Source organism: Oncorhynchus clarkii, chromosome 10 (assembly GCF_045791955.1).
Source record: "Oncorhynchus clarkii lewisi isolate Uvic-CL-2024 chromosome 10, UVic_Ocla_1.0, whole genome shotgun sequence".
Taxonomy (NCBI): Eukaryota; Metazoa; Chordata; class Actinopteri; order Salmoniformes; family Salmonidae; genus Oncorhynchus; species Oncorhynchus clarkii.
The window spans coordinates 12,762,774-12,906,952 of NC_092156.1; the positions used below are offsets into that span (position 1 = coordinate 12,762,774).

A 144,179-nucleotide genomic window follows, 5' to 3' on the forward strand; every position below is an offset into this window, starting at 1 on the left:
GTGAGACTGATCAACAACTACAGAAAGCATTTGGTTGGATTCGTTGCAGCTAATGGTGGCACAACCAGTTATTGAGTGTAAGGGGGCAATTACTCTTTCACACAGGGGCATTGGGTGTTGCATAACTTTGTTTCTGAAGTAAATTAAATAAATATGTTGTTGTTTTGTTATTTGCTCACTCAGGTTCCCTTTATCTAATATTAGGTTTTGGTTGAAGATCTGATAACATTTAATATGACAAATATGTAAAAGTAGAGAAAATTAGAAAGGGGGCAAAAAGTTTTTCACAGCACTGTATACTACTCTATTCAGCGCATCTTTTGCCATGAGAAACAGATCTGGAAATGTCAAGTTCATACTAAAATACAGCTTGCTTTAGAAATCAGACTTTATTCAATGAGTCAGCTATGCTCAGTCCTAGGAGTACCAGATGTCCTTTTGAGTTTTCATGCTCTGATTATGTGTTTAATTGGCCAACCTCTGTCATTTCATCTCCATAAGACTCCTTTGACTAAACATCTTGTCAATAGAGAAGCATCATTCAAATGTACCTTTTAGGACTGTGACCCCCCATTGAGTTAAGAATTCTTAATCACCACTGTAAGCCCTGTCATCATTTCACTGCATGTTAAATACACTAAACCTTTTTAATTGTGGCGGAAAAAAATTGATTATGATTTTGATACATGACACACTGTACATACAACAGGTAGAGATACCAAACAATCAAATGATCATTCAGAGGATGGGGTTTGATAAATGATGAGTACCATCTAGCCTCATTGTACCATCCTGGCATCCTACCACATCTCCATCTCCCTTTGGTCCCTGGACATGTCAGACTTCCACAGGGGGTCTATACACTGATCTGTGACCAGGTGCAAACTCACCACAAACTTTCCAAGCCAAAGAGGTTCATTAGGTTTAACAAAATAATCCAGTCTGTCCACATGTTCACTGCTATCCACTGAATCAAGTGATGATATTATTGTTAAGTATTATACTTTATGTACAGTGTGTGTGTGTGTGTGTGTGTGTGTGTGTGTGTGTGTGTGTGTGTGTGTGTGTGTGTGTGTGTGTGTGTGTGTGCGTATGTGCAAAAACATCCCTGGTTAGAATAGAATAGTTTGCAAAGGTTGTTATTGTGTTAAGATTTCTAGATAACGATGAAAAAGATTAAACCTATTGTGCTCCAATTTACAATCAGTTGCTTGCTCCTGAGTAGGTACATTACAATTACAAGCGTCTCCTTGGTAACAAGATTGTACTTATATAATATTTGATTCAATAATCCCTTTGAGACATGTGATGACATGGAAATAAACGTTACTCAAAATAACCTGTAGTTGGCAAGGTGTGTTAAATAGTCCTAGTCTATTAAGATCGCCATATCAAGACCATATCACCCAAGGGACAACAGGGGAAATGACATAACTGCCATTGTGTAGTTTGTTACATGTAACAAAGTCACTTTGAAAAGTGCAGTTATATATTGGAACAACAAAAAATGCCATAAGAAAATATATCATGAGTTATTAGGCTACACGTGTGGAATTAACTTCAGCAAGTTGATTTGTAATCACACAGTCCTTGTTCCAATTGTGTAACAATCTATACCGATATACACTATAACCATGTCATTCCATAGCAATGTTGTTGTAGTGAGGAAACACAGGCAAGATAGAGGCAAGTTGGTACGGTGTTAGCCAAGTATCTCTTTGTACCATTAATGTTTACATATGGAAAGACAAATGATGTTGCTTTGAGTATACTGAGTATACTTGTACTTATACAGATGTGGGATCTTTATTTAAAATTATTATAATTTTTTTACCCCTTTTTTCTCCCCAATTTTGTGGTATCCAATTGTTTTTAGTAGCTACTATCTTGTCTCATCGCTACAACTCCCGTATGGGCTCGGGAGAGATGAAGGTTGAAAGTCATGCGTCCTCCGATACACAACCCAACCAAGCCGCACTGCTTCTTAACACAGCGTGCATCCAACCCGGAAGCCAGCAGCACCAATGTGTCGGAGGAAACACTGTGCACCTGGCAACCTTGATTAGCGCGCACTGCGCCCGGCCCGCCACAGGAGTCGCTGGTGCGCGATGAGACAAGGACATCCCTACCGACCAAGCCCTCCCTAACCCGGACGACGCTAGGCCAATTGTGTGTCGCCCCACGGACCTCCCGGTCGCGGCCGGTTATGACAGAGCCTGGGCGCAAACCCAGAGTCTCTGATGGCACAGCTGGCGCTGCAGTACAGCGCCCTTAACCACTGCGCCACCCGGGAGGCCCAGATGTGGGATCTTAATTTGATCACCATTTTGTTGCTGAGAATTTTCCTGCGCTGCAGCAAATGCTGATGAGCTTCTTGATTTACATAAATTCACTGAAAACACAATTATATTAACAGTATTGCACTTTTCATGTAGTCTAATTTTGGCCAGCTAATAGCCTATTGATCAAGGAACCTTATGGACTAAATGTCTTGTTACTACAGGATTATTTTGCTGCAACAATACTGGTTAAGTTAAGATCCTACACTTGTATACGTTTCCTTTGATCTGAAACGTAAAATGAAATCAGACACGTGCAGAGAGAAAAAGGACATTGTCTTCAGTGAGGAGATTGTATTACTTGTCAACAATCAAGTAAAAAGTGATCTCAAAAATCATGCAACTTTGGTGTTTTCAAGAGTTTATCATTTTGAAATTAGTCATTGTCTCTTAGCATTTGAGGAATGTTTCTGTGAGTGTTTATGTGTGTGTGCCTGTAAGTTAATTGTAAAACATTCAGAATTTGAGTTATGACCTTTCAAGTTTGTTGTTGTTGGAACCGGCAAACATAACCCATCCCTGAGTGAGTGGGTATCATAGTGTGATGACTGCTAATGCTTACTTCCCCCCTCTTTTCACTGCTTGTGGTGACAGTTCAACCCAAAGTCATGGCAGACGATGATCTGTGGGGTGCTATCTGTGTACACCAGCTCCGTGCACATACAGGCCAGACAGGCCTCTCTATCAATACCCTGGATGCCAGCAAACAAACCCTGTTTACTAAAACACAGCCACAAACGTCCTGTTCCAATACATGGTGTGATGTAGTTTGACCGGACATGAGGGAGAAAATATGACTCATGTTTAATTATAATGACTCAGGAATCCATCAGACATTATCAGGCCTGGGTTAAAATGCATGTGTATGTGAGTGTCTGATATTTAAAATACTTATTGGGGGGGGTGTGTTTGCGTGTTTTCAAATACACAGCCCAAAACAAGTACTTTTATTTGGGTATTTGAATGGTTAGTTGTAAAATATATATATATATATATATATATATATATATATATATATATATATATATATATATGAATATTTACTCTGAATGAATGTGAAAGTATTTGAGATATTTCATGCAGTATTTGAACGCAGGTCTGGGGATTATCATCTCGTTGCCCTTCACTCTCAGTGCTGAGTGAAATACATTCAAGTCCACTCTGGAAGCAACTCAATCAAGAACTGAATATTTGAGGTCTGTTCTTTAAAGGTGCACAACAAATGAATGGTAATCAAATGAGTGAAGACAGAGTACCAGAAGGGGTGTGTGTGTGTTGTGTGTGTGTATGAATTAATGAAGTAGTAAACATTTAAAAGCCCATAACATTGCTGTTGTTTTTCTATTGTGCATGTGTTTTTGTATTGTGCATGTGTTTTTGTATTGTGCATGTGTTTTTGTATTGTGCATGTGTTTTTGTATTGTGCATGTGTTTTTGTATTGTGCATGTGTTTTTGTATTGTGCATGTGTTTTTGTATTGTGCATGTGTTTTTGTATTGTGCATGTGTTTTTGTATTGTGCATGTGTTTTTGTATTGTGCATGTGTTTTTTTTATATATCTGCTGTAAGCCATGATGCCAAATACAAATGTCAATGTTTTTGCAAATACACTGTAGACAAAGCTTTTGACCTTGACCTCGTTATTTATTCCTATTTGGCCACTAAGGCACATGGTTTTAATGACATATGTTCTACTGGTTATTGTATCCAACTGAGGACAGGGTTTTTCTCTACATGGCCTAATTACAATGGTGCCATCATTCTCAGAAAAGCCAGGTTATACTACAGTACCTTGCAAATACACATCTCACTTCTAGCAGTTTATAGCAACCAATTAGGCTACAAGTAAACCTAAACAAAACATAAAGTAGCCGATACATACCGCAAGAGGGGACTTCAACATGTGCCATAATGTCTACTAATATAATTTTGATGTACACATGGGCCAGCTACAGTAGCTTAATGATACAGATCTTAATTGTGGGTTGTTAAGGAATGACAGATGAGAGGGAGTGAGCCGATGATTAATTGTCACCATCGTCCAGGGGTTTAGTACGCTCCCCGCCCAGTGTCATGCAGCAATGCACCGGATTCCATCAAAGCATGACCACTTTAACGCAGAGGCGTCTGTCCGGATCGGATGTTGGTAGCGCTTACTTTGAAATGTATAGCGTACTTGCTAGTGTTCATGTATTATCTCAGCCTCGAGGCGCGATATTGACGTGAGCAATAGCTCGTGGTAATGTAGTCGCTCTCCATTTGAGCACGCCTGTGCACGTTTGCATCAAAAGCACGAACGCGTAGGAGCGGATCGGTTGGTGAAATTGATTGGGAAGTATTGAGTCATGTCATAATAACTTTGACTTTGAGAGAGAGAGAGAGAGAGAGAGAGAGAGAGAGAGAGAGAGAGAGAGAGAGAGAGAGAGAGAGAGAGAGAGAGAGAGAGAGAGAGAGAGAGAGAGAGAGAGAGAGAGAGAGAGAGAGAGAGAGAGAGAGAGAGAGAGAGAGAGAGAGAGAGAACCCATCCAGCACAGTGCATGCATGGGTAGCCTAAAAGCCGATTTATGCTTGATCTGAAAATGAGGGTGAATGAATGCCCTAACTTCTGCAGAGGCCATATCACAGTAAATATCATCCCAGCCGCGTCCTCAGAGCATGCGCAGACCACCTGGCTGGTGTGTTTACGGACATATTCAATCAATCCTAATCCCAGTCTGCTGTTCCCACATGCTTCAAGAGGGCCACCATTGTTCCTGTTCCCAAGAAAGCTAAGGTAACTGAGCTAAACGACTACCGCCCCGTAGCACTCACTTCCGTCATCATGAAGTGCTTTGAGAGACTAGTCAAGGACCATTTCACCTCCACCCTACCTGACACCCTAGACCCACTCCAATTTGCTTACCGCCCCAATAGGTCCACAGACGACGCAATCGCAACCACACTGCACACTGCCCTAACCCATCTGGACAAGAGGAATACCTATGTGAGAATGCTGTTCATTGACTACAGCTCAGCATTTAACACCATAGTACCCTCCAAACTCGTCATCAAGCTCGAGACCCTGGGTCTCGACCCCGCCCTGTGCAACTGGGTACTGGACTTCCTGACGGGCCGCCCCCAGGTGGTGAGGGTAGGTAACAACATCTTCACCCCGCTGATCCTCAACACTGGGGCCTCACAAGGGTGCGTTCTCAGCCCTCTCCTGTACTCCCTGTTCACCCACGACTGCGTGGCCATGCACACCTCCGACTCAATCATCAAGTTTGCCGACGACACTACAGTGGTAGGCTTGATTACCAAAAACGACAAGACAGCCTACAGGGAGGAGGTGAGGGCCCTCGGAGGGTGGTGTCAGGAAAATAACCTCACACTCAACGTCAACAAAACAAAGGAGATGATTTTGGACTTCAGGAAACAGCAGAGGGAGCACCCCCCTATCAACATAGACGGGACAGTAGTGGAGAGGGTAGTAAGTTTTAAGTTCCTCGGCGGACACATCACAGACAAACTGAATTGGTCCACACAGACAGTGTTGTGAAGAAGGCGAAGCAGCGCCTCTTCAACCTCATGAGGCTGAAGAAATTTGGCTTGTCACCAAAAGCACTCACAAACTTCTACAGATGCACGATCGAGAGCATCCTGTCGGGCTGTATCACCGCCTGGTACGACAACTGTAAGGCTCTCCAGAGGGTAGTGAGGTCTGCACAACGCATCACCGGGGGCAAACTACCTGCCCTCCAGGACACCTACACCACCCGATGTCACAGGAAGGCCATAAAGATCATCAAGGACAACAACCACCCGAGCCACTGCCTGTTCACCCCGCTATCATCCAGAAGGCGAGGTCAGTACAGGTGCATCAAAGCAGGGACCGAGAGACTGAAAAACAGCTTCTATCTCAAGGCCATCAGACTGTTAACAGCCACCATTAACATTGAGTGGCTGCTGCCAACATACTGACACAACTCCAGCCACTTTAATAATGGAAATTGAGGGGAATTGATGTAAAATATATCACTAGCCACTTTAAACAATGCCACTTAATATAATGTTTACATACCCTACATTACTCATCTCATATGTATATGTATATACTGTACTCTATATCATCTACTGCATCTTGCGATCTTTATGTAATACATGTATCACTAGCCACTTTTATGTTTATAGACCCTACATTACTCATCTCATATGTATATACTGTACTCGATACCATCTACTGCATCTTGCCTATGTCGTTCTGTACCATCAGTCATTCAAATATCTTTATGTACATATTCTTTATCCCTTTACACTTGTGTGTATAAGGTAGTAGTTGTGGAATTGTTAGGTGAGATTACTAGTTGGTTATTACTGCATTGTCGGAACTAGAAGCACAAGCATTTCACTACACTCTTATTAACATCTGCTAACCATGTGTATGTGACAAATAAAATTTGATTTGATTTGAAATGCTGCACAGCCAATGCAGAGGTCAGATTGACCACGCAACATCCTTAACTCTAATTTCAGAACCATGGACAGTTCCACACGGGAGTTGACCATTTCCTGATTGACCAAGAGGTTTTCAAGAATGCCATTATAGGTTTATTTAGGCTATACATGTAGTGTTTGAAGGTACTATAAGAAATGTTGCCCCCTCTCCTTTGAACAAATAACTAACAAATAATCCGATGATTACCTAACAATATTTTAGCGCATCATTCTACACCTTTAAAAGCCCTCACGCGCGCTCTCGGAGCTGTGGCTACACATAGCTCCCCTCCAACATTTTCAGGGTGCAACAACCACGAATCTGTAAATGCGTGCATTGATGTTAGACAAAGTAGCATATGCAACACCTCATCCCAATTTCTCCTAGTCCTCTTTCCCATGTTCCCACTTCGTTCAGCATGTTGTAGTTTTAAAACATGCTCTTTATTGGAATAAACCACGTGTATTAACGGAATATAAGAAAATAAAGAAAGTAAAGGTTAATCTATATTACGTTTATTTCACAGTTTTATTAAATATTGAATGGCGAGGGAGAAGCATCCGTTTGCCTCACTTACTTGTTGGCTTCACTTTCCCCTTAAATAAAAAAATATCTGTCCTGGAAATTGCTCTGCCAGCAGCATCAGTAGCCACTGCTCCTTGATGTTGTGGTAAAGCATGCGCATGCGCCACACATTGGAATTACTGCACTGGCCAGAATAAGTTGGATCACGTCTGTCTTCACTGAAATCCAAAATCATATCAAAACTATGGCGGTGTTGAGAATAAGAACAATGAGATACTTTGGGGTTTGGACCTTCCTCGTAATAGTGGCTGTGGTCTGTGCGCAAAGGTAAGTGGTCGGCTTAGATGCTCTTCACTTCGAATGAATATGTTATACACTGTAGAAAACACTTCAATAATGCCTTTGGAAGCTTGCACATCTAATAATGTATTCCTTCTCCTTCTCTAGGGTCAATGACCCTAGCAATATGTCAATCGTAAAAGAAACGGTGGATAGACTGTTGAAAGGATATGATATTCGCTTGAGGCCAGATTTTGGAGGTAATTAAATTAATTTAATACAAACTGTAATTTACTTTTCTGTTGTCAGCCCTATAACACTCAGTTGTTGCTCTAATTGTGTAGATCCTCCAAATCCCTCGTCTTATTTTTTAAAGTTAAACGCACGTAGCCTACCCTTCAGTTTGTCCAGGTAGCCTATACATACATCGGGCCACCTCGTTCCACGTGTGCTAACGACACGGATTAGGATCACTTTTTAACACAATACTAGAAGGGTATTAGAAGTTGTAGGCTTAATCAATGATACACCTTTTGACTGTAGTTTCATGGAATGAGATGATAAATTCCCTAACCCATTGTTATGTTGGCGATTGGTGTCTACCTTACGAACGTTGCTATATCTTTATTCAGGTGTAAAACCCTTGACATTTAGCTGGGTGCTTATACAAATACAAGCTGTCGACATAGGTATACAATTCCAATTTAATCGGAAGCATTTAGACGTAATGAACACCATGCACTGTGTTTTGTGAAGAAACATCAGAGGCACCGTGCGCACCTTTTTGAAATCCCATATTGTATCGTGTTATCTGGCTGACAATAAATTAATGACTGATTGCTCGTGTGCTGCTGCTAGGCAGTTGCTATGCAAAGGGTTACATTTGTGGTTTATGATATTAATGTTATAAACCAAAAATCATTAAATGGTTAACATTACGGCCCGTTTTGTTGGTTTGTTCTAGGTCCCCCTGTGGGAGTGGGGATGAATATAGACATAGCCAGCATAGATATGGTATCTGAAGTCAATATGGTAAGTACTCGATTATCACTCTCCCAATGGTTTGTGGGCATTGCCCTAATATTATATGCATTGTCTTTCCTAAAGGAAACCCAGGACACTGCATGGAGTAGGTTACCAGTCAAATCAATGCTAAAATATGTAGTCTTCTCAGAGCTATGACAATCGACCTTTTTAAATTCACACCGATACGCCTAACTATTAGGTGCATGTTGTTGCTAATTCACCCATAACAGAGTTTCACATCTGTGAATGTTTCCTAACACACGTTTCAGGTTGTAACCTGCATATCAAATGATGGCAGTTGATTATATAATTTCCTGCCGTAATGGATGAACACAACATCTTGCATACCTGTGGTTTGAGTCTTTGTAATGTGTTTACATGTAAGTATTTACTAACGTTTTAAGCATCTTATGAAGTGCATACTGAAGTGGAGGCAAAAGTTTTGCTTCATGCAAGAGCATCCCCTAGTGCTATTAGTCAGAACTGCACGTCAGTCGAGAGAGACAGGGTTTCGGACTCTGCCTGAGAGGAATGGCCCCTACACCAATCCTTTGAGAATGTTTTTGACAAAATCCATGGTTATGCTTCCTGTCACCATGCCAATCTCTCTGCTAATCTGTGCTATTAGCGTGTTTTTTGGTTGTTTTGTCATTTGTACATTTTGAGTGTTGTGGGAAAAGGTATGCCTCCATTGTAGAAGACGGGTAAGGCCCCATTTAATGACACTGAAATGGACATGATTATTATCTCTGTGCATATAAATAATGTTATGAATAAATATATTTAGATTTCTGTTGAGTAGGATTGCAATGACTGTATTTGGGATGAAATAGCGGGCACTGGGCACAGACGTCACTTCAACGTTGATTCAACCAGTGTGTCCAGTGGGAAATGTCTTTTTTCCAGTTGAAATGGGGCTCATCATAGTATGAAGTTAAGAGCACCCAACTGGCTATTTTTGGCACAAATACCCAAAGGTCTTAGTTTAAACTGTTGTCATTGTATTCGTCCCCCAGACCAAATGCAATTCTAGTTGGGTTTATTGTATAAAACGAGATGTATGATTAACAAGATGTATGATTGCTCACAAACAGTCTTTAATGGTGGAAGTTGCCCTTGTCCTCCATTTATCATAGATCACTGGTCTAGTGCCTTCTAAATTTTATTTGTCTGGCTCTGACTTCTGCATGCATTCATCTGGATTAAACACAGATTTTCACTGTGTAACCAAAGTGAGTGACCAACGCACCATGAACTGAAGGTTTTGTCAAGGTAGGCACCTCCCTGTGGCAATGTGGACTCTCGTCATTCATGGCATTTCATGGGAAACACTCCCTTTATGTGACGACCCCTGTGTGATGGCAAAAAGCTGGCCTTGGTTATGTTTAATCTCCTAATAAACGGCCTAATCCATGGCTCCTGGTTGGCTGAACCCCTGAATGAAGCAGCTGGGTTATTGTTTTAGGTAATGATTTTACCTTTAATGCTTTCAACAAATATGCTCAGTGACTATAACAGCGTTGTGCTAATCCACAAAGCCAGGCTGGAAGTCAACACAGGAAAGGGATTGTGCTCTTCTAGGTCCTCTGTGGTTGGCCCATCACCCTCTTATCTCTGGGTTGGGACTTTCACACTGCACCTAAAGGAACAGGATTAGTGATAGATCTCACTACACATTCTCCATAGCTGTACCACTCACAGCCAGCCAGTCAGCTAGCCAGCCAGCTGGCCAGTCAACCAGAGGAAACAGGCAGCAATACAGGCAGCACCAAATCATACGTCATCTCAAGCAGGGCCTCGTAGAGTCCATTCTATCAATGGACAAGAAAATCCTGTTTCTTTTATCAATATCTGCTCAAGAGCTTTGGCCCTATAGCCCATCTAGACCAGATTGCAAGGTGTTTCTCCACTCCAACCCATCTAGGTCAGATTGCAAGGTGTTTCTCCACTCCAGCCCATCTAGACCAGATTGCAAGGTGTTTCCCCATTCCAGCCCATTTAGACCAGATCGCAAGGTGTTTCTCCACTCCAGCCCATCTAGGTCAGATTGCAAGGTGTTTCTCCACTCCAGCCCATCTAGGTCAGATTGCAAGGTGTTTCTCCACTCCAGCCCATCTAGGTCAGATTGCAAGGTGTTTCTCCACTCCAGCCCATCTAGGTCAGATTGCAAGGTGTTTCTCCACTCCAGCCCATCTAGGTCAGATTGCAAGGTGTTTCTCCACTCCAGCCCATCTAGGTCAGATTGCAAGGTGTTTCTCCACTCCAGCCCATCTAGGCCAGATTGCAAGGTGTTTCTCCACTCCAGCCCATTTAGGTCAGATTGCAAGGTGTTTCTCCACTCCAGCCCATCTAGGCCAGATTGCAAGGTGTTTCCCCACTCCAGCCCATCTAGGTCAGATTGCAAGGTGTTTCTCCACTCCAACCCATCTAGGTCAGATTGCAAGGTGTTTCTCCACTCCAGCCCATCTAGGCCAGATTGCAAGGTGTTTCTCCACTCCAGCCCATCTAGGTCAGATTGCAAGGTGTTTCTCCACTCCAGCCCATCTAGGTCAGATTGCAAGGTGTTTCCCCACTCCAGCCCATCTAGACCAGATTGCAAGGTGTTTCCCCACTCCAGCCCATTTAGGTCAGATTGCAAGGTGTTTCTCCACTCCAACCCATCTAGGTCAGATTGCAAGGTGTTTCTCCACTCCAGCCCATCTAGGTCAGATTGCAAGGTGTTTCCCCACTCCAGCCCATCTAGGTCAGATTGCAAGGTGTTTCTCCACTCCAGCCCATCTAGGTCAGATTGCAAGGTGTTTCTCCACTCCAGCCCATCTAGGTCAGATTGCAAGGTGTTTCTCCACTCCAGCCCATCTAGGTCAGATTGCAAGGTGTTTCTCCACTCCAGCCCATCTAGGCCAGATTGCAAGGTGTTTCTCCACTCCAGCCCATTTAGGTCAGATTGCAAGGTGTTTCTCCACTCCAGCCCATCTAGGCCAGATTGCAAGGTGTTTCCCCACTCCAGCCCATCTAGGTCAGATTGCAAGGTGTTTCTCCACTCCAACCCATCTAGGTAAGATTGCAAGGTGTTTCTCCACTCCAGCCCATCTAGGTCAGATTGCAAGGTGTTTCTCCACTCCAGCACATCTAGGTCAGATTGCAAGGTGTTTCTCCACTCCAACCCATCTAGGTGAGATTGCAAGGTGTTTCCCCATCTAGGCCAGATTGCAAGGTGTTTCCCCATTCCAGCCCATTTAGACCAGATCGCAAGGTGTTTCTCCACTCCAGCCCATCTAGGTCAGATTGCAAGGTGTTTCTCCACTCCAGCCCATCTAGGTCAGATTGCAAGGTGTTTCTCCACTCCAGCCCATCTAGGTCAGATTGCAAGGTGTTTCTCCACTCCAGCCCATCTAGGTCAGATTGCAAGGTGTTTCTCCACTCCAGCCCATCTAGGTCAGATTGCAAGGTGTTTCTCCACTCCAACCCATCTAGGTCAGATTGCAAGGTGTTTCTCCACTCCAGCCCATCTAGGTCAGATTGCAAGGTGTTTCTCCACTCCAACCCATCTAGGTCAGATTGCAAGGTGTTTCTCCACTCCAGCCCATCTAGGTCAGATTGCAAGGTGTTTCTCCACTCCAACCCATCTAGGTCAGATTGCAAGGTGTTTCTCCACTTCAGCCCATCTAGGTCAGATTGCAAGGTGTTTCTCCACTCCAACCCATCTAGACCAGATTGCAAGGTGTTTCTCCACTCCAGCCCATCTAGGTCAGATCGCAAGGTGTTTCCCCATTCCTGCAGCAAAGGTCCAAATATGACTCTTTGGTGGCCCCTCTTTCATGTCCTCTTAAGATCACAGCAGGGATTCAGATGCTTTCTTCTTCTCTATCAACTCAGAACACATAGTTGTTTGAAAGAAAACTTCCAGTTCTCTCATCTCTACCGACAACCTATCCTTTTCTACCGTCCTCCATGGTACTCTAGCAGCACTGTGTCTCTACCTACCTCAGACAATGTAAATTCATTAAAGCCAGCAAAGGGAGCTGTGGTGGACAGCTACTTGGTCTGTGGTTGGAATGTGCCACGAGTCACATACAGTGAGCTACAGAAGTATTGGGACAGTGACACATTTTTGCTTGTTTAGCTCTGTTCTCCAGCATTTTGGAATTGAAATTATGCAATGACTATGAGGTTAAAGTGCAGACTGTCAGCTTTAATTTGAGGGTGTTTATCAATTTCGGGTGAACCGTTTAGAAAGTACAGCACTTTTTGTACCTAGTCCCACCATTTTAGGGGACCAAAAGTATTGGGTTAAATTCACTTATTAAAGTAATCAAAAGTTAAGTATTGGTCCCATATTCCTATTACACAATGATTACATCACGCTTGTGACTAGGATATGTTTTTAAACACTTCTAAATTAATGTGGATGCTACCATGATTATGGATAGTCCTGAATTAATCGTGAATAATGATGAGTGAGAAAGTTACAGACACACATACTGTATATCATATCCTCCCAAAAATGCTAACCTCCCCTGTTATTGTAATGGTGAGAGGTTAGCATGTCTTGGGGATATAATATTTGTGCGTCTATAACTTTCACACTCGTCATTATTCACAATTCTTTCAGAATGATCCATAATCATGGTAGCATCCACATGAATGTAGACGTGTTCAGAAACATATTCTATTGTTATTTACAATAAAAGTGACTCCAAATTGACACTTTACATAATTTACAATTCATTTCTATTGAGCACAAAATCATCTGAAACACAACCAAAACAAACAGCAGATGCATCTAACAAGTTTTGTAGTCACAACGAGATGTAATCATTGCGTGCTAGGAATATGGGACCAAATACTAAACTTTTGACTACTGTAATACAAATATAAGTGAATTTATCCCAATGCTTTTGGTCTCCTAAAATGGTGGGACTAGGTACAAAAAGGTCTGTAAGTTCTAAAAGGTTGAATGAAAATACCCTCAAATTACAGCTGACGGTCTGCACCTTAACCTCAGTCATTGTATCATTTCATATCCAAAGTGATGGAGTACAGAGCCAAAACAATACAAATGTTGTCACTGTTCCAATACTTCTGGAGCTCACTGTATGTTCATCCAGCATTCCAGGTATATAATAGGCCTGTGTTTGAATGCATGTTCCCTCTGAAAGGTACTCTGCTCCTGCGTGCTCTTCCACACAGCCCTGGGAAGAGAGCAAAGGTTAGATGTAAGGCTGGGCGATGTAAATCCTTGGGGTCAGGCCTCTCCATTTGGAGTGGCAGCCTGTGAGGTTGGAGGGAAGGTCATGCACCTCATGTTGCTTATGGTTCATATGATTTAGAGACAGACACACAATAGAACACTCAGAAAACAAATGAAATAGACAAACTGCAACTCCAGGTAGCTAGTGACTCTTAGGTGATGAATGGTTGGCTAAGTGGTAGAATCTAGTGCAGTGCTGCCTACAGTACAGTGTTGCCCTACAGTATCTAGTGCAGTGTTGCCTACAGTATATAGTACAGTGTTGCCCTACAGTGTCTAGTGCAGTGTTGCCCTACAGTGTCTAGTGCAGTGTTGCCCTACAGTATCTAGTGCAGTGTTGCCCTACAGTATCTAGTGCAGTGTTGCCATACAGTATCTAGTGCAGTGTTGCCCTACAGTATCTAGTGCAGTGCTGCCCTACAGTATCTAGTGCAGTGTTGCCATACATTATCTAGTGCAGTGTTGCCCTACAGTATCTAGTGCAGTGTTGCCCCACATTATCTAGTGCAGTGTTGGCCTACAGTGTCTAGTGCAGTGTTGCCCTACAGTGTCTAGTGCAGTGTTGCCCTACAGTGTCTAGTGCAGTGTTGCCCTACAGTATCTAGTGCAGTGTTGCCCTACAGTATCTAGTGCAGTGTTGCCATACAGTATCTAGTGCAGTGTTGCCATACAGTATCTAGTGCAGTGTTGCCCTACAGTATCTAGTGCAGTGTTGCCATACAGCATCTAGTGCAGTGTTGCCCTACAGTATCTAGTGCAGTGTTGCCATACAGTATCTAGTGCAGTGTTGCCATACAGTATCTAGTGCAGTGTCGCCATACAGTATCTAGTGCAGTGTTGCCCTACAGTATCTAGTGCAGTGTCGCCATACAGTATCTAGTGCAGTGTCGCCATACAGTATCTAGTGCAGTGTCGCCATACAGTATCTAGTGCAGTGTCGCCATACAGTATCTAGTGCAGTGTCGCCATACAGTATCTAGTGCAGTGTTGCCATACAGTATCTAGTGCAGTGTTGCCATACAGTATCTAGTGCAGTGTTGCCATACAGTATCTAGTGCAGTGTTGCCATACAGTATCTAGTGCAGTGTTGCCATACAGTATCTAGTGCAGTGTTGCCATACAGTATCTAGTGCAGTGTTGCCATACAGTATCTAGTGCAGTGTTGCCATACAGTATCTAGTGCAGTGTTGCCATACAGTATCTAGTGCAGTGTCGCCATACAGTATCTAGTGCAGTGTTGCCATACAGTATCTAGTGCATACAGTATCTAGTGCAGTGTTGCCATACAGTATCTAGTGCAGTGTTGCCATACAGTATCTAGTGCAGTGTTGCCATACAGTATCTAGTGCAGTGTCGCCATACAGTATCTAGTGCAGTGTCGCCATACAGTATCTAGTGCAGTGCTGCCCTACAGTATCTAGTGCAGTGTTGCCATACAGTATCTAGTGCAGTGCTGCCATACAGCATACAGTATCTAGTGCAGTGTTGCCCTGCCAGTGTTGCCATACAGTATCTAGTGCAGTGTTGCCATGCCAGTGTTGCCATACAGTATCTAGTGCAGTGTTGCCATACAGTATCTAGTGCAGTGTTGCCATACAGTATCTAGTGCAGTGTCGCCATACAGTATCTAGTGCAGTGTTGCCATACAGTATCTAGTGCAGTGTTGCCATGCCAGTGTTGCCATACAGTATCTAGTGCAGTGTTGCCATACAGTATCTAGTGCAGTGTTGCCATACAGTATCTAGTGCAGTGTTGCCATACAGTATCTAGTGCAGTGCTGCCCTACAGTATCTAGTGCAGTGCTGCCCTACAGTATCTAGTGCAGTGCCATGCCAGTGTTGCCATACAGTATCTAGTGCAGTGTTGCCATGCCAGTGCTGCCCTACAGTATCTAGTGCAGTGCTGCCCTACAGTATCTAGTGCAGTGCTGCCCTACAGTATCTAGTGCAGTGTTGCCATACAGTATCTAGTGCAGTGTTGCCATACAGTATCTAGTGCAGTGTTGCCCTCCACTGTATTTTATAGTGCAGTTTCTTTCTTTTTTTTCTTCTATTTTCTTCCACGTTGAGCCATATTACTGTTGACGGAGTCGTTTTATTGTTGAAGACTATGCCAACAGTATCCACAGGGAAAGAAATACACACTGATGAGGATGAGCCAAACAACAGAAATACCATTATTGATGTAGATAAAGGCCAAGAGGAGCTTATTGATCACTTGAGAAGGTGTTCAGAGTGCAGAGCCCTCCATTTTGGAGCACAACACATTCAACTCATGGCAGCTGACGAGATCCAGATATCACGGTTCAGAACAGACTGTGCTGTATCAAAGGATGACTATACTGTATGATTTTAGTGATTGAGAGATATATCTAAGCATTAAGGCACCATGGCTAAGGGCTATTCTTATTCGTGACACAAAGCAGACACACAGCCCATAGCCATGGTATATTAGCCATATACTGTACCACAAACTTCTTCGGTGCCATATTGCTATAATAAACAGTAAAAATAACAGGAAACAGTAATTAGAACAGTAAAAATAAATGTTTTGTCATACCCTATCTACATGGTCTCATATAACACAGCTTTCAGCCAATCAGCAATCAGGGCTCAAACCACCCAGTTTATAATGTGGAGTAACATTTGCCCAAGGCGTGTTTATGTTGGCATAGCTGGACACATTTATTGTAATGCGTTTCATATATTGTAGTCTGAGTGCTATGGCAAATCTTTCATTGAGTCTGAACTTGTCTGTGTTATGATGGTTTATTGATGGGCTTTTGAATCAAGAGAGGAAGTATATACAGAAAGAAGATCCATCATCTCTCATCCAGTCAGGAGAAGTTTAAAACAACATTCTCTCTTCATCTAATGCAGTCTGAATCTGTTTCGCAGTGTTCCCATGGAATGGTGACTGTGGGCAGAACTGCAGTGACTAGTGAGTGGTTGTTCAATATGTTTGGAATAGGAGTGAAATAGGCTTGCATCACAGACCCATCACCGTGGGTTGATGAGATATTTACCCATCTTAATTGAATTATAAATGACCTGATTTAATCTGTGGATGGATGATAAGAGAAACTCCAGAAGATATATTGAAATAAACAAAGGAACTTTAATTTATTACTGTGCTGTCATCACTTACAATGTGTCTGACATGACTCATGAAGCTGGTATTGTTAGTTAGCATATATCAGCTAGCTAATTTCTGTCACATTGACCCTTTAGCATTATGACATTTAATTAGCATACTGCTAGCCTAATGGTCCAGTCTGTTTGTGCTTTAACCATGGCAAGGATATACATATTGGCTGCTGTATGGGACTAGGCTAGCCAATAGCATAAGCCTTTCAAAAAGCCTTTGGATAAAGTCTACAATAGAGCCTGTGCGTGGGGATGTATCAGTTTTGTAGGACTGGTCATAGGGTTGGTCTGACTGGCTCATCCCTGGCCCCCTAATATGTTGCTGGTCTCCAGTCATGATTACTCATCAAGTTGTAATGTGAAATGACTGTTGCGTTACGTAATGGACAAAATGCAATAGAGGTTATCTCCGTAAGGGATGTAGAAGATATTTCAGACTAGATGCTACTGTAGAGTGCTACGTATGGCACATACTAATCTCTCGTGTGCAGATTAACATAAATGGTACCAAAGATCTGTCATGATACAATGAGATGCCAATTACACAAGACTTTAGTTCTGGGCTAATCGAGATTAAGCACATGCAAATGTGCTACAGTCTCTCTATTGACACTGTTCGACACACAAACACTCCCTTATATAAACGTGTATGTACTTTCTGCAATGATGGTTCCATTGAAACAGAAGCTCATGCCTTGCTTTACTGTGAGTTATACAATGACATTAGAGATGATCTTTACTGTTGGTTATACAACGACATTAGAGATGATCTTTACTGTGGGTTATTCAACAACATTAGGGATGATCTTTACTGTGGGTTATTCAACAACATTAGGGATGATCTTTACTGTGGGTTATGATACATGTTGATAGTGAATCATCTATCTTGGCTGGGCTAGTCTTCTGTACTCATTGACATGTACAGTATCGAGAAGCCATCCTTCCAAATCTTGTCTCGCTGACCAAGCGAGCGAAGCCTGGGCTTCAGAGACTAGTGTAAAGCTAACTTTTTGTCAACCAAAGCCTTTTAGAAAGGAACAAGTGGAAGAGAAGTTTCACAGGGAAGGCTAATAAATGTGTGTCGTCCCCCCCCCCCCCCCCCACGATCTACTCGATTCTCATTCTTCATGTGATTCATGTGATTAGCCTGTAATCCTGACTGAGACATTACATGTCTTTTTAACAGTTAAAGGTCCTAATAATACTGCGTAATCCCTTTTAGTAAAAATACTAAACTGCCATGAATTACATTTCCTGAAAAAAATTTAACGAATAAAAAATATTCAGTTTTAGTTTTTATAGTTTTTTTCATCAGGCTTTGACGTATTGCCTGTTACATGGCGAATGGTTTCATTTTCAGTTCACCTGCCCTGTAATGGTTTCTTGGCTCCCTTTCACTCAAAGGCCTTTTACCTCAGGCCTGTTTCACCTGCCTCTTCCACCTGACAGCCAGGGGAGATAACCACTGCTGGGCCCATCAACAAATAGCACTGTCACAGGCAGGCCCACTGGCTTTGTATATATTGCATATGCATGTATCATTCAGGGAAAAGTATATGCTGAGGGAATTCACAAGAGAGAGTGGGTTTATGTGGGTAAGGAGAGGAGAGCAACATCAGCACATACTGCATTTTACATAATTCATTAGCTTTTGTTTGGATACGTCCCTGTAGAATTGGGGATCAATTGTATATCCACTCGTTCGCTCGATAGTACATTTAAGAAAGTGTAATATCAAGTGGATTGTTCATATGTATGCTAATAATGAGTTCACTATTAGACCGGTGGAAATCTGTCCTTTGGTCTGATAAGTCCAAATTTTAGATTTTTGGTTCCAACCGCCATGTCTTTGTGAGACGCAGAGTAGGTGAACTGATGATCTCCACATGTGTGGTTCGCACCGTGAAGCATGGAGGATGAGGTGTGATGGTATGGGGGTGCTTTGCTGGTGACACTGTCTGTGATTTATTTAGAATTCAAGGCACACATAACCAGCATGGCTACTACAGCATTCTGCAGTGATACGCCATCCCATCTGGTTTTCACTTAGTGGGACTTTCATTTGTTTTTCAACAAGACAATGACCCAAAACATACCTCCAGGCTGTGTAAGGGCTATTTGACCAAGAAGGAGAGTGATTGGACTGCATCAGATGACCTGGCCTCCACAATCACCCGACCTCATCCCAATTGAGATGGTTCGGGATGAGTTGAACCGCAGAGTGTAGGAAAAGCAGCCAAGAAGTGCTTAGGATATGTGGGAACTCCTTCAAGACTGTTGAAAAAGCATTCCTCATGGAGCTGGTTGAGAGAATTCCAAGAGTGTGCAAAGCTGTCATCAAGGCAAAGGGTGGCTACTTTGAAGAATCTATAATATAAAATATATTTTGATTTGTTTGACACGTTTTTTTTGGTTACTACATGAGAAACCATTCAATGAGTACTATAGGTGTGTCCAAACCTCTGACGGGCACTTTATAAAACTACTAATGAGTTGGTCAACAGATGAAACTGTTGTTGGTTTTGATGTCTATACTCTCTGGAGTTTGAGTTATTGGGAGCCTTGGTGATGATAGAACCAGAATGTCCCACTCCCTCTGTGTGTCACAGAACAGTGTTCTCAGGGGAACTTTTGTTTTGCATAGTCTGTGTTTGTCTCAGATAACTATTTTGCTGATTGTATCGAAAAGACACTAGACTTTTGTAGTTTAATTGAAAAGTGAAATTGAAACCAGTTTGTTGACCTCTTCCTTCTGTGGAACTCTGCGGAGAGGCGTGGTAGTGGTAGTGGGCGTGCTCTGACCAAAAATGTTGCTGTTCAATAGCTAATTTCCTGCAATTCCACACATTTTGCCATGGGGGCTGATATTTAAAAAAACTAAAAACATTTAAGCTAATTTCCTGCAATACTACACGGCCTCTTTATGGCTATATTACCTTCCTAATATTGGTATGTCACCGTTTACATGGTGAGGCTATTGCGTGATAGGAATGAGAATGTTGAAGATTGGTATGTCACCGTTTACATGGTGAGGCTATTGCGTGATAGGAATGAGAATGTTGAAGATTGGTATGTCACCGTTTACATGGTGAGGCTATTGCGTGATAGGAATGAGAATGTTGAAGATTGGTATGTCACCGTTTACATGGTGAGGCTATTGCGTGATAGGAATGAGAATGTTGAAGATTGGTATGTCACCGTTTACATGGTGAGGCTATTGCGTGATAGGAATGAGAATGTTGAAGATTGGTATGTCACCGTTTACATGGTGAGGCTATTGCGTGATAGGAATGAGAATGTTGAAGATTGCCCTCTGCACTTTACATCATTGATACTTTTTTTGTAATATGAAACCTGTAGATTTAGGAATCTTGAGGAAAGTTAGAAATGTTAAAAGTGTATTAGTTATTTTATATACTTTATTTGGTAGTTTTAAGTGAGTAGGTGGGGAGTTCCTGTTGATTATTATTATATCATTATTACCCATAAGTTGCTATGTAGATTTTTTTTTTTTACCAGCGAAGAGATGTGTGGAGGGCCATGTCACATGACCATCTCCTCCATTACACATATGAGTCACAAGCTAAGGCGAGCTATATAACAATTAATGGCTGACTTAACATAACACATGTTAAGTCAGCCAATAATTGTCATAATGGCTGCCTCTGAGCTTTGATATGTCCCTCTTTCATTTCACCAGCTTTACTGAAATGAATATCTGAAAAGCTATAAACCTCTTCTCTGTATATGCAGCACACCAGCCTTTATTATTATAGTTAATGAAACAAATGGCAGCTTGTTACAGTTAAGAGGCAATTGCGATTCGGATAGGAAATGTTAATGTTTCCGTGTGAATCATTTGCCTTAGTGGATTTATTACGTTGGAGATTCCAGCACGCAGGCTTCCATCAAGCACCATTTAAAAATGATGTTTGAAAGCTAAGAGGTCTTTCTAATGGTAGACTGTGGTCCTACTGCATGTTGAGCTTCGTCCTCACCTTACAGTACATGATAGGGTTTTAATATTCATTATAGGAAAAGGTCTTCTGAGTCGTCTGGATATACAGACACATGCGGTTGTTGTGTATTGTGCTTGCAGAACAATACAGTAGTATCTAGTACATTGTCAAATGCGAAATCGTAATCATCAAACATTGATCATTTTTTTCGGTGGTCTTGGTGTATGTAAGTGGCCACATTATTTCCACACAATTAAACAATGACATTCTGCTTTTAATTAGATGCAACAAGATGAACACTCCCAAATTAAACTGTCTCGAGCACTCATGGCAGGAAGTTCACACTGCAGATTCAACAAGACTATAATTATCAACTTGACTTCTAATTGTTGGAGGCACCCACTTGTCTGCTCTGCTAAGGGATGCTTCTCATGGCTCATTATACATACAGGCTGTAAAGTCCAGTCTATATAGTATTAGTGTCATTATATAGTTCAGCCATTATATGGTTCAATGGGCCACCTGCTTGCCCATTACAATCATGTGACTAGGTTCACACACACTGTTGGTTGTGGGGCCCCCTAGAACTGTTGGTTATCCTCTTGTTGGTCATTTTTGGGACACTGACGAGGCTGGTGAATTTGAACAGCTGCCGGGACGTAGGCCTAGTTAGCTAGCATGTGTCATAAGTCTGACTTAACTGTGCTCCTATCACAGGCTGTAGATGATAATGACTGTCATTACCAACCATTATCTGTCATTGTCAGTCATTATTATCAGGCATGTGAACCGGGGAATTCTCTAGCAGGAATTGCATTGAGACAGAGGGAGTGACAAAGAGAATGTCTGTCACTCATTTAACATTTGTTCCTAGAGCTTCAACTTGCTCTAGAATCACTGTTGATTGGCCCTGGCTACAGCCACTCTTAGTTGTCAATTCACTATGCCTGTGTGCTGAGTTAGCTGGGCTGAAGTTGGGAGAGGCTTTATAGTACCAGAATTATACCTGCTCATCGTCAGTAAGGCCCACATCTGCTGATCCTGACCCTCTATGCCAAGTTTCTATACTGTCTGTTCAAGTTCTTTTTCATGTTGTTTCGCTTTCTCAAATACTGTGTTATGCGTCGCTCGTCCACAACAGTCTGCACACCCTACCTGCTTCCTCTCTCCCCTTCATCCACTCTTCATATACATATACATATCCTGTATCACGTGCTGCTTGCTGTTCCTCCCCTGCCATCTCTCCTTCCCACTCCACCTTTTAGTTTCAGACCCACTCTCATGCTACATCGCTCTCTAATGCTGATGGGTGCCAGCTGAAAACACTTGGATTCACAGCTGTGAAAGACAGCTGGCCCTAGAACTAATTTCAGGAATCATGGAAAGGACTGGAAAACCCTTGAAAGTATTGGAAATAGTTTTGAAACTCATTTTGCATTTTGTAGCTAAGAGATGTGTTAGGATGACGAAGGAATTCCTATGGGGCCTAAATTATGGTACCCATGGTAAATGTGAGATTGGGATAGCTGGGGGCAGCAGAGGAGGGTGTTTAGCCTTGACGGAACATAGACAGTCTGACAGAATGCTGCTGGATGAGCCTCTTACGTAGCCTAGCATCGAACGGCTAGGGGGACTGTAGTCTAGCTATACCCTCATGCTCCTCTAGCAGCAATCACACGCACAGTGACAAACACTAATGATATGCTGCTTACATTATTATTAATGATGCAGCAGAGATGGCTTATCATGCAATTAGGGACTGTGCTCCAAATGTCAAGGGAAGGCAGGCATGTAATCGATTCCCTGTGGTTAGACTACAGTGGTAATAAACTGATTCAGAGGTGCTGCTGTCAGTGAACGATGAGCTGGGATGTTTAGCACTTTGGCTGCTGCTGCGTCATATTTGCTTGTCACACAGTAGCGTTGGGAATTGAAAACATATTGTCTTGTGCCGCTCATTGTGGAACGATAATCTCCCCACCTGTCCTCTAGCAGCGTTCGATAATGGCCAAGGCCTGCACTACGGAATAGATTAGACGGAGTGACAGATGAAAGTGGGTTAATCGCCGCCAGTGCCACTCTCTCTGTGCTGTTCGTGAGGCAGCACAAACTAAATGCGCTCTATTTCTTTATCTTTAATAGTAACACTGCTCATTGGTATGTATCCTCTAACATGTGACTTTCTCTCTGTTACTGAGTGCTGGGGTGAATATGGTACTGGGGTGAATGAACACACAAACCTAGATTTGTCTGTTGGATAAGTAGCTGACACATCTGACTGATGTATTTCTCTTCAGATATTTCTCATGGGCTTTTCAGTAGACTGTGGGACTAGGATGGAAGGTAAAGATTGGAAAGGAAGTCCAGTATTTCTTACCTATGAATGTGTAGAAACAATAAGTAAAACCTCATTCATAATTATATAGCACTGTAGGGATTCAATATCAATACCCCCACTATCAGATACTAATTTGCCAATCGACTCTGACTCTTGAGAGACGACAAAAGACTGTAACAGTAAAAATACTATAGCTGGAATGAGACATGCTCTACCCTGAGCTACTTGCCTCTCCCTCTCTGCGTGTGTTGTGGAAAGCAAAGATAACCACTCCAGTGTTACTGTGCATTATTAGAAGATGAATCAAGCTACAGTATGTTTGCAAGCTTGAGTGTGAAGTAGCTGCGGCACACAGTTATTTCGTATGGAGTGTTAGCGCTGTGCCTGTGACTGCAGTGGTAGTCATATCAGTCAGACACAGTGTGATGTACAGAGGCGAGATGAGGTGTTGCTGCTCACGCTGTCAAGAGATGGAGTGTCATCCTTCTGCTGTCCCAATGCGTTATGTCATCAAGGACTCTGATTGGCTATTCTCCGAGCCACCTTTGAACAAGCTGTATCTGTTGGTTGTTTTTCCCACACTGAGTTTAGCTCGGTAAACATTTTTTTTAAAGAATTGACTGTTGTCAACGATCAAATGCACTGTATCTAAAGAGACTTGTCACATCACTGTATTTCTCTTCAGAGGGGATGATTGCATTTAATGAGTAAACCTGTACCCATGTTGCTCTTAGACAATTGCCCCAAAAATACTGGTAAAACATTAGCTTGCTGTCTTACATACAATGGAAGAATACAACCAGTATAGTTATTCCCCCCTCAAGCAATCAAGCAGGCTAAACGTTGGTATAGGGACGAAGTTGAGCCCCAGTTCAACGGCTCAGACACGAGACGTATGTGGCAGGATCTACAAACAATTACGGATTATAAAAGTAAAACCAGCCACGTCTTGCTTCCAAACAGGCTAAACACCTCCTTCGCTCACTGATGTGTCACGGTTTTGTCTCACCAGGGGTGATGGTCAGAATCGCATTTATCGTCAATGGAGTGAGTGTTACACCGAGGCCTGTACTCGATTTGGAGGTGGAGGGTCCGTCATGGTCTGGGGTGGTGTGTCACAGCATCATCGGACTGATCTTGTTGTCATTGCAGGCAATCTCAATGCTGTGCGTTACAGGGAAGACATCCTCCTCCCTCATGTGGTACCCTTCCTGCAGGCTCATCCTGACATAACCCTCCAGCATGACAATGCCACCAGCCGTACTGCTCGTTCTGTGCGTGATTTCCTGCAAGACAGGAATGTCAGTGTTCTGCCATGGTCAACGAAGAGTCCGGATCTCAATCCCATTGAGCATGTCTGGGACCTGTTGGATCAGAGGGTGAGGGTTAGGGCCATTCCCCCCAGAAATGTCTGGGAACTTGCAGGTGCCTTGGTAGAAGAGTGGGGTAACATCTCACAGTAAGAACTGGCAAATCCGGTGCAGTCCATGAGAAGGAGATGCACTGCAGTACTTAATGCAGCTGGTGGCCACACCAGATACTGACTGTTACTTTTGATTTTGACCCCCCCTTTGTTCAGGGACACATTATTCCATTTATGTTAGTCACATGTCTATGGAACTTGTTCAGTTTATGTCTCAGTTGTTGAATCTTGTTATGTTCTGTCACACCCTGACCATAGTTTGCTTTGTATGTTTCTATGTTTTGGTTGGTCAGGGTGTGATCTGAGTGGGCATTCTATGTTGGATGTCTTGTTTGTCTATTTCTATGTCTGGCCTGATATGGTTCTCAATCAGAGGCAGGTGTTAGTCATTGTCTCTGATTGGGAACCATATTTAGGTAGCCTGGGTTTCACTGTGTTTTTTGGGGTGATTGTTCCTGTCTCTGTGGTTTGCACCAGTCAGGGCTGTTTTTGGTTTTCCTTGTTTGTTGTTTTGTAGTGTTCGTGTTTATCCTTTTTGTTATTAAACATGAATCAATATAATCACACTGCTTTTTGGTCCGCCTCTACTTCCCCACAAGAAGACCCTTACATGTTCATACAAATATTTAAGCATGTATTTTTAAACATTGCTGAAAATAAACGCAGTTGACAGTGAGAGGACTTCTATACTATGTCACTGTATACTAGTCCAATGTTGCTCTGACATATATGTGTATATATTCTTAATCCATTCCTTACTTAGATGTACATGTTTTTTGGGTATATGTTGTGAAACTGTTAGATATGACTGCACTGTCAGATCTAGAAGCATAAGCATTTCGCTACACCCGCATTAACATCTGCTAACCATGTGTATGTGACCAATATAATTTGATTTACTGTACAAGTTCCTGATTTGGTCTTTTTCTTCCTCAAGAGGAAGCAGACATGAAAATGAACCAAAGAAGAAGTTAGGTGCTCTCTGGGCCAAGCGGTCAGTAGCTACAGTGGCTTGCGAAAGTATTCACCCTCCTTGACATTTTTCCTATTCTGTTGCCTGACAACCTTGAATTAAAATATATTTTTGTGGGGTTTGTATCATTTGATTTACACGACATGCCTACCACTTTGAAGATGCAAAATATGTTTTATTATGAAGCAAACAAGAAATAAGACAAAACAACTGAAAATTTGAGCGTGGATAACTATTCATCCCCCCCAAAGTCAATACATTGTAGAGACACCTTTTTCAGCAATTACAGTTGCAAGACTTTTGGGGTATGTAAGCTTAAGCTTAGCACATCTAGCACATCTAGCACATCTAGCCACTCAAGTTCTTGCCCATTCTTCAAGGCAAAACTGCTCCAGCTCCTACAAGTTGGATTGGTTCCGCTGGTTTACAGCAATCTTTAAGTCATACCACAGATTCTCAATTGGATTGAGGTCTGGGCTTTGACTAGGCCATTCCAAGACATTTAAATATTTCCCCTTAAACCACTTGAGTGTTGCTTTAGCAGTATGCTTAGGGTCATTGTCCTGCTGGAAGGAGAACCTCCGTCCCAGTCTCAAATCTGTGGAAGACTGAAACAGATTTCCCTGTGTTTAGCTCCATCTATCATTCCTTCAATTCTGACTAGTTTCCCAGTCCCTGCCAATGAAAAACATCCCCGTGGCATGATGGTTGGGTTTGCGCCAGACATAGCGTTTTCCTTGATGGGCAAAAAGCTCAATTTTAGTCTCATCTGACCAGAGTACCTTCTTCCATATGTTTTTTATTTTTTATTTGTTTACCTTTATTTCACTAGGCAAGTCAGTTAAGAACAAATTCTTATTTTCAATGATGGCCTAGGAACAGTGGGTTAACTGCCTGTTCAGGGGCAGAACGACAGATTCGTACCTTGTCAGCTCGGGGGTTTAAACTTGCAACCTTCCGTTTACTAGTCCAACGCTCTAACCACTAGGCTACCCTTCCGAGTCTCCCCCATGCCTTTTGACGAACACCAACCATCTTTGCTTATTTTTTTCTTTAAGCAATGGCTTTTTTCTGGACACTCTTCTTTCTGGCCACTGTGGAGTGTACGACTTAAAGTGGTTCTATGGACAGATACTACAAACTCTGCTGTGGAGCTTTGCAGCTCCTTCAGGGTTATCTTTGGTCTCTTTGTTGCTTCTCTGATTAATGCCCTCCTTGCCTGGTCTGTGAGTTTTGGTGTGCGGCCCTCTCTTCGCAGGTTTGTTTTGGGGCCATATTCTTTCCATTTTTTTTTAAATAATGGATTTAATGGTGCTCCGTGGGATGTTCAAAGTTTTGGATATTTTTTTTTTACCCAACCCTGATCTGTACTTCCCCACAAATGTGTCCCTGACCTGTTTAGAGAGCTCCTTGGTCTTCATGGTGCCGCTTGCTTGGTGGTGCCCCTTGTTTAGTGGTGTTGCAGACTCTGGGTTCTTTCAGAACAGGTGTGTATATATATATACTGAGATCATGTGACAGATCATGTGACACTTAAATAAAGTCCAAATGTGTGCATCTAACTAATTACAGTATGTGACTTCTGAAGGTAATTGGTTGCTTCAGATCTTATTTCGGGGCTTCTTAGCAAAGGGTACATATGCACGGACACCTTTTACATTCTTTATTTTGTAGAATTTTTTGAAATAAGTAATTTTTTTCATTTCACTTTAGCAATTTGGACTATTTTGTGTATGTCCATTACATGAAATTCAAATAAAATCCATTTAAATTACAGGTTGTAATGCAGCAAAATATGAAAAACGCCAAGGTGGATGAATACTTTTGCAAGACACTGTATGCTAAAGCTGATCCCCAAAACAATTCCCTAGTTTTAATTATGCAAGTTGAAAACAGCAGCTAAGGGAGCTAACTAAAAGGTGGTGGAAACGGAGGGAGGCGTGGAGGGAGGAGGATTAGTGGGTGTGTGTCAGGGTTGCCCAATGCCCACCCGTATCATCCACCTGTCATTATTCCATTTACTTCATTCCTAGGAGGATGTGGGCTGTTCCATATGGGAGATGACGGATTTCTGCCTTTCTCCCTCTTTCTCTCTCTTTCTCTGTCTCTCTATCTCTCTCTCTCTCTCTGTCTCTCTCTTTCTGTCTCTGTGTCTCTCTCTCATATCTTAAATACCCACTGTACAATCCCAGATTGAATTCAGTGGGATATACAGAGAAATGGGAATAGAACAACAGGGTTTATCTCATGGATTGAATTCAGGGAACTGGATGTTTTGAGAGGGGTAGTCAATTTGATATCCTTTCTGTAGTACAGTTTGCCAGTAAAAAGCGAGCATAAATTGAGTTTTATTTCCTCTGAAATAATCTCAGTCAGAGTCAAATGTTGCCAATCACCAGTTCTACTCTACCACATGCTTTGAAGTGTATCCCCTCCAAAGTATCAAGACTGACAGATGTCATTCTCTGCCCAGCACACACACACACGCACGCACGCACACACACACACACTGGTGAATAATATGAGAAGAATGCAACGTTTAAAAGAATGCAATTATTGAAAGTTGGGTCTTTAGGGTAAATGTAATTACGACGCTTACTTTGAGTTTCATTTGAACACTGTTTGCAGCATTTATGAGATCTAGGTTTGACAGCAAACCTAGACCAGCAGTTTGTCCCTAATCATTAGCTGATTTTAGATTTTAGATTTGTCCCAGGTAGGTTTGAAATGTGCTTGTGAGGAAAGATTCAATCTCTCAGAAATAACCTGACTCCTTGGTTATCCTTGTACTTGTCATTACCCCCCCTGATGCGAAGCCTCCTACCCTCTCCTGTAAGTCACACCAACTGAGAGGAGTTATTGCTTCTTCAAGGGTGTTCCTGTTCAGGGATGTATGTGCAAGCCTCAAGTGTGGCCGATCCATGCTGACTGAGAAATGTGGGTCAGAAACAGCAGGATGGCCTTTTCCATGATGATAACTCGCCTCCTGACATCGATCCATAAATGTCAATGTATTGCATTATCTCGTTGTTGACAATATGAGATTGGGTTTTGCTTTCGCTACGCTACTGGAATAGCAATAAGGCTGCTCCTCAGACCTCCACAGCCTCCCAGCTATGTTTCCTTTAAGAGTATTATTTTCTGTGTGTGGGAGTCAGAGGACAGCTGTCTATAGCTTTGGAGGCTATGGAAAGGCAGAAGCTTGGCAGAACAACCCTCTGAAACGCACAACACAGACCCACACTCAGCCATACACACAGCTGCACTGATACTTAGGCTACACACACACACACACACACACACACACACACACGCGCACACACACACAGAGTGAGCGAGGATGATGAGAGGCAAGTTAGTGTGAGAAATAGCATGGAGAGAAAGGCTCATCTCTAATGTTAGGCTGGCTAACATTCTGATGTCCATAAATGACAACTTCCCCTCTTCCCCTTGGTGTAAAGAGCCCTAATCATTTTACCCCCATTTCTCATTCCTCCCTGTTCACATAAATTGCCACTCAAGTCAACATCATTCTGGGAAACAAAAAAGGTCTGCAGATGCACAAATCATATCAAATCAATTGCATACAGTCAGTTAACTGCACTGGTGCCAACCGCAGAGCTATTGGCTTGTGCTCTGGAATCACAAACAGTCAAATTCACCTTTAAAAGCCCTGAATGTAACACTGAGTGCACAAAACATTAATTCAATCAGTGTAGATGGTTAAAGAAGGATTTTTAAGCCTTGCTATTCAGAGGGTGAATGGGCAAGAGAAAATATTTAAATGCTTTTGAACGGGGTATGGTAGTAGGTGCCAGGTGTACCGGTTTGTGTCAAGAACTGCAACGCGGCTGGGTTTTTCACACTCAACAGTTTCCCGTGTGTATCAAGAATGGTCCACCACCCAAATGTCATGCAGCCAACTTGACACAACTGTGGGAAGCATTTGAGTCAACATGAGCCATCATCCCTGTGGAACACATTCGACACCTTGTAGAGTCCATGCCTACGACGAATGGAGGCTGTTCTGAAGACAAAAGGGGGTGGAGCTCAATATTAGAAACGTGTTCTTAATGTTTTCTACCCTCAGTGTATGTCTAAATAATGAAGGAGTAAAAAGGCCCTAGAGAGATTGTGCTTTCCTGAAATGCCATCTACTCTCCAACAGGCTATACTTAGGAAATCATCTGTGAAAGACAAAAAACTGACAGACCCCTATAAGAGGTTTAGTGCTCAGTGATGAATAATGCCCTCTGGAAATCCAATCATCCAACCAGAACATGCTCTTTTGTTGCTCGGGTTCTCAGTAACTGAAGAGTGAAACATCCTGCAAATGAACATGACACACACACACACACACACACACACACACATATATGGCGCTGCATTGAGACTGACATTTCTATACGTTGAGATTGGTTATGGTTGGTTCTCCACTTCACCCTGCAGCATTTTTACTGTGTTTCTTTTCACAGGGCATTGGGGCAACAAATAGCAGTCCATGGCAGATATTCTGTGCAGTGTGGACAAGCTGTTGTTCAAAGACAGTCTGAATCCCACACATACCCAGACACAAGTATCCCAGGGGACTGGATGGACATACGGTATACAGCTATGGTTATAAATCTGTCGTCTATTTTTAGGATAGTCAGCAGTGCTGCTGTATACGCTAGGCTGTGTGAATGGAGTAAGGTAGTGAAGGGATGTGCCTGTTTTAAAAGCTTTTCCATTGACTGAAGTGAGTTAACATTAGACCATTCTGTGGACATCTGGTTGAAGGATGGGTCTTCTCACTAACTACAGTGGGGAGAACAAGTATTTGATACACTGCCGATTGTGCAGGTTTTCCTACTTACAAAGCATGTAGAGGTCTGTAATTTTTATCATAGGTACACTTCAACTGTGAGAGACGGAGTCTAAAACAAACATCCAGAAAATCCCATTGTATGATTTTTAAGTAATTAATTTGCATTTTATTGCATGACATAAGTATTTGCTACATCAGAAAAGCAGAACTTAATATTTGGTACAGAAACCTTCGTTTGCAATTACAGAGATCATACGTTTCCTGTAGTTCTTGACCAGGTTTGCACACACTGCAGCAGGGATTTTGGCCCACTCCTCCATAAAGACCTTCTCCAGATCCTTCAGGTTTCGGGGCTGTCGCTGGGCAATACGGACTTTCAGCTCCCTCCAAAGATTTTCTATTGGGTTCAGGTCTGGAGACTTGGTTAGGCCACTCCAGGACCTTGAGATGCTTCTTATAGACCAAAAAACTCAATTGTTTTTCTCATCAGACCACATGACCTCCAATTCCTACTCTGGATCATCCAGATGGTCAATGGCAAACTTCAGACGGGCCTGGACATGCGCTGGCTTGAGCAGGGGGACCTTGCGTGCGCTGCAGGATTTTAACCCATGACGGCGTAGTGTGTTACTAATGGTTTTCTTTGAGACTGTGGTCCCAGCTCTGTTCAGGTCATTGACCAGGTCCTGCCGTGTAGTTCTGGGCTGATCCCTCACCTTCCTCATGATCATTGATGCCCCACGAGGTGAGATCTTGTATGGAGCCCCATACCGAGGGTGATTGACCGTCATCTTGAACTTCTTCCATTTTCTAATAATTGCGCCAACAGTTGTTGCCTTCTCACCAAGCTGCTTGCCTATTGTCCTGTAGCCCATCCCAGCCTTGTGCAGGTCTACAATTTTATCCCTGATGTCCTTACACAGCTCTCTGGTCTTGTCCATTGTGGAGAGGATGGAGTCTGTTTGATTGAGTGTGTGGACAGGTGTCTTTTATACAGGTAACGAGTTCAAACAGGTGCAGTTAATACAGGTAATGAGTGGAGAACAGGAGGGCTTCTTAAAAAAAACTAACAGGTCTGTGAGAGCCGGAATTCTTACTGGTTGGTAGGTGATCAAATACTTATGTCATGCAATAAAATGCAAATTAATTACTTAAAAATCATACAATGTGATTTTCTGGATTTTTGTTTTTGATTCCGCCTCTCACAGTTGAAGTGTACCTATGATAAAAATTACAGACCTCTACATGCTTTGTAAGTAGGAAAACCTGCACAATCGGCAGTGTATCAAATACTTGTTCTCCCCACTGTATATCCCATAGACAGGAGAAGAGTATGAAGTTGCTTTATGATTCAGTCGTCTTGTTAAGGTCAACCCCTATGGAAATCCTTTAAAGAGACATATCATTTCCTGTGTTACAACCAGCATATTAAAATCCTCCTGTCTTACAAACCAGCATATTAAAATCCCCCTGTCTACATACCAGCATATTAAAATCCCCCTGTCTTACAAACCAGCATATTAAAATCCCCCTGTCTACATACCAGCATACATACCAGCATATTAAAATCCCCCTGTCTACATACCAGCATACATACCAGCATATTAAAATCCCCCTGTCTTACAAACCAGCATATTAAAATCCCCCTGTCTTACATACCAGCATATTAAAATCCTCCTGTCTTACATACCAGCATATTAAAATCCCCCTGTCTTACATACCAGCATATTAAAATCCCCCTGTCCTACATACCAGCATATTAAAATACCCCTGTCTACATACCAGCATATTAAAATACCCCTGTCTACATACCAGCATATTAAAATCCCCCTGTCTTACATACCAGCATATTAAAATCCCCCTGTTTTACATACCAGCATATTAAAATCCTCCTGTCTTACATACCAGCATATTAAAATCCCCCTGTCTACATACCAGCATATTAAAATCCTCCTGTCTTACATACCAGCATATTAAAATCCCCCTGTTTTACATACCAGCATATTAAAATCCTCCTGTCTACATACCAGCATATTAAAATCCCCCTGTCTACATATCAGCATATTAAAATCCCCCTGTCTACATACCAGCATATTAAAATCCCCCTGTCTACATACCAGCATATTAAAATCCCCCTGTCTTACATACCAGCATATTAAAATCCCCCTGTCTTACATACCAGCATATTAAAATCCCCCTGTATACATACCAGCATATTAAAATCCCCCTGTCTTACATACCAGCATATTAAAATCCCCCTGTCTACATACCAGCATATTAAAATACCCCTGTCTACATACCAGCATATTAAAATCCTCCTGTCTTACATACCAGCATATTAAAATCCCCCTGTCTACATACCAGCATATTAAAATCATCCTGTCTTACATACCAGCATATTAAAATCCCCCTGTCTACATACCAGCATATTAAAATCCCCCTGTCTACATACCAGCATATTAAAATCCTCCTGTCTTACATACCAGCATATTAAAATCCTCCTGTCTTACATACCAGCATATTAAAATACCCCTGTCTACATACCAGCATATTAAAATACCCCTGTCTACATACCAGCATATTAAAATCCCCCTGTCTTACATACCAGCATATTAAAATACCCCTGTCTACATACCAGCATATTAAAATCCTCCTGTCTTACATACCAGCATATTAAAATCCTCCTGTCTACATACCAGCATATTTAAATCCTCCTGTCTACATACCAGCATATTAAAATCCTCCTGTCTTACATACCAGCATATTCAAATCCCCCTGTCTACATACCAGCATATTAAAATCCTCCTGTCTACATACCAGCATATTACAATCCTCCTGTCTTACATACCAGCATATTAAAATCCCCCTGTCTTACATACCAGCATATTAAAATCCCCCTGTCTACATACCAGCATATTAAAATCCTCCTGTCTACATACCAGCATATTAAAATCCTCCTGTTTTACATACCAGCATATTAAAATCCCCCTGTCTTACATACCAGCATATTAAAATCCTCCTGTCTACATACCAGCATATTAAAATCCCCCTGTCTACATACCAGCATATTAAAATCCCCCTGTCTACATACCAGCATATTAAAATCCTCCTGTCTTACATACCAGCATATTAAAATCCTCCTGTCTACATACCAGCATATTAAAATCCTCCTGTCTACATACCAGCATATTAAAATCCTCCTGTCTACATACCAGCATATTAAAATCCTCCTGTCTTACATACCAGCATATTAAAATCCTCCTGTCTACATACCAGCATATTAAAATCCTCCTGTCTTACATACCAGCATATTAAAATCCTCCTGTCTACATACCAGCATATTAAAATCCTCCTGTCTACATACCAGCATATTAAAATCCCCCTGTCTTACATACCAGCATATTAAAATCCTCCTGTCTACATACCAGCATATTAAAATCCTCCTGTCTACATACCAGCATATTAAAATCCCCCTGTCTTACATACCAGCATATTAAAATCCTCCTGTCTACATACCAGCATATTAAAATCCTCCTGTCTACATACCAGCATATTAAAATCCTCCTGTCTACATACCAGCATATTAAAATCCTCCTGTCTTACATACCAGCATATTAAAATCCCCCTGTCTACATACCAGCATATTAAAATCCTCCTGTCTTACATACCAGCAGGCTTTAGTTGCCATGCAGTGTGAGATATTCCAATTCAGCTTTTATCATAAACCCTTTAAAACCTTCTAGCACTTTCCAACATGATCCAACACCAGCTAGTTTATGGATAATGTAGCTCCAGTGACTCCCTATTTATTAAGAAATAATGATCAGACTTCACATACATGCTGTGAAATTGACAGAAGATGTATTTTCTTCAGCATAGGCACGTGGCTTGACACAAGAAGTTTCTGTACTGAGATAGATATGGAAAGTCACATAAATGGGGAAGAAATAAAAGGAGAGAGGGAAGGAGATAGAGAGATAAACAGAAATGAAAGAAGGGGGGAGACAGTGACATCATCTCTCCCCCGAGGCTGTGTCTAATAAACCAATTGTGCCTGCAGCGTTTTTGGCCCAACGAGGACAGTCGTGCCAGGCCTACTCAACAATATTTTTTGTTGTTGTCATTGTTGTTTTCAATCTCCGTGTCCAACAGAAACAAAACACAGCAATAGCATGGAAAGAGGACTTACTGTATCTGAAATACAATTTGCGGCGATATGGAACAGGGTTATACAATGATACATGTGGAGACTTGATTAATCCCTGTTGAATATTAAAACAAAAAAACTAAATTTTAATTGAGAAGTAGGCATTGGTCTGAAGCTTAAAAAGAAAGGTAATTCACACGATTTACCACAATACCTACTTCACCCATGCTCTACCAAGGGTTTTTAGCACACAGCTTTGACCAAGTACAGGAGCTATGATGGTCTATTGTACTTCAAACAATGTGCATGCAGGTTGCTTAGGATTCAAACCTCCTCAAACAGCCAATTTTTGCTCTTAGTGGATGTGCTCCCACATTGATGTGATTTGTACCGCAAACAAGGTAAAGTATTGCAGTCTTTCCACCCCACACTCAGACATTACCCCATTCCACTACCTTTTCAAGCTTTTATATGATGTGAAAGCAAGCTTGGTTTTTATACTTACAAGACTACCAGGCTTGATTGAGTAAGTTGTTTTGTCTTGTTGTAATGCCTTACCTGTATATCCATGAGTCTTTATTTTAACAATACATTCATATTTTGAATAACCTATTTTTACATCAGTAGGGGGTGTGTTGGACACAGTCATTCATATATATAGAGGTCTATAGAGCCTGTCTGCATTGCTGGTTTCTGGAACCGTTAGCTTACCTGCGGAGAATTGACATAAGCTCAGAACCACTTATTTTTCAAACATGGTCCTGTTTTATCAATTGCTGTGCTGATCAATTGACAGTGCATTACCGCTGACAAATGACTGTGTAGCTTAAAGTTGTGTGTATTTGTATTTTTTTTGTGGCAATAAGAACAATAATACACATTTAAAATAGGCCTATGTCTATAAAAACATACGGCCTAATACAACCTACACATTGTTGGAAGTGCAATAGACCAACATAGGTACTGTAGTAGGTCAAATCTGTGCACTGGAAAACCTTGGTAGAGCATGGGTGGAGTAGGCCTTGTGGTGCTGGAAAACCTTGGTAGAGCATGGGTGAAGTAGGCCTTGTGGTGCTGGAAAACCTTGGTAGAGCATGGGTGGAGTAGGCCTTGTGGTGCTGGAAAACCTTGGTAGAGCATGGGTGGAGTAGGCCTTGTGGTGTTAGAAAACCTTGGTAGAGCATGGGTGGAGTAGGCCTTGTGGTGCTGGAAAACCTTGGTAGAGCATGGGTGGAGTAGGCCTTGTGGTACTGGAAAACCTTGGTAGAGCATGGGTGAAGTACGCAATGTGGTGCTCATGAATTTCCTTTCTTTTTCACCTTCAGACCAAAGCCATGTACTACATCCCTTTGGGCCTTATTGCTTAAATATACAATTTACAATCAAACGTACATTCATCAGACATAGTAAACTTTGTAAATACAATTCAGGGATGACCACAAATGCTCTTGAAGAGCTACAGGGTTATGAATGCTTTCTTGTTCAAGCCCAGTTCTACCACACCTGATTGTACTATTCATGGTCTCGATGAACAGCTGAGGTCTCAATGAACAGCTGAGGTCTCGATGAACAGCTGAGTAGTAGAATCAGGTGAGGTAGCTCTGGGCTTGAACAAAAAAGCCTGCAGGGATACCGTAGGGATGGCATGCATCTAACAGATGAGGGCAACGACATCTTAATGGAGAGTTTAAGAGTGGGTCCTTCTACCGTTCTCTCCTCCGTAGTAGAAAGACACGCGGACTAGTACTATTACATGTCACACTCGCTGTCCATTGCCACTCAACAATGCCCAACCAACCCAAAGTCTCTTTTAAGAGAAACCTAATAAATTAAATAAGCACACACCGTGCTTGTGCGCTCCAATGTGTGTGTATCTCGGGAAAGGGAGGGGGTGTATCTCGGGAAAGGGAGGGGGTGTATGTCGGGAAAGGGAGGGGGTGTATGTCGGGAAAGGGAGGGGGTGTATGTCGGGAAAGGGAGGGGGTGTATGTCGGGAAAGGGAGGGGGTGTATGTCGGGAAAGGGAGGGGGTGTATCTCGGGAAAGGGAGGGGGGTGTCAAAAACTATACATGAAAGAGAATGGTCAAAATGTCCCTTTTTGGTTCATTCCCTGATTGAACGTTTACTTCTTTTAAACAGTTGATGTGTTGACAGAGGAGGAAGCGTACTCAGTGTTTGATTTGGGATGAAAGAGGTGCAGGAGATATCTTTTTTTCATGTGGGTTCATTAGACCAGGGTTTCCCAAATTCGGTCCCGCCCCCCGGGGTGCATGATTTGGTTGTTGCTGATTCAAATAACCACAGCTGATTCAAATAACCAACTCATCATCAAACTTTGATGATTTTAATCAGCCGTGAAGTGCTTGGGCAAAAACCAAAGCATTTGATCCAGCCCTGAACCACACCCGAGTCTGCCTATCAAAGTCCTGTTGAGCAGCTGATGTTTAGGCTACAATGTTGTGTATTAGAGTGGGGCTGGAACAAAAACCTGCACTCCCAATAGCTCTCCTGGAGAATCATTGGCCACCCTTGATATAAAATATTGCAACATCACAACCAAATACTTTTGTCTTTATATAATTATTCCTTCATTCAATGAATCAGGGATACACTTGATAAGGTAAGCTACTTTAAAGCAAGGCAGCTAACTAAGGCATGTTTATCTATAACCTTACAAGGCAAAATATTCATGCACAGAATGGAAAATATTTGCCAATTAGGCTATTCCTAGAATACATTTATCGGAATTACATAGTCTACAGTTTAATAAGTGGAATACCTGCTTTAAAATAACGGTGTCAGATGTAATTTTTCAACAGTGCTGGTGGAAAGGCAAAAATTAGTCAATAACATTCATTTTTAGGCCTGTAGCTAAAAGGTTAACTAGCAAGATAGCTTGTAGCATGGCTAGTTATGGTTTAAATTGTCTACTTAGTTAGTCTATCATTATTGTACAGGCTACCTAATGCTGAAATATCTCTCAATGAAGGGTAGACCTAATTCTGATCATGGCTCATATGTAGATTTTTATGTGATTGATAATATATTTAAAAAGGAAAACACAATAATACAATTCCATGACTTTTCCACGATTTTCATGACCGTAAGAACACTCATTTGACAACTTGGAACAGCGCATTCTGCGCATTCAGGCTGGCGCATTCTTATCTGCGCAATCTCAAACTCCAACAGTCTACTGTCATGGAGACACCGAATTCACAGACTAGTGTCAAATAATCTTGAACAAAGCATAATCAGGATATGAATGCACACTCTCCATTGCTATTCAATGCAGATCTGGCCTTAAATCCAATTCGATCAACCTTTTTTTGCTGTGTGTGAATCAGGGCAGGTGATAGGCCACTTTGTTTTATAAAGGAGATGAGATGCCGGTATGGCGCTCCAGACAGCCCCGGCCCAAGTCAAGCACTGATCATGACAAGAGGTGGGGAGTGTGTTGTGACCCTCGAATCAAGATGATTTGCACAGTTTCATTGTCGTTGGTGGTATATTGGTTTAGACATGATGGTAAGGAGATTATTATTTAACATTGAGCTTCAACCAATAGATGCCATAGTCGCGCCAACCGGCACAACTATAATAGTATTTGTAATGAAAACTTTCCTGTCAGCAGCTGAGTGAACATTTCTAATTGCACAGCAGTCTGTAGGTATTGGGTTCTGGCCCGTGTCCCTACGTGTCTCTTCAGTTAGCACTCTGTGAAGACCGCCCGCAGACAGCATATGCACTTGCGCTTGCGTGTTGATTTTGTTCACCCACAACAGACACGATCAGGACATGCAAATTGAAATATCTTAACGAACTTCGAACCAACTATATTCATTTGGGGACAGGTCGAAAAGCATTAAACATGTATGGCAATTTAGCTAGTTAGCTTGCTGTTGCTAGCTAATTTGTCCTGGTATATAAACATTGGGTTGTTATTTTACCTGAAATGCACAAGGTCCACTACAATTAATCCACAGATAAAAGGGTAAACAGAGTTTGTTTCTAGTAATCTCTCCTCCTTCAGGCTTCTTCTTCTTCTTTGGACTTTATATGGCGGTTGGCAACCAACTTTAAGGTGCATTACCACCACCAACTGGGCTGGAGTGTGGACCTCAGTTCATCTTTCAATCACCCAGGTGGGTATATGCTCCTAAAAACCAATGAGGAGATGGGAGAGGCGGGACATGCAGCGTGTCAAACAAGTTCTATTTTAGCGCCTGGCAATGCAGGCGCACGTGACGAGAGCGTTGTGGTCAGCATGTTAGGCCTGAAGCACTTGAGTCTGAGAGGAGCAATACATTTTTGGGGAAACTTTAAAAAGGTAGAAATTAAAAAGATCTTCAGGTTTCAAACTTCATATTGCATACTCATACTCTTGAAGGTGAGGAAGTTTGGTTTTAAGACCGCGGTAAGGGCCACACTGAACCATTGGACATCTGTTAAAGATATTTTTCAATACAAAGCCAACAGCTGCGAGGGAGTCTGGAGACTATAATTGTCTTCCTCACAGGAAGCCCAGCTCACATAAATCTAGCTCTCAGTTTCTCTCCTCTAACTTAGTGATGCTCATTACCAATGCTGTTATGACAGCTTCCTCCACACTGATACTGGCTAGCACCGCTCTTCTGGTGATTCTCAGCAGCAATTCCCCATCACTTCCTCGTCTCCTCAGGAAAGATGGAGGCTTTAAAACTCCTCTCCTCCAGAGAGATGGAGACTATAACACTCGTCTCCTCTAGAGGGATGGAGGCTATAACACTCCTCTCCTCTAGAGGGATGGAGGCTATAACACTCCTCCAGAGAGATGGAGGCTATAACACTCCTCTCCTACAGAGAGATGGAGGCTAGAACACTCCTCTCCTCCAGAGAGATGGAGGCTATAACACTCCTCTCCTCTAGAGGGATGGAGGCTATAACACTCCTCTCCCCCAGAGAGTTGGAGGCTATAACACTCCTCTCCCCCAGAGAGTTGGAGGCTATAACACTCCTCTCCTACAGAGAGTTGGAGGCTATAACACTCCTCTCCCCCAGAGAGATGGAGGCTATAACACTCCTCTCCTACAGAGAGATGGAGGCTAGAACACTCCTCTCCCCCAGAGAGATGGAGGCTATAACACTCCACTCCTCCAGAGAGATGGAGGCTATAACACTCCTCTCCTACAGAGAGATGGAGCCTATAACACTCCTCTCCTCTAGAGAGATATCATCTGGTTCATCATGCCAAGCAAGCCTCCCCTCTCAGGTACCACTGTTTCCATACAATACCAGCAATGGGATGACAAGGGGGACTCTTTATCCCTCAGCCTAACAAGCCACAGCCATAATACACTCTTTATTCAAATGTGGGGTCTGTCCAAAGTTTTGACAGCTGGGTGAAGTAGGGTGTAGAGATGCAGTGTATTGCAGGAAATGCCTACAGTGATTATCTAATAGCTCACACCAGCCTCCATCATATTGCAGAATATGTCATAATGATGTGAATACTGCTGTTCTAATCCAACCTGCTTCACACACAAACACACAATGCCTTTTCATTCCATTTTCTATCACTTCTATTGCAGGGTCTTCACGGAAAGTACTAATAATGTGGTAACAAGTTATTTTTCTAATATTGCAACACTGAACATGGTACTGTGGTACAGTGCAGACACTAGAACCTATACATAGCTCGTCTCACAATATCTCACTGTGATGTGTTGTCTGTAGAGTACATGGACCACAGACTGATTGATATGATAGATCAGTCTAGTCAAATCCAAAAGTGAGAGTTCATACTTCAAGAGACTTTCTCATCAGAAAGAGAGAAGAACCCCATGCCTAATATTTAATAGATCATAGCAAAGAGCACGACTCAAACACCATCATTAAGTTTGCCGATGACACAACAGTCACAGACAAAGATGAGACAGCCTACAGGGAGGAGGTCAGAGACCTGGCCGTGTGGTGCAAGGACAACAACCTCTCCCTCAACGTGATCAAGACAAAGGAGATGATTGTGGACTACAGGAAAAGGAGGACTGAGCACGTCCTCATTCTCATCAATAGGGCTGTAGTGGAGCAGGTTGAGATCTTCAAGTTCCTTGGTGTCCACATCACCAACAAACTATCATGGTACAAACACACCAAGACAGTCGTGAAGAGGTCACGACAAAGCCTATTCCCCCTCAGGAGACTGAAATGATTTGGCATGCGTTCTCCGAACCTCAAAAAGTTCTACAGCTGCACCATCAAGAGCTATGATCTATCACTGGTTGCATCACTGCCTGGTATGGCAACAGCTCGGCCTCCGACCGCAAGGCACTACAGAGGGTAGTGCGTACGGCCCAGTACATCACTGGGGCCTAGCTTCCTGCCATCCAGAACCTCTATACCAGGCGGTGTCAGAGGAATTGGCAAAGACTCCAGCCACGCTAGTCATAGACTGTTCTCTCTGCTACCGCACGGTACGCGTGCAAAAGCCTTCTTAACAGCTTAACAGCTTCAATCCCCAAGCCATAAGACTCCTGAACTGCTAATCAAATGGCTACCTGGACCATTTGCATTGTCCCCCCACACCCCCTCTTTTATGCTGCTGCTACTCTCTTTTTATTATCTATGCATAGTCACTTTAACTCTACCTACGTACATATTACCTCCAGTACCTCGACTGACTTTTGCCCCCCACATTGACTCTGTACCGGTACCCCCTGTATAGAGCCTTGCTACTGTTATTTTACTGCTGCTCTTTAATTATTTGTTATTTGTATTTTTTTATTAACACTTATCTTTCTTAAAACTGCATTGTTGGTTTAAAGCTTGTAAGTAAGCATTTCACTGTTGTATTCGGCGCATGTGACAAATAACATTTGATTTGATTAGATGCTAGTGTGTATTGATGAGTGGAAAGGGAAATGTAATATCGCTCGCTGCGTTCACTCGCGTGCCTAACAACGTGTGCTGGGCTTTGCTGCCATGGAGTCTTCACAAACTACATAATGTCTGATCAACTGGGATTTATCTCAAGTGTTGGGAGGCTGCACGTGCAGTGGCCTGTTTAGTACAGTATTGTATGTTATCCTCAACTGCCACCAGCCATTAGCAGACACACCAGTGTCTCCATTTCCTGTGCCCTTACTTACCTTTGACCCATGACCGGGCTGACTGGTTAGTTTGGCCCCGTGTTAATATAGGACCGGGCAGACCGGTTAGTTTGGCCCCTTGTTAATATAGGACCGGGCAGACTGGTTAGTTTGGCCCCTTGTTAATATAGGACCGGGCTGACTGGTTAGTTTGGCCCCTTGTTAATTTAGGACCGGGCTGACTGGTTAGTTTGGCCCCGTGTTAATATAGGACCGGGCAGACTGGTTAGTTTGGCCCCTTGTTAATATAGGACCGGGCAGACTGGTTAGTTTGGCCCCTTGTTAATATAGGACCGGGCTGACTGGTTAGTTTGGCCCCTTGTTAATATAGGACCGGGCTGACTGGTTAGTTTGGCCCCTTGTTAATATAGGACCGGGCAGACTGGTTAGTTTGGCCCGTTGTTAATATAGGTCCAGGCTGACTGGTTAGTTTGGCCCCGTGTTAATATAGGTCCAGGCTGACTGGTTAGTTTGGCCCCTTGTTAATATAGGTCCTGGCTGACTGGTTAGTTTGGCCCTGTGTTAATATAGGTCCAGGCTGACTGGTTAGTTTGGCCCCGTGTTAATATAGGTCCATGCTGACTGGTAAGTTTGGCCCCGTTTTAGTATTTTAAATAGACAGTGTTAACACACCTCGAATGCAATACTATTGCTCAATTGACATAACAATGACCAACAATGAACACGTTACTCAATATAAATAGGGGATTTACGATAAACAATGAAAACATTAACCGGAAAAGGAATGACAAACATAAAAAAACTACGATAATGATAACCAGACTCATTTGTTCTTTTAATGTTACAATACACAATGTTTTACAGGACTAGCGATAACATAGTTATGGCAGCAAACATGTTAGGAACAAACTTTGCAGCAAAACACTGAGTTAATGTGGGGAGAAATGGAGGGAAATGCTGGGCGTGAGTCACGTGACGATAGCTCACTGGCACAATCTTTGCTTTCAAGCCCCCCTTCCCAGTCAGTCCGTTTAGCCCAGTAGATATAGAGATTTCATCATATACCAACAGGCATATGGAAAATGAATGCTCGGCCTGAGATCCTGTGTTGGGAGAAGATGAGCCAGTCGTGACAAAAGTGCCCCGAGACAGCAAGTCTCCCCAAGTTTATTTTTCATGGATGGATGGATTGCTGTGCTTCTTATTGTTAGCGTGACAGGAGCAGGGTGTTGGTTTGTTCCAAATTCACTCTGACAATTTTGCAATGCTCCTTGACTAACCCCACATGATTATTCAGCTGAAATGCAAAGGGCTCTTCAGCTCTAATTTTGTCAAATGTTGTTTTAATGGAGAACATTGTTAATCATTTGCATTAACTCATAAGTCAATAAACTTGCTTATGAGGAGTCAGGCTAAGTTTACTGAGGATGTTAAAAACCTGAAGTAGTCAGTATATATGATGTGGGGTCATATTTTTTAGCTTGTTTTTCTATTAAATTTGTTGATGATGCTATATATCTACAGTACACATATGTACAATACACATACCATAGTGCTGACGTTGCTTCTAGAGGCCGTTTGAAACTCGGTAGTGAGTGTTGCAACCGAGGACATACCATTTTTTTAAACTTTGAAAACCAATATTAATTTATTTCCAAAATAAATGTTTTGAGGGTCACAGAGAGGTCTAGAATTCTGTCAAAGAGTCATGGTCACAGGCCACAAAAGACACAACTCATGTCGAGTTAACTTGAATGATTCTCCCCTGGTTCATACACACTCTCTCCTCCCACTCTCTTCTTTCTCTCTCTTTCCCCTCTCCTCTCTCTCCCTCTCACTCCTCCCTCTCTCTCCTCCCTGAACCACTTAGTCACCCTTTACCTGACATGATCCCTCTGCTTTCAAGTTAACATCATCTAATATTGAAAGTGATCTGAAAGGTAGTGGGAAGATCTTTGAACACATTTAGTCAAATGGGATCTAGAGTTAACATCCTGATCCCTGGGCCCCAGTAATCTATATGTATATAATATTATATAATATTCTCTCTCTCTCTCTCTCTCTCTCTCTCTGTCTCTGTCTCTGTCTCTGTCTCTGTCTCTGTCTCTCTCTCTCTCTCACCTCCAGGACTATACATTGACTATGTATTTCCAGCAAGCTTGGCGAGACAAGCGGTTATCCTACTCGGAGATTCCCCTCAATCTCACCCTGGATAACCGGGTAGCGGATCAGCTGTGGGTCCCAGACACCTACTTCCTAAATGACAAGAAGTCTTTTGTCCATGGTGTCACAGTGAAAAACAGAATGATTCGACTCCATCCAGATGGAACCGTGCTCTATAGCCTGAGGTAATGTTTGTAATGTTTCATAATACATCTTTTTTTTAAATGACTTGGCATTACTTAGGAGAATTACGCAGATATCTGAAACGAATTTAGGGATATGGCTTATCCCTAACTCTAACCAATGAAGGCAACCTAGTGAGCTGGTTGACTTAGTCATCGTTCATAGTCATCCGTCTAACTAGCCAACCGCATGAGAGCGTATGGTCCATATCCTTGAATTTTCCCCAGATTCATTTTAACAAATGACAGGATTCTCTAGACAATAGCTTATGTCAACTGAAAAGCCTGTCTGAGGATTGGTCAGGTTGGATGTGGATGTCAGATTGTTGGGTGGTTCGCTGTATCTCTAGCTTCCATCTTCCCCCTGCCCTGCCCTACACACACACAAACACACATCTATACGTACTCCCACCCCCCGCACTATGATCACTATGTGTTGTTGGCTTAGCTTTCGACACGCCACATTATGTAATTCCTCTGCAACAAAGAGCAATTAGACGATTGTTTCATGGAGTGATTCATCGATTATTACATGTGTCGACCATAGAAGCCACATTATTGCTGAGGCTAGATAGCTTCAAGTTATTAGCCTTTCGAGGTCCTTGTCCTATCAGACAAGAGGGACCTGCAAACCTTGTCCTCTACTATCCTATAACCTATCTTACTTCCTGATTACATGCAGCACTACTATTAAAGCTATCAGTTATCAAGTTAAGACTCAAGTACAGACTGTGTGAAGTAAATTTTTTTATTGAAACAGGGGCAGGCAAACGACAGGTCAAGGCAGGCAGGGGTTGATAATCCAGAGTAGGAGCAAAGGTACAGGACAACAGTTACGCTCAGGGTCATTGACAGGCAGAGTTCAGTAATCCAGAGGTGGAGCAAAGACACAGGACGGCAGGCAGGCTCAGGCAGAGTGGTCAGGCGGGCCGGTACAGGGTCAGCACAGGCAATGGTCAAAAACCAGGAGGACGAGAAAAGAGAGGCTGGGGAAAGACAGGAGCGGACAGGACAAACATTGGTAAGCTTGATGAACTGGCACAGACAGACAGAAAACACAGGTATAAAAACCCAGAGGATAAGTGGGGAAGATGGGCGACACCTGGAGGGGTGGAGACAAGCACAAGGACAGGTGAAACAGATCAGGGCATGACAATATCCCCCCCCCCCCCCTCTAGGGACGCCACCTGGCGTTCCACCTGGGTGGATACCTGGTTGACTTGGGTGCCGGTGGTGAAAGTCGCGATGAGGGCTGGGTCCAAAATGTCTTTAACGGGAACCCAGCACCTCTCCTCCGGGCCATAACCCTCCCAGTCAACCAGGTACTGGAAACCCTTGCCCCGTGGTCGAACCCTCAGGAGGCTTCTCACCATGTATGGTGGCTGGCCATCGATGACACGGGGGGAGGGATGAGCCTAGAAACAGAAGACAAGGGGCAGTCGGACATGGTTTTGATTGTAGACACAGAAAAGGTAGGAAAAATACGGAGGATACGGAGCAACAAAGGACAAAGAGCAGAGGGGCTAATGATCTTGGAGCGGGGGGGGGGGGGGGGGTTTGTGTTCCGGAGGTGTAGCCGCGGCACTATAGCGGCGTACCAGTGCCTCAGGCTTGACCTTCTTGGATACCGGTGGGTGCTGCGGAAGCAAAGTGGCTCAGGCCTTACTGAAACCTTCCTGGAGGTCCTGGTTCTCTGCAGAGCGGGCAGACAGGTCTGGGGCAAGTCCCCAGGAAGACGACCCGGAGCAGACAGAGCTGACTTCAGGCAATGAGTGTGGCAGGACGGGCTCCAGCCCACGATGGCACCAATAGCCCAGTCACTGGAGGGATTGTGTCGCTGGAGCCAAGACAATCCCAATACCACGGGAACCTGCGGAGACTCAACAAGCAGGAATTGGATCATCTCGCTGTGGTTCCCTGATACTCGTAGCTTGACGGGGGTGGTCTGGTGGGTGACCCGGCCTATAGAGCGCCCGTCCAGTGCACTAACACCAAAGGGAATGGAGAGGGGTTGAATGGGGATGCCCAGCTCGGACACCAGGGTAACAGACGTGAGACTTACATCGGCCCCCGAGTCAATGAGTACCTAGAGAGACTTGGACTGTTTGCGCCACAGCATGGTGGCATGGAGAGGGGGGCGAGTAAGGGGAAAATAACAATTATCTTTAAGACCCATCACTCTAACGAATGAGCTAGGTCCCTTGAAGGGACAGGTAGACACAAAATGACTGGCCATACCGCAATACAGACAACTCTGGGTTTCAAGTCTGCGTATGCGTTCGGCTTGAGATAGCCTAGCCCTACCGAGCTAGGCTGTCTCCAGCCAAGACAGCACAGCCCCATCCCTCAGCTTTTTACCAAAAAAGGGGTGGGGAGCATGCTTTGTCATTGTTTCAACTGCTCACTGCCTCTTTAATTGGAATCTTAATTGGATTCAGTAAGTCTAGTGTTTCTTGATCGCTGATGCAGCCACTGTGCACAAATATTCAACATTTTCAAATTGGCCAAACTAATTTATTCGCTATTGAGCTGCCAATTCACCTGCAGAGTGATTACAAAAAGAACACCACAGGCTTTTGTGCTCCAGTGTGTTTTCATGAGGCACCTTTTGTTGACATTCAGAGACAGTGTTTTTGCTACCGATATAACTTGCAGCCTGGATTGATATTGAAAATTGAAATTCACTCCTTCAAAGGAATGTATATAGCTCCAGCTCAACAATAAAGATGCTCATTGACTTTTCAAAGGAAAGTCATTGAAAAGAGAAAACAACAGAATTTGCGAAGTTAAGGAAGGTGCCTTTCTGTAAGTTTGTACAAGCTTCGATCGGCTACAGTACAGTCTGTGGTTTTGAACATGATTGCTCTTTGTTCAAGTAGCTGTTGTCTGAGTTACTGCAGAGGAGCACAAAGCACACTCGTCCAAGAAAAACAAAAGAAGTATAGAGAGAAAATATGGAGAATTGATAGTACTGCTAGCACTGCATATGCCCAGCACCGGGGGTGACTTAAGGTAAAATAGAAGTCTCTCTCGCTCCTTAGAAGATGACAGAATGCACAGTGAAATTGTTAATAGAGTTTTCATCTATATTCTTCGTAGCTGTCTATTTATCACCACAAACTGATGCTGGCACTAAGACCTCACTCAATGAGCCATAAGCAATCAGGAAAACGCTCATCTAGAGGCGGTGCTTCTAGTGGCCGGGGACTCGTGCAGGGAAACTTAAATCCGTTTTACCTCATTTCTACCAGCATGTTAAATATGCAACCAGAGGGAAAACAACTCTAGACCACCTTCACTCCACTCACAGAGACGCTTACAAAGCTCTCCCTCGCCGTTCATTTGGAACATTTTACCATAATTCTATTCTACTGATTCCTGATTATAAGCAAATATTTAAGCAGGAAGCACCAGTGACTCGGTCAATAAATAAGTGGTCATATGAAGCAGATGCTAAGCTACAGGACTGTTTTGCTAGCACAGACTGGAACATGTTCCGGGATTTTTATTTATTTAAACTTTATTTCACCTTTATTAAACCATTGAGAACAAGTTCTCATTTACAACTGCGACCTGGCCAAGATAAAGCAAAGCAGTGAGACAAAAACAACAACACAGAGTTACACATGCGATAAACAAACATACAGTCAATAACACAATAGTAAAATCTATGTACAGTGTGTGCAAATGTTGTAAGATTAGGGAGGTAAGGCAATAAATAGGCCATAGAGGCGAAATAATTACAATTTAGCATTAACACTGGAGTGATAGATGTGCAGATGGTGATGTGCAAGTAGAGATACTGGGGTGCAAAAGAGTAAAAAATAACAATATGAGGATGAGGTAGTTGGGTGTGCTATTTACAGATGGGCTGGGTACAGGTACAGCTATTTATTTACATGTACAGTAAGCTGCTCTGACAGTTGATGCTTAAAGTTAGAGAGGGAAATGTACGTCTCCAGCTTCAGTGATTTTTGCAGTTTGTTCCAATCATTGGCAGCAGAGAACTGGAAAGAAAAGGCGGCCAAAGAAAGAATTGGCTTTGGGGATGACCAGTGAAATATACCTGCTGGAGCGCGTGCTGCGTGTGGGTGCTACTATGGTGACCAGTGAACGGTGGGGTTTTACCTAGCAAAGTCTTGTAGATGACCTGGAGCTAGTGGGTTTGGCAACGAATATGAAGCGAGGGCCAGCCAAGGAGTGCATACAGGTCGCAGTGGTGGGTAGTATATGGGGCTTTGGTGACAAAACAGATGGCACTATGATAGACTGCATCCAATTTGCTGAGTAGAGTGTTGGAGGCTATTTTATAAATGACATCGCCGAAGTCGAGGAACGGTAGGATAGTCCGTTTTACGAGGGTGTGTTTGGCAGCATGAGTGAAGGATGCTTTGTTTGCGAAATAGGAAGCCGATTCTAGACTTAATTTTGTATTGGAGACGCTTAATGTGGGTCTAGAAGGAGTCTAACCAGGCACCTAGGTATTTGTAGTTGTCCACATATTCTAGGTCAAAACCGTCCAGAGTAGTGATGCTGGACGGGTGGGCAGGTGCGGGCAGTGATCGGTTGAAGAGCATGCATTTAGTTTTACTTGCCTTTAAGAGCAGTTGGAGGCCACACTTGCACAGTGTCCAAAGAAGGGCCAGAAGCATACAGAATGGTGTCGTCTGTGTAGAGGTGGACCAGAGAATCACCAGCAGCAAGAGTGGCACGGCTTGCAAACTATTATAGACTACAAAGGAAGCACAGCCGAGAGCTGCCCAGTGACACGAGCCTACCAGTCGAGATAAATTACTTCTATACTTGCTTCGAGGCAAGTAACACTGAAACATGCATGAGAGCATCAGCTGTTCCGGACATCCCGCTCTCCGCAGCCGATGTGAGTAAGACCTTTAAACAGGGCCACATTCACAAGGCCGCAGGGCCAGACGGATTACTAGGACATGTACTCCAAGCATGCGCTGACCAACTGGCAAGTGTCTTCACTGACATTTTCAACCTCTCCCTGTCTGTAATACCAACAGACCACCATAGTCCCTGTGCCCAAGAACACTAAGATAACCTGCCTAAATGACTACCGACCTGTAGCACTCGTACGGCAAGCGGTACCAGAGCGCGAAGTCTAGGTCCAACAGGCTTCTAAACAGCTTCTATCCCCAATCCCCAATCCCCAATCCAGCTTCTATCCCCAATCCATATGACTCCTGAACATCTAATCAAATTTCTACCCAGACTATTTGCATCACCCCCCCCCCCCCCCCCCCCCCTATTTTACGCTGCTGCTACTCTCTGTTATTTTCTACTTGAATAACTCAACCTACATGTACGTATTACCTCAATTACCTCAACTAACCGGTGCCCCCTTCACATTGACTCTGTACCAGTACCCCCTGTATATAGCCTCACTTTTGTTATTTACTGCTGCTCTTTAATTATTTGTTACTTTTATTTCTTAATTTTTGGAAGGTATTTTTCTTAAAACTGCATTGTTGGTTAAGAGCTTGTAAGTAAGCATTTTCCTGTAAGGTGAACCTGTTGTATTTGGCGCGTTTGAGAAATTACATTTGATTTGATTTGAATTCAGAATTTATGTTACAGATGTTACAGGTGTAGGATCTTAATTTGACTGTCCTGTTGCAGGAGCACTTTCCTGCATTGCAGCAAATGTAACATTTGTAGTGTATTTGAGTTTTAAAAAGGCGTTAGAAGTGTGAAATTTGAAATTTCAGACTACAAAAATGTCCATTAATTAAATTCCACATAATAATTCACATGTCCTGTTGCTGCAGGATTTTGGCTCAAATTAAGATCCTACATCTGTAATAATTATGTATTTGCTCTCATAGAATGGGGAATGACGCTTTAGCATTGGACAGGTTTGTGTCCATGAGAAATAACATTAACCCATGTCACAAACAGTCATCAGAACAGACCAGCAGTAGGAAACCCAAGGTGACCACACACAATGACCTCAATATGGTGTGAAAATATGTCCAGGGGAGATGTTCTGATACCTGTGTGTGAAACTAGAACAGACAGCAGTAGAAGTGAGCTGATGGGACGTGTGGAATCTGTTTGTTCTGTTTGTTCTCTCTCCCCTTCCCCTACGGCCCTGGTCCCTCTTCCTCCTTGAGGCCTCTGCTCTGACCTCAAACTTCTGAAGCTCCAGTGGGGTTCTGGATCCTAGTGAGATCCCACACTGTACACGGAGTACACTGAGCCTGTGCCAGTGTCCCATCGCGCCATCTGGCATTTGAGGTCACAGTAGGTGGACAGCCATATGGGGCTCAGTTGGCACCGCTTGTAGTCAGTAACCAGCCAGCAACCGCAGGGTGCATGTGACGTCTCTAGTGCAGTAGTGCCTAGGTAGAGGTTAGTTGTATGCCCGTTCACCAGTTGCTTGGGTACTCTTGCTTACAGCTCGCTGCCTCCGGCTAGCCCTTGTGGTGAATTGGGGAGCAGCTTCATGCACAAGTCTCCCCTTGTTGGTACAAAGCCTCTTAATGACCAAGACTCCTGTCGGGCCTCCTCGCGGCGCCACACGTTAACTGGTTGTCTTGAAACTCCAGCCTAACTGGCAGGGGATCTCGGAGCAGCAGTTGGCCCCAGAGATGCATCTGTGTGGACATGTCCTAGTAGCCATCAACCACCATCCCGCTGCCTTGTGCTCAGCGTGCTGGCGACGCGCGGTAGGCAGACTCCGACAGACTGGTGTTCCGGCAGCCTCCTTCAGCTGTGGAAGATACTGGTAGTCCTTGCCACTGGAATTTCACCTTCCTGCAGTGAAGTAGTGCTGTTGGGGATTGCACACCCTCAGCAGCACTTTAAATAACTTATTTGCACGGTTATCCACTTCACCATCAACCAGCCATCAACCGGAAACCGGACTAAAGTCCAAGCTCAGAAGTGGAAGTCATCATGAATAAGATGGACTACCATAAGCAAGTCAGTAACCAAGCAACCGAGGGTTATGTTGGAAACGTGAAAATGATACTTAAAAAGAATACTTAAAACAAATATTCACAGAGACACACAAAACATTCACGTGTGCACGCACGCACTTGCGCACGCGCACACACACGCACACCACTGGCCTACCACTGGCCTACCACTGGCCTACCACTGTACTGTATGTGTACACATTCCTTTGTAGACTGTGCCAAAGGCTATTGCTTAAGTTCTACCCCATTGAATCCATCTTGACACAGAGATCAGAAAGTTTCTGGCAAGTAACCGGCAATTTGCTCCTTGGTTAAACACTTGGAAGTCAGAAACATTCAAAAGATGCATCAAAGGGGAATTACTGCTGACAAAGACAGGGTGACCGCAGGCGGAAAGAGAACATCCATCTCAACCTTGGAGGCTTTAAGGAACATGCACACTCCTGGGTGCAAAACGTCTGGAGTGTGTAATTTGAAACAGCAAGCAATATATATATTTTTTCATTTCTTCGTTGATATTAACTGGCTTTGTGACAAGACTCTCTGTGTTATGCGAGAGTTTGGCCTGTTACAGGTCCAATGTAGCTGTTTTTATCTCTATCTCTTGGTAAGAATTAAGTAAGTACCTTGCAGTGATTGTTTTCAATTAAAATTGCAAAAAAGAAACAAAAATAGCTTCTTAGCAAAAAGCTATTTCTTAAGCAAGAATTTTTAGCTGGGACTGTCTGGGAGGGGTCTGAGTGGGGAGGGGGAAACTGTTATTGTCAGAGAGGTTTGGAACTCTCTTGGTTATTGGTCTATTATCTCATTTAAACTCCATCCCACCAAAAATACTCCATCCCACCAAAACAGGCTGAAACAGCATTATCATAATTTTCACAATTTCATAGTATTATTCCATCCTAATATGTTGGAAATACGGGATATATAAAACACAGGAAATCATGTTTTTGACTGCACTGGGACTTTACCTTCTACTGCACCTACAGAAACAGAGCTTCGATGTACTGTACGTCACCTTTCTGCTTTCACTTAGCCCCTTGAGGCGATATAAGAGTAACACTCTGTAAACTGGTCCTCCCTGTATACCCGTCGCAAGACCCACTGTTGATGCTTATTTATAAAACCTTCTTAGGCCTCACTCCCCTCTATCTGAGATACCTACTGCAGCCCTCATCCTCCACATAAAACACCCGTTCTGACAGTCACATTCTGTCAAAGTCCCCCAAAGCACACACATCCCTGGGTCGCTCCTCTTTTCAGTTTGCTGCTGCTAGCGACTGGAACGAGCTGCAACAAACACTCAAATTGGACAGTTTTATCTCAATCTCTTCATTCAAAGACTGAATCATGGACACTCTTAATGACAGTTGAGGCTGCTGTCATGTATTGTTGTCTCTACCTTCTTGCCCGTTGTGCTGTTGTCTGTGCCTAATAATGTTTGTACCATGTTTTGTGCTGCTACCATGTTATGTTGCTGCCTTGCTATGTTGTTGTCTTAGGTCTCTCTTGTCGTGATGTGTGTTTTGTCCTATATTTATATTTTATTCATTTTTTTATTTTAAATCCCAGCCCCCGTCCCCACAGGAGGCCTTTTGCTTTTTGGTAGGCCGCCATTGGTAATAAGAATTTGTTCCTAACTGACTTGCCTAGTTCAATAAAGGTTCAATAAAACATTAAAAAATAAAACACAGAAATACAACCCCAATCTGTATGTGGCTTCAAATCACTGCCATACTCCCTTCTGTACGCTTCTGTTTACCATATCTATTTTGGCAGGATGGTGCTTATATCAGACTAATGATAGGTCAAGGTATCAAGTTGTGATTGATATCTGGAACATTTTCTCTAGTGTTGTAGATCAGTGCTACATTATCTGAGAGAAATAAACAAAGGCAATTGACAGGCGAAGTGACATCAGATGGGGAATCTGCAGGCCTAGTTTTCTGTTTCCCTGGTGGGAGATTATCTGATGGGACACTCCACTGTCTGATGATCCATTTCACAGAACCCCAATCCTTCTCACTGTCCAGTGGGGACATAGGTACAATAGAGTACAGTAGGTGTTCAGTGTATTGAAATGAGATGTTTTCTCATCACAGGTACCATAAAGGGACGTTCTGCGGCATGTAAATGTTACACTTGAAACCCTTCATCATGTGATGATGTAGGTTTGACAGCCGCTTACTCATGCAAAAGTATTTTCGCATTGCTACCACTGTGCGAGCATCAATCAACCATTCTTTGGTCTGCTTTCATGATCTCAAATAAGTTGCCTGTTATCTCTCTGGTAGAGAAGGACGGTGATGAGGAACAATGTGTTCACTAAAATGTGCTATTCTAAAGAACACGACTATAAGAGTGCCCCCTGAATGTGCGCAAGAACACCACATAATTCAATGGTAATACATATTTAATTTGTGGCAAATTAGCTAATAATGACCTGCTCGCTAACGCCAACTATGTAGCTACCTGAAATAGTGTATGAGAGAACACCCGTCATTCTGATTAATGGGAAATATGAAGAAAAGGCCCAAGCGCACCCAGATGGCCCAGTTACTGGCACTTGAAATCAACTAGTGGTTGACCAAGATACTAACTTATAGTAGATTATTGGCCCAGCTCTCCAGACTGTGATTCTTGGCCCAGATCTCCAGACTGTGTCTAGAGATGGAGGGTGTTGTACCCTGTGCTCACTCCTGTGGTGGAGCAGAGCTGAAGGATGCATTGACCTTGCCTCAGCTCGGCTGCAGTCTAGGGACGATGGTGGGCGATATAGAGGGACAAGTGTGAAGGAGGCAGGGAGGAGGTGATTATCTCTCCGCTGTACCACAGAGGATTGGGCTCCAAGTTGAGCCTCTCTGCTGGCCGGGATGTATCAGTGTCGTCAGGTGTGCTTAGACGATTACCCATGGTGCCATGCAGATCCGTGGCTGGCTGGCAGCACCCACTGTGGGCATCCACCTGCTCACGCAAGACCACAGCCAGAGAGAGTGACTCCCTATAACTCACCATCTATCAACTCCTTCTGTTCCTGCTTCTGCCTGATGAATACACTGAACTTATCTATTCACTCATGTCTGGTATTACAGTGTAGGACTCGGACCAGTTCCAGTATGATAAAGACTGCCCTGCCCTCTGTGGATGATTGACTTTGTTCCGGCCAGAGGTTTCTCCTGACCGCCAACCTGATCAAGAACAACTCTGGTCCCTAGTTATAAGAAAAGTAACCATTCTGTCTTACTTACAGAGTGTAGAATCATGCTCCTGTTGCTGATGGAAATGGTATTGGCGCAATCTCTGGCAGGCCCCTTGTACAAATATAAAATAATAATATAAAAAAGAATAACTAATTTTGAAAACAACCAAATGTTCATTTAAACATGCAATATATTCAGTATTTGAGTCTGAATTTCACAAACTAGAGCTCTCCCAAGGTTTCTGAACCAGTTGCAACAGGGCAGAGTGTTCCCCTTTAAGCCCCCCAGTATACAGAGACAGAGAGTCATTTGCTTTTAAGGTGCCCTGTCCCCCTTGGGTCACACAAGACCTTGCATAAATGTTTGACAAGTCTCCAAAGTTACCGTTTGAATACATTTCTCAAAGTATTCTACTCAGTCTGGGTAAACTAAGGCGGCCAAGTATTCACAACCCTAAAAGCCAATTAAATATGCGTTCAGAGTGCATTGTGTTTTCTAAAAGAACATCACAGTATGTCAGACATTTGGCTTACAAATAGGAGTGTGTACAAACACATACACAGACTGTGGAAAATGTGAGTTTGTTTATGTGATCAGAGTCAGCAGACTAGTGTGCTTAACATCTCAGCGGGCAAAACTGGTTGAAAAATGACCTCATAACAAGAAACTAGTTGAAATGACAGGTCATCCCAGATGGACTGAAGATTTTAATCTATACACTTATAGATATTTATGTAGGGTGTCCACCTACTCTGCTCAGAGTGGGTGAAAACCCGCTTTGGTGATGAAATTTCACTACCTTATGTTATAAAATATATTTTCCAAGACAAATAGGATTATTCATGTTCTGAATTGTTCAAAAGCACATCCAAAATGTCAGGTTTCGTGACCTAATACATCCGTTAGTGAGCACCGGGCTCTGTTGACAGAACGATGACGCTTTTTCGCAGCAACTTTTGAGGATTTCACGTGAGGTGTTCAAAATGATTTCCGCATGTCGCAAAAAGCTAAATTAGCATGACATGAGCTGAATTGAATGTAAAACGCTTTGAAAATAAAAGGCTTGCTGTATGCACAGTGCTCCATTAAAATTTCACAGAGATACTGTCACGTTCACTGTCTTCAAACTCCCTGTCATAGATGAGCCAAAGAGCAGCGTGCATGTAATTCCACATCTTTTAATAAAGTGAAACTTTCACCAAAAAAAAACTAGGTAAACAGAAACCGACACGATCGTGACACGACCGTGGCGCACACAAACACACACAGAAAATAAATAATTACCCACAACATACAGTGCCTTGCGAAAGTATTCGGCCCCCTTGAACTTTGCGACGTTTTGCCACATTTCAGGCTTCAAACATAAAGATATAAAACTGTATTTCTTTGTGAAGAATCAACAACAAGTGGGACACAATCATGAAGTGGAACGATATTTATTGGATATTTCAAACTTTTTTAACAAATCAAAAACTGAAAGATTGGGCGTGCAAAATTATTCAGCCCCTTTACTTTCAGTGCAGCAAACTCTCTCCAGAAGTTCAGTGAGGATCTCTGAATGATCCAATGTTGACCTAAATGACTAATGATGATAAATACAATCCACCTGTGTGTAATCAAGTCTCCTTATAAATGCACCTGCACTGTGATAGTCTCAGAGGTCCGTTAAAAGCGCAGAGAGCATCATGAAGAACAAGGAACACACCAGGCAGGTCCGAGATACTGTTGTGAAGAAGTTTAAAGCCGGATTTGGATACAAAAAGATTTCCCAAGATTTAAACATCCCAAGGAGCACTGTGCAAGCGATAATATTGAAATGGAAGGAGTATCAGACCACTGCAAATCTACCAAGACCTGGCCGTCCCTCTAAACTTTCAGCTCATACAAGGAGAAGACTGATCAGAGATGCAGCCAAGAGGCCCATGATCACTCTGGATGAACTGCAGAGATCTACAGCTGAGGTGTGAGACTCTGTCCATAGGACAACAATCAGTCGTATATTGCACAAATCTGGCCTTTATGGAAGAGTGGCAAGAAGAAAGCCATTTCTTAAAGATATCCATAAAAAGTGTTGTTTAAAGTTTGCCACAAGCCACCTGGGAGACACACCAAACATGTGGAAGAAGGTGCTCTGGTCAGATGAAACCAAAATTGAACTTTTTGGCAACAATGCAAAACGTTATGTTTGGCGTAAAAGCAACACAGCTGAACACACCATCCCCACTGTCAAACATGGTGGTGGCAGCATCATGGTTTGGGCCTGCTTGTCTTCAGCAGGGACAGGGAAGATGGTTAAAATTGATGGGAAGATGGATGGAGCCAAATACAGGACCATTCTGGAAGAAAACCTGATGGAGTCTGCAAAAGACCTGAGACTGGGACGGAGATTTGTCTTCCAACAAGACAATGATCCAAAACATAAAGCAAAATCTACAATGGAATGGTTCAATAATAAACATATCCAGGTGTTAGAATGGCCAAGTCAAAGTCCAGACCTGAATCCAATCGAGAATCTGTGGAAAGGACTGAAAACTGCTGTTCACAAATGCTCTCCATCCAACCTCACTGTGCTCGAGCTGTTTTGCAAGGAGGAATGGGAAAAAATGTCAGTCTCTCGATGTGCAAAACTGATAGAGACATACCCCAAGCGACTTACAGCTGTAATCGCAGCAAAAGGTGGCGCTACAAAGTATTAACTTAAGGGGGCTGAATAATTTTGCACGCCCAATTTTTCAGTTTTTGATTTGTTAAAAAAGTTTGAAATATCCAATAAATGTCGTTCCACTTCATGATTGTGTCCCACTTGTTGTTGATTCTTCACAAAAAATACAGTTTTATATCTTTATGTTTGAAGCCTGAAATGTGGCAAAAGGTCGCAAAGTTCAAGGGGGCCGAATACTTTTGCAAGGCGCTGTAGGTGGGAAAAAGGCTGCCTAAGTATGATTCCGATTCAGAGACAACGATAAACAGCTGCCTCTGATTGGGAACCACACGCGGCCAAAAACAAAGAAATAGAAAACATAGAATGCCACCCAAATCACACCCTGACCTAACCAAATAGAGAAATAAAACAGCTCTCTAATTTCAGGGCGTGACAGACACCCTTGTTTTTGTGAGAAGCCTTCTAAAAGGAACAGGAAATTCTCATTAATATGAAGTGTATACTAAAATGTCATGTCTCAAAATCTATCGTACCTTTTTATTGTTTTATGTCCTGTGGATTCAAGAAGGAAGATGAGTTCAACGGGAAAGTGAGTCAAAAAGCCTTTATTCTCGCACAGCATCCAGCCTAGCTGACGTGATGCTGTACAACTTGCTTACTTCAGTCACCCTCATTTTTGCCATCCTGCAAGAGTAAAAACCCCAATCACTTTTAAGACCGATTATGAGACATGACGTTTGGACCATCGGTTTTCTTAGAGGATTATCTACACAATTAACATATTATTTTACCCATTGGCGGTTTATTGGTGGTTTGGCAGCTGGGGCCTATAACTAGATCCATTCCACACCTTTCCAGGGTTATATGATTTCCATTTGTCATTTGAAGGACTTCCCTGAGTGATATTTAATGCTGGTGACACTGCAAGAGAAGAAATTGACATTTATGTTAATAATCTGGATATTAAGGCAGTAAATATTTAAAACACACATCAGACAGTTTTTGCAGGAGGCTACACATTTGCAGAGAACTATTTGCAATATTTTCTACTGTACGATGCAGCTCTGTTTTTCAAGTTAATTTCCAGTCATTAAGTTATCTTCACAACACTGACTAGAGGGCACGAGAAGTTGACTTCGAGATCTCAACATGTTCTTCACAAGGTATTCACGGCATCCATTTTCTTTGTTCTCGTTGAGTTGTGCCAGTAGACTTCCACCTAAGGCACTCTTCCCACTCAACCGATTCTGGCAGCTGAGATCTTTACAAGATGAAAAGAGTTTGTCCTCTCACCATCACCCTCATCTCTTGCCTCCCTGGGATATCTATGTCTTGTTAGTGGGCTCTGTCAGTGAGAATATGAGAGATGGACTGTAAGCCAGAGTTTTTAAAATTACTAGCATGAACGCTTAGGCCTACCCTTTGACATACATAGAGTATGCTTTCACATATGACCTCAAGGCAATTCTACTTTCATATTAACGTATTTGATGTGCTAAGGTTATTTTGAATAATATATTCCCTTTCAGCATTGCTTTTACAAGTTAGACCACAAGGTCGCTTATGATCCGACTACATCAGAGCTCTCCAACTGGTCCTGGAGAACTACTGGTTATCTGGGCTTCATTCCATGCCTTCAGTAACACACCTGATTCAGCTAATTAGTTGACTGAAGACCATAATTATGAAAACGTATGAAAAATGTATGCAATCACCTCTGTAACTCATTCTGGATAAGAGCATTTGCTTAAATGACAAATCTTTCTGGAATATAGATAGTGTGGGGCTATTATCAGTAGCTGGCCTGGGAATCCCTGTAGTGAGCTAGTCTGTGATTCACCTCCCAGGTAAAGGGAACCTGTACAGTTTGATTATTTTAAGAATCTAGGACGAGGATTAGGTTTGGCCTTTTAATCCTTAAATCCATGGGCTGCACCCACTGATGCAGAATCATGTAGGGCTTGTTTAGTGGTTCTATAGTCGTGTAGTGCTTATTTATCTGACATCACAGGCTACTGCATAATGAGACTTGGCTAGAGGAAAAGTGAATATTGAGGCGTGCAGCTGTAGGCTTTACTCTTCTGTTCTATTTACAGAAACACCACTGTAGACCGGTTAGTTCCGCGAAGTCCATTGCTGTTAAATCCCAGGTTGTTCGTGTTTTCTTTCTTTGCCACGTGTCTGAGAAACATTGAAAATGAGTTAGCTGTTTATTTGAATTGTCTAATATCTTGCTGGAAGTGCTGCTGCAGCAGTGATATACTGTAGCTGCTAAACAAGGTGGAGATAATCTAGAGATTTACCCAACGTTGATTTAACTGGGGATCGATATCAGCTCACGGTTATTGTCGACTTCATCACACTATTAACTTCATCTGCGCACTGACAAGATATGAGAGCAATAGATTATGAAGAACCTCCTGACGCTGCTATAAAAAGCCATTAAGTAGCCATATGTGCCTGTGCTTCAAGGATGTAGTTATCTGCTAGACACAGGCACCAGATACTGATTGAGATTTTGATTGTAGCTAATAATTAATGTCTTCATGCTACTCGGCCCAGGTTCCTTGGTCCTAAAGCTCCACTTAAGAAAGTACAGCGTGAAGTTGGGATCCCATCGGCAATACCGCCTGAACCTTCAAAATGACATCCTTGGTCTGTACTGACTCTTGACAATGTATTTTTCCCCTTCAGGATCACCACTACAGCAGCTTGTATGATGGACCTGAGACGATATCCGCTGGACGAACAAAACTGCACACTGGAGATAGAGAGCTGTGAGTATCTATCTTTCTCGCTTTCATTTTAACTCAATTACATTTCATTTGATCTATCTTCCTCACTTTAAATTCAACTCAATTACATTTCATTTGATCTATCTTTCTCGCTTTCAATTCAACTCAATTACATTTCATTTGATCTATCTTCCTCACTTTAAATTCAACTCAATTACATTTCAGTTGATCTATCTTTCTCGCTTTCAATTCAATTCAACTCACTTCAATTTTATTTGAATTGATATGAATTGGAAACAACCTGTGCCAAACCAATGGTTTGTACTAGTACTGTATGTATAAGGAATCCACAAAGTTGAAGACACAACTTCAAGTCAGTTACTAGAACACAATAATATCTCAAGCATTGAAAACTACTCATGGACATGTACAGTAAATTAATCCTCATGAGGGGAAATGAATAGTGTTTCCTGTCAGTAGATTTGTCAGTGAAACCTAAAGCACCCAATTCAAGAATACTATGTCGCATCACTTCATAAATTCAGGGTATTAAGATATGTACAGATATTAAGACAAAAGGCTGCCAAGGTCTACTTTATATGCTGCTTTTTGAAAGGTGTACTCCTTTCTCAACAGCTTGGTAAATGCTTTAAGGGCTTTCATTAACCTTTAAGGGGCAGTGCAGTTAAAAACTTGTTTCATATTTTGATGACATTTTCGCACTATGAGGTCGAAATAACACTGGAATTATGAAAATGATAATAATGCCCTTTTGTGTAAGAGCTGTTTGAAATAAATGCCTGGAATTTCAGCCTGTTCAGGTGGCATGGAACCTTTGGCCTACATCACGACATCACTATGTGATCTGATTACAAAAGACAAATGACTGTGCATCTGGGTAAAGGGGTGGGCTCTAGACCATCCTATCAGCCAATCTGTATATGTAAATATCTCAGGGAAATTAACAAGAACAAATACTTTGGAGTTATCTTCATTAAATAAACACAGTGTTTTATTAGACATACAGTGATTTAAAAATACAATTACAAAGACTGCATGGGGCTTTAACATCTAATTTAGTCATTGACATTAACATTAATCACTTGAATAAATCTAAATAGAAAACAAATGTTTCAATAAAAAATATCCGTTATCATCTTCTCCTCTTCAATGAATCTACAATTTGAGAGGTCACGCAACACAAAAGCATGAGGTAACAGCACTACGTTTGCATTATCCTAATATGTTCACCATCATCTTGACAGAACCCAAGAACATTGTGCAACCATTGTGAACACAAATGGCCTAGTCAAATCTAATTGTGACCTGTTTTGACTTTGTCAGGTATAGATTTTGGGGAGGCAAACGTTAGTTCCAGTGTGATCCTGGACATGGCTCAGTGACTGAAGGCATTACAGCCAGGGACAGAGAGCCTCACAGGACACTTAGTTATTCAACATTGAGCTCTATAACACATAGCTTTCCCCTTCATTTTAGTGGCTGACTTATTGCCGGGCACAACAGTGACAGTGTGAAGCGAATATGTAATGCATCTCTCCCTGATAAAGTTTTTTAAAAACACCTGAGGCCTCTCCTGTTTCATCTGTGCTGCTGGATTCGGAGTTTGTGAAGCTGCAATGTGACGTGGGCTCTGGCTCTGTAGACCCGACACCTTTGTGATCTGATGTGCTGCTTTTCCAACTTGGCAGCCGTCCTGGTCTATCTTGTCTTGATTCCCCTCTTCTCTTTCTCTTTATCTCCCCCCATATTCCTCTTTATCTCTCCCCATATTCCTCTTTATCTCCCCCCATATTCCTCTTTATCTCTCCCCATATTCCTCTTTATCTCCCCCATATTTCTCTCTCTCTCTCTCTCTCTCTCTCTCTCTCTCTCTGGTGTTTTTTCTAGGGAGCATGACAGGTTGATTGCACCTATCTCCCTTAACCAGCTTTGACAGTAGAAGCAGAACTTTCAAGTGTTTTTTATTTTATGTCAGATTTTCATCAAATTCAAATTAGTTGTGTAATTGTTTTGGACTAAAACTAAATAGCTGAACCTGATTTAATTAGCATCCTTTAAATGCAGAATATGACGTTTTCCAGGAAAGGTTATTGTTGCCGCATCGTGCTGCAAACAAAACCCCACCATTTATTATAATTATTAAATTACCATACAAAGAAGCATTGATATAACATGAATCATAATGTTCTTGTTTTGTAACTTGTAAAGGTCTGCTGCCTATTGAATAAAACAGAATAGGAGGGAAGAAACATACTCAAAGGGCATGTTGTAAATCCCAATTAAAAGTCCCCTAGGAAGTGGGTGTTGAAATGTGAAATGAGATGCTGATGAAGTAGTATTTTATAATTCAGGCTTTAAAATGACTCTTGAAAGTTGTAATAGTAGAATGGACTAGAAATGGGGTAGTGCATCATCAGTCACTCTTGTCACGTTAGTCCTTGCATACCTTAGAGACCTACAGTATTTCTAACTTGTCGGAAATGTCCAGATAAACTAGCCCATGTCAGTTTTTTAGTCCGTAGATTTTGTTGTAATTTTTTTGTCCCTCAAATATCACACGAATACACTTTAGATGTATAGAATGAGCTTTAAAACTGCAACATTTTCTTTGCATCCCATGACAAAATGTGTAAAATTGCAGGAAATGATCTTTAAACCTGCAAAATGTTCTCCACCAACAAGAGGGGTGTGAACAGTTTGTGTCATGAACAGTGCTTGTGCCCATAGAAATGGACTTGGCCAAGGGGGCATGGGGCGAGCGGTATGTTCCCCAATGCTGTAAGGGGGGCCCTAGTGAAAAAGTGTGGGAATCCTTGCTCTATACCAGGGCACCAAGGAATAAAATAAATATAGTCAAACGTTTCCATTTTTGTCATTTAGCAGACACTGTCATCCAGAGCAACTTACAGTTAGTGTGTTCATAAGAAAGCTCGGTGGGACAACCACATATCACAGGCATAGAAAGTACATTTTTCCCAATAACATAGTTATCAGTAAAGTCAGAGCTAGAGGGAGGGGGGGCTGGTTAAGTGTTTATTTTTCATTTTTATATGAGGTGAAACAGTCCTTTATCTTAGTGCCAATAAGGCTGCTGAATAACAATCACTAGCAGGTCCAGTGGGCTGGCCTACACTTGTGACAATGTAGTTGACAATGTTCTGATGTGTATAATGTGTTTAGTAGTGTACCATTGAATCACCTACTGTAAGAATCACACTGGTTGTATTTATTGTACACAGAGCTGCAAACACCATGTCCCCATGGGGATAATAACGTTATTGTCTTGTCTGTTTTAGGCATGCATGTGTTTGGAATATAGTCTTTCAGCTCCATGTAGATGTGTATTTTTCTTTATCCCTGTCAGAGCTGATGTGTTGCTAGTTCAGACACCTTCTGACTATATCACAAAGTGTCAGATGAAAGCCTTGTCAGGTTCAGAAGGAAGGAGGGAAGAGAGGATAAAGCCTCAGAAAGTTTGGCAGGATAAAAGGAGTCCCCTAGATAGAGTATAAGCTTACAAGCAAAAATAACTATTCAACACTTCTGTGTAAATGACTTTAATCATTAGTGTGAGCACTTAATATGCACGATACAATTAGTGTGATGCAGTTATTTAGTCTCCCCTTCTATAAATTGTTCCAGTTATAAGCCCCTCTGTCTTCATACTAATTTGGTTGTAATGAAATACATCTTTTGAGCGGACTTGTTCCCTCCTGGGAATAGGAGTGTGATGAGATGAGACTTGTGCCCTCAAGGTGGACAGTGGAAGCAGTTATTTTAGATAGTCTGTCTCTCCTCTATGTGGCTCATTGCTGGGCAGGGACACTAATGTGTCATTTAAGGGAAATGCCTTTTTCATGAAATCATGTGTTAAGTGACTTTTGTTGTCTAACTGCTGTTTTTACGTCAACACAACAACACAGTATGTCTAGCAGAGTGGCCGTGTGTGGCTACTTTATATTAAAGAACAACTGACCCATGTCACTGCACAGTGCTGGGTGACTTTCAGCAATATTGCATGAGGGTTAGTTTATGACCTTAAAAAACACCTCCTGTCAAGCTACATTTGTTGTGTTGTTTCTTCCCAGCTTCTCTATAATGTTTGCAAATCTGGGCTGTAGTACAATAGGCCACATAACCTATATCTAGGAAATGAAAACCTTGGACTGCATTATTCAACAATGTCAAACTCAAAATGTTATAGTAGTTATGTAGTATAGTACATGCTCATGAATTTCACACGCACCCAGTATTTCATTAGTAAAGCATACTGTATGGACTAGTCCACTGTATAAATCGTGCTGCCAGATGTATAGAGTATACTTAATTCACACCTTCTGTAATACACTCAGCAAAAAAATAAACAGCCTTTTTTTTTACGATGTTGTCACAATGAAACTCTCATCTAAACTCAAAATTCCACCAAGTAATAGTTACATTTTCTGCACCAGCAGTGCACAACGTATGGAGCGTCACTGCTATCAGATCCTATTTTAGAAACTACAAATGTCCTCTGGGGTCTGAACAGTTTGTACACTGGAGTTTTTTCTGCGCCTTAGATCTTCCCATCACAGCTCCTGCAGGTTTGCCAACCAGCTGAACTGAAGACAGCTCGCTGCGCGCTGTCGGACTTTAGAGACACTTTTAATTGGACACCAGGAATACGATTAAAGTAACTTTGAACCTTGGGTATCAAACATTAATTTTTAGTTATATTTTAGAGGAACCTCTCAAGCACATGTAGGGGAAAAAGCGTCAGTTGTTTGAGACTCTGACTTTTCCTGTGCTCTCTCCAGTTAAATTTGAAAAGAGCAGCAGACCTTCCCATGCATTAAGTCTGAAACTTGGCTCTTAAATCACCCAGTGTAGCCCTTTGATGGCATTTCTGAGACTCTCTCTGACTCAATGTATACTTTACAGACTTCAATTAGGCTTGGCCTCTGCTTTTGGTTTACTTTTCATTTAAGTTTGATGATGGTGTATTCATGTATAAACCAAGGGATGTGTGTAACTCCTAGCATAAAGTAAGTTTTAATTTGTTGGAGGCCACAGGTTTCCCATGTATCCTAACTGGAAATCCATCTGTGTAACTCGATAGGAATATATTATTTACACAGTTTCCAAGTGAAGCGCACCTCTCAAGTTAGTATTTGGCCCTAAGAGAGCAAACCTCCAGGATTCACTTGTCAATTTTCTCAAATTCAACACAATCTAACACTCAATTCGTGCAAATATGTACAAAAAGTATTTCAGCAGATTTTGTGTGTTTTTGGTGTGACTTAATTCATAGGAACATACGTTTTGGAGAGACAATCTTCGGAACAATCTTTTGAAAGTTATTAGAACAATGGTGTTCTACACTGCCTTTTTTGTGTCCCACATTTATTCATATAAAAAACAAACGTGTTAACAACCTAATATTGTTAATCCACCAGGTTGTCACCGAATATAATTATAATATAATAGTAGCCTTACATTTTTTTGTATTTTATTAATGCCAATACTGTTTTCTATGCTTGTTTTCACTTACTACTTTGGGATACTGGTGCACTTATAGTCAGAAAGGCCCATTTTTCATGTAGGCAACAATAGGCCTACACCATTTTCTTCATAACGCATTTCATATTTCATGGAGCCTACATTACAACATTTTCTTCATAATGCATTTAATACAAGGCAATGATACATTTTATAAGGGTTGCCAGATTTGTTTTGTTGGTATTGATGAAGGTAGTTTATTGGGGAATGAGGATGCATTTTTATGATGGGAAATTATAATACACACCATAATACACAAACACTTACACACATATACACACACTCAATTTGTTTGTTCTCATACTATAGCCAACTCTTTTGTATTAATTATTTTTAATAAAATATGTGTTATGTATTCATTATCTTTAACTGGTTAAATGTTTGTAGTTTGCATGTTTCAGTACTGATTAGCATGGTTAAATAGTCATAAATCTCTGATTAATTTAGCTTTTGGTATATTTGGCATTTTTATACATATTCTGTATTTCCACTGAAGAAAGCAATAATTAATCAACACACTATTGTAAATAAATGGACACTACCTGTTATAAAATGGAAATTGCTCTCCGTAAATAAATGGTGGGACATGTTCAGTCTGAAACCATGTGTTTTACAGCCCTGTAAAAACAATACAAGTTATATCACCTTAAAAATGGTTTATTTACAACCTATGGGGTATAAGATATTGGTAATAGTGGCATGGGAGAGTGTGAAATTAATGAAATACCCTAAACCTAAGCTATGTTCAATGTCAGCAGCAATTTCCAATGAGACATGCTCAGTCTGAAGCCATTTGCGACCAAGCTTTAACTTCCAGACTGATGTCTTGAGATGTTGTATCAATATTTCCACATAATTTTCCTCCCTCATGATGCCATCTATTTTGTGAAGTTCGCCAGTCCCTCCTGCAGCAAAGCACCACCACAACATGATGCTGCCACCACCATGCTTCACGGTTGGGATGGTGTTCTCCGGCTTGCAAGCCTCCCCCTTTTTCCTCCAAACATTACGATGGTCATTATGGCCAAACAGTTATTTTATTTTTGTTCATCAGACCAGAGGACATTTCTCCAAAAAGTACGATCTTTGTCCCCATGTGCAGTTGCAAAACATAGTCTGGCTTTTTTATGGCGGTTTTGGTAGCAGTGGCTTCTTCCTTGCTGAGTGGCCTTTCAGCTCATGTCAATATAGGACTTGTTTTACTGTGGATATAGATACTTTTGTACCTGTTTTCTCCAGCATCTTCACAAGGTCCTTTGCTGTTTTTCTCGGATTGATTTGCACTTTTCGCACCAAAGTACATTCATCTCTAGGAGACAGAACACGTGTCCTTCTTGAGCGGTATGATGGCTGCGTGGTCCCATGGTGTTTATACTTGCTTACTATTGTTTGTACAGATAAACGTGGTACCTTCAGGCGTTTGGAAATTGCTCCAAAGGATGAACCAGACTTGTGTCTACAATTTATTTCTGAGGTCTTGGCTGATTTCTTTTGATAATCCCATGATGTCAAGCAAAGAGGCACTGAGTTTGAAGGTAGGCCTTGAAATACATTCACAGGTACACCTCCAATTTACTCAAATGATGTCAGTTAGCCTATCAGCAGCTTCTGAAGCCATGACATCATTTTCTAGAATTTCCCAAGCTGTTTAAAGGCACAGTCAACTTAGTGTATGTAAACTTCTGACGCAGTGGAATTGTGATACAAGTTAAATAATATGTCTGTAAACAATTGTTGGAAAAATGACTTGTAGATGTCCTAACCGACTTGACTAGTTTGTTAACCACACATTTGTGGAGTGGTTAAAAAACAAGTTTTAATGACTCCAACCTAAGTGTATGTAAACTTCCGACTTCAACTGTATACGTGCCCTTTGTTCACTATGGTTTTGTCGATTATTGTTCAAATCAAAGTGTATTTGTCATGTGCGCTGAATCCAACAGGTGTAATGTCCGGAGTGTAGTGGAGGAAGGGGTCAGACACAGGAGACAGAGAGTTCAGAGTAGGCACGTCTTTAATACACCGACCAGGTGGGGAACTAAACTGTATCCAAAAAACAGCTCACGTACACGAAACAGCCGTGACAAACATGCGTGCACGACAAGTACACATAGAACAATCCCGCACAAAGAGCAAGGGCCGGCTGGCTAATAAAGCCCAACTAATAACCAAATAACAAGGAGGGGGAGGAAAAAATCAGTGGCAGCTAGTAGGCCGGTGACGACGACCCCCGAGCGCCACCCGAACGGGAATGGGAGCCACCTTCGGTAGGATTCGTGACAACAGGTGTGGACCTTAAAGTGAAATACTTACTTACAGGCTCTAACCAATAGTGCAAAAAAGGTATTAGGTGAACAATAGGTAGGTAAAGAAATAAAACAACAGTAAAAAGACAGGCTATATACAGTAGAGAGGCTTTAAAAGTAGCGAGGCTACATACAGACACCAGTTAGTCAAGCTGATTGAGGTAGTATGTACATGTAGATATGGTTAAATATGCTATGCTTGTATGATAAACAGAGGGTAGCAGCAGAGTAAAAAGAGGGGTTGGGGGGGACACACAATACAAATAGTCCGGGTAGCCATTTGATTACCTGTTCAGGAGTCTTATGGCTTGGGGGTAAAAACTGTTGAGAGGCCTTTTTGTCCTAGACTTGGCACTTCGGTACCGCTTGCCATGTGGTAGTAGAGAGAACAGTCTATGACTTGGGTGGCTGGGGTCTTTGACAATTGTTAGGGCATTCATCTGACACCGCCTGGTGTAGAGGTCCTGGATGGCAGGCAGCTTAGCCCCAGTGATGTACTGGGCCGTATACACTACCCTCTGTAGTGCCTTGCAGTCAGAGACCAAGCAATTGCCTTACCAGGCAGTGACGCAACCAGTGCTCTCAATGTTGCAGCTGTAGAACCTTTTGAGGATCTCAGGACCCATGCCAAATCTTTTTAGTTTCCTGAGGGGGTCGTGCACTCTTCACGACTGTCTTGGTGTGTTTGGACCATTCTAGTTTGTTGTTGATGTGGACACCAAGGAACTTGAAGCTCTCAACCTGCTCCACTACAGCCCCGTCGATGAGAATGGGGGCGTGCTCGATCCTCCTTTTCCTGTAGTCCACAATCATCTCCTTAGTCTTGGTTACGTTGAGAGATAGGTTGTTATTCTGGCACCACCCAGCCAGGTCTCTGACCTCCCATAGGCTGTCTCGTTGTTGTCGGTGATCAGGCCTACTGTTATGTCGTCTGCAAACTTAATGATGGTGTTGGAGTCGTGCCTGGCCATGCAGTCGTGGGTGAACAGGGTGTACAGGAGGGGACTGAGCACGCACCCCTGGGGAGCTTCAGTGTTGAGGATCAGTGTGGGAGATGTGTTGCTACCTACCCTCACCATCTGGGGGCGGCCTGTCAGAAAGTCCAGGATCCAGCTGCAGAAGAAGGTGTTTAGTCCCAGGATCCTTAGCTTAGTGATAAGCTTTGAGGGTACTATGGTGTTGAACGCTGAGCTGTAGTCAATGAATAGCATTCTCACATAAGTGTTCCTTTTGTCCAGGTGGGAAAGGGCAGTGTGGAGTGCAATAGAGATTGCATCTTCTGTGGATCTGTTTGGGCAGAATGCAAATTTGAGTGGGTCTAAGGTTTCTGGGATAATGGTGTTGATGTGAGCCATTACCAACCTTTCAAAGCACTTCATGGCTACGGATCTGAGTGCCACGGGTCTGTAGTTATTTAGGCGTTTTGCCTTTGTGGTCATGGGCACAGGGACTATGGTGGTCTGCTTGAAACATGTTGGTATTACAGATTCAATCAGGGACATGTTGAAAATGTCAGTGAAGACACCTGCCAGTTGGTCAGCACATGCCCGGAGCACACATCCTGGTAATCCGTCTGGCCCCGCAGCCTTGTGTATGTTGACCTGTTTAAAGGTCTTACTCACATTGGCTACGGAGAGCGTGATCACACAGTCGTCCGGAACAACTGATGCTCTCATGCATGCCTCAGTGTTGCTTGCCTCGAAGCGAGCACAGAAATGATTTAGCTCGTCTGGTAGTATCGTGTCACTGGGCAGCTCGCGGCTGTGCTTCACTTTGTAGTCTGTAATAGTTTGCTAGCCCTGCCACCCAAGACGAGCGTTGTGTAGTATGATTCAATCTTAGCCCAGTATTGAAGCTTTGCCTGTTTGATGGTTCGTCGCAGGGCATAGCAGGATTTCTTGTAAGCTTCCGGGTTAGTTTCCCGCACCATGAAAGCGGCAGCTCTACCCTTTAGCTCAGTGCGAATGTTGCCTGTAATCCATGACTTCTGGTTGGAGTATGTACGTACAGTCTAGAGGTCAACCGATTACGATTTTTCAACGCCGTTACCGATACCGATTATTGGAGGACCAAAAAAGCAGATACCGATTAATCGGACTATTTTTATTTATCTATTTGTAATAATGACAATTACAACAATATTGAATAAACACTTACTTTAACTTAATATCATACATCAATAAAAATCCATTTAGCCTCATAAATAATGAAACATGTTCAATTAGCTTTAAATAATGCAAAAACAAAGTGTTGGAGAAGTGAAAGTGCAATATGTGCCATGTAAAAAAGCTTGAGTTTGAGTTCCTGGTTCAGAACATGAGAACATTTGAAAGTTGGTGGTTCCTTTTAACATGAGACTTCAATATTCCAAGGTTTGAGATTTTAGGTTGTAGTTAATATAGTATTTATAGGACTATTTATCTCTATACCATTTGTATTTCATATACCTTTGACTATTGGATGTTCTTATAGGAACTATAGTATTGCCAGTGTAACAGTATAGCTTCCGTCCCTCTCCTCGCCCCTACCTGGGCTCGAGCCAGGAACACATCGACAACAGCCACACTCGAAGCAGCGTTACCCATGCAGAGCAAGGGTAATAACTACTCCAAGTCTCAGAGCGAGTGACGTTTGAAACGCTATTAGTGCACACCCAGCTAACTAGCTAGCCATTTCACATCAGTTACACCAGCCATTAGGCTGATAGGCTTGAAGTCATAAACAGCGTTGTGCTTGCGAAGAGCTGCTGGAAATGAAATAATGCTTACGAGCCTGATGCTGCCTACCATCGCTCAGTCAGACTGCTCTATCAAATCATAGACTTAATTATAACATAATAACACACAGAAATATGATTCTTTGGTCATTAATATGGTCGAATCCGGAAACTATCATTTCGAAAACAAAACATTTATTATTTCAGTGAAATACGGAACCGTTCAGTATTTTATCTAACGGGTGGCATCCCTAAGTCTAAATATTCTTGTTACATTGCACAACCTTCAATGTTATGTCATAATTACGTAAAATTCTGGCAAATTAGTTCGCAATGAGCCAGGCTGCCCAAACTGTTGCATATACCTGACTCTGCGTGCAATGAACGCAAGAGAAATGACACAATTTCACCTGATTAATATTGCCTGCTAACCTGCATTTCTTTTAGTAAAATATGCAGGTTTAAAAATATATACTTCTGTGTATTGATTTTAAGAAAGGCATTGGTTTTTATGGTTAAGTACAGTCGTCCAACGATTGTGCTTTTTTCACAAATGCGCTTTTATTAAATCATCCCCCAGCGATGCATCGATTATATGCAACGCAGAACACGCTAGATGAACGAGTAATATCATCAACCATGTGTAGTTATAACTAGTGATTATGATTGATTGTTTTTTATGAGATAAGTTTAATGCTAGCTAGCAACTTACCTTGGCTTCTACTGCATTCGCGTAACAGGCAGGCTCCTCGTGGAGTGCAATGAGAGGCAGGTGGTTAGAGCGTTGGACTAGTTAACTGTAAGGCTGCAAGATTGGATCACCACAGCTGACAAAGTGAAAATATGTCATTCTGCCGCTGAACAAGGCAGTTAACCCACAGTTCCTAGGCCGTCATTGAAAATAAGAATGTGTTCTTAACTGACTTGCCTAGTTAAATAAAGGTATAAAAAAATCGGCAACATCGGCGCCCAAAAATACCAATTTCCGATTGTTATGAAAACTTGAAATCGGCCCTAATTAATCGGCCATTCTGATTAATCGGTCGACCTCTAGTACAGTCACTGTGGGGACGACGTCCTCGATGCACTTATTGATAAAGCCAGTGACTGATGTGGTGTACTCCTCAATGCCATCGGTAGAATCCCGGAACATGTTCCAGTCTGTGATAGTAAAACATTCCTGTAGTTTAGCATCTGCTTCATCTGACCACTTTTTTATAGACAGAGTCACTGGTGCTTTTTGCTGTAATTTTTGCTTGTAAGCAGGAATGTTACTATATCCGTTGGTGCGTATGAGTACCTGTGCTGTATATTTTGGGCTTTCATGCCTTTGTGGATTGCGCAGATGATTGCGGGTCTCGTCCCATGTGTTAATCATTGTGCACTTGTGTTATTTATTCGAGGTACTCCTCGCTTTTTTGTTTGGGTTTCAACCCTTTGTTTTTGTTATGGGGTTTGTTTGGTCTTCATCCCTGTGCCTTTACACAGCACACCATAATTTGGGGCTGAATAAAAAGCCCTATCACGCATTCCTGCACCTGTCTTCCGAATCATTTATACCAACGTACAGACAAATATGGCTTTTAACTCCAATCTGGCAACCCTCATAAAATCCGACATTGCACCAGTATCCCAAAATATTGAGGAAAAACAAGCATAGGAGAGCATTGGCATTAAAAAAAAACGTTAAAAACTTAAGGATACTATTATATTATAAGTATTTCGGTGACAACCTGGTTGATTAACAGTATTGTGATGTTAACATGTTTTTGTTTTTATATAGATAAATGTGGGACACAAAAAAGGCAGTGTAGAACACCATTGTCCATCATGCATTGCTCCAATAACTTTCAAATGATTGTTCCGAAGTTTGCCCCCCAAAAATGACTTTTCCTATGAATGAAGTCACACAAAAAATGTGTATTTTCCTAAGGTTTAAGTAGGAGAAAAATGTGTGTATTTTCACATGAGTTAAGCCACACAAAAACGCACAATGTCTGTTGAAATACTTTCTGTACATATTTAGTGTGAGATTGTGTTGTTCAATTCTAATCCAGTCAGCTCCAGTCAGAGACATATTTGAATGTCTGGTTTCAGCCCAAATGTTGTTTGAAGTCAAGTTACAGTATATTATGATGAGTGAAGTCTCCCACCACACTCCTTAAAAGGTATCCCTTAGCAAAATAAAACAAATCAATTCTGAATTTATTTTATTAGCTTTATAACATGCCTCTAGTCAGATGGGCCTATTATGCTACCTCTAACAATGTTATCAAGATACATTTGATGTATTTTTACTGACAAAGCTCCCAAGCCCGTGAGTCTATGTGAAGATACTTTGTGTTAGCTTAGCATAGCCATCTATCCTTTAAGACAGGGGTGGGCAATTCCAGTCCTCGAGGGCCTGATTGGTGTCACAGTTTTGCCCCAGCTAACACACCTGACTCCAATAATCACCTAATCATGATCTTCAGAATGAAGATCTTTAGAATGCAATTTGATTAATCAGCTGTGTTTGGTAGGGATAGGGAAGAAGTGTGACACCAATCAGGCCCTCGAGGACTGGAGTTGCCCATCCCTGCCTTAAGAGTTCAAATTAAAGTCAACCAGGGACAAGGGAGACCCAGCCTATGTAGAAAGGCAGGGCGTTTTCTCCTCAGTCCTCTTCTCACTTTCTCCTCTCTCCCTCCTTCCTTCCAGTTCTTGTGCATCACTGATTCTGCAAGGGGATCCAATCAAGCCAAATGCAGTGATGAAAAAGCTATGACAGCAAATGGAGGCAAAATATAATTTGCAAAGTCGGGCTCAATAGAGTTAAGTGGATCAGAGAAGCCCAACCAACCAAGCAGCGACTTGATATCGCCATCTCTATAGCAGGGGTTGGAAGGATGTTTATCGTGTAGGCTCTATAATAATAATGCATTGGTTATTGCAAATTAACTTTGATTTCAGAATTGCAAACTGCGTATTGACTTGTATATACTGTATTACCTAACTTAACGATCTATCACAAAAAACAAATAGCTCTTAACAGCCTCTTCGAAATAGCTTCAATGAAACACATACTGTACCATCATGATGTTGTGTCTGACTATGATTCAATTATTTGACATGCTATTCTATCAAATCCATGACCTAACGTTTAATTGATTTCGTGATTGAATTAAATAATGTAACAATTAAACCATTAATAGAGAGGTTATCTCCCAAATCCACTCTCTTAAAGATCTGAAGATCTTTTATATCAATAGTAGTCCATTATTAATCGTCACCTCAATCAGTCTCATTCTGATTGTCGTAAGTACTTGGTTATCTACACGAACCCTTGATAATAAATTTAATCAGCAACACACAAATTGGCTTAATTATTTATTTACTAAATACCTAAATAATCACACAGGATAACATATATGTACACAGGATAGATCACACATCGATTACTAATCATGTTATGAAAAGCCCCTAGTAGGCTAACCCGATATGACAGCTGGTTACACAAAGGAAGGGGGTTGGGTTTGAATGAAATAGTGGGAAGACTGAGTGACAAAGGGATTGGGTCTATCAGACCTTGAGAAGCTATGCTACCGTAAATACAGAATGTTATGCATTCTAATAACTGCCCATTCAGAAAAGGAAAATGCAAGACATATATATTTACTCTGAGCTGAACTTTGATAGATGGTCCTTTCCTAGGCCACGTACGTTTACAGCTGCAGCTGATAAGTCGACGTCTAGGATGTATCACTTCTTTAGTGAATAATAGTTCAAAGTTCATACCAAGTTGACATAATCAGCTCGTGCTGTATTCTGGCTGGTCTAGTCGAAGTTCACCATTCCAGTGTGGTGATCGTCACCTCCACGTTGAAATTCGCCCTTTTAAATGTTAGGACAGCAGTCCTAACATTTCTGGAACTCAATGTTAATTTCGTTTGGTTGTAGTTGAAATGAGCCCTTTTAAACATATGGACACCAGTCCTCACGTCATCGGGAACTAAGTTTGACTTCTGTCAAAGGGATTTTGTACTGAGGGAGAGAAGGGCGTGTTTCATAGTTCTCAACCACTGTCTGTTCACTTGGGCATGGCCACTGAGTGGGCCTACGTTTTACTAAGAAACAATTATCTTATTTAAGAGGCTGAAATTACAATATTTTCACAAATAGTTTTATATTTAAACATTTAAATAGCCTAACAGTTCAATGTGAATTTGATAACTAGAATGTGTAGACTTTCCAAGATACAATTTATGTCGTCCTATCATCAGATATAATGCCCCAGACAACAGCTGATCTGACATCATATTCTTTAAGTACCAACGGACACTTTCAACTCGTTGAGAAAGGGAAATATTGATCCATTCCCCAACCTTTTGATGTTACCATACTCTCTCTATGAGGGCTTTCCAAGAGTCCATTCTGTAGAGTGGGTGAGGGTGAGAGGTGAGAGGACAGAGGAAGAAAAAGGGAAGGCCTGCGTGGGACTAATCAATGAGAGTTCCTGAATAGTCCTGTCAAATATCACTCAGCCCTGAGGTCCACCCGCACGTGCACACCACACGCACCACGCTCTCACACATACATATGCATGTGAATAGATACACACACATGCATGCACACAAACATACACACATGCAGGCATGCAGACACACAGTCACACAAATACACACACACAAATTCATAAACACACACACGCACATTTTGATTACCAGTCATTATGAGGAGGAAGCGTTTTGTTTGATTAGGAGAGAGACAAGAGAGAAACACCTTATTTATTTCTCATTCATTAATCTGCGATTTGGAGTGTTGCAGAACCCTCCATCTCTGTCTCTTGTCTCTGTTATAATGCATGCACATAGTTCCCTGGAGTCAGCCGAATTGACCACTAGATTATGAAGTGGATTATGCAAGGACCAGTTTCATTCTCTGATGGAGAAAAACAAATCATTGGAAATTTATAAGCTCAATAGCTCACCCGGGCGGCAGGGTAGCCTAGTGGTTAGAGCGTTGGACTAGTAACCGGAAGGTTGCAAGTTCAAACCCCCGAGCTGACATGGTACAAGTCTGTCGTTCTGCCCCTGAACAGGCAGTAACCCACTGTTCCTAGACAGTCATTGAAAATTAGAGTTTGTTCTTAACTGACTTGCCAAGTTAAATAAAGGTAAAGAGTCTGCTGGCTGGTAATTTCTGTATGAGTTTTAATTGAGTAAGCACTGAGGCATAGGAAATAACATTGTTTTATTTCTGTATTTATGCTCAGTTAAAAAATAAAAAAATCTCATTGTGGTCAAAAGTTGACTTCATATTGTGGTTGTTTTGTTTAAATCTTCTCTATTCTGTCTGCCACTCGGATCCGTGTGGCAGACATGTTAGGTTGACGCTACAGTATTTACAATGCTTCTGATTTAATCAACACAGTCTTTGTGTGCCTTATATGATGATTATTTGCCCACAATTGTATATGTTGAATTGAATAATCCTTGGAGACACATACACGTTCATTATATTTCTGACTGGCTGTGTGCCCTTGTGTTCTCCATAAAATGCCCTGCCTCCTCTCTCGTCCTCAGATGGGTACACCACTGATGACATAGAGTTCTACTGGCGAGGAGGTCATAACGCTGTGACGGGGGTGGAGAGAATAGAACTACCACAGTTCTCCATCGTGGACCACAAACTCATCTCTAAGAATGTCGTCTTCTCTACAGGTGATGTCTTATGCACCAACTGGCCCGTATATTAAGCTTCTCTCTCCCATTTACTCATCGTTATAGCTAAGTACAGATACAAAGGTTGCAGAGTAGACAAAAAAAGTGCTTCTGTTACAAGGTAATCCTTGGCCAGTTTCTGAGTAGGATGTCATGTCGTTTTCCAGAAAATGCCGTGTTACATCAGTCTAGCTGGTTTTCTGTAATGGCCCAAGCTGAGCTCGAGGCCCTCGCTGTGCAGTGCAGGGACCATGGGGCTGACTAAGGGCCTGGCTGGTAAATTGCATCCATTTATAGGTCAGTTAGATGTTCTGACATTGGGGCTCCTCTGACAATCTGGCACATGCATGCCGTTTCCAGGACATTACCCCCATAGGGGGAGAGCGAGGTTCTTATTAGGGTGGAAGAGTAATGTAGGGTTGCGAGAGAGAGGCAAAGGGTGACCCTGTGGTGGTTCCGGAATGGATGTGGGATGTTCCTGCTTTAGCCAAACTGGCACAGGCCCCACAGGCAATATGGAGGCCACCCCCTTCTCAGAAATGGAGCATGCTCATGACTTATTAAAACAATGTTTTTTATTGAATTATTTATTCATAATCTACATTATTTTTATTTTCATGAATTTGTTATGCAAGCAGGCAATAGGACAGTGGCAGTGTATGTAGAGGTTTGGGGAAATAACTTTATTGAATGGGAGCAGTACAATTACACAGAGTGAGTCAAACAATTACAGCTTGTCCTGTACCTTATGATGCTCATGTGTCCCTATGAACTGGTAAACCCAATGTTTTCTGATGCATAAAGAATGTATAGTAGTTACAGCTCATCCCTTTATATATGGGCTGTGACTGCACTGCTTAGGCATTGAGGATGGGGGATTACCATTTTCTACAGCAGCCTGCTGAGACCAGTAAGGGCTGACCCTCAGGTTACATGGAGAAGCACACATCAGCAGAAATGGTTGGCATTTATCAAATACCCCCCCCACCCCCTCCGCCAATGTTGTGGTGAAGACCAACAAATGCCCTTGTTGCTTTATTAACCAGACTGTAACCTTAGCACCCCCACTGTTTCATTAGTCCTTGAGGAAACCCTGCTTGCATCTCTATTTGCTGTGCGCCGCACACTAAACTCACTGAAAATCTTTAACTAACGGGAACGTCAAAACTAACTGTGAACTACTCACTGGAGATGTGTGCCGGAGGCGGTTTTATACCCACTCTGTAATGCATTCACATTCTCTTCCTCTTGCACCTTCTGTTTAGCTTTTCCTCAGCCCCTTATACCGTGGGTCCTTCTTGATGTCAGCTCTAACGGTCCCCCTCACCTGCCATTGTAGTAATAATACAACCTAACCTAAATACATCCCAATCCCAAAGGACCCAATATATGAGCGTGTTCAAGCAATGCTGCCATACAGCAGTCTGCTGGGTTTATTTCAAATAAAGCCTAGATAAGAAAAAATGTAGTGCTCTCCTAGGCAGGCAAAGAAGCCCTCTCTTCATACATTTAGAGATAGTCATAACCCTGATAATGCATGAGAACGCTGATGCCACAGAGTTAGACCCAGAACAAGTATTCTTTCTGTTGAGTATTTCCCCGACAGATATCTTGGAAATGACAACAGGTAGTGGGACCCTTCAGGCAGCCTTTGTCAGGCATACTGTAGGTTGTCAATCAAATTCTGTAGTGATAGCCTCTGGAGGCAAACAAAAAATAAAATAAAATGAAATGTTATTGGTCACATACACATGTTTAGCAAGTGTTATGGTATGACAAAATGCTTGTGTTTCTAGCTCCAACAGTGCAGTAATATCTAACAAGTAATATCTTACAATTTCACAACAATACACACAATTCACACACATCTAAGTAAAGGAATGGAATTAAGAATATATACATATATGGACGAGCAGTGTCAGAGTGGCATAGACTGGGATACAGTAGAATATAATAGAATACAGTATATACAAATGAGATCAGTAATGCAAAATATGTAAACATTATTAAAGTGACTAATGTTCCATTTATTTAGTGTCCAGTGATTTCAAGTCTGTGTATATAGGCAACAGCCTCTAATGTGCTAGTGATGGCTATTTAACAGTCTGATGGCCTTGTGATAGAAGCTGTTTTTCTGCCTCTCGGTTGCAGCTTTGATGCACCTTTACTGACCTCGCATTCTGGATGATAGCCGGGTGAACAGGCAGTGGCTCGGGTGGTTGTTGTTCTTCCTGTGACATCGGGTGCTGTACTACTACTACTGGTAGTACTACTACTACTACAACTACTGTGATTATTATTATTTGACCATGCTGGTCATTTATGAAGATTTGAACATCTTGGCCATGTTCTGTTAATCTCCACCCGGCACAGCCAGAAGAGGACTGGCCATCCCCTCATAGCCTGGTTCCTCTCTAGGTTTCTTCCTAGGTTTTGGCCTTTCTAGGGAGTTTTTCCTAGCCACCATGCTTCTACACCTGCATTGCTTTCTGTTTGGGGTTTTAGGCTGGGTTTCTGTACAACACTGATATATCAGCTAATGTAAGAAGGGCTATATAAATACATTTGATTTGATTTGATCTGTAGGTGTCCTGGAGGGCAGGTAGTTTGCCCCCGGTGATGAGTTGGGCAGACCGCACCCCCCTCTGGAGAGCCCTGCGGTTGCTGGCGGTGCAGTTGCCGTACCAGCCGGTGATATAGCCCGACAGGATGCTCTCAATTGTGCATCTGTAAAAGTTTGTAAAGGTTTTAGGTGCCAAGCCAAATTTCTTCAGCCTCCTGAGGTTGAAAAGGCGCTGTTGCGCCTTCTTCACCACACTGTATGTTTGTCAGTGATGTGTACGCTGAGGAACTTGAAGCTTTCCACCTTCTCCACTGTGGTCCCGTCGATGTGGAAATGGGGGTGGTCCCTCTGCTGTTTCCTGAAGTCCACGATCATCTACTTTGTTTTGTTGAGTGAGAGCTTATTGTCCTGGCACCATACTCTGAGCCCTCACCTTATCCCTGTAGGCTGTCTTGTTGTTGTTGGTAATCAAGCCTACTACTTTTGTGTCATCTGCAAACTTGATCTTTGAGTTGGAGGCGTCCGTGGTCACGCAGTCATTGGTGAACAGGGAGTACAGAAGGGGGCTGAGCACGCACCCTTGTGGGTCCCCAGTGTTGAGGATCAGCGAAGTAGAGGTGTTGTTTCCTACTTTGGAGGGTACTATGGTATTGAATGCCGAGCTATAGTCAGTGATCAGCATTCTTACATAGGTATTCCTCTTGTCCAAATGGGATAGGGCAGTGTGCAGTGCAATGGTGATTGTATCGTCTGTGGATCTATTGGGGCAGTAAGCAAATTGAAGTGGGTCTAGGGTATCATGTAAGGTAGAGGTGATATTATCCTTGACTAGTCTCTCAAAGCACTTCATGATGACAGAAGTGAGTGCTACGGGGTGATAGTCATTTAATTCAGTTCAGTTACCTTTGCTTTCTTGGGTACAGGAACAATGGTGGTCATCTTGAAGCATGTGGGGACAGCGGACTTGGATAGGGAGAGATTGAATGTGTCCGTAAACACACCAGCCAGCTGGTCTGCGCATGTACTGAGGACGCGGCTGGAGATGCCGTCTGGGCCGGCAGGGTTAACTGGCTTAAATGTCTTACTCACGTCGGCCATATATAAGTAGAGCCCACAGTCATGGTAGCAGGCCGCGTCGATGGCACTGTGTTATCCGCAAAGCGGGCGAAGATGGATTTTAGCTTGTCCGGAAGCAAGACGTTGGGGTTTGCGACTTGGTTGGTTTTCCTTTTGTAGTCCATGATTGTCTGTAGACCCTGCCACATACGTCTCATGTCTGAGCCATGGAATTGCGACTCCACTTTTTCTCTATACTGACGTTTTGCCTGTATGATTGTCTTACTGAGAGAATAACTACACTGTATGTATTCTGCCATATTCCCAGTCACCTCGCCATGGTTAAATGGGGTGGTTGGCGCTTTCAGTGTTGCACGAATGCTGCCATCTATCCATGGTTTCTGGTTAGGGTAGGTTTTAATAGTCACAGTGGGTACAACATCTCCTATACACTTCCTTATTAACTCAGTTACCATATCAGTATATTCGTCAATGTTATTCTCGGAGGCTACCCAGAACATATCCCAGTCCGGGTAAAAACAATCCTGAAGCGTGGATTCCAGTTGGTCAGACCAGCATTGAATAGTCCTTAGCACGGGTACTTCCTGTTTCAATTTCTGCCTATAGGAAGGGAGGAGCAAAATGGAGATTTGCTGAATGGAGGGCGGGGGAGGGCCTTGTAGGCATCCCGGAAGTTGGAGTAGCAGTGGTCGAATGTTTTAGCAGCGCGAGTACTACAGTTGAGGTGTTGATAGAACTTCGGCAGAGTTTTCATCAAATATGCTTTGTTAAAATCCCCAGCTACAATAAATACGGCCTCAGGATGTGTGGTTTCCAGTTTGCATAAAGTCCAGTGAAGTTCTTTGAGGGCCGTTGTGGTATCAGCTTGAGGGGGAATATACACGGCTGTGACTATAACCAAAGAGAATTCTCTTGGGAGGTAATATGGTCGCCATTTGATTGTGAGGTGTTCTTGGTCGGGTGAACAAAAGGACTTGAGTTCCTGTATGTTATCACAATCAAACCATGAGTAGTTAATCATGAAACATACACCCCCGCCCTTGTTCTTCCCGGAGAGATATTTATTCCTGTCTGCGATGAACTGAGAACCAAACGGGCTGTATGGGCGTAGACAGTATATCCTGAGAGAGCCATGTTTCTGTGAAACAGAGTGTGTTACAATCTTTGATGTCTCTCTGGAAGGTAATCCTCACCCTCAGCTAATGAACTTTATTATCTAGAGACTGAACATTAGCGAGTAATATACTCGGAAGTGGTGGGTGGTGTGTGCGCCTCCTGAGTCGGACTAGAAGTCCACTCCGGGTATCTCTTCTCCGCCGGTGATGTTTTGGATCAGCCTCAACAGGGAGTGGGACCCTTCAGGCAGCCTTTGTCAGGCATACTGTAGGTTGTCAACCATATACTGTAGTGATAGCCTCTGGAGGCAAACGTAAAGCAATGTAAAATCAATAGAAAGTTATTCTGCAACAAGCCCAACAGACACACCACCTGTATGTCAGGTATGTTAATCTTGTGTCGTCTTACGTTAACAACGTCTATATGTTGATCTTTCTCCCTGTAGGATCCTACCCCCGACTCTCCCTCAGCTTCAAGCTGAAGAGGAACATTGGCTACTTCATCCTGCAGACCTACATGCCCTCTATCCTGATCACCATCCTTTCCTGGGTCTCCTTCTGGATCAACTATGACGCTTCCGCTGCCAGAGTGGCTTTGGGTAGGGACTTGTGTGTCATGGATTTGTCATGTGACCAGTGACTAAGCTAATGAGAACCTTAGCCAAAGCAAACGTTTGAGGCATGGTTTCCTTAGCGGGAATCCATAGTGTAACACTATGTCATAAAAATACAGGATGTTGTGCTGTGTCTTTAAAAAAAATATCTATATTGGTTTTTAATCTAATCTATAATAGTCTCACCTATAATAGTCTTGCCAAACTATATTCGCTTGAATTCAGGAAGGAGAAAAAATGTTTGTTTGTTTTATGTTGGAGTTTCACTTTAGCCTTTTACCAACGACAATGGAGAAAAAGGCATGATGTAGCAGCATTGCAGAACAAAACAACCGAGACGCTTCCTAAAGGAGAGTGATGGATGACTGAAATGATTTGTTTCCACTTTGATTTGAGTGCCTCTGCGTTTTTTTGTTCCCCTTTTTTTGGAAGTCAACATTTTCTCGCTGTCATCCTTCATTACGTAAGTCTAGACCATGAGGTCTGTGGTGCGTGGGATGTAGGAAGATCCCCTCTCTCTCACCCCTCCCTCTGGCTTGCACCCTCGACAAGAGCAGTACTCTCCCTGATTGGAGACTGGCCTGCATTTATTTATCCAAGAGGGAAGCATGTGCGGGATTTAATGAAAACCAGAAGTAATGCTTAATCATGCTGGACAGGGAGTTACAGGGTCAACCCAGATCAGACCTCTGTTTATGAATCGTTTGACCCTGTCCTGCTTTCAGGCATTATAGACACTAACTCTACAACAAATACAGCTGTGGGAGGTGCATTGCAATTGTGTATGGATGCAATGCTTAGTTTATATCAGAATCAGAGGTGGACAATGAAGAATGTCATTTACCGAATGCATGCAGAGTCAATGCCAAAAAAAGCAAGAATAATCTGTGTCATATTAAAAGAGTTGAAACAAGACATTAGTAAGCTTCAACATAAAAGTAGAAAACACCAAAGTCCCTTTTAACAGTGAGTTGACCTCCAATTTGACTGTCACGACTCATTGAACAGAAATGGTAATGAAAGCCAGCAGGGGCTTTCTTGTCAGTCACAGCAGCCTACTCAGATCTAAGGTCAAGGTTGAATTTCTCTCTCTGTGGGAGTCCTCTGCTAATGAGGTGGATTGTTGGTCTCCTGTGATGATCTGTGATGGTGATGATGGGCAGGTTATTTTCCCAGGAATCACCACTGTGCTGACCATGACCACCATCAACACTCACCTGCGGGAGACCCTTCCCAAGATCCCCTACGTCAAGGCCATTGACATGTATCTTATGGGTTGCTTCGTATTCGTCTTCCTGGCCCTGCTAGAGTACGCCTTGGTCAACTACATCTTCTTCGGCAGAGGACCCCAGCGCCAGAAGAGAGCGGCTGAGAAAGAAGCTGTCGCCAACAATGAGAAAATGAGAATGGATCCAAACAAGGTACAGTAGACACCATGCACATACACAGCATTTTCCTGTACAGAATACCCAGTATTTTAAAGAGTAGCCCACTGGATAGATGGTACAAGTTAGGTCAGGCCTCTCCATCCCTATTCCTGAAGACCTACCGTCATGTAGGTTTTTGCTCCAACCCTAATCTAGCACACCTGATTCATTAATTAGCTGTTTGATAAGCTGAATCAAGTTAGTTACAACTGTAGTTTGAAAACCTACAGGATGGTAGCTCTCCAGGAACAGGGTTGGAGTGAAAACCCACAGGAGGGTAGCTCTCCAGGAACAGGGTTGGAGAACCCTGCTCTAGGTAGTGAATCATCTTTGTGCGCATTTAGAAAAAATTACTACATACTTGATAGAAATATGACTTATCATAAATATTCACAAACGGTATAATAATTACACGTGTAGTCTTTCCTGTATCGTGAATCACTGTACTAGTTGTTCCTGTCCAGTCTGTTTTCTTAACTTCACTATTTCACTGTGAACACACACACACATTCATTTTAACGCCAACATTTTGAGATGAAAGTAGTGCCATGACTTGACTCTTCAGCTTATATGAATTTTATGTTTTCTCTTTTTCGTCTTCACTTTTTGAAAGTGAATTTAATTATTGAAAGGACTGATTGTGAAGACAAGCAAGGTAATCATGATGGGGAATAGTTTCACCACTTCAAATGGGGGGTTGGATTAATGCTACTCTGCCTTACCGTCAAGGAGAACAAGCCTTCATGAGCTTACATCAGTCCTGTGAGAAATCCAAATAAGGCGCTTTGCCATCTGAAACACAGGCAGACAGAGCACATCTGTCACTGTGTTCTTTTGTCCAAATGAAATGGAATGAAAGGCCAGGAAGCCTTTAGAACCCATGGGAGAGCCTAGAGAGATGTGAAGTGAAGAATAATGTGATGTGTATTCTTCCTATTACATTGACCTGTTTTGTAATGTACCGAAATGGAATGGAGAATTTCAAAAGCTTTTCTCTAATCTACATGGTAACTGGGTCAACTCAATGAACACACGGTGTATCAGGGTCTGTTTTCAGGTTGACTCATACAACAGAAAACTTGCTTTGGATAGAGATTTGGATGTTGTGGATTTCATTTAAATAAAGAGATGAATAGTAGTTTATTGTTGTATTCAACTGTGAGTAAAAGACACACTCAGAGTAAAAAAAGATAGTTACAGCAACTGCCTCTCTGACCATGGTTACCTAAAACATCATTGTCTATTTTGTGTTGCCTCTCCCGGCAGCTGACTCAAGTGAGCATAATTATTTTTTATGCTTGCAGTGGTTGGTGGGAAATGTAGTTCAGAGAGACGATACTCTGTATGCCAGAATGAAACAGAGGGATATTGACGCTCATGACTCGATGTGGGAACCAATCTTTGTGGACGATGCAGCGATAGGACTAGGCGAGGAAAAGAATAAGGTACTGGATTAACAACTGAGAGTGACAACTTACTGTACAACGCAATACATATTTACAACCCAACTAGAGTCCGTTTTATAGTTTGACTTATTAAATTGTACCATCACCATCATCATTATCATCATCATCGTCCTCCCCTTATCCCTGAACTCCACTTTTAGACACTGGTTTGCTCATTCTAAACAAATGTAAATGTTATGTACGTATCTGCAGTGCTCTACATGGTAACATCTAGCAAATAACAGCGAGGGATAGCTTCCCGTTTTGGTGAATACATTATACGTTTCAGGAGCTATGTTTCCATCCAATTGGTGACAGATTTTCATGCGATTATTCTCACATCTGCATAAAAACAACAATTTTCCACCAGAGATGTATTTGCATTAAATGTACTTGTTTACAGATAAAAGGCTGTGCGTGATGATGTATTGCACCTAAAAATACATTTTGAGGTTTAATTCCCTTGTACCAAATAGAAGATCCAAGTTAAATGGGTTTCTATCGGTTTTTCAACTGTACTGATGGTTTTCTCACTAACAAATTTGTGTTATCTTATTATTTATTTTGGCCCACTCCTCCATACAGACCTTCTCCAGATCCTTCAGTTTTCGGGGCTGTCGCTGGGCAATACGGACTTTCAGCTCCCTCCAAATATTTTCTATTGGGTTCAGGTCTGGAGACTGGCTAGGTCACTCCAGGACCTTGAGATGCTTCTTACGGAGCCACTCCTTAGTTGCCCTGGCTGTGTGTTTCGGATCGTTGTCATGCTGGAAGACCCAGCCACGACCCATCTTCAATGCTCTTACTGAGGGAAGGAGGTTGTTGGCCAAGATCTCGCGATACATGGCCCCATCCATCCTCCCCTCAATACGGTGCAGTTGTCCTGTCCCCTTTGCAGAAAAGCATCCCCAAAGAATGATGCTTCCACCTCCATGCTTCACGGTTGGGATGGTGTTCTTGGGGTTGTACTCATCCTTCTTCTTCCTCCACACACGGCGAGTGGAGTTTAGACCAAAAAGCTCTATTTTTGTCTCATCAGACCACATGACCTTCTCCCATTCCTCCTCTGGATCATCCAGATGGTCATTGGCAAACTTCAGACGGGCCTGGACATGCGCTGGCGTAGTGTGTTACTAATGGTTTTCTTTGAGACTGTGGTCCCAGCTCTCTTCAGGTCATTGACCAGGTCCTGCCGTATAGTCCTGCCGTATAGTCCTGGGCTGATCCCTCATCTTCCTCATGATCATTGATGCCCCACGAGGTGAGATCTTGCATGGAGCCCCAGGCCGAGGGTGATTGACCGTCATCTTGAACTTCTTCCATTTTCTAATAATTGCGCCAACAGGTGTTGCCTTTTCACCAAGCTGTTTGCCTATTGTCCTGTAGCCCACCCCAGCCTTGTGCAGGTCTACAATTTTATCCCTGATGTCCTTACACAGCTTTCTGGTCTTGGCCATTGTGGAGAGGTTGGAGTCTGTTTGATTGAGTGTGTGGACAGGTGTCTTTTACACAGGTAACGAGTTCAAACAGGTGCAGTTAATACAGGTAGTGAGTGGAGAACAGGAGGGCTTCTTAAAGAAAACTAACAGGTCTGTGAGAGCCGGAATTCTTACTGGTTCGTAGGTGATCAAATACTTATGTCATGCAATAAAATGGAAATGAATTATGTAAAAATCATACAATGTGATTTTCTGGATTTTTGTTTTAGATTCAGCCTCTCACAGTTGAAGTGTACCTATGATAAAAATTACCGACCTCTACATGCTTTGTAAGTAGGAAACACTGCCGATTTTGCAGGTTATCAAATACTTGTTCTCCCCACTGTATATACTATATATATAGCGACTCTGGTATTTGCACGTGTGCTCTTGCCAACAGCTCGCAGATAGAGTGCGTGTATAGCCTACACTACATGAGATATTATGGACAAAAGAGCGATATTATGTTTATTTGTCAAACGGCAGCCAAGCATCGATGATCAAGTCACCAGAATAAGACGCTCAATTTTTATTGGAAAGGAGCATCAAGTTCATCACCTTGCACTTTTACCTAGCCTGTGAAGTTCATATATATGTAGCATAATAAACTGCTTTCCCCGTGAGTTTTCTTCCATATGTTGGTTATTTTATCAATATTTGTGCATAAAAACATTTCCACTGACATTTCTCACATAATACATTTTACAGAAACAAAAAGATCCCACCTTACCTAGCATATTTTGTTTTGTCGACATTTGTAAGTGTAAATGTTCTCTTTCCATCAGGCCTGTCATGACATTTTTTATCTTACGTACTTTACTCGCATAAAAACATTGGATGGAAACCTGGTTAGTGTGTTATTCATTTCAGGAATATTATGATATGGATGATTAGGTTGTATTACAGATTTAGAATCTTAGTTTGATCACCCTGTTGCAGGAGAATTTTCCAGGAAATGTAAAACTTGTAGTGTGTTTGAGGTTTAAAAAGGCTCCTGAAATTGTAATTTTCACTTTGAAATTTCACATGTTATTTTCCATTTGAAAAATGAATCAACCCCTACAAACATGAACGTAAATTATAATTCACATAATAATTCACATTTCCTGTTGCTGCAGGATTATTTTTCTACTGTAGCAAACTGGCACAAATTAAGATCCTACATCTGTAAGGTCACCATATTGTTGGTTCTGTGTTCACACTTACCCTCTCTATCCTCCCCTCTCTACCATACATTATCGTTTAGACCAACACTGGTGTTGTTATCATCTGTTATCGCCATCTTTGTTTACACTTTGTGTTATATCCGTCAGTTTTCTTCCATATGAATACAGTAAGTCATCCCAGATTTAACATGAATTGAGTTCAGGGGCTCTTACAAAAAGACAACTTTGGCGGATACTAAGTATTTTTTTAACCGCCCGCTTTGGGCTAGATGTGTCAATGAGTAGTTCGTACATGTATAATCTATGAACAGAATTACTGTCTTACCTCAATTAGCAATGAAATCCCTAGTTTGAAAACGACTGTTTTTTGCACCATTTTCCCTACAGTTTCCCCCACGTGGGCCAGCCCCCTAGCAATTCGAGTTCAACCAATGAGCTTAATCTCCTTGCCATATGAGTGAAAGCTAGTAGAAGGCACATGAGAGAGAGAGAGAGAGAGAGAGCTATGACATTGTGCACCTTTCAGAACTACTGGCTAAAAAAGTATACAAAAGTACAGAATAATATCTTTAAGAGTGATGTCTTTGTATGGATAGTGGAGACATTAAGCGTTAAGTTGTCCATCCATTACATGTAGCATAACTAATAATGCATTTAACTTCTCACCTTGTAGATGGACCCACATGAAAATATTCTACTGGGCACTATAGAAATTAAGAATGAGATGGGAGCATCGGAGCTGACCCTTGGTCTCAGTGACCCCAGGAGCACCATGTTGACTTATGACAGCTCCACCCTGCAGTACCGCAAAGCAGGGCTGCAGGCCAGGCACAACTTTGGACGCAACACCCTGGAGCGCCACATGCCTCAGAAGAAGAACCGGCTACGGAGGCATGCTTCACAGCTGAAGATCAACATTCCCGATTTGACTGATGTAAACTCTATCGACAAGTGGTCGAGAATGATCTTCCCCACTGTCTTTTCTTTGTTCAACATAATCTATTGGCTCTACTACGTCAACTAAATGGACTTCAGCAAGGGCAGAACTAAACAAACAACAAAGCTCGTTTTTCTCTGAATAGTTATCATTTTGCTGTTTGTTCTTGCAACACAAGACTGAATTACTAAAACAAAATCAGGACTGACTCCATTTTACCTTGGAACACCTTAATTGCTGGCTAACACATGAAAACCTTAGAGGAGAGAGAGAGAAATTCAGAACATATACTGTATGGTGCCTGTACCAGAGTTTTTGTTTATAATTTTACAAGTACAATATTTAGTGAATTTAGTATTTTATCATTTTTAAACGTTTGTTTGCATATATTTGTATGTTTTTACATTTTAAAATCTTTATATATATATCTATCTATCTAATTTGTTGCCAAAACATAGTTAGAAATATTAATGATATATTGATTTTTAAATATCTCAGACCACAAAGACACTCCTTAAAACAGTTACAAGCATGTTCAGGTCAATCTTTTCTAAGACTCATTACTTCAAAGATGTAATGTTATTTATCCTAGAATTTATTTTGTCTTTATATTGTGAAGTTACACGTTTTCATAGTATTAATATATTAAGTCATAGTAAAAGGGTTTTACGATTAACCAACCTTTTCTACCTTGATATAGTTGATAAATCATATTATTTATTTTGAAGCATTATTTCAATTCTATGAAAGTGTTTGATAGTGTAGTAGATACTATTTTAGACGACAGAAACAAACATCATTCCTAACCTTGACAGAAGAAACTAGAAAGTAAGGTTTATCGGCCGTTGACATTGAATGCTGTAGCATAGCTAACAGATAAATGCATCACAAAGCCTTTGATTCATGATTTGATATTGTTTTCTTAAAGTATTCATTCAGAAAAGGTACAGAATATTTAACTTGAAATGTAGAAGTTGAATATATTGCAAAAAATGAGAAGAAACTGAGAATGAAATGGAGAAAGAGAATGTTGCATGAGTCTTCAAATCAGTTTAAGAGTCAGTGATACAGTGATAGATCATGTAGAAGATCAATTGAAAAAAAATACACTGACGTGTCTCTGAAAAATGGTCCCTTGTCCATTTCGGTCCTTTGTTCACATATCCGGAAGATTACAGGATAATATGATGTATTTGCTCATAATTGTTCTTCACATGGATATACAGAAACAAACATTGGCTCTAGTTTGTTAAGAAACATCAGATGGCATCTTGTAATTCCTATTCCTAATGAATTGAGCCAGCAGTTAAGGATTCTATGATAGGCATTTCATGATGCATCAAAAGACAATCTTTCCTATCACCATGATGTGTAAATATCTCTTGTATATGATTATTTCAAAAGTAATGATATCTATCACAGTTCCAGCGAGGATCCATCCAGAATTAGTCCATGATATAATTATCTTCAGGAAGTTGCAAGGGTTTGAAAACAAAGGTTTTGAGCAGCTCCACATACTTAAATTATACACTGTCATTACTGCCATTTTTTTTATCAAATATCCAGGTGTTGATAGTAACTATACAAAACAAAGAGTATGATAGAGAGAAAAGGCTGCTCTGCAAGCTGGCAAGAGAAACCACAATGCACGAAAGCACAATGCTGCTCCAAATCTCAATTGAAAATGGACTGTCATCTTAAGATAATATGTCTATTTCTGATAATCAGTTCATTAAGTTTCTCTACTTTCCTGCCAAATGATTACTACAAGTATACTGTAATAATACTCCTTTCCTGCCAATGCATTCCATTACTCTACTTTCCTGCCAAATGATTACTATAAGTATATTGTAATAATACTCATTTCCTGTCAATGCATTCCATTACTCTACTTTCCTGCCAAATGATTACTATAAGTATACTGTAATAATACCCATTTCCTGTCAATGCATTCCATTACTCTACTTTCCTGCCAAATGATTACTATACGTATACTGTAATAATACTAATTTCCTGCCAAATGATTACTACAAGTATACTGTAATAATACTCCTTTCCTGCCAAATGATTACTACAACTATACTGTAATAATACTCATTTCCTGCCAAATGATTACTACAAGTATACTGTAATAATACTCATTTCCTGATAATGCATTTTTACTCTACTTTCCTGCCAAATGATTACTATAAGTATACTATAATAATACTCCTTTCCTGCCAAATGATTACTACAAGTATACTGTAATAATACGAATTTCCTGATAATGCATTTTTACTCTACTTTCCTGCCAAATGATTACTATAAGTATACTGTAATAATACTCCTTTCCTGTCAATGCATTCCATTACTCTACTTTCCTGCCAAATGATTACTACAAGTATACTGTAATAATACTCATTTCCTGTCAATGCATTCCATTACTCTACTTTCCTGCCAAATGATTACTATACGTATACTGTAATAATACTCATTTCCTGATAATGCATTTTTACTCTACTTTCCTGCCAAATGATTACTATAAGTATACTATAATAATACTCATTTCCTGCCAAATGATTACTATAAGTATACTGTAATAATACTAATTTCCTGCCAAATGATTACTATAAGTATACTGTAATAATACTTATTTCCTGCCAAATGATTACTACAAGTATACTGTAATAATACTCCTTTCCTGTCAATGCATTCCATTACTCTACTTTCCTGCCAAATGATTACTACAAGTATACTGTAATAATACTCCTTTCCTGTCAATGCATTCCATTACTCTACTTTCCTGCCAACTGATTACTATACGTATACTGTAATAATACTCCTTTCCTGTCTGGTTGTTTACCTTATTAGTAATACTCCATGAAGGATCACCTTATGGCAACACTGCCAATAGTAGAGTCAGCATTCAATGGAAATTAAGAAACGTCATAAACATTTTGGAAACCGAAACACACAGTAGTACATCGTACAACTGTTGCGTGTACCATGTTTGACCACTGACTTTGTAAAACAACATTTTGCATACAAACAGATCCAAAAGCCATAGTGTCTGTATAGTAGGTGGTGCAGCACTTATTGGTGCTCTTGAGACTGCTCCCTCAAAACAGAGATATAGTTAGAAGAGAGAGACTAGAACATTACAATTTATCTCCTATGTTTCTTGAAAATGTATGGAAACACACACAGCGATAACTGCACAAATATTATAAATGATTTATTAGTGATTTCTGATCATTTTAGTGTTTGGTGACTCCCTTAGATGATCGGTAACAATTAAATATAGAAAACAACCCCATGAACATATGAATTATCGTTACATGCAGACGTTGTGACATCACCTCAAGTGCAATTGCATGTTTTCAACATACGTGGTATTCACCCCAAAACAATTCGTATTGCATGTTTTCAACATACGTGGTATTCACCCCAAAACAATTCGTATTGCATGTTTTCAACATACGTGGTATTCACCCCAAAACAATTCGTATTGCATTTTTTCTTCTCACTTCTTTACATCTGCATGTTCTTTTCTCAATAATATCAATGGACAAAAGTCCACTTCCTTCTCTTTTTTTGGGCTTTTGATTAAGTCTTCTGACGCTTACTTTTACACAATCCAAACAAAGGTAGCCATCGCACTCTTGTTGTGACGTGATGAACATCATTTAAATGTACAGTATAAGGATGAACAAGTAATGGTTGAAAGTAAAGGGTTTGTTTAGGATTTTTTTTCTGTGTGTGTCTTTGCAGTGTTAACATTCTATTATGGTTTGAAGTGGTGATAGAAATGCAGCTACTTATTATTAAGAGAATGATTATAAAGTTGATGAGTGATACAGGATAAACATGAGACTACGGCTGGAATTCAGTCAAACCCGCACAGCAGAAAAACATGATACATTTTTTTAACATACATTTTCTGGCAGAAAAATTAAGGATAGTAAGACATGACCTAAGTGATTTTACCACCCATGTGGTTTTCTGCGGTAAAGGTTTGATTGAATACACCCTTATTAACCATGCATACTAAATATGGCTATTTAACCTAATCTATATCTATATAATGATTTGTTTAAATGGGCTATTTTTTACTTTTCACTCATGTTTAATGTATCATTACAATATTGTGTTTGTGTAATTTATTTACATATACTCATACGGCCCTATATTACATTTTGTTTAATGTTCACTCACTCTATCTACATGTACATTTGTAGAAGCTTGAATATGATTAATACATACATTGATCTACAGAAATGTCTTGATATTGGTGTTGTACGATTTTTCACAAGGTTGGGGTAAGGCTGTGTTCAAAAACCTGTTTCTAGGTGTACATATAATATATTGTTAGTAAACCTCAATTGGAGCCTGATATTCCTGTAAATAGAAGACTAAAATCAATTTTCAACTTACTTATTTGTACTTTACTGTAAGACGAATGCAAAGCAATGTCATGGTTTCAGCTGATATGACAACGATAATGTAAATATTTTGAAGAGTACCACTCGATCACTTAGTAAAACAAACATTTGTTTTCATTGTGTTTTAATGACTCAACTCAGAATGTCTTCAGTTTTTGCCAAATTGTCAAGTATTATCAAAGGCAAGAATGTAGTTGATGTGATTTTGCAGCACATGCCTGAGGTAGCTGAGACATGTAAGCAGGAGTATAAGCATTTCTAGTTCCACTGATTGGAAAGATACACATACATGTGCATGCACACACACACACATAAACCTGCATGCACACACACACACATAAACCTGCATGCACACACACACATAAACCTGCATGCACACACACACCCACACACACACACACACAGGTCAAATATAAAGGAGCTTAATGGGACTCTAATAGCTAGCGTTAAGTCACCCATCTCAGGTTCGCACAACAAACCAGTTCGCTACTGAAATGTTACAGAGACGTATTCATCTGCCCAGTGATGCTACAATACAACTGTTTGTTGATTTCTATATTTGCAGTGTATTATATGTATGTGTGTGTTTGCGTGTGAGAGCGTGTCAGCCAGTGGGATGTTTTAAAAGCACATCTGTAACAGGCAAAATATTGGCTTCATAAAATGGCTTCACTTTGAAAAATGTGTTTGTACCTCACAGCAGTTTTTCTTTCATATATTTTTATATTTCTATAGTCCTATAAACAGATTCCTCTGAATGAACCGACTTGGTGACAGTGTATGTTGGCACACACTCACAGATGAAGCCTTAGCATCCTGCCCTGCCCTGGGCAGTCCCTCTAGTGTCACATCAGAGAGCAGCAACCCCTCCCTCTTTTTCACAAAGAGCACCTCCAGAACACGATCTATACTGAAATCTATGAAGCTATGAATAATGTGTTTTTAATACAAGAAAACCTGTGGAGAAAAAAAATGTCAATAAATATTGTATATAGTTCAGAATCTATGAATTCACATGTTTATTACCACTGCTGTTGGGAGTAATCTATGATGTGTCCATGTTTATTTGTCTTCTCTGTAGGCTTCTGATCATTTTCCTGTTATTCATCCATTAATCTAGAATTCAGCTTCTGTCCATCAGTCTATCAATCTGCTGCATCATTATATAGTTTCCTATTTTGTTACATTCTGTATGAAGTTATGGTATAATTTAGTCATGCATCCATGCATAAAGAGAGATGAGGGTAAATGCACAGTGTTCTCACTCCATTACATAGGCCTACATAGATGTTCAGGTTTTCCACTTGATTGTTTGATGGAAAAGCTTTATTTGAAACCCTGTAGAACCACTATCCATGCCTTTATCATTTTACTGTCTGTGAGATTCCTACCTTTTGTTCTTTACCTGCCTCCACCACACACACACTCTTAGGAAAAAGGGTTCCAAATGGGTTCTATGATTGTCCCCATTGGATAACCCTTTTGGGTTCCAGGTAGAACCCCCTGTAGAAAGGGTTTTATAAAGAACCCCTAAAGGTTCTACATGGAACCCAAAAGGTTTCTACCTGGAACCAAAAAGGATCTACCTGCAACCATAAAGGATTCTTCAAAGGGTTCTCCTATGGAGACAGCCGAAAAACTCTGTAAGGCTCTGGATAGCACTTTGTTTTCTAACAGTGCACCCTTTAACAGACACATGTATGTTACGTCGAAACATACTCAGCCTCTGTATAGACGCAGCTGCAGGCATGTGGATAGTTTGGAATCAAAGCTTAATATCAGTATTCACAGTGTAGTGTTTTCACCTCAAATTCCTACCTGTAGAAATATGAATAGAGTTTTTTTGTCTTCTTGTGAACTTTAATTGTTTTTGTAACTTTCTTATTTAAGAATGAATCGTTTAAAATCCAATATGAGTGGTACCTTATTACCTTTTCTCTGTTTTCCCTTACGAACTGGGTGGAGTGGATGACTTCTATACAAACCACCTCACTGGCTAAATTCATGAGTTGAAGAAAAGCGTCATGGCAACATGTTGACAGTGAACAATTTGTGTGATGAAATATATTTTCTATAAAAAACAAATACAATCTTATAAAGAAATGATATATATGTATACACATTTATAAATATATTGCAGCCAATCTCTGCGTGTAAATATGAACAACTGTTGACTAATGTGTGATTCTTGAATTTGAAATAATGCCATTATGAATAAACAATATAATTACTGAATGTGGTTTTGTTACAATTGAGCACTAATTCGTGTTTTCAGATGTAACTAAATAAAACTCTGACTTTAGTCCTATCAGCAGTAGTACCAGCCTGTCCAGCTCACTAACCTTACTCTTAACTCACATCTAATGACAATACATAGGCCATTCAAGATAAACTGGATAGAGCATAGTATGAATTACAGTACTTGTCCGCTGCCATGATAATGTTAGTTTATGTAATTGAGTATTGGTTGACTCTGTACTGTGAAAGAAAAGTATGCAGTTTGATGATGTGTGTGATTTATGTTTATCTGAAAACACTTAACGGATCAAAACCTGCACGTTCCCCAATGACTGGAAACATACAGAACCAATAAACCAATCATGTTATTGCTTGAATTCCAAATTACCTCCCAATAGAAACACATATTTGATACATCTCAAACCGATCTTGATGAAAGTGATTGACAAGCAGACACAGACATGGAAAAGTAACACTGTTTTTTCCTGGGCTTGATCAGGGGAACGACATATTACATCCACATGCTCTATCCCAGCTTGTGAACCAGAAATCCCTCACAGAGCCCATTCATGTCTAATGAAAATGGGGGAAAGCATTTCAGTCTGATGGAAAAAAATGATGTAGTCACAGAGTGTATGTACTTTTTAGGAAGAACTAGAAGGTGCAGTGGTCCGGAAGCCTAAGGGAACTTGGTAGTATTTTGTTAGAATGTGATGAAAAGGCTAGACCGGTGCTGGCAGTACATTTAAACCTAACTGAAGGGTAACCTTCGACATGAAAAACCTCAAAACCTATTCCTTTAGAGGATCATTCAGCCTCCTTTCTAATGGGTGAAGTAACTATACATGTGATGCAACAGCCACCATGTCACATTCTCATCAGTGGTATAGAACACCGTTAGAATCATTTTGAGAGGTGATGCCCACACCCCCACATGTAGATTTAACATGTTTATACACATACAGTATGTGGCTCTTTTCAGGAAACTAGGAGTATGTTGCATGTAACTACTTCACACGAGAGGCATTTGAACATTTTTTTTTTCAAAATTTGTTTTTGGGCAAAAAAGTATTCTGGAAGGTGAACTTTCATGTGCTTTAATAACAAACTTGTATTCCATCCATAAATACAAATACAATTGTTGAATTACGAGTCTAGTTTGTTTAGCCACGGAAAAAGACAGGGACCTTCCAGCTAGCCATGATGCCGGGAGATGAGTTTGGATTGGTCTGCCTTGTAGCATGCTTCTGTCTATAACGTGAGCTGCTCAGTATGTGTTGATAGTCCGTCCTACTGCACCGTTTTTGAAAAATATATCGTTAGCCATCAAGAACTACAAAAGTTTTGCTACTTTTCTCAACAACATTGATGCCCTGAATTTAGCAAGCGCTATCAACAGATCAGTTGGAAAAAGTGATGGGCTACTTTCTGCACAGGAGTTAAATGGTTCCAGTCTGCCATGAAGTGTTCATCCATGTATACAGGTAAGAGTCTAGATACATTTTTTAGATATTATACGTTTTAAATTTTGTCAGACAATCGTTTTCATTGCAAGTTAAAGCGTACTGTTCGCTAGCTAGCGAACATTACCATGCTGGCCAGCTAACATTGCGTGTACGTTATGATCTGTGTAGTAATATTATTTGAATCAGAAATCCATTTGCATTGCTAGATAAAGCCTAATGTTAGTTAGCTAACATTGAACCTAGTTGGTTAGGTCTTTAGCTACCTGCAGATTCATACTACAGCTATGACAATGTGTACATGTCTAGACAATAGTGACCCATCCACTTAGCTAGATGTGGCTGGGGGGTGATTACAGCATTTCCTTCACATCACCCATCAATTTAGTGCGTCGGGTAAGTGGCATCTAATAATTATTAAATATTTGTATCTGGACTGTTTTTGATGTTGCAACTATGCAAAAAACCATTTCACTGTAGAATTTACACCTTCTGTATCCTGTGCATGTGACAAATACATTTATATTTTAGTTGATGTAGTGTGTGTTTACCAGAGACGGTGATGTGAAGAACAGTTTATTTGTCACATGCACATGATACAGACGGTGTAAATGGTACAGTGAAATGGTTACTTGCATAGTGGAGACTTTTATTTAGACATGTAGCTGGCTAGCTAAACAATGAACCATAACCCAAACTCATAACGTTACTACCCTGCATGAATCTGCAGGTAGCTAACCAACCAGATTCATTGTTAGCAAATTAGCTAACTTTAGGCTATAACTAGCAATGCAAATGGCTCTGAGATACAAATAAAATTACTACACACATCATACACATAACGTTAGCTAGCGAGCCAGTCATTTTACGTTAGCTAGCTAGCTAACAGTACGCTTTAACTTGCAATGAAAATGACTTTCTGACAAAATGTAGGTAGCTAGACTCTTACCTGTATACATGGATGAATGCTTCTCCTTCTCTGTCACAGATGCCATGGTTGCCCTTAATTTGAAGATGTAATCGGGAGACGGGTATTACATACAATTGCCTTCTGTGTGTTCTCTTTTTGACTCCCTCTGCATACATGCAATCAAACACCAGATTTTTCTCCATCTCATTAGCTATCATACCTGGCGGTGGAGAGCAACATTGTGCAGTTCTACTACGTGATATCTTTCAAAAAAGCCCCTCTAGAAAGGATTACCTATACATACTGACCAGCTCATGTTATAGACAGAAGCGTGTTTCACAGCAAACCAATCCGAACTCTTCTCTCGGCATGTCCAGCCCATCCATTATCTCTGCCAATCATGGCTAGCGGGAAGGTTCCAGTCTTTTTCTGTGGCTAAACCAACTAGGCTTGTAATTCAACAATTTGATTCGTATTTACAGATGGCATCCACATTTGTTATTAAGGCACATGGAAGTTCACGTTACAGAAGGCATTTCAGCCCCCTAAAATGCTGTGTACTTTCAAATGCCTCTGAAGTAGTGACGCGTGGCATATGCCTAATTTCCTGAAACAAGTCACATTTTTTTAAAGAGGATAAATTAACATTGGTTTTAAAGTTATTCTGTCTGCCTGCAGTTGGAGGTAATGGGAGAGAGTCCTGAGGGATGTAACTCAACAAAACATTTGCAATTTGGTTTTGGTAAAATATGTAAAATGGGCACTCTAAAAAATGTAGTGGTTCAATCAGTGAGGTGTGAGAACCTTCCGAGACCCTTGTCCTTATGCAAATAACTTCTCCCTGCCCTTTTATATTCACAAATACATCACAATCATAATACATTCTTCATAAATGTGATTTGATTTGATAATCCAAACTTTGCAGCTGAAGCAGTTTTCACACCCCCAAAAAATCTGTGCGTTCTTTGTATTTATTTTTTTTAGCTTGGTCTCTGGGAAAGACATGATGAGTGCATAATAATAGTGTGGGGTGGCCCAGGGGAGACCCGGAGAGGAAGAGCGAGGAGTGGGGATGTGGAGATCTGCTGGAAGAGTGCTTTTTGGTCCTGACGGTAGAGACAATTCCCGGGTGAGGGGAGACCTATGTGTGTTCTTCCACTTCTGGGGCCCAGGCAACATAGTTAGCAGCATTCAGCAGAGCACTCATAATTGAGCATTACTCTGTAGCATTCCGCTGTAGCATGGCAGTAAACTCCTGTTGACTTAGATTGCATAAATACACCTGCATCCAATGTGGGAGTGCATACAAATAGTGTTTGTTTGGAGATTTTCTATTAAATGTTTGACAGGCTCAGATCAAGGGCTTTGTTCTATCTAATCATGGCTTGTGTAGCATTTTTTCAATCATAGTATCCTGTCTCATCAATTCATCTGAAGGCCATAAACGAAGCAAAATCACTTGCTATGGCTATGTCAGGAGAGGTTACTGACAGCTTGGATGTTGTTGGCTCATGTTTCTTTATGTTTTCCAGTGAAGCCTACATTAAAACTGAAGCTCACGGAAGCTCTACTGATGCCTGAAAGTAGTGCTCTCTCCTGTCAGACAGCTCAAAGAGTCTTGGTGTCACCTGGATGATGCGCACACACCAACGCTGCCTGGCAGTTTACACCACACTGGGACTGACGCATCGCCGGCGGGTGCCTTATCTGCCCTACCCGTCAGCTGAAACTTGGCCATATCCCTTGGGTTGCTTGAGGAGGGAAGAAGAACGGCATGACTCATGACACCCGTATGTGGGCATGTTTGGCAGGGCCAAGAGAACTCTCTTCCCTGTGCTGCTCTTCACCCACAGCCCCTGGTCCTGGATTACAGTACCGAGCATTTCAGATTACACATAGAAGGGTTGCTGAGCCCAGATAACATAGAGAAGATATTGTTGCAGGGTGAATCACTCACAACAAGAACACGTCATATTTTCATCTAAGGCAGATGGAGATTTCTTATTATCTGGTGGACGAACCCACACTGGAAAGAGGAGGCCACTCTTCCCAAACCCCCTGTGTTTGGGAAGAGGAGGCAGCCACCCCCCCTGTGTTTTAGAAACAGGAGGGAGTTTCACCCCCGTGTGTTTCAGATGAGGAGGCAGCTTCACACCCCTGTGCTTGGTAACAGGAGGCAACTTCACCCCCTGTGTTTGTGTGTGTTTCAAGATTTATTAGTCATACAGTATGTACGGGATACAAATTATATACACCGTCCAACGAAATGCTTACTTGCAGGTTCCTTCTCGACAATGCAACAACAATAAGAAATAATACAAGATAAGAATATGAACATAAAGTAAATGGCATAAGTATAATTGAAAAAACAGCTAGCTGGAGCTCTTCTGAGCAGTTAGCTTTTGAGCCTATCTACTTAAAGCTAATTTAATGCTGATTCTGACTTCGGCTCTGACCCTCTACAGGATGTCCGGTAAGAAGGCGGATGCTTCTGATGTTTTTATTGCTTTTCTTCAACAACACCACAAATTAGGCACACACACACACACACACATGACTTGGAATTGTTGAGGTTCTATAAGGTAAAAATATGCACATATTTAAACAGTATTAGTATACAATATACATATATGTACATGCATAAATGGCATATGGCATTACACTTATAACACGTCTATAAAAGACTATAAACACAGCATCAACATAAATCTAGTCAGATAAACTAATTACTGAGATTGACAAGACGGCAAGATTTATGGCAGGCTGACGGTCTTATTGGATCTGCCCGGCGCCAAAGGGTCAAAAATTACTCTGCGCATGCCTGAGCTCCAAGAATTCTATAAGCTTGGCCATGGCAGCGCAATAAGACACTAGCAAGGACACCATGAAAAGCATTGCAGTAGACGTGCTCATACAACAGACTATTTACTAATACGAGCAAATAACAAATTCTGCGTAAGCAGTTGTGCAACCAATGCAATAATGGCACTTAGGCAATGAACTATACACAATATGCAAAGCAGTATCGGCACAAGAACATTACAGAATAGCAACAGGTGTACAGTAGAAAATAGCTGCCAACGTATTAAAGTAGATAAATGATTATTGCTAATTAGCCATTACAACGCTGCATGAAACCCCCCCCCCCCCCCCCCCAATAATAACCCGCCAACTCACATTTGGATGCACGCACAACATTCAGGTACTCGTGATAACGTCCACAATGAAAAAGTCCTCAGAGACCGTGTGTCTTCTCTCAACAGATGATGATAACACTCTGACCTGAGTGGGAAGGTGCAGTGTCCAGATGCACATTTCCAAGCACTCTGATTGGTTGGGAATGCCAGAGCTATGATGGGTGAGTGTCAACTAAGTTAGACTGAGCAGCCAAACTAATGGGACTTAAAGGAAACTAAGGGGGCTGTGAGGGGAAGTTGGGTAGAGAAGGACGGCCATTTTTACATCCGCGCCAATATTTTTCATGGATATATTAACATACACTAAAAGGCCTCTAACCTAAATGTCACAATCTCTAATGCTGGCCTACCTCGGGCCAAAGTCTTTGAAAGGCCACAAACCTCAAGGGCGTCCTAGCGTGTCTAATCCTATCCGGCAGGACAGGCAGGGCAGAGGAGCAGAGCAGGGCAGGGCCCACGCCGGCCACAACCTGTCATTGGCAGCTCACCGGCTGCTTCGGTTGAGGTTTGAAGACTCCCTCACCACTGCTAAAAAGCGATGGCTTCCACGGTGGAGTGGGTTGGCGACCCCTAGGCGAGGCTCATCAGTGATTCGGAGGCAGGGGCCGGCTGGGCCCCAAAGACGAATTCAGGTGATTCCCCAAGTGCACGGACCTTCCAGTGCAGCAGGCGGGTGGTCCCCCAGAACTGGAGACAACAGCCCCACCAGGTCATGGAATGGTGGGTCCCCCCAGTTAAGGGACTGAGGGCCTAGCAAGGCAAGAAACTCAGAGACTGATAGGGTAGGGGACTTGGAACCTACTACTAAGATTGAAGACTGTAAACCAGGTATGGGGGCAGGCTGCGAAACTAGCTGAGCTGAAAACGTGTAGCCTAATGCTAGTAGATGTGATTGGGCACCGGCTGAGGCTGGGGGCTGCAAACTGGTTAGTGGCAGGGACTGCACACATAGAGGAGCAGATAACTCAGAGCCTAGCGGGACAGTAGACCCAGGGCCTAGAACTAGGGCAGAAGGTTTAGCATGTAGCTGACTGCTTGCAGACAGATGCTTCAGACCTAGTGGGGCAGAAAACCTATAGCCTAGCGGAGTAGTGGACTGAGGGCTGACTAGAGCTGGAGACTGACCAGCTGGAGCCTGACCAAGCAATATGGACATTAAAATTGAATGTTTCGTCGCAACCGGACAGCAGACTTTACAAAACCAAAGCGGGAGATCAAATCAAATTGTATTGGTCACATACAGTACATATGGTTAGCAAATGTTATTGTAAGTGTAGCGAAATGCTTATGCTTCTAGACAGTGCAGCAGTATCTAACAGGTAACATCTAATAACTCCACAACAAAATGTAATATCTAACAAATTCCACAACAAAACCTAACACACAATCTATTAAAGGAATGGGATACGAATATATAAATATAAAATATATGGATGAGCAGTGACAAAGTGGCTAAGATACAATAGATAGTATATAATAGATAGCGTATAATACAGTATACAGTATATACAGTGGGGCAAAAAAGTATTTAGTCAGCCACCAATTGTGCAAGTTCTCCCACTTAAAAAGATGAGAGAGGTCTGTAATTTTCATCATAGGTACACTTCAACTATGACAGACAAAATGAGAAAAAAAATCCTGAAAATCACATTGTAGGATTTGTAATGAATTTATTTGCATATTATGGTGGAAAATATGTATTTGGTCAATAACAAAAGTTTATCTCAATACTTTGTTATATACCCTTTGTTGGCAATGGCAGAGGTCAAACGTTTTCTGTAAGTCTTCACAAGGTTTTCACACACTGTTGCTGGTATTTTGGCCCATTCCTCCATGCAGATCTCCTCTAGAGCAGTGATGTTTTGGGGTTGTTGCTGGGCAACAAGGACTTTCAAAGATTTTCTATGGGGTAGAGATCTGGAGACTGACTAGGCCACTCCAGGACCTTGAAATGCTTCTTACGAAGCCACCCCTTCGTTGCCCGGGCTGTGTGTTTGGGATCATTGTCATGCTGAAAGACCCAGCCACGTTTCATCTTCAATGCCCTTGCTGATGGAAGGAGGTTTTCACTCAAAATCTCACGATACATGGCCCCATTCATTCTTTCCTTTACACGGATCAGTCATCCTGGTCCCTTTGCAGAAAAACAGCCCCAAAGCATGATGTTTCCACCCCCATGCTTCACAGTAGGTATGGTGTTCTTTGGATGCAACTCAGCATTCTTTGTCCTCCAAACACGACGAGTGGAGTTTTTACCAAAAAGTTATATTTTGGTTTCATCTGACCATATGACTTTCTCCCAATCTTCTTCTGGATCATCCAAATGCTCTCTAGCAAACTTCAGATGGACCTGGACATGTACTGGCTTAAGCAGGGGGACACGTCTGGCACTGCAGTATTTGAGTCCCTGGCGGCGTAGTGTGTTACTGATGGCAGGCTTTGTTACTTTGGTCCCAGCTCTCTGCAGGTCATTCACTAGGTCCCCCCGTGTGGTTCTGGGATTTTTGCTCACCATTCTTGTGATCATTTCAAATCAAATCAAATCAAATCAAATCAAATTTTATTTGTCACATACACATGGTTAGCAGATGTTAATGCGAGTGTAGCGAAATGCTTGTGCTTCTAGTTCCGACAATGCAGTAATAACAAGTAATCTAACTAACAATTCCAAAACTACTGTCTTGTACACAGTGTAAGGGGATAAAGAATATGTACATAAGGATATATGAATGAGTGATGGTACAGAGCAGCATAGGCAAGATACAGTAGATGGTATCGAGTACAGTATGTACAAATGAGATGAGTATGTAAACAAAGTGGCATAGTTTAAAGTGGCTAGTGATACATGTATTACATAAGGATACAGTCGATGATATAGAGTACAGTATATACGTATGCATATGAGATGAATAATGTAGGGTAAGTAACGTTATATAAGGTAGCATTGTTTAAAGTGGCTAGTGACACCACGGGGTGAGATCTTGCTTGGAGACCCAGATCGAGGGAGATTATCAATGGTCATGTATGTCTTCCATTTCCTAATAATTGCTCCCACAGTTGATTTCTTCAAACCAAGCTGCTTACCTATTGCAGATTCAGTCTTCCCAGCCTGGTGCAGGTCTACAATTTTGTTTCCTCGTACCCCTGCACATTGACTCGTAATGGTACTCCTTGTATATAGCCTCATTATTGTTATTTACTGTGTAACTATTTTATCTTTTTATTTGCTACTTTTTAAAAACGTTTTAACTCTGCATTGTTAGAAAAAGGCTCAAAAGAAAGCACTTCACTGTAAAGTCTACAGCTGTTGTTTTCGGCGCATGTGACAACTATTATTATTTGTGTGTGTGTGTGTGTGTGTGTGTGTGTGTGTGTGTGTGTGTGTGTGTGTGTGTGTGTGTGTCTGTGTGGCATGCTGTATTATAAAACAGGTTGTTTGGATCCCGGCTGCTGATTGGTTGATAGCAGGGAGTTATTCACCACAATCGACGGGTAATTCCTTCTAACAGTTCCATTTGATTTATCATTGAGCATCCACTGTCCCACAACCCCACCAGGCATGTTATAAACTTAGTGTCCTCTGGAAAACAATATTTCCCCATGCTAGTAGCCCAGCTTTTTTTTTGTGATTTCCCCGTGCTATGCATATGATGAACGTTTCGAGACTGAAAGCTTCACTGAGACAGGTAAATTCATATATCAGGATCTTTATAATGGCTATATAAACACAAATGCACATTGTTTGCTATCTTTTCAGCTGCTTGATATGATTGTGTGTTAGCTTTAGTTGGCTAGCTAGCAAAGGAAAAGTAGCCTAGCTAGCTCCCATAGCTTTCTTATATGGACTCGCCAATTCACTGTTGTTACCTATTTATAAATTATTTATTATATCATTATTTAAGGAATCATTTTACCTCACATAGCTACATGCCAATGATTTGTTTAGCGTAGCAACATTGTGAATACTGTGGAATGAATAGAACTAACGACTAGCCTATTTGGCTAGCAGCTTCAGAACCTCAAAACTAACAACTGGATTTTGCCCTATATCATCTGGTGGAAGGATGATATAAAACAAATGTACTCATTAAAATATATTTTTTTAATGAAAGATGTCATTAATATGTTTTTAATATGTGACTCGTTTCAGGAAACTATGCGCATGTCGCTACTTCACAGGAGAGCCATATAAACATAAACTTCTTTTTTTTTTTTTATCAAAATGCGTTTTTTGGCCTTAATAATAAATGTGTGTTTCATCGTAAATACAAATAAAATTGTTAAATTATGAGCCTAGCTGGTTTAGCCACAGAAAAAGTCAGCAACCTTCCCGCTAGCCATGATTGGCTGAGAAAATGAGTTGGCTGGACATGCCGAGAGATCGAGTTTTGAAATCAATGGAATTAGAGTATGATAGCTAAGAAGATGGAGGAAACACCTGTCTCCGGATTACATCTTCAAACTAAGGGAAACCATGGCATCTGTGACAGAGAGGGAGAAGTGTCCTTCCATGTACACGGTTAAGATAGTATAGCTAGCTACATTTTCAGATATTACACATTTCTAATTTTGTCAGAAAGTCATTGCAAGTTAAAGTGCAAGTTAAAGTGTTCATTGCAAGTTAAAGTGTACTGTTAGCTAGCTAGCTAACGTTATCTGGCTGGCTCGCTGGCTAACGTTACTTGTATGATCTGTGTATTAATATTATTTTTTATCTCAGAGCCATTTGCTTTGATATTTATAGTCTAATGTTAGCTAGCTAACCTGGTTGGCTTCATTGTTTAGATAGCTAGCTAGCTACATGTCTTAACAAAAGACTCCACTATGCAAGTAACCATTTCAATAGAATGTTAATGATGTCAATTTGACAATTGTTGATAGAAGTAGCTGGTAAAGTCGCCCTGGCTATCTATTCTGATTTCAGAGCACTCTCGTCTGAGTGTGCCAGAGCGCAAAATAACTGACGAAATTACGAACGCTCAACACCTGTAGAATTTGGCCGGTGTCAGTAAAAAAGCGTATTAATAAATTGTTGAAAGCAGCACATTTGCAGTCACCAACGCTCTGGATAACATAAAAACAGCCTACCCAGCTCTGCTAGGATGAGTGAAATTGTCAGAGTGAGCTGTTCTCTCATTTGCATCTGGAAGTAGCTAGCAACCTAGCCAACATTAGCCAGTTAGCTTGGGTGCTTGACTGCTATTAGGACAGAACGCTCGGATCAAACTTACTCCTTGGCCTGAGCATGCAGTGTGTGCTCTGAATGCTCCGAGAGTAAAACGCTCTGAATTTACGAATGGACAATCTGACAAAGCTCTGAAATTTACAGGCGGGGCTATAGTTTCAGAAGGTGTGAACGATGCTGAATGGGTGTAGACAAAGAAGAGCTCTCCAGTGGGTGTAGCAAAACATTCAAAGGCCATTTTCTCAAAAGTGAGGTTACAAGTTTATCAAACTATCCCACTGTTCCTCAACTGTAGTGTATAATATAACATTTTATATTTCTGAGTCTCTACTTTTATCCAATGTAAAGAACTCTGTTTCACATTTTGCTACAAAAGACCGTGTCAAGCAGGACAGGTCACATATGTTTGTAAATAATCATTTGTTCTTAAAACCTCTACAGGATCGGTGGGTCCCCCACGGGATGGTGGAGCTAATGTAGGCTAAAGCGATTAGCATGAGGTTGTAAGTAACAAGAAAATAGACATATCTGGACATAGACATATCTGATATTGGCTTAAATTTGCGTTAATCTAACTGCACTGTCCAATTTACAGTAGCTATTACAGTGAAATAATGCCATGCTATTGTTTGAGGAGAGTGCACAGTTATGAACTTGAAAAGTTATTAATAAACCAATTAGTCACATTTGGGTAGTCTTGATACAAAATGTTGAACAGAAAAGCAATGGTTCATTGGATCAGTCTAAGACTTTGCACATACACTGCTGCCATCTAGTGGCCAAAATGTAATTTGCTCCTGGGCTGCAATAATACATTATGGCCTTTCTCTTGCATTTCAAAGATGATGGTACAAAAAAACGGCAGTTTTTTTCTTTGTATTATCTTTTACCAGATCTAATGTGTTATATTCTCCTACATTAATTTCACTTTTCTACAAAATACAAAGTGTTTTCTTTTCAAATGGTATCAAGAACATGCATATCCTTGCTTCAGGTCCTGAGCTACAGGCAGTTAGATTTGGGTATGTAATTTTAGATTAAAATTTTTAATAATTAAGAAACATCTGTTTAGTAGTGTGTCTGGTTGGGGATCTGCATGGCCCCAACTGACCCAAGGGAAAAGCCTGCTTTAGTACTGTAGCCCTTTCCTGCAGTCAAATGAATTAATGGCCTCATGGGTGAAATGTTATTAATATTTTTCATAATGTATAAATAACAAAAAGCTGTTGAAAATCCAGTGATTCTATGTCAAACGGTTTTGTTTGATTTCAGTATTGTGTGATGTATATTGGGATGCAAACTCAACATTTTATCAATTTCAACTCTATACGTATTTGACATTGTACAGCTGTCTTGTTTTTTGTAAGCCCATCACTTTGTGTGTGAGGTGTATACTTACTTTTCAAAGTAGATTTGTTTAAGACTACCAAGAAACACTGTTTGATCCTGATTTAGCCCACTGCAGAAAAAGTTTTATAAAAACTCCCTCCAGGACTCCCTCCAGAATTGTGTATTTTACATTGCATAAAGGTACAGACTCAGAGCTAGAAATTGTATAGTATATCGTACACTACAGTTTAGGAACAATGGGAAAGTCATTCTGCTTTGAAAGTTGATAAACTTGCAACCCCACTTTTGAGAAAATGGCCCTTGAATGTTTTAGTACACTACTGGAGAGCTCTTCTTTGTCTACACCCATTCAGCATAGTTCACACCCGGATTCACATGTGAGGCCATGTGCTAAACAGAGTGAGCAGTTTAGTAAATAACCAAAGATTTCAAGACTGAAAGTGGTAAAAGTAGTAGCCTAGAATAAGGAAAATCTCCAGGTAAAAATGCACTTTATCTAGTCCTTGGCCCATATCCTAATCTAACTTTAGTGCAGGTCATGTTGTTCTACACTTACAGTCTCTGGTAAACACACGCTATGTCAAAGAAAATCTAAGTTTATTTGTCACATGCACAGGATACAGAAGGTGTCATTTGTACAGTGAAATGGTTACTTCCATAGTAGCGATATCAAAAACAGAAAGTGTCCAGAGAAAAAATATTTTATAAATATTTTATCATTATTAGATGATATTTACCCAACACACTTGTCTAAATTGATGGCTCATGTTAAGGAAATGGTAGAACCACCCCACATCCACATCTAGCTAAGTGGATGTGTCACTATTGTCTAGACATGTACACATGATCATGAAATACAACAGATGGCCGTAACCACCCCCAGACACACCTGGCTAACTTTTGTTTAGACATTTAGCTAGCTAGCTTGATAAACAATGAACCTGGATAATCCCAACTCATACTTCTACCAATACAAACATTGTCATAGCTTTAGTATGAATCTGCAGGTAACGAAAGCTAACCAACTAGGATCAATGTTAACTAACAATGCAAATGGGTTTCTGATTCGAATAATATTACGACACAGATCATATAAGTAATGTTAGTTACAGTGTCTTGCGAAAGTATTCGGCCCCCTTGAACTTTGCAACCTTTTGCCACATTTCAGGCTTCAAACATAAAGATATAAAACTGTCTTTTTTTGTGAAGAATCAACAACAAGTGGGACACAATCATGAAGTGGAACGACATTTATTGGATATTTCAAACTTTTTTAACAAATCAAAAACTGAAAAATTGGGCGTGCAAAATTATTCAGCCCCCTTAAGTTAATACTTTGTAGCGCCACCTTTTGCTGCGATTACAGCTGTATGTCGCTTGGGGTATGTCTCTATCAGTTTTGCACATTGAGAGACTGACATTTTTTCCCATTCCTCCTTGCAAAACAGCTCGAGCTCAGTGAGGTTGGATGGAGAGCATTTGTGAACAGCAGTTTTCAGTTCTTTCCACAGATTCTCGATTGGATTCAGGTCTGGACTTTGACTTGGCCATTCTAACACCTGGATATGTTTATTTTTGAACCATTCCATTGTAGATTTTGCTTTATGTTTTGGATCATTGTCTTGTTGGAAGACAAATCTCCGTCCCAGTCTCAGGTCTTTTGCAGACTCCATCAGGTTTTCTTCCAGAATGGTCCTGTATTTGGCTCCATCCATCTTCCCATCAATTTTAACCATCTCCCCTGTCCCTGCTGAAGAAAAGCAGGCCCAAACCATGATGCTGCCACCACCATGTTTGACAGTGGGGATGGTGTGTTCAGCTGTGTTGCTTTTACGCCAAACATAAAGTTTTGCATTGTTGCCAAAAAGTTTAATTTTGGTTTCATCTGACCAGAGCACCTTCTTCCACATGTTTGGTGTGTCTCCCAGGTGGCTTGTGGCAAACTTTAAACAACACTTTTTATGGATATCTTTAAGAAATGGCTTTCTTCTTGCCACTCTTCCATAAAGGCCAGATTTGTGCAATATACGACTGATTGTTGTCCTATGGACAGAGTCTCCCACCTCAGCTGTAGATCTCTGCAGTTCATCCAGAGTGATCATGGGCCTCTTGGCTGCATCTCTGATCAGTCTTCTCCTTGTATGAGCTGAAAGTTTAGCGGGAAGGCCAGGTCTTGGTAGATTTGCAGTGGTCTGATACTCCTTCCATTTCAATATTATCGCTTGCACAGTGCTCCTTGGGATGTTTAAAGCTTGGGAAATATTTTTGTATCCAAATCCGGCTTTAAACTTCTTCACAACAGTATCTCGGACCTGCCTGGTGTGTTCCTTGTTCTTCATGATGCTCTCTGCGCTTTTAACGGACCTCTGAGACTATCACAGTGCAGGTGCATTTATACGGAGACTTGATTACACACAGGTGGATTGTATTTATCATCATTAGTCATTTAGGTCAACATTGGATCATTCAGAGATCCTCACTGAACTTCTGGAGAGAGTTTGCTGCACTGAAAGTAAAGGGGCTGAATAATTTTGCACGCCCAATTTTTCAGTTTTTGATTTGTTAAAAAAGTTTGAAATATCCAATAAATGTCGTTCCACTTCATGATTGTGTCCCACTTGTTGTTGATTCTTCACAAAAAAAGACAGTTTTATATCTTTATGTTTGAAGCCTGAAATGTGGCAAAAGGTCGCAAAGTTCAAGGGGGCCGAATACTTTCGCAAGGCACTGTAGCTAGCTAACAGTACACTTTAAATTGCAATGAAAACGACTTTCTGACCAAATGTATAATATTTGAAAATGTAGCTAGACTCTTACCTGTATACATGGATAAACGCTTCATGGCAGACTGGAACCATTTAACTCTGTTTTGTTTGTAGCTACATCTTGTCTGGTCAGCATTGTGTCAAGTCATTTTGGTTCACACTGACCGTGGTGTGTGCAGAAAGTAGCCCATCACTTTTTCCAACTGATCTGTCAATCAGCTCACATTATAGACAGAAGCATGCTACATGGCAAACCAATCCAAACTCATCTCCCGGCATGTCCATCCATCCATTATCTCAGCCAATCGGATGGAATACAAGTTTGTTATTAAGGCACATGAAAGTTCACATGTTCCAGAAGGCATTTCAGCCAAAAAAATGTATTTCGATAAAAAAATAACAGAGTCAAGTTCAAATGCCTCTCTTGTGAAGTAGTGATGTGCGACATGTAAAATGTACACTATATAGTGTGTCATTTCCTTCAATATTCCACAATATGGCCAGTTTGGATGGATAAAAACATGAATGATTAACTCACTGTAGCAGTGCTTCTCTGTTAGTACTAGGTACAATTAAGTTTTAACTAATGCCACCCCATGACACATACAGTACCAATCAAAGTTTGGACACACCTACTCATTCAAAAGTTTTTCTTTATTTGACTATTTTCTACATTGTAGAATAATGGTGAAGACATCAAAACTATGAAATAACACATATGGAATCATGTTGTAAACAAAAAAGTGTAAAACTGCCACGACTTCCGCCGAAGTTGGCTCCCCTGCCTGTTTGGGCGGTGCTCGGCGGTTGTCGTCAACATCCTACTAGCCGCCACCGATCCCTTTTTCGTTTGTCTGTTTGTTTTGTCTTATTAGTTTCACCTATGTTTCTGTTGTTTGGTTTAATGAGCTTCCCTATTTTTAGTAGCTGGACCCGCCCTTGTTTTGTGCGGGATTGTCTTTATGTTACGTGTGTGCGTTTTAGATAGAGGTGGATTTATTTTCTTAACTTGGCACCCTGTGTTTTTTGGGTTGTCACGTTGTTGTCCGCACCCTGTATTGTTGGGCTTATCATTTTGTGTGCCGAAATAAAGAGCACTTTTCCCCAGTGGAACTCTCTGCGTCTGATTACTTCACCCACCTAGTCCCGCGTGACAAAAACAAATCAAAATATATTTCATATTTGAGATTCTTCAGTAGCCACCCTTTGCCTTCATAACAGCTTTGCACACTCTTGGCATTGTCTTAACCAGCTTCATGACGTAGTCACCTGGAATGCGTTTCAATTAACAGGTGTGTCTTATTTATTTTCTTCTTAATGCGTTTGTGCCAATCAGCTGTGTTGTGACAAGGTAGGGGTGGTATACAGAAGATAGCACTATTTGGTCAAAGACAAAGTCTATATTATGGCAAGAACAGCTAAAATAAGCAAAGAGAAACGACAGTCCCTCTTACTTCTACCCCCTCCTTTTTCGAACATTCTGTTAAAAATCGCGCAACTTTTCAGCGCCCTGCTACTCATGCCAGGAATATAGTATATGCATATGATTAGTATGTGTGGATAGAAAACACTCTGAAGTTTCTAAAACTGGTTAAATCACGGCTGTGACTATAACAGATTGTGTGTTTCATTGAAAAACGCAAGAAAAACTGCTCTCTGAAAGCTAAAAATAATTTCCATAAGTCACTTTCATGGGTTGTTAAAAGGGGACAAAATTTAATATCGACCTGCATGCAATTCATACAAATTCCACACGATGTCGCCATTGTCGTCATTTTCAATGGATTTTTTTGTTGGAAAATCCAACTATCTGGATTCCGTTTCTTCCGGTCTCCACCAGGATCTTTTCAATGTGGACATTGGCAGCCATTGATTTGCAGACGAGGAGCTATTGAATATACATCGCCCTGTAATCATTTTGATAGATTATAAACGTTTACTAATACCTAAAGTTGGATTACAAAAGGATTTCGAAGTGTTTTGTGAAAGTTTATAGTCGACTTTTTTAATTTTAAAAAATGACGCAGCGTTTAAAAACGATGTTTTTTTCTGAATGACACAGCTTCCATAGAAAGCTATTTTGGGTATATATGGACCGATTTAAACGAAAAAAAGACCCAATAGTGATGTTTATGGGGCATATAGGAGTGCCAAGAAAGAAGCTCGTCAAAGGTAATGAATGTTTTATATTTTATTTCTGCGTTTTGTGCAGCGCCGGATAAGCAAAGTCTTTGTTTACGTCGCATTCAGGCATTTTGAGGTGTTGCATGCTATCAGATAATAGCTTCTCATGCTTTCGCCGAAAAGCATTTTAAAAATCTGACTTGTTGGCTAGGTTCACAACGAGTGTAGCTTTAATTCAATACCCTGCTTGTGAATTTTGATCAAGGTTTGAGTTTTAACGAGTACATTTAGCATTTAGCGTAGCGCATTTGCATTTCCAGGTGCCTAGTTGAGACATATGCGTCTCAAGTAGAATCAAGAAGTTTTAATACATGAAGGTCAGTCAATGTTTCTTCAAGTGCAGTCACAAAAAACATTTTTGGTTCTAACCGCCACGTCTTTGTGAGATGCAGAGTATGTGAACGGATGATCTCCTCATGTGTGGTTCCCACCGTGAAGCACGGAGGATGTGGTGTGATGGTGTGGGTGTACTTTGCTGGGGACACTGTCAGTGATTTATTTAGAATTCAAGGCACACTTAACCAGCATGGCTACCACAGCATTCTGCAGCGATATGCCGTCCCATCTGGTTTGCGCTTAGTGGGACAACGACCCAAAACACACCTCCAGGCTGTGTAAGGGCTATTTGATCAAGGAGAGTGATGGCGTGCGAGACTGCCTACAGGGAGGAGGTGAGGGCCCTGGGAGTGTGGTGTCAGGAAAATAACCTCTCACGCAATGGCAAACAAAACAAAAGAGATGATTGTGGACTCCAGGAAACAGCAGAGGGAGCACCCTCCCCATCCACATCGACGGGACAGTAGCGGAGAAAGTTTCAAGTTTCAAGTTCCTCGGCGTACACATCACGGACAAACTGAATTGGTCCACCCACACAGACAGAGTGATGAAGAACACACAACAGCGCCTTTTAAACCTCAGGAGGCTGAATAAATTTGGCTTGTCACCTAAAACACTCACAAACTTTTACAGATGCACAATCGAGAGCATCCTGTCGGGCTGTATCATCGCCTGGTACGGCAACTGCACCGAAAAAGGAGTGTTTTTTGGCAACAATGTAAATGTTCTGTCTTTTTCCCTGCTCTTGTTTATTTATGTCCTTATTTCTCACTAGGAACATCAAGCAGCTTCTTATAATTCCTCTGTACCTCTCTAATTAAGAAGAAAACATGTTAATGGGCTGCCTCCAGCGGAATAATTAAGATTGTGATTAGAGCACAGATACTGTCTGCCAGAACATGTCTGGTGCTAGGGTAATCATCCAGACGCTGACATTTACAGCAGCAACATGACGTCAACTGGATGCTTACAGGCAGAGCTTCTACTAAAGGGAAAAGATGAGACATGATTCACATCGTTTGTCCGTCATGTGTTGTATCAACAATTTTAAATGTAATAGAAAAACAGGTGTTTCCAACCTGGTGGTGAAATGTAGGTGGAAATGTAATGTTATCCTTTACAGTATAAAGTGCCATTGTAAAATATGTCTGTATATCATCCTTTCTGATTCAACAATATTGAAAGTCCAAGCACTCAGCAACTGCATACGCTCTTCCAGATTTCTCTGTGAATTGCAGTTTGCTCAATTCTCAATTGCATTCAAGTCTGACTTACATAATACATTAGCTGGTGAATTAATTAGTTAGATTGAGATGATATACATAAATATACTGTATGTAATTTGTGAAAACAGGGGAAATGGAATTCATCAGTATCGAAGTGATTATGAGTGAGTGTGTGTGTGGCAGCCTGGGTAAAGCTTGTTCAAACAACCAGATGATATTATTTAAGTGATCATCAGTGCATCATGGAAACAGTAGCCTGTACTGCTTCCTAATGAGATGTGGAGCTACCTTAGTCACATTGCTGTGGAGGGAGGGTGTCACATTGGGTAGAGAAGGCTGCAATGTGCAGGCAGACCACGTTTCCTCCCACTAATGAGAAATTCAAAGGTTTCTCCCTGATAAAGCCAGCATAGCAACAGTAGAAAAAAAGCTGCTGTCTCAGATTCTCTCTCTCTCTCTCTCTCTCTCTCTCTCTCTCTCTCTCTCTCTCTCTCTCTCTCTCTCTCTCTCTCTCTCTCTTTGCGCCTTCAGGTTTAGTTTGTTTCATCATGTTTTTCACAGTCTGACGGACTTCTCCTATTTCCTACCTTCCGTGGAAATTCAGCAGCAGAAGTATTGGTTTATTTGGATCCCCATTAGCTCTTGCCAAAGCAGCAGCTTTTCTTCCTGGGGTCCACACAAAAACATAAAACACGACAAGTAACAAAACATTGATACACTGATAGACAAGAGCAGTCACACAAATCTTAAATACAACAGTAAAGTTGCAACATGTAGTGACACGTGTCTGTGCTGCTTGGAGTTAGTCTTCAGTGGTCTACAGCGGCTGCCACTCCTCCCCCTTAAGCTTCTCATCTGCACACTGAAGATCCAGAACAATGCTACAGAGATGCACAAAGAGGCAGGGTTCAATCTCTGCCTCTATAATCATTCAAATAAATCTTATATATGCTTGAATGGCCATTGTGCCTTGATGTATGAGCCTGTGTTGCAAGGTAGCAGATGTAAAGTAGCGAATGTTGGACATATGTAATTTTTCAGGTGAATTAAAGAGACAGGAGAATTAAAGAGTCAATAAAAATCTCTGGTTTAATACATGTTGCAACAGGGAGACTAGATCCAAGAGAGAAGCAGAGCAAATGACTCCTGGTCTTTCTCTGAGAAGGCACTTATATATTAATCCCACAGCACCTAATGTTCTGTAAACACCAGCCTGAGAGGCTTGTAGGAAGTCATTTCACAGAATCATGGCTCTCTCCGTATGTGCTGTCCCCGTCCATACAGCCAGCTGGGTTCTCAGTACATCGCGAAGACAGGAATAAAGAACTCTCTGAGAAAAATAAAGTTGGAGGTATATGTTTCCTGATTGTGTGATTGTGGTAACATACAGGAACTAAACTCCTTTGTTCGTCTGACCTAGAATACCTCACAATCAAAAGCTGACTGCATTACATCCCGAGAGAATTATCTTTGGTCATCGTCACAGCCGTGTATAATTCCCCTCAGCCGATACCACAATGGCTCTTAAGGAACTACACTGGCCTTTGTACAAACTGGAAACTGCATATCCTGAGTCCACATTTGTTTTAGCTGGGAACTTTAATAAAGCAAATCCAAGGAAAACTCTACTGAAGGTATATCAACACATTGCCTGCACCACTTGCGCATCAAAAACTCTCGACCATTGCTACTCTCCCTTCCGGGACAGCTGCAAGGCCCTCCCCACCCTCCCTTTGGCAAATCAGATCATGCCTCCATCCTGCTCCTCCCTTTCTATGTTTGCAGACAATACAACAGTGGTAAGCCTCATTACCAAAGACGACGAGACAGCCTACAGGGAGGTGAGGGTCCTGGTGGAGTGGTGCCAGGAAAATAACCCATCCCTCAATGTCAACAAATGAAGGAGCTCATCGTGGACTTCAGGAGACAGCAGAGTGGTCACGGCCCCATCCACATCAACGGGGCTGCAGTGGAGAAGGTGAAAAGCTTCAAATTCCTCTGCGTCCAAATATCCACTATTTCTAATGGGTCCATAATATTTGTGATTTCCTTAAGTGCACGGTGATGATAGCTTGTAGAGTGATTACCTTTGTGGTCCATTGAGGTACTTAACACTGTGTTATAGTCTATAGTTATAGTATAAACGTTTTCGAAGAAGTATGGATCATCCTGATTTGGACGTATAGATTAATGAGCCAAATGTATTTTTCGTCCACTTTCATATTCAAAACATCAACCTTCTTTGAGAATCATTCCTGACTATTTGCACATTCAGATCAACGTTTTTGTTCATTAATATCATCACAACTTCTGAGTTCCTTTGTCCATGACATCAAACTATTTCCCTACCCCATTCCTTTTCCATGCAACTTCATCTAAGGATGTCAAGTGAGTTTCCTGTAAACAGTACATGTTATATTCCTTTTCTTTTAGCCATGTAAAGACTGATCTTATTTTTTTATAATCTGCTAAACCGTTACTATTATAACTAGCTATACTTATTTCACCCCGTACCATAACTAGACACTATTCCGTCTAAATTGACCATAATTAGTGATTGTAAAGTTACTGCCATCAGAGTTATTATGACAGTCATAAAAAGGACCTTTCAAATATCAGATATTTTGAATTCAAGGTTCTAGCAATATTTGTTTTATTCCCTTGCCTGTTTGCCTGTTTGCCTGTGAGCCAATGCCACGTATGTTAGACAATTGAGACAAGATATTATGTGTGTAGTAAATCTGAGTAGGTTGATGTGTATGATATTGGATGTGATTTAGTAAGAGTGTGTACGATGTCTGTATAAGAGTAAGACTATAATGTTGATGTCCAAAAAAATAATAACTCCGCCAATTTGCATGGTTGAATGTCTACGTGTGTAACATGTTGTGGGCATAGCCTTAATATTCATGATGATAATTGTAATCCATATCGTATCACCGTCATAGTTGCATCATAATTACCTTTAATATCATTGAAAAACACGTCCCAGCATTATGAGCATTATGACCATGAGAAACAAGATTCTCTGATCTGATAAAACCAAGATTGAACTCATCGGCCTGAATGCCAAGCGTCATGTCTGGAGGACACCTAGCACATCCCTAGTGTGAAGCATGGTGGTGGCAGCATCATGCTCTGGGGATGTTTTTCAGAGGCAGGGACTGGGAGACTAGTCAGGATCGAGGGAAAGATGAACGGAGCAAAGTACAGAGAGATCATTGATCAAATTCTGCTCCAGAACGCTCAGGACCTCAGACTCGGGCGACGGTTCACCTTCCAACAGGACAACGACCCTAAGCACACAGCCAAGACAACGCAGGAGTGGCTTCGGAACAAGTCACTGAATTTCCTTGAGTGGCCCAGCCATAGCCTGGACTTGAACCCGATCAAACATCTCTGGAGAGACCTGAAAATAGCTGTGCAGCGACGCTCCCCATCCAACCTGACAGAGCTTGAGAGGATCTGCAGAGAAGAATGGGAAAAACTCCCCAAATATAGGTGTGTCAAGCTTGTAGCATCATTCCCAAGAATACTTGAGGCTGTAATCGCTGCCAAAGGTGCTTCAACAAAGTACTGAGTAAAGGAATATTTTAAGTAAATGTGAAATTTCAGTTTTTTTCTTTAACGTTACAGGATATTGTGTATAGATTTGTGAGGGGGAAAAACGATTTAATCAATTTTAGAATAAAGGTGTAACATAATAAAATGTGGAATAAGTGAAAGGGTCTGAATACTTTCCGAAGGCACTGTATGTACAGTAGTATTACCAGTTCTTACTCTGAGGATCCGGCACCTCTCCGTTTCTAACTGTTTCGTTCCGGAACCTATTTAAATGCATCCGTTACCTTTAGGGTTAGGGTTAGGGTTAGACGTAAAAATAAAGTTTTTTACAAATTCAAATAAAAGTTATCAAAGTTCATTCTAGTTCACCATTTGTTAAATTCTTCTCCGAAAAAGTTATGTGAAAAAGTAGATTGTCAGCCCGGGACTGATATTCTAAGAGTTGATTTGGGTGTGGCAGTGGTGTAAAGTACTTAAGTAAAAACACTTTAAAGTACTACTTAAGCAGTTATTTTTTGGTATCTGTACTTACCTTTACTATTTATATTTTTGACTACTTTTACTTTTCACTACATTCCTTAAGAAAATATTGTACTTTTTCCCCCATTCATTTTCCTTGACACCCAAAAGTATTCATTACATTTTGAATGCTTAGTAGGACAGGAAAATAGTCAAATTCACACACTTATTAACCGAACATCTCTGGTCATCCCTACTGCATCTGATCTGCCGGACTCACTACACACACATGCTTAATTTGTAATGATGTCTGAATGTTGGAGTGTGACCCTGACTAGCCCGTGGCTTTCCGTAAATACAAAAAACTAGAAAATGGTGCAATCAGGTTTGCTTAATATAAGGAATTCAAAATAATTTATACTTTTACTTTTGATACTTAAGTACATTTTAAACCAACTACTTTTATACTTTTACTCAAGTAGAATTTTACTGCCTAACTTACTTTTAGTTGAGTAATTTTACATGAAGATATCTTTACTGTTGCTCAAGTATGATTATTGGGTACTTTTTCCACCACTGCGGTTGGGCCGGCCCGGAATTATAGTTTGCACAACATGGAAAACTATGTTTGAGACCAACACGTGGCAGTGGCTGTGCGAGACGCACATCTGTCTATCTAACAGAAGTAGAATGAGATTCACTTTCTATAATTTCTCTCCCTCTCTCTGCTCTGATAGACATGAGCCTGCAACTCTCATCTCTCCAGTGTTGCACCTTGGTCATTTATTTCTTTATAGAATCATAGCTGAAAGGCGGGTTCTGGAGGAGCTGCAGCACCCCTGATACATTGAAATACATTTGCCAAAGTTATGAAATTACTGCTGTCTGTTCAGAAATAAATGAAATAATTCAGAATAGCCTACCATGAAAAGGCCTACAATTTAGCCACAGAGGTGAGATAACTTCTTTAAAAAAATATATAATAATAAGGCATAGCCAACAGTCTGGAACGCGCAGCAAATGTCAGTGAACAGCATGCAGACAAACAGGCCTTTCGCAATATTTCAAATACAGTCATGGGAAAACACAGGTTGGAAAGCAAGTGGCTCCTGCTGTAAAGAGAATAGTCTAATCTGTCTGCTGTAGGCCACCAAAATATTTGATCAACTTCCAAATGTTGTTTAACAACCACCACCAGCGAGTGAACTGAATCAGTGAACTGGAAAGCATTTTTAGGAATATAATTTATATTCTAGTCTACAATATGTGTGTCTCCACACACCTAGGCCTGGGCTATTGATGGATATAAGACAAGGTTGTTTGTATTGATCTCATATTCTCAGTTTATCATTGTCAAAGTAGCCTGTCATTTCAATTATTTGTGCAGTATTAAAAAAGATTCACCTAAGTCTACAGTCATGTAAAATTAAACAGAATTGCATGAAATGCATTTATAAAAGGAAAACATTTTCACAGACCCTAGGATTCAAAAAATGATCCCCATGTGTGCAACTTCTGTAAGTTCCTATACTCTACTGCTCTATGCCACTATGCAAATAGAATGATATTTATTATACTGAACAAAATGTTTAATGCAAAATGTAAAGTGTTGGTCCAATGTTTCATGAGATGAAATAAAAGATGGACAGGTGAGACAAAAAATCTGGTTGCATTCATTTTGTACAAGCTGGACATCCAATTACACCATTCTGTATACTTCTGGTCCTTTTTGGACACTGTGTTATCAACCCTCCAGACGACACCATTCTGCATACTTCTGGCCCTTCTTTGGACACTGTGTTAACAACCCTCCAGATGAGCTTCAATGCCATGCAACTCTCCTTCCGTGGCCTCCAATTGCTCTTAAATACAAGTAAAATTAAATGCATGCTCTTCAACCGATCGCTGCCTGCACCTGCCCGCCCGTCCAACATCACTACTCTGGACGGTTCTGACTTAGAATATGTGGACAACTACAAATACCTAGGTCTCTGGTTAGACTGTAAACTCTCCTTCCAGACTCACATCAAACATCTCCAATCCAAAGTTACATGTAGAATTGACTTTCTATTTCGCAACAAAGCATCATTCACTCATGCTGCCAAACATACCCTTGTAAAACTGACCATCCTACCGATCCTCGACTTCGGCGATGTCATTTACAAAATAGCCTCCAATATCCTACTCAATAAATTGGATGCAGTCTATCACAGTGCCATCTGTTTTGTCACCAAAGCCCCATATACAGTACTACCCACCACTGCGACCTGTACGCTCTCGTTGGCTGGCCCTCGCTTCATACTCGTCGCCAAACCCACTGGCTCCAGGTCATCTACAAGACCCTGCTAGGTAAAGTCCCCCCTTATCTCAGTTCGCTGGTCACCATAGCAGCACCCACCTGTAGCACACGCTCCAGCAGGTATGTTTCTCTGGTCACCTCCAAAACCAATTCTTCCTTTGGCCTCCTCTCCTTCCAGTTCTCTGCTGCCAATGACTGTAACGAACTACTACAATCTCTGAAACTGGAAACACTTATCTCCATCACTAACCTTAAGCACCAGCTGTCAGAGCAGCTCACAGATTACTGCACCTGTACATAGCCCATCTATAATTTAGCCCAAACAACTACCTCTCCCCCTACTGTATTTATTTATTTATTTTGCTCCTTTGCGCCCCATTATTTTTATCTCTACTTTGCACATTCTTCCACTGCAAATCTACCATTCCAGTGTTTTACTTGCTATATTGCATTTACTTCGCCACATCCCTTATCTCACCTCATTTGCTCACATTGTATATAGACTTATTTTTCTACTGCATTATTGACTGTATGTTAGTTTTACTCTGTGCTGTTGTATGTGTCGAACTGCTTTGCTTTATCTTGGCCAGGTCGCAATTGTAAATGAGAACGTGTTCTCAACTTGCCTACCTGGTTAAATAAAGGTGAAAAAATAAATACAAATTAGTTCTCTGAGATACATTGGAATAGAAATGGTCAAGATGTCACGCAGGGTAGGGTTCATTACCAGGAAACTTCTTCAAAGGGATTCGTTCTGGATCCGAAGGCTAAACACACTGCCTCCTCTTGGCCTTAACGAGGAGTTTGATTTGAAACCGTTGTTATAGTTTCCAAAATATTGTTTTTTTTATACTAATTGAATATTGTATGTGCATATATACAGTACCAGTCAAAGGTTAGGACACACCTACTCATTCAAGGGGTTTTATTAATTTGTACTATTTTTCTAAATCGTGGAATAATAGTGAAGACATCAAAGCTATGAAATAACACACATGGAATCATGTAGTAACCCAAAAAGTTTTAAACAAATCAAAATATATTTTACATTTTAGATTCTTCAAAGTAGCCACCATTTGCCTTGATGACAGCCTTGCGCTGTCTTGGCATTCTCTCAACCAGGTTCACCTGGAATGCTTTTCCAACAGTCTTGAAGGAGTTCCCATATATGCTGAGCTCTTGTTGGCTGCTTTTCCTTCACTTTGCAGTCCAACTCATCCCCAACCATCTTAATTGGGATGAGGTCGGGTGATTGTGTAGACCAGGTCATCTGCTGCAGTACTCCATCACTCGCCTTCTTGGTCAAATAGCCCTTACACAGTCTGGAGTTGTGTTGTGTCATTGTCCTTTTAAAAAACTAATTATACTCCCACGAAGTGTAAACCAGATGGATTGCATACCACTGCAGAATGCTGTGGTTGCCATGCTGGTTAAGTGTGCCTTGAATTCTAAATAAATCACAGACAGTCACCAACAAAGCACTCCATGCTTCACAGTGGGAACCACACATGCCGAGATCATCCGTTCACCTACTCTGCGTCTCACAAAGACACAGCGGTTGAAACCAAAAATCTCAAATCTGCACTCATCAGACCAAAGGATAGATTTCCACCGGTCTAATGTCCATTGCTCGTGTTTCTTGGCCCAAGCAAGTCTTCTTCTTATTGGTGTCCTTTTAGTAGTGGTTTCTTTGCCGCAATTTGACCATGAAGGTCTGATTCATGTAGTCCCCTCTGAACAGTTGATGTTGAGATGTGTCTGTTACTTGAACTCTGTGAAGCCTTTATTTGGGCAGCAATTTCTGAGGCTGGTAACTCTAATGAACTTATCCACTAGAGCAGAGGTAGCTCTGGTTCTTCCTTTCCTGTGGTGGTCTTCAGGAGAGTCAGTGTCATCATAGCCTTGATGGTTTTTGCGACTGCACTTGAAGAAATGTTCAATGTTCTTGAAATGTTCCGTATTGACTGACCTTCATGTCTTAAAGCAATGATGGACTGTTATTTCTCTTTGCTTATTTGAGCTGTTCTTGCCATAATATAGACTTGGTCTTTTACCAAATATGGATATCTTCTGTGTACCACCTCTACCTTGTCACAACACAACTGATTGGCTCAAACACAACTGATTGGCTCAAATGCATTAAGAAGGTAAGAAATTCCACAAATTAACTTTAAATTTCATGAAGCTGGTTGAGAAAAGGCCAAGAGTGTGCAAAGCTGTGGCTACTTTGAAGAATCTCAAATATAAAATATATTTTGAATTGTTTTACACTTTTTTGGTTACTACATTATTCCATATGTGTTATTTCATAGTTTTGAGGTCTTCACTATTATTCTACATGGTAGAAAATAGTAAAGTGAATAAAAAAAACCTTGAATGAATAGGTGTGTCCATACTTTGTACTGGAACTGTATATACGTATATATATACATATATATATTACTGTCAATATTGATCACATTCCTTGTGTATGATCATATATTTGGATACATTGAAGGTTAATATTGAATGTTAATATTTTGAACCTATGTTATATATTTTTTACCTCCTGTTTCAGAAATTGATGTCACTGAGTACTGCCCCTATATATAGGACCTTCGAACCCTGGAGATATGGGATATACCTAGGATCTGGATGCCTGATGAAGACCTAAGGATCAAAATGTTGTTGTAAATAAATATCACCTGAGCAGCAGTGTGCTGCATTTTGCTTTCTGTTTTCATGAAATAAAAGATTCCAAAAATATTCCATACGCACAAAAAGCTTATTTCTCTATCATTTTGTGCACTAATTTGTTTACATCCCTGTTAGTGAGCATTTATCCTTTACCAAGATAATCTATCCTCCTGACAGATGCAGCATATCAAGAAGCTGATTAAACATCATGATCATTACACAGATGCACCTTGTGCTGGGGACAATTAACGGTCACTCTAAAATGTGTGGTTTTGTCACACAACACAATGCCACAGATGTCTCAAGTTTTGAGGGAGTGTGCAATTGACATGCTGACTACAGGAATGTCCACCAGAGCTGTTGCCAGAGAATTTAATGTTAATTTATCTTCATTCCAAGGCTGAGGGGACTTTTTAAACCACTGCAAACCCAGGGAATACTCCTCATGACTGAAGAACAAGAGAACCAATGGAGCTTCACATCCCTTTGGAAACCCAGGATAGATAGTGGTGCTTTGAATGAGTGATTCTGTAAATTATTGTTGTCTGAGGTATGGGCTTGTTCTGGTGGATAGGAAAGGAAATGTGTTGTCCTCCTCTGCACATACAGCACTTGACTCACCTGTGAACAAAGTGTCAATTCAGATCTCAATTGGTAATTCTACACCCTTTAAAAAAGGATTATTTTGGCTGTCCCTAAAGGAGAACCCTTTTTGGTTACAGGTATAACTCGTTTTGGTTCCATGTAGAACGGGTTCTACATGGAACTCAAAAGGGATCCACCTGGAACCAAAAAGGCTTCTTCAAAGGGTTATCCTATGGGGATAGCCGAAGAACCCTTAAGGTTCTAGATAGCAATTTTTTTTCTAAGAGCATATTACTATACATCTGACATCATTAACCATTGGTAACAGCATTGATTATGAAGAATGATGAACACAAGAGAAAAACAGGTTTATTTAAACAACCTGTATTTTTGCATTTACAGCACACTTCAATGCATGTACAGAACTTTTCTAACAACCAGACATTTTAGTCACTAAAACATTACACCCAATATGGAAATAGAGCCTTTCGTCTGTACGTTTGAAGTTAAATGGGATCCACCTCAAAGCCATGAAAGTCAGGACTTGGTGTGGGAGAGAGAGACTGTGAGGACACTGATCCTACCCTGCCTGGGGGCTTGTTCCTCAGGGGACCTGGGGAGGTAGGGACCCCCTGCTGGATCTCCTCTCATCATAATCACCTCCCAGAATTCTCCCCACATATCAGACAATTGTTCCTTCCACTCCAGAGACAGGGGCTGATGCAGAAAGTATTGCTGTCATTAAGCAGCCGCATGCTCTTGATGTGAGCTCACATACCATGTCTTCTTCTCCACCCCACAGGTCTTCAGCTTTCATGCCATGTGTGTATGGCACAGAAGAAACCTCATAAACCTCAAGTAGGTTTTATTTTACTAGGGGTTCGTACTGTAGGCCACTGATACTTTAATCTTGATATCACCAAAGGCCAAGAGGACATTTAATGTGTTGATCATACTAAATTACTTCTTAGATTGACTAATAGCCATTTTTGCCAAATCCATTTATGAGATAAAAGGTTATAGTTGATGCAAAACACTCTAAAATCTCCTGGTCTTTCTCGACTAGAAAGACCAGGAGGCCGTGTGGCAGCAGCATGGTGTCTTTGCAAATACCTCCTGTGCACAAATCTTCGACCTCTTTCCGGTCAACATCATGCATGTGAACCATGTGTCCTTTTATGTTAAATGTGAATGTCTATGCACACTAATGTGTGTCGGTGTACTTTACGTATGTGCTTCCATCCATGGCAGCGATGGTGGATGGTAGCACACACACACACACACACACACACACGCGGTTTATGAAAATGAGTCATGGTGCTTTAATAGAGGAAGCGAGCACAAAGCCAACAGAGATATTTCTCCATGGCCACCAGGGCTAGAGGACTGGGAGCGTGTCATGGGCCGACACACTCACACCTCTCCCCTGTGTGTTTTATTCACCAGGCATGGCTGTCAATCCATTATTTCTCACACTGCGATCCCTCAGCATATGCGGGCAAGTCCGCCTCACTCCTACAGGATCACTGCACCCTTTTCCTCGCCAACTCCGCCAGGTGCTGGGTCACTGAGGCTTGAGGAGTGGAGGCACTGGCAGCTACTGGGATAATTGAACAGCTCCAGCCTTATGAAATACTATGAAATACTATTTCTATAGCAGTTCTCTCCAGCTGAATTTCAGAAGGTAACAAAATATAGAGAACATACAGAAAGATGATTCAATTGCATGCAGCAATTGTTGGAAATTGTACTATTAAGTTGTGTATACTGAATACTGGAGCCGACAAGGTGAGTTTAAAAAAAATGTTTTATTATAATCTGTCGCTGTGCCCTTGAGCAAGGCACATAACTCTAATTGCTCCGGGGCACTGTACAATGATGACCCCACTCCCTGCCGGTGTCTCAGGGGGAGTTGGGATATGAAAAAAAAACACATTTCCATTAGACATGGGATGCTGTGAAGCTCCTGTATGGACAGCATTTATCAGGTGGGTACCACACAGCCCCTGTATGGACAGCATTTACAGGTGGGAACAACTGAGCTCTCTCGCTAAAAACTGTTGTATAATTAAGTCACGGGGGGTGGGGGTGGGGGGGGTATATGGCCAATATACCACGTCTAAGGGCTGTTCTTAGGCACTACACAACGTGGAGTCCCTGGATATATATTGGCCATATACCACAAACCCCCAATGTGCCTTATTACTATTATAAACTGGTTATCAACATAATTAGAGCAGTAAAAATACATGTTTTGTCATACCCGTGGTATACGATCTGATACCACCAAGTTTATAATTATGTGTTAATCTGACAAAGCGGAGAGGAGAGGCAGGACTCTAACTAACCTGTTTGCTCTGCAGAGGCTAGGAGCCTGGACTCCTGATATGTGAAAATGACTAAGAATAGCCATCTGCCCTTCTTAATACGGCAGCAGTTACTCATGTTTACAAAACTGATGTCATGCATGGAATTGTTCCATGTGGCTGGTTTTGCTGGGAGATGCTGGGTGTCCGACCATGTTCATTTACAGTAAACAAAATAAAAATCTTGACAAGTGACATATTCACCCTCCTAAAGTCCCATCACATACAGAATGATATGGATGTGGCCTGATTGGGTCTTTCTATAATGAATCAAAACCGAATGATGGATGTTGTGAATGGAAGATTCCCTTTATGCACTGTCAAAGCTAGAAGCACAAGCATTTCACTGCACCAGCAATAACATCTGCTAGTCACGTCTACAGTATGTGACCAATATAATTTGATTTGATTTGATTTATATGGTTAGCCTATTTTCATTTTCAAGAGAGGAGAAAATAACAGATCCATCATAACAGAAGTGAGTGGGAGGGAATCTCTGTAATCTTTGCTTTACCAGGGTATCCACATGCACTAGTAAGACCATGCACGCACGCACACATGCATGTGCACATGCACAAGCTTAAGCATGCACATGCTTCCTACTGCACTTTGCAAGTCATTCAATATTAAGATTCTATATTATACCATTGTTTTCTTGATAGATTTAAGCAATTATTACAAACAGGAACAAGCTAGCTGTTTTTTGATAGGGTTGACATGTATGAAAATTCTCTGAGGAAATAGTGTCTAGAAAATGACTGATGTTGCGTTGCAGCATAAAACACACACATTGAATTCCTGCAATTCATTGCACTGTCTGATTTGATATGCACTGTCTCCTCCAGCCAACCATGGAGCAATCATGTAGATTGAATTTAAACAACTTATTCATAGTTTGAGCATTGGGAGAATGAGAAGCGAGGATAATGCACAACAATGCAGAGTTCCATGCACAGACTGATTGTTGATACAACACATGTGTGCTATTAGCACAGAGGTGCATGTAAACAGTTACTGTTACATTTTACAATCTGGGTTGGACCTGTCTGAAAGCCTCAGATGTTACCACATGTTAATAACTATACTTATTGAGCCCTTGCAATCTTAGGCTCTTCTATATCTGTTTTCTTTCTAATTGTTAAAACAGATTACATTGCTTTACTACAGGCCCTAAAATAATCGTTTACCTCTTTGATTACATCAGAGGATCACATTAGTGGATCACATCAGTGAATCACATCAGTGGATCACATCAGTGGATCACATCAGTGAATCACATCAGTGGATCACATCAGTGGATTATATCAGTGATCCTCTGCTGATACCAGACCTATGATATTATTCATGTTACTATGGTGATGTGTCCATTCCATGCATGGGGACTTTGACTGATGTAAATGTTAATCGGACATGTTTTCTACCCATATTTGTCTCCTCTGATTAAACCTTTAGCGATGACTCAGACCCTGTTGGCTCTTACTAAAGGCCATATTGGTGGTGGGGCCTGACCATTTTGGATGCTTCCCATGGAGCATGTGCTCTTAGCAGCAGCAGGCTCTCTCTCCACACATCATGACCCCTATGTTGTTCACTCTCCACATGCTGATTAATTTATGATTTATGACACTATGTCACACGAACAAACATTAAATAGACTTGTACACATTCATGTGGGGCCTGGACAATGTGAGGGAATCTTATTGAAATGTCATTGATAACTGCTCCCCAGAGACTCAGATCGCACTTCCCCAAAGACTTAAAGCTACAATGGACCTGCACTCTTAGAAAAAAAGGTCCTCTCAAGAACCTGAAAGGGTTCTTCGGCTGTCCCCATAGGAGAACCCTTTGAAGAACCCTTTTTAGATCCAGATAAAACCCTATTGGGTTCCTATGGGGACAGACAAAAAAAAATGTGTTTTAACCCTTTTTTTCTATACAGAAAGAAATGATGATTGCAGCATGTAAAGTGTCGGTCCCATGTTTCATGAGCTGAAATAAAATATCCCAGAAATGGTTCACATCCACAAAAAGCTTATTTCTCTATAATTCTGTGGACAAATATGTTTACATCCCTGTTAGTGAGCATGTCTCCTTCGCCAAGATAATCCATCCACCTAACAGGTGTGGCATATCAAGAAGCTGATTAAACAGCATGATCATTAGACAGGTGCACCTTGTGCTGGGGACAATAAAAGGCCACTCTAAAATGTGCAGTCTTTTCACACAACACAATGCCACAGATGTCTCAAGTTTTGAGGGAGCGTACAATTTGCATGGGGACTGCAGGAATATCCACCAGAGAATTTGGCAGTACGTTCAACAAGCCTCACAACCACAGACCACGTGTAACCGCGCTAGCCCAGGACCTCCACATCCGGCTTCTTCAACTGCGGGGTCGTCAGAGACCAGCCACCAAGACAGGTGATGAACCTGAGTATTTCTGTCTGTAATAAAGCCATTTTGTGTGGAAAAACTGATTCTGATTTCCTGGGCCTGGCTCCCCAGTGGGAGCGCCCCTGCCCAGTCATGTGAAATCCATAGATTAAATGTATTACTAATTTATTTCGGTCAATAAAATTGTTGCATGTTGCATTTATATTTTTGTTCAGTGTAAGAGTGTACCGGCAGGAGCATAGCTAGCAGTGTTGTAGTTAAGCTTCATAGCTTGTTGATTAGGAGCCACACCCGTCTGTCGGCCTCCATGGACAAGGCGAGGTTCCAACCGGTAGTTGGGGCTGGACTATGGCTTGGTTAAAAAGTGTACAAGTTCAGTTGTACAGGGTCTGAAGATCGAGGTCGATCGTGTCGGAGTACCACTCAGGAGCTGCTGCTGATCTCATTGGGGCTACGCAGGACGTAAACGGAGCCAGGGGAGTTCTAAGCTTCCACCATTTGTAAAAGGAACGGTTGATTCCGAGTCCTATTTCTGAGTGAGTGGGATGCCAAATGTAACTGTTTTCAAGTAGTATTCATCCCTCTGTTCCTGTTGAGCGTGTGCCGCAAGCTGGGTGGCTAGACCCTCTGCTCGGGGGGCGATGGTATTGGTCAGACCCCCAGATCTCCCAGACCTCCTGGACCTCCCAGACCTCCAGGCTTACCAAGACACCAAAGAAAGAGAGACCCACGCAATCTACATCCATAAAAGGAATGGTTGCTTCCATGTCTTTAAAGAGGAACTGACAGCATTTTAGCAACATGAAATCTTATTGAAATATGTTCATATATACCCCCAGGAAGAATATGACACTTACATTTTTTTTTATCTGACAATCGAGCACTAAGAAATGGTCACATCTTCATAAATTCTTAGCATGTTTGGGAATCAGGTACACTAAGGCACTTGGGAAAAATCTTTAGAAATATAGAGTGGGAAAGCTGCCGTGCATTTGGACAATTAATAGACACTGCAAGAAATTAAAACCAAATACATCTGTCTGGTTCAGGACCGGAGTCTACGCAGGCCGGTGCACCATAACCAATCAGATCTACAGTATACAATGCCTTGCAAAACTATTCATCCCCATTGGCGTTTCTCATATTTTGTTGCATCACAACCTGTAATTTAAAATGATTTTAATTTGGATTTCATGTAATGGACATACACAAAATAGTCCAAATTGTTGAAGTGAAATGAAAAAAATTACTTGTTTAAAAAAAAAAGAAGGAAAATGGAAAAGTGGTGTTGTGCGTATATATTCACCCCCTTTGCTATGAAGCCCCTAAATAAGATCTGGTGCAACCAATTACCTTCAGAAGTCACATAATTAGTTAAATAAAGTCCACCTGTGTGCAATCTAAGTGTCACATGATCTGTCACATGATCTCAGTATATATACATATTTTCTGAAAAGCCCCCGTCTGCAACACCACTAAGCAAGGGGCACCAACAAGCAAGCAGGTCCATGAATACCAAGGAGCTCTCCAAACAGGTCAGGGACAAAGTTGTGGAGAAGTAAAGATCAGGGTCGAGTTATGAAAAATATCAGAAACTTTGAACATTCCACGGAGCACCATTAAATCCATTATTAATCATTGGAAAGAACATGCCACCACAACAAGAGTGGCCAGAAAAAAAGCCATTGCTTAATTTAAAAATCAGTAAACACATTTGGTGTTCGCCAAAAGGCATGTGGGAGACTCCCCAAACATATGGAAGAAGGCACTCTGCTCAGATGAGACTAAAATTGAGCTTTTTGGCCATCAAGGAAAACAATATCCATAATCCAACACCTTTCATCACCCCGAGAACACCATCCCCACAGTGAAGCATGGTGGTGGCAGCATCATGCTGTGGATGTTTTTCATCAGCAGGGACTAGGAAACTGGTCAGAATTGAAGGAATGATGGATGGCGCTAAATACAGGGAAATTTTTGAGGGAAACCTGTTTCAGTCTTCCAGAGATTTAAGACTGGGATGGGGGTTCACCTTCCAGCAGGACAATGGACCTAAGCATACTGCTAAAGCAACACTCAAGTGGTTTAAGGGGAAACATTTAAATGTCTTGGAATGGCCTAGTCAAAGCCCAGACCTCAATCCAATTGAGAATCTGTATGATTGCTGTAAACCAGCAGAACCCATCCATTTTAAAGGAGCTGGAGCAGTTTTGCCTTGAATAATGGGCAAAAATCCAAGTGGCTAGATGTGCCAAGCTTATAGAGACATACCCCAAGAGACTTGCAGAGCAAGATGAGCTAAAATCTAACGAAGGATTATTAGATAAACCCTCTGAAACTGTTTCAGCTAGTTGGCCATCAAAATTTAACTGATAAACTATGGGGAATTGTAGTCTACTTGTTCTTCTGCAGCTTGCCTGCAACCAAGCACCCAAGCTATCTAGCTGAAGTTGGCTAGCTTGCTTGCTAGCCACCTCCCGTCAATGAGAGAACACCTCACTCTGAACATTTTACTCCCTCTAGTAGAGCTGGTTAGCTAGGCTGATCACATGTTGTCTAGAGCATTCTTGACTAACTTTGACTTTTTTTTGCCTACGTTAACTGACTCTTAACTTCCGTGTTTGCTGTGTTAATTGTGACTGACCAGCTCAATTTAGCCTTATGTAGGAAAATGTGAAAGTGTTTTTTTTTTATGTAGGATAAAAGTAGAGACTCAGAGCTAGAAAATTGTATATCATACACTACAGTTGAGGAACAATGGGAAAGTGATCCTACTTTGAATGTTGATAAGCTTGTAACCCCACTTTTGAGAAAATGGCCCTTGAATAATTTTGTACACTTACTGGAGAGCTCCTCTTTGTATACACCCATTCAGCATCGTTCACACCCTCTTAAGCCTTAACCCCACCCATCTCTTTAAGGATTCCCATGTGAGGCAAAGTGCCAAACAGTGAGTATGCTCTTGTACTAAAGCACCAAAGAGTGAGTATGCTCGTGTACTAAAGCACCAAAGAGTGAGTATGCTCGTGTACTAAAGCACCAAAGAGTGAGTATGCTCGTGTACTAAAGCACCAAACAGTGAGTATGCTTGTGTACTAAAGCACCAAACAGTGAGTATGCTCGTGTACTAAAGCACCAAACAGTGAGTATGCTTGTGTACTAAAGCACCAAAGAGTGAGTATGCTCGTGTACTAAAGCACCAAACAGTGAGTATGCTTGTGTACTAAAGCACCAAAGAGTGAGTATGCTCGTGTACTAAAGCACCAAAGAGTGAGTATGCTCGTGTACTAAAGCACCAAAGAGTGAGTATGCTCGTGTACTAAAGCACCAAACAGTGAGTATGCTCGTGTACTAAAGCACCAAACAGTGAGTATGCTCGTGTACTAAAGCACCAAAGAGTGAGTATGCTCGTGTACTAAAGCACCAAACAGTGAGTATGCTCGTGTACTAAAGCACCAAAGAGTGAGTATGCTCGTGTACTAAAGCACCAAAGAGTGAGTATGCTCGTGTACTAAAGCACCAAAGAGTGAGTATGCTCGTGTACTAAAGCACCAAACAGTGAGTATGCTCGTGTACTAAAGCACCAAACAGTGAGTATGCTCGTGTACTAAAGCACCAAAGAGTGAGTATGCTCGTGTACTAAAGCACCAAAGAGTGAGTATGCTTGTGTACTAAAGCACCAAAGAGTGAGTATGCTTGTGTACTAAAGCACCAAACAGTGAGTATGCTCGTGTACTAAAGCACCAAAGAGTGAGTATGCTTGTGTACTAAAGCACCAAAGAGTGAGCATGCTCGTGTACTAAAGCACCAAACAGTGAGTATGCTCGTGTACTAAAGCACCAAACAGTGAGTATGCTCGTGTACTAAAGCACCAAACAGTGAGTATGCTCGTGTACTAAAGAACCAAACAGTGAGTATGCTCGTGTACTAAAGCACCAAACAGTGAGTATGCTCGTGTACTAAAGCACCAAAGAGTGAGTATGCTCGTGTACTAAAGCACCAAAGAGTGAGTATGCTCGTGTACTAAAGCACCAAAGAGTGAGTATGCTCGTGTACTAAAGCACCAAACAGTTCAAGACTAAAGGCTGGTTCATACTATGTTCATCGACATGTCTGTATACAGTTGTCATTAAACTCACAACAAGATCATTATTTACAAGTTACTGGCGAGCTAATTACAGAAAATATGGTTGTGAGTGTGATGAATTCTACCAGAGAATCTTAGAACTTGGACTCTGTATATATCTTCTGGAGGCAGAAGACCAGTCCTCATCTTCAAAGAGAAACAAGGATGAAACCATTACCACAGTTTCTTCTGATAAGGAGATCACCATAGACTCTGATCCCATTCTACTCTGATCCCATTCTAAATGATATCCTAATTTGACTATGCTGCAGGTCATGTTGTCCTTCACATTACCGTCTCTGGTAAACACACACAACGTCAAATAAAATCTAAGTGTATTTGTCACATGCAGAGGATACAGAAGGTGTACAGTACAGTAAAATGGTTACTTGCATTATGGAGTCTTTTGTTTAGACATGTAGCTAAACAATTAATCATAGTCCGAACTCATACTGTTACTAACCTGTATGGTAACAGGGTAACTAAACGCTAATCAACTAGTAGGTTCAATGTTAGCTAGCTAACTAACATTAGGCTATACTCTTAGGGATAGCCCCCTTTTTTCAATTTTTGCCTAAATGACATACACAAATCTAACTGCATGTAGCTCAAGCCCTGACGCAAGGATATGCATATTCTTGGCACCGTTTGAAAGGAAACACTTTGAAGTTTGTGGAAATGTGAATTGAATGTAGGAGAATATAACACAAAAGATCTGGTAGAAGAAAATACAAAGAAAAAAAACAATCGTTTTTTTCTACCACCATCTTTGAAATGCAGCAGAAAGATCCCTGTTCCACCCATCACTAGTTGTAATTCCGATGGTGTCCACAAGATGTCAGCAGTGTATGTGCAAAGTTTCATGACATTTAGTGTGAAGTCACCCAGTTCCATTTGGGTAAATCGTGAAGGACACATTTACATTCATATTACATTTTCCTGCAAGAATATCGTCAAATCTGTATACTTGGACTTTGATTGAGCTTTTCCAGTATTAGTAGCCATATTATAAGTTTTCATAACTTCATGACTGAATATTCTTATAATTTTTGCCCAAAATGAAAAGCTACATAGTAGCTACATTTTACGACAGATACATGGTAAAGCCCAGATCATTGGCTATCTAGCTAGCTTTGATTGACCACAATTGGTGCTTCTTTGACAAAGTTAGAGTCGTTCAAGTGAAGACTGCCCGTGTCATCGGCGTGCCATGAAGGCATCGTTCTCTGATCAAATAGGGTGTCCTATAGGATACACTACACCCCTAATGATATAGGGAAGTCCCATTACGTTGTAGGATCTCTGAGGAATAAATACAAATGTGATTTGACTGGTTGAAGCAACGTTTAGGGTGAGATTTTCACAGATTCCTTTCTTTGCAAATTGAACGAGTGGAAATACAAAATCGATTGTGCATGCTATATGGACCTTTTTAAGATATGAACAATAATTGTATCTAAGAAAACGACACTTCATGTTATCTCTGGGACCCTTTGTATGATAAATCAGAGCAAGATTTCAGAATGTAAGTACACATGTCACCTTCAGAGGGAATTTATCAAACCTATCACGGTGAAAAGGTTTTTTGTTGTTAGGCACTGTTCTCAAACATTAGCATGGCATCTTTTTTCAGAGTAATAGCTGCTGTAAATTGGACAGTGCAGTTATATTAACAAGAATTTAAGCTTTCAGCCGATAGAAGACACTTACATGTAACAACATTTGTTGTTTCTCTAAAATCTGCGATGGTGACACAAGGCGCTGCATGATTTACAACTGTCCCAAGACGCCGATCCCCAAGTAGGCTATAACTAGCAATGCAAATTGCTCTGAGATACGAATAATACTACTACACAGATCGTAAACATAACATTAGCTAGCGAGCAAGCAAGCTAACGTTAGCTAGCGTAACAGTACGCTTTAACTTGCAATGAAAACAACTTTCTGACAAAATAAGAAATGTATAATATCTCAAAATGTATCTCTTACCCGTATACATGGATGAATGCTTCTCCCTCTCTGTCACGAATGCCATGGTTGCCCTTAGTTTAAAGATGTAATCCAGAGATAGGTGTTTTATACAACAGCCTTTCTCTTTTCGACTCCCTCCACATTTGCAATCAAATGCCTGAATGCCTGAATCTTCTCCATCTCTTTAGCTATCATACTCTGCTTCCACCAGGCATTCCACTGATTTCAAAGCTCGGTCCTCCAGAAAGTGGAGAGCTATCTTTCAAAACAATATGCGTGAGAAAGGATCACCTACACATACTGAGCAGCTACGTGGCAAACCAATCCGAAACTAAACCAACTCGGCTCGTAATCATTTTTAAAAATTCATATTTACAGATGGCATTCGAGTTTGTTATTTAAGGCAAATGAAAGTTCACATTTCCAAGAAGGCATTTTTGCCAAAAAATGCATTTTGATTTAAAAAAAGTTTACGTTCCTAACCTGCGAAGTATTGATGAGCGACATACGCCCAATTTCCTGAAATGAGTCTCAATTGTTGAGCTTTTCCCTGTTGCCAATGCTGTATTTTTTTGTATTTTCCTTACAAGTGCACAATTTCTATTGCATGTAGTGTGCCCATTTTGGGATGCTGTGTTGCCCTGGTGACAGCCGTTATACGCCTTACGAAACATTGAGAAATTCTATGTGTCATAGCCGTCAGTCTTTTTGAAACATTGAGCAATCTAATGGTGTGTTATTATAGCCATCTCAGGCCATTTAGTGATTTCTGCATGCTATTCTTCTTGACATAAATAAAGTAGTCACCTAGTTAAATAAAGGTTCAATAAAATAACTTAAAAAACATCACTGTTTTTCTGTGAATTAAAGTTGTAAGTTAGCCAGTAGTAGGGAGGGGTGTTATTGTAGGTCTGGTGATGATTGACCAGCAGACCTGATCCACTTGCTTACAGCTGCACCACACTCTTCGAAAACAAGGTGCTATCTAGAACGTGAATGGGTTCTTCCCCAACCCTTTGAAGAACCCTTTTTGGTTCCAGGTATAACCCTATTGGGTTCCATGTAGAAAGCTTTCCCCAGAGGGTTCTACTTGGAACCAAAAGGTTTCTACCTGGAACCAAAAAGGGTTATTCTATGGGGACAGTTGAATAACGTTTATGGAACCCTTTTTCCAAGAGTGTGGGGTCAGACAGATTTACTGTGAAGATTAAGATATGGCTTGGAAAATGTACCTCAATACAGGGGTGAGAAATACGTTTTGTTCCATTATCCCAAGTGTTGCACTGAGAAGATTGAACCACTGCTACCCAGAGCCATGATATTCCTTGTGTCAGTATGGTGATCTGTCCATTCCATGCATGGGGACTTTGATTGATGCAAAAGTTAATATGATATATTTTCTACCCATATGTGTTTCCTCTGATTAAACCTTTAGCGATGAGTCAGTCTCTGTTGGCTCTTACTAAAGGCCATATTGGTGGTGGTGCCTGGCCATTTGGCCATCCACAGCGCCACTGCCCACAGTGCAGACACTGCCCATGGAGCGTGTGCTCTTAGCTGAGCATCTGCAGGTTTTTCTCTCTCCTCACATCACAAACCCTATGTTGGCCCTTCAATGCTTTGATTCAGTCATGATTCATGACACTACATAAAAAAAAAAAACTAAACCACGATGAGGCATAAAACAAGTTTTGAATTTACAGTCAGGTCAGCCAAAATGTCGGCCAAAATGATTGCCAACCTTGATAAAGATGAGCAAAAAAGACTGTATGAAATAAATAATACAAATATTGAGCTATATTGTATTCAATATATACAGTGCCTTGCGAAAGTATTCGGCCCCCTTGAACTTTGCGAACTTTTGCCACATTTCAGGCTTCAAACATAAAGATATAAAACTGTATTTTTTTGTGAAGAATCAACAACAAGTGGGACACAATCATGAAGTGGAACGACATTTATTGGATATTTCAAACTTTTTTAACAAATCAAAAACTGAAAAATTGGGCGTGCAAAATTATTCAGCCCCTTTACTTTCAGTGCAGCAAACTCTCTCCAGAAGTTCAGTGAGGATCTCTGAATGATCCAATGTTGACCTAAATGACTAATGATGATAAATACAATCCACCTGTGTGTAATCAAGTCTCCGTATAAATGCACCTGCACTGTGATAGTCTCAGAGGTCCGTTAAAAGCGCAGAGAGCATCATGAAGAACAAGGAACACACCAGGCAGGTCCGAGATACTGTTGTGAAGAAGTTTAAAGCCGGATTTGGATACAAAAAGATTTCCCAAGCTTTAAACATCCCAAGGAGCACTGTGCAAGCGATAATATTGAAGTATCAGACCACTGCAAATCTACCAAGACCTGGCCGTCCCTCTAAACTTTCAGCTCATACAAGGAGAAGACTGATCAGAGATGCAGCCAAGAGGCCCATGATCACTCTGGATGAACTGCAGAGATCTACAGCTGAGGTGGGAGACTCTGTCCAAAGGACAATAATCAGTCGTATATTGAACAAATCTGGCCTTTATGGAAGAGTGGCAAGAAGAAAGCCATTTCTTAAAGATATCCATAAAAAGTGTCGTTTAAAGTTTGCCAAGTCTTGGGAGACACACCAAACATGTGGAAGAAGGTGCTCTGGCCAGATGAAACCAAAATTGAACTTTTTGGCAACAATGCAAAACGTTATGTTTGGCGTAAAAGCAACACAGCTGAACACACCATCTCCACTGTCAAACATGGGGGTGGCAGCATCATGGTTTGGGCCTGCTTTTCTGCTGGTTAAAATTGATGGGAAGATGGATGGAGCCAAATACAGGACCATTCTGGAAGAAAACCTGATGGAGTCTGCAAAAGACCTGAGACTGGGACAGAGATTTGTCTTCCAACAAGACAATGATCCAAAACATAAAGCAAAATCTACAATGGAATGGTTCAAAAATAAACATATCCAGGTGTTGGAATGGCCAAGTCAAAGTCCAGACCTGAATCCAATCGAGAATCTGTGGAAAGAACTGAAAACTGCTGTTCACAAATGCTCTCCATCCAACCTCACTGAGCTCGAGCTGTTTTGCAAGGAGGAATGGGAAAAAATGTCAGTCTCTCAATGTGCAAAACTGATAGAGACATACCCCAAGCGACTTACAGCTGTAATCGCAGCAAAAGGTGGCGCTACAAAGTATTAACTTAAGAGGGCTGAATAATTTTGCACGCCCAATTTTTCAGTTTTTGATTTGTTAAAAAAGTTTGAAATATCCAATAAATGTCGTCCCACTTCATGATTGTGTCCCACTTGTTGTTGATTCTTCACAAAAAAATACAGTTTTATATCTTTATGTTTGAAGCCTGAAATGTGGCAAAAGGTCGCAAAGTTCAAGGGGGCCGAATACTTTCGCAAGGCACTGTATTATTTTATACTAATACTATACGAATACAATTGCTCAGAGAAGGAAATTTTGTTTAACAAGTGATACAATTAAATCTAAAAAAAGATACCGGGAGAGTGCTTGAGAATTGATAAAAGGGGTGGCAACCCTTTTTCAGTACTCAGGCACTCTCTCCTTGCGCGGATAACAGCACAGGGCCTTTTTCAAAAATGTTTTCTGAGATTGGAGAACACATTGGGAGGAACCATTCCTCCAAACAGAATCTTTCCAGATCCTTGATATCCTTCAGTCTGTGCTTATGGATTGCCCTCTTCAATTCAAACCACTGGGTTTCAATGGGGTTCAAGTTCATAGAATGAGATGGCCATTGTACAATTTTTCTTTTGTGAACAATTAACCATAACCTTGAGAATTTTTGGGTCTTGCTGGAAGATCCACTTGTGGCCAAGTTTCAATCTCCTGGCAGAGGCAACCAGGTTTTTGGCAAAAATTTCCTGGTACTTAGTAAAGTACCGTGTGGCTGAGTTGGTAGAGTATTGGGCGGCAGGGTAGCCTAGTGGTTAAGGATTGGACTTGTAAAAAGGAGGTTGCAAGTTCAAATCCCCGAGCTGACTAGGTACAAATCTGTTCTGGCACTTGTAACACCAGGGTTGTGGGTTTGATTGTATGCATCTGCTAAATTACTCAAATGTAAAGTTTATGACAACGTTGACCTTAACATGAGCACCAGGACCAGTGGAAGCAAAATAGCTCCATAAGATCCAGATAAGATCCAGAACCATATTTTACAGTAGGTATGAGGTTATTTTCTGTAAAAGGTGTTATCTAGAACCTAAAAGGGTTATTTGTCTGTCCCCATAGGATAACCCTTTGAAGAACCTGTACATAACCCCATGTTCTACATGGAACCCAAAAAGGTTATACCTGGAACCAAAAAGGGTTCTACATGGAACCAAAAAGGGTTATTATATTGAGACAGAACTTTTATGGAACCATTTTTCTAAGAATAGATGTGTCCCTTGGATTTTTCTTTGCCTCCCGAACCATCTTTCTCACTGTACGTAGGGAAAACATAGACTTGCGTCCATTACCAGGCAAGTTTACCACTGTTCCAGTGGTTTTAAACTTCTTCTTCTTAGTTTTTCTTATTTTGTTTTACTTCTTATTTAATGCCTTAACAGTGGTAAGTGGTATACATATTTTTTTTTGTACCCATTGCCTGATTTCTGAAGGTCAACAACCATTTATCTCTTTTTGTTTTTTGAGCTCTTTGGCTTTTCCCATGGTGATTGATTACAAAGCGATGTTACAGGTGTGCTACCTAATTTCAATACCCCAATGAAACAGGTAACCATGGAAATTCACAACATAGTTCCTTATTAAGCAAAGATTAACTGTCACGACTTCCGCCAAAGTCGGTCCCTTTCCTTGTTTGTGCGGTGTTCGGCGGTCGACGTCACCGGCCTTCTAGCCATCACTGATCCATTTTTCATTTTCCATTGGTTTTGTCTTGTCTTCCTTCAAAACTGGTTCCAATCCCATCAATTACATGTTGTGTATTTAACCCTCTGTTTCCCCTCATGTCCTTGTCGGAGATTGTTTGATTTTATGTGGTTGTGTATATACTATGTTGGTGTGCGACAGGCTTTGAACCCACTTTTGTTATTTTGTACGTTTTTTTGTTGTTGTTTGTTTTATCAGCATTTATTAAACAACTCAGTTTTTACCAAGTTTGTTCTCCTGCACCTGACTTCCCTGCCACCAACACGCACCCATTACATTAATGTTAAAAAGTACAATGTTAATGCAGATGTAATTTTGTTTGATTTTATTTATAAGAATTGTTAGGGGTGCCAGTAAGTTTGACAACTATCTTTAAAAAACAAACCCCCCCAAAATAATATATATATGTATACACAATACCGTTCAAAAGTTTGGGGTCATTTAGAAATGCTCTTGTTTTTGAAAGAAAAGCACATTTTATTCTGACACTTCACATTCTTAAAATAAGGTGGTGAAGACAGGGAATTTTTACTAGCATTAAATGTCAGGATTTGTGAAAAACTGAGTTTAAATTTGTCTGAGGTGTATGTAAACTTCTGACTTCAACTATACATTGGCATCCAGAGGCCCATTATCAGCAACCATCACTCCTTCCAATGGCATGTTGTGTTAGCTAATCCAAGTTTATAATTTTAAAAGGCTAATTGATCATTAGAAAAACCTTTTGGAATTACTGTATGTTAGCACAGCTGGAAGCTGTTGTCCTGCTAAGGAAGCAATAAAACTGACTTTTTTTAGACTAGTTGAGTATCTGGAGCATCAGCATTTGTGGGTTCGATTACAGCCTCAAAATGGCCAGAATCAAATACCTTTCTTCTGAAACTCGTCAGTCTCTTCTTGTTTTGAGAAATGAAGGATATTCCATGTGAGAAATGGCCAAGAAACTGAAGATCTCATACAACGCTCATACAACTACTCCCTTCACAGAACAGAGCAAACTAGCTCTAACCAGAATAGAAAGAGGAGTGGGAGGCCCCGATGCACAACTGAGCAAGAGGACAAGTACATTAGCGTGTCTAGTTGAAGAAACAGATGCCTCACAGGTCCTCAACTGACAGCAGCGTTAAATAGAACCCGTAAAACACCAGTCTCAACGTCAACAGTGAAGAGATGACTCCGGGATGACTGGATATGCCATGTACAGTACAATACAGTACATTCCATCTTCTCTCTGTTTGAGAGTAGCAAATAGCAAGTGCTCTAGACATTGACCCGCTGTATAGATCTGTATGTAGGAGAATGGCATGGCATTGGGGTTGATCTGATAATGCTCTCCATGACTTGCTATCCCGATAGATTATAGAGGAAACAATTAGGCCTGTGTAGAATGTGGTTTCAGGGCATGGCTTAAACGACAATGTTCACTACCAGGGCCACACTGTAGCTAAAGCATTTGAGCTATTAGGGCTAAAGGAGTTTCCATGACCTGGCACGACCTGACTGTAACAATGTCTCTGAAAACCTGTAGCAGCCAAGCTATACTCTGAGAAAAGTATCTGAAGTCCTATTTAAAGATTGTGTTCCCTCTGGAGGTCTGTGATCGGGAGATCCTCTTTTAAACCTGGCCTTTACTCTCCACGGAGCCAAGAGTGTTCAGAATGCTTTTAGACACGTTATACCTAATTAGCCTGTCACTTTGGGGAATCAGTCTGCCATGGTTGCAATATACCGCATGTAACACTGCACTGTGCCATTCCTTGACCTTAGATAACTGGCAAGGCAGTCCGGATAGACCCAGAGAAGCTTGTCAAAACACAACAGTCCCTCTCCCATCCCAATTTTAGTCTAAGTCTGAAAGTGAAATAATGCTTTCAGTAATACGCTTAGGGTGTTGTGGGATTGGAAATGGAAGTCTGGAGCAAAGATTTTCACTAAGACGTCTGGCACAGAGCAAGTCCCTCTCTGGATTGTCAATTTATTTTATTGAAGCACGCTTTTATGGGATGGTTTTATTGAAATGTTTCTCAAAGACTTGTTCTAAGAGTAATTATACTGAGCTGGAACACAGTCATAGGGAAGAGATGGAGAGGCTTTTACAGAGTCTACAGTATTGCTTTGTCAGGATCTGTCAAATCAATCCCTGTTTGTTTTATTTTGCCTAGCCTCTTGTGTGTTGTGTATGTATATACAGTTGAAGTCAGAAGTTTACATACTCCTTAGCCAAATACATTTAAACTCAGTTTTTAACAATTCATTACATTTAATCCTAGTAAAAATTCCCTGTCTTAGGTCAGTTAGGATCACCACCTTATTTTAAGAATGTGAAATGTCAGAATAATAGTAGAGAGAATTATTTATTTCAGCTTTTCTTTCTTTTATCACATTTCCAGTGGGTCAGAAGTTTACATACACTCAATTAGTATTTGATAGCATTGCCTTTAAATTGTTTAACTTGAGTCAAAGGTTTTGGGTAGCCTTCCACAAGCTTCCCACAATAAGTTGGGTGCATTTTGGCCCATTCCTCCTGACAGATCTGGTGTAACTGACTCGGGATTGCAGGCCTACTTGCTCGCACACGCTTTTTCAGTTCTGCCCAAAAATCTATAGGATTGAGGTCAGGGCTTTGTGATGGCCAATCCAGTACCTTGACTTTGTTGTCCTTAAGCCATTTTGCCACAACTTGGGAAGTATGCTTGGGGTCATTGTCCTTTTGGAAGACCCATTTGTGACCAAGTTTTAACTTTAACTGATGTCTTGAGATGTTGCTTCAATATATCCACATCAATTTCCTCCCTCATGATGCCATCTATTTTGTGAAGTGCACCAGTCCCTCCTGCAACAAAGCACCCCACAACATGATGCTGCACCCCCGTGCTTCACGGTTTGGATGGTGTTCTTCGGCTTGCAAGCCTACAGCTTTTTCCTCCAAACATATTGATGGTCATTATGGCCAAACAGTTTTATTTTTGTTTCATCAGACCAGAGGACATTTCTCCAAAAAGTACAATCTTTGTCCCCATGTGTAGTTGCAAACTGTAGTCTGGCTTTTTTTATGGTGGTTTTGGAGCAGTGGCTTCTTCCTTGCTGAGCGGCCTTTCAGATTGTGTTGATATAGGACTCATTTTACTATGGATATAGATACTTTTGTATCCGTTTCCTTCAGCATCTTCAAAAGGTCCTTTGCTGTTGTTCTGGGATTGATTTGCACTTTTCGCACCAAAGTACGTTAATCTCTAGGAGACAGACCACGTCTCCTTCCTGAGCGGTACGACGGCTGCGTGGTCCCATTGTGTTTATACTTGCATAATACTGTTTGTACAGATGAATGTGGTACCTTCAGGCATTTGAAAATTGCTCCCAAGGATGAACCAGACTTGTGGAGGTCTACAATTATTTTCAGAGGTCTTGGCTGATTTCTTTTGATTTTCCATGGTGTCAAGCAAAGAGGCACTGAGTTTGAAGGTAGGTCTTGAAATACATCCACAGGTACACCTCTAATTGACTCAAATCATGTAAATTAGCCTATCAGAAGCTTCAAAAGCCATGATATCATTTTCTGGCAAAGTCAACTTAATGTATGTAAACTTCTGACCCACTGGAATTGTGAATGATAAGTGAAATAATCTGTCTCTAAACAATTGTTGGAAAAATGACTTGTGTCATGCACAAAGTAGATGTCCTAACCGACTTGCCAAAACTATAGTTTGTTAACAAGAAATGTGTGGAGTGGTAGAAAAATGAGTTTTAATGACTCCAACCTAAGTGTATGTAAACTTCCGACTTCAACTGTACATTTACTAAGATGTAAGATTTACTAAGTTCAAATGTAACTCACATGCCTGTCCAATATTTACGACATGCAACGTTTATAATTTTAAAAGCGTAATTCATCAATTAGCCTTTTAAAATGATAAACTTGGATTAGCTAACACAACGTGCCATTGGAACACAGGAGTGATGGTTGCTGATAATGGGCCTCTGTACGCCTATGTAGATATTCCATAAAAAATTTGCCGTTTCCAGCTATAATAGTCATTTGCAAAATTAATGTCTACACTGTATTTCTGATCAATTTGATCTTGTTTTAATGGGAAAAAAAATGCTTTTCTTTCAAAAACAAAGACATCTCTAAGTGACCCCAAACTTTTGAACAGTAGTGTGTATTATAGTTATCCTTATCAATAACACAGAGAACAGTTAATAGCCAGCATAATTTCAACAATTAAGTTACAATGATTGTACTAGCGGAGGATTGTATAAAATTATTATATAATTATTTGGCCTCTTTGAAAGCAAACTGTATAAAAGAGAGTATGAACAAATGTTCAAATCAATGATTGATGGTGTGGAGAAATGCTTAATTTACTGAAAAGTACATCTCATCATTTGATGTGGCGCCTTTTCAGATTTTTTCTGACTAGCACTAATGGAATGAACATTACTTTTGAATAGATCAGGCCAAACCTAATTTCCTCTTGTCACAATCCTTTATGAGACAACGGTGACCTTCAGCGTTCCACTAAGGGCTCTCATTGGCTGTGTTTACACAGGCAGCCCAATACTGATTTTTTGCCACCAATTAGTCTTTTGACCAATCAGATTAGATTTCCCATAATTGATCAAAAAATCAGAATTGGGCTGCCTGTTTAATCGCAGCCTCGGTGCTCTTACAGTTTTTTTTCAATTGCTAACATGCGTTGGTCAAAACTGAAGTCACATTGTCAAACTCTTCACACAGTCAGCGAAACAGAAGTGTAAGTGGACCAAACTGTGAATCATTTTTCATTGCTTTTACACAATGACCACATTCAGTGACCACATTCTCCGAAATCCATGAACTCTTTTATCATTCATACTTCATCACCTGCAAAACTATAGATTTGCACCACATGTTTTCAAATGCTAACACACTGTTTCCAAAACTGTTAAAAACACATTCAAAACAGAATAATGGCAAATGTGCATTTCTGCAGTTACCAGATGGAAACATATAGAAAATCTCAGCAGAATATTTAATCATTCCAAACACAGCTGATTGCAATTTCAGCTGAAACCCTGCCCAAGTGTCCTGTTTTTAGTCTCATTACGAAACAGACAAAAGAGGACGGCTTCGGAATGATTTAGTTTGGAAACATGAATCAAGGAAGACAAGTTGGTGGGGATTAGAAGAGTGGCAGGGAGAGGGAGAATGCGTGGAGGACAAAGGAGAGGAAGCCCAAGAGCGGTGGTCTCTGATGAGATAAGGGCCCCAATTATTGACCATGTTGTAAACCATGGTCTCTCCTTGAGAGGCCAGTTGAAGGGTGCAACCAAATCTGCAGCGTTCAACAGTTGCATCAATAGTACGAATTTTCCGGCGAAACAACAGGTGAGATGTGCATCCTTCAATGATAATTTAACTACATATTACAGTACAATACAGTATGTTCACGTTTTTACATGTACTGACATTTTGAAATATATTGATTGTTTTGTGTTTTTCAGTAGGATCCAAAGGTTGGCTCCCACAGGAGGGAGAGGCAGAATATTATCAGATGCGCCAGAAATTGCCATTGTTGACATGGTAATTGGCAACAATGCAATAAAACTGCAGGAAATTCAGGACAGAGTGCTGGCAGACAATATCACTGTTGGGAATGTGAATACGGTCAGCACAACGACAGTTGCCAGAGTCCTAGAGAAACATCAAATAAGGATGAAGCAGTTGTACACTGTACCCTTTGAGAGAAACGGTGAACGTGTGAAAGTACTCCGTAATCAACATGTCCAGGTAAGATGTCTGTTCAATAACCAAACAGGGTACATACAC

The 144,179-nt window shown here is 41.3% G+C and overlaps 1 protein-coding gene across 1 annotated transcript; it reads left to right on the forward strand.

Moving 5' to 3' along the window:
- The first annotated feature begins 7,544 nt into the window (after positions 1-7,544).
- LOC139419435 (gamma-aminobutyric acid receptor subunit beta-2-like) lies at positions 7,545-88,061 on the forward strand. The gene is made up of 10 exons (XM_071169383.1): positions 7,545-7,665; positions 7,786-7,877; positions 8,582-8,649; positions 43,903-44,123; positions 59,618-59,700; positions 75,804-75,941; positions 81,143-81,295; positions 82,487-82,731; positions 84,042-84,182; positions 87,500-88,061. Exons 1-10 carry the CDS (start codon positions 7,583-7,585, stop codon positions 87,848-87,850), a joined length of 1,575 nt encoding a protein of 524 aa, XP_071025484.1. The 5' UTR covers positions 7,545-7,582; the 3' UTR covers positions 87,851-88,061.
- The last annotated feature ends 56,118 nt before the right edge of the window (positions 88,062-144,179 follow it).

What these genes read in the sequence shown, in the direction of transcription:
- LOC139419435 (XM_071169383.1), top strand. Translation starts at nt 7,583, where the DNA reads ATGGCGGTGTTGAGAATAAGAACAATGAGATACTTTGGGGTTTGGACC. An exon ending in ACCGTGCTCTATAGCCTGAG is followed by an intron (nt 44,124 to 59,617) that starts GTAATGTTTGTA and finishes TTTCCCCTTCAG; the next exon opens with GATCACCACTACAGCAGCTT. An exon ending in CGCTGCCAGAGTGGCTTTGG is followed by an intron (nt 81,296 to 82,486) that starts GTAGGGACTTGT and finishes TTATTTTCCCAG; the next exon opens with GAATCACCACTGTGCTGACC.